The sequence below is a fragment of the Numenius arquata genome, chromosome 9, assembly GCF_964106895.1.
Source record: "Numenius arquata chromosome 9, bNumArq3.hap1.1, whole genome shotgun sequence".
NCBI classification, from domain to species: domain Eukaryota; kingdom Metazoa; phylum Chordata; class Aves; order Charadriiformes; family Scolopacidae; genus Numenius; species Numenius arquata.
This window is the reverse complement of record NC_133584.1, coordinates 36,131,619-36,275,797: the sequence shown is the minus strand read 5'-3', so window position 1 is coordinate 36,275,797 and position 144,179 is coordinate 36,131,619. Positions and strand designations below refer to the sequence as shown.

General features: G+C 38.9%; 2 protein-coding genes across 2 annotated transcripts; both read left to right on the top strand.

The window, feature by feature from the left end:
• The first annotated feature begins 77,546 nt into the window (after positions 1-77,546).
• HCRTR2 (hypocretin receptor 2) lies at positions 77,547-110,553 on the top strand. Its single transcript, XM_074153791.1, has 8 exons — positions 77,547-77,775; positions 91,124-91,302; positions 92,962-93,205; positions 100,545-100,660; positions 105,701-105,921; positions 107,295-107,416; positions 108,508-108,708; positions 110,363-110,553. The coding sequence occupies exons 1-8, from the start codon at positions 77,547-77,549 to the stop codon at positions 110,551-110,553; spliced, it is 1,503 nt and encodes a 500-aa protein (XP_074009892.1).
• A 5,334-nt stretch (positions 110,554-115,887) lies between these two features.
• GFRAL (GDNF family receptor alpha like) lies at positions 115,888-143,603 on the top strand. The gene is made up of 10 exons (XM_074153934.1): positions 115,888-115,909; positions 119,132-119,257; positions 126,011-126,169; positions 127,690-128,139; positions 128,854-128,910; positions 130,353-130,680; positions 132,666-132,925; positions 135,917-136,015; positions 142,462-142,543; positions 143,516-143,603. The coding sequence occupies exons 1-10, from the start codon at positions 115,888-115,890 to the stop codon at positions 143,601-143,603; spliced, it is 1,671 nt and encodes a 556-aa protein (XP_074010035.1).
• The last annotated feature ends 576 nt before the right edge of the window (positions 143,604-144,179 follow it).

Genomic DNA, 144,179 nt, shown 5'->3' with positions numbered 1-144,179 from the left:
GAAGTAATAGCTGTTGCTGTGCACGATGGTCATTTGGCCAAATGGCTTGGGAGTTGTGAAACCCATAAAAAATGACATGTCATTTCCACATCATTAAATAAAACTCCATTAGCACTGTAATAGGTCTAGTAGGGTGGCCGTGCAAAAGCTGATTGGAGTTATTCAGTGGCGCTTGGGAGCACTGTTGGCAGCAAAGGGCAGGGCAGCCGAGAGATACAGGCTCCTCATGCAGTGCCCATTCAATTCACATCATAAATAAACCACCCCTACATACGGTCATAATACCCAGTGAATAAATTGCTTCGTTTCTTCAGCCATGTAATAAATGATTCTTACCACCTCTCAGTTTGCAAAATGTTGGTTGTTCTCTGATTAATGAGCTTGCACTTCACTCTTTATTCATGCTAACAACCATGAGCTAGATGTAAAGAAAGGTTAAAAATTAAAAATGAAATTTCCAGCTGTCTAATACACGAGGGTAGTAGTATTTTTTACAAACCTTGAGAGAAACAAAGCTTATCAGGCAATAGATGTTTGTGCAGTGGTAGGTGAAAAATTACTATTTGGAGAAAAAACTGTTTGGTCATTTTTCAGCTTTCTGAAATGTATTAGGAAATGTGGTTTACAAAAGAAGTCATAAGAAAAATAATACCAAAAATCTGCTGCAAGAGAATGTAAAAATAAAATTTAAAATGGCCCCACAAAGCTGTACGATAAATATATTTTTTTTGTTTGTTTGTTTGTAGTATTACATGGGATAAGCTGCACAAGCAACAAATAGCTTTTCAGCTGTGTAACGCAGAGAAATCAGTAAGTTTACTGTGGTACTTATTGTAGTTTATTCCCTATATCAACATTGTACTGCACAGTACAGTATTTGGGGTGTTTTTATTTTGTTTTCGTTTAAATCAGGAGAGTTAGAGCAAAATAAAGCTGCAGTAGTTCACAGGTAATTGAGACATGTTACTCCAATTTTATCTTCACTTGCATGAGTACATATTCCATTAGCACCCCGGTGACAAGAGAGGAGACTGCAGTGCTCAAAAGGCCGTCTTTCCATTTCATTCTTTATTTCATACAGGTGCTTACAGATGTCTTGGTACCTTTTATAGGGTCTGAAATTTTTCATCATTTTCAACTCAAAACTAAGAGTTACAGTTAGGTCTGCATTTTTCGCATTTTGACGTGATGCCCAAGACATGTTGCGTGTTCTGAGAACTTTTCTGTATTGAGAAATGGGATGGAAGAAAACATTTGCTCTCGGATAGCTCAGAACAGAGCTGCTTTGCTGTTAAGCAAAGCTGGTAGTGTGGATTTCTACTTTAGTGATGTTGACTAGTTAAGTTTTCATCCCCTTAACCTCTTTCTTGCCCAGAGTGGTGTGTCCCCCCCCGCCCCGGTCAGTATTTAAAAGCAATTTTCATACATGCAACACTTTAAAAAGTGGTCAAGTCCTATTTCTGGAAAGCCAGGGGGATACAAGGGACTAGATCCCCAAATCAATCCTTTGTGTATCTTGAAAATATCTTTACATGTTTCTGGAAGAGAATCTGGTTTACTAAAAATGACCGGACATCCCTTCAGAAGAAGCTGCTGTGAAGACTATGCATCTTTCTCCCATCACGTGTGTTACACTAGAAATTCAATGGATAAGCGCAAAAGATAGTTGGAGGGAAAAATAATTGTTTCTGATAAAAGGCCCATAACACATACTTATTTTGATAGTGTTGCTTCCATATGTTATTACAGCTGGGGAAAAAATTGTTTCTTTTCTCTCCAAAACAGACATCTATTACAGTTGAAGTAGAAATATTTTAAAGCCTAAGCACCACTGGCAATATTTTATTGTGTTTCAGAGATGAATACAACTCATCTGTGAACATTCAAATACAGGACTCTCACATGTCTGTTGTACATTGCCTGCTCTTGCCTCATTTAGCCATCAACGTGCTCAAAACTCAGACTGATTTTCTGCAGCTTCCCAAGTCCTTGAATAATACTCTGAAGAGCTGACACAACGAGGCATAAAACACATGCTTAGCTTTTTAAACTAGGCAGTCCCAGGATAAAGCATAACACCAGGCATATGTGTTTTGTTAGATTTTGGTGTAGTCCAAACCTCAGTGTAGTCCTTGCTGATGTATTTTGGGAAACTGTTGAATATATGGTTTCATTGTTTTCATTGGGCCATGTCTAATTTTGAGCCGTGGTGACACCATTTTTTGACATCATGTCTGGCATGTTTCTTCCAAATGTCACATACGCTGGTGTTAAAATATCATTATTCTGGTTTCAGAGTTTCGATCAGTCTTCCTCAGCGCAGGGTCTGTGGATCTTTTGTGATCCATAAGATTTCAAAAGGTGACATGGAAGTGAATTCAGGTGACTAAAGAAATGCAGCCAGACAAAACAGAAAAGCATTTGTGCGTATTTCCACATACAGCAGAGGAAGCAAGTAAAATCAGAAGATAAAGTCACAGGTGAACGTTCATAATGTACTTTTTACCACTTGAAAATGAAAGCTGGTACACCGATGCTGCAGGGAAAAAAATAATAATCAAGTACTCTTTGATTAAAAAAAGCTGAGAAACACTGATCTAGGTGATGCAAAACAAGCTTGAGGGGTGCTATGAACACACAAGACCCAAGTATTACTGGGTAATTTCCGAGGAAAAGAAAAAAGAAGGAATTCCATCAAGTTGGTTTCAGTACTGACAGATGTAAAAGACTGCTGTTTTCACTTAGAATCGTTACTTGATATGTAAATCCTTTTTCTCAGATGGAATTCCTGGATTACATAGCAGCTATGTTATGGATATACTGTGTATGTACAGATACAAACCAAAAATTGTCTTGAAATAATTTATTACTTCTATTTTTTACCAAATAAAATGTTTCTTTTAAAGCTCAGCTCATTCCTGTGTTCTTGTTTTCACTGGCTCATACTGTTATTAACATTTTCCATTTCAAAATTTAGAACATCTTTATAAAGAACACTGACATCAGGTGTTTTGAGTGAGATGTTGTAAATTGAACTCTCAAAGCTGCTTTGTGGTAGCATCACTGTTTGCACATCTGCTGCATCTTCCACGCAAGCAACAGTCCACTCGAACAACAAAAGAACCAAAGCCAACATCACTGTAATGTAAAATTTCTGGAATAAAATACAGGTAGCAGTAAGTGGGATCAAAAATTGAACAGGGTAAGGTCAACTATATTAGCATCCCATGTTTACTCTCAGAGCCTTGTATCACTTCCTTGCTCTGACACTTGGATTTGTTTGCTTTCCTGTTAATTCTGCCTCGCTGGCGACGGCAAGGTCAATAGTCTGTTTTGTGTCCTTCTTCCATCTCCACCTTAATTTCCTCTTTCCAAATTACATGAAACTTCCTTCAGAAATCTGTTTGCTCTCTTCTTGTCTTGTATTGGAAAAAGATCTCTTCCATCACATTGTTTGAGAGAATTAACTTCAGTCAACTCCATGCATGAGCGCATGCTACTACTGAATGGCTAATGAGAAATTGATTTTGAATCCTGAATATTTGCTCAGTGCCTTTGAAAAACCAGCAGGAAACATAGTAGCCTCTCTGCACACTTTACAGTCTATATTTAGACTTAACGGAGGAGGGAAATGAAGAGAAAGAGAGGAAGAGAAAAGTTAAAAAACAAAGGTTATAATAGAGCGAGGTGGTTACTCAGCTACCATGTATGAAAACTTTGAGGGTTGGGGTTGTGGCAGTATGCATGCAGACACGCATGCATGTGCCTGTATGCATAATACCAAGGCTCCTACTTGTACAGGAACTTCTACTTACATAGTAATATAAGTAAAATTCATCTCGGTTAATTGAGCGCAAGCCTTTTTTCAGTTCCCACACACAAGAAGTCAGTAATTCCTGTCCTTCTCCTTCCCGTTTTCCTCACTTAGGTCCAACCTAAACTTACATGGCCAGCAACTCTGCCTGCAGCATTTTAGCATTGTGGGGTAAATATTAAAAGAAAACCTAAACCTTTTCATTTTCTGGCTATCTGAGTTGGATTGAGTAGGAAGCTGTGCCTGTAGCCAAATGAGGACAAGCCTGATGACCATATGAGCTGGGCATTTCTGACAGGAAAGTACTTGCATGCCATTCATTACTGAAAATTAAAACGTGCTGATTTTTGACAAAACATTGCTGAAAACTAGAATAATTAGAGTGAATTATGGTAGAATTACTTGAATCTCAAAGAATTACTGTAGCTGAGTTAGAACTGACATCGCCTTTCAGCAGATGGGGAGCCCAAGGCTGCACTGCTCTCGCGCGCCAGAGCAGCTGTGGGTGCGGATACGGGTGTCTCCTTGTTTTACCGCTGTCTGGTTCCACTGCCTTGAATTTACCAATAATCTGAGTGATTTGGACACACCATTTCCAGGTGTGTAACCTGGGTCTTGTTTAGTACAAGCGCATACTAACCAAAAATCTTGCTTCTACTAAGTGCCTGTAAAATTGTCACTTTCAATATTGCAGATCTTTGTATATGATAAACAGCTTTTCCTTATGCATCTCAAAAGTGTCCAACTTTCATACTGTATTTGAGACATCGAGCTATTTTTTATCTCAAAGTACTTGCTAGGGCTACTTGGGGCACTATACCGTGATAAATGTCAGTAAGTAAGTAGTCAACGCTTTAACAAAAAAGATTAACCATTACTCTTTGTGTGCAATGGCCAGTTTGAAACCCCTCAGCCACAGTCTTTACGATTGTTCTGTTCAACTTGTTCCTCAAAAATATCTCACCTGTCAGCAAAAGAAGTGCTGGAATGGTGTTGTGCACACCTCAAGATTCATATCCTCTGTTTCGGGTTAGGGTTTGGGGAAAAACACACGAGAGCTGGAGGAAAAAAGATTTGGGAAGATCAGAAGCGTGGTTGTCAGCAGATTTTGTTCTCACGCTCCTCATAAAAAGCCTTTAGGAGGACATCTGTCACTGATTACTTGACACTTAAATAAGTAAACTGCTGTTTTTCAGTTATTTCACTGACACCCATCTCTGCCTCATATCGTCCCTGCATTGCAAATTCTTAGTGGTGGTGGGAATATTGTGGAGAAATGTCACCATGCACTACCCCTTTTCAGCCAAGTAACCCATATCAGAGCCTCTCTGCCGTTGTCCAAGGGATCACGCCATCGTCCTTTGATGCTTCAAATGATCTGACAGAGACAGGATCACAAATCTCGGATCTAAAAGAGTGTCCTTCTCACTTGCTGGGAAGGCATAAGCTGCAAGAGAGAAGTGTGCCCCCCTCTGTAGATTTCAAGAATGGATGTTCCACAGACTAGCTTTTTTTAAACTTAATTTCCTTATGGTTTTGTCGTACATGGTGTGCAGACTTAAAGCAATAAAGCTACCCAAACAATAAAGTATTGAACCTTTAGGAGATTATAAACAGAATGAAAGTTTGCCTGGAGCAGTTCTGTCCTATTTTTCCCACCCACCCCCCAGACGTGGCCGGAGAGCAAAAAACAATGAAAATGAGAGTAAACCAGAGGGCACCTTTCTGTCTCATACGTGCTCATACTTTTTCTTCTACTGGGGCTTCTGCACTATTTCTTGGTTTAAACTCTCTGCTGAAAACCTGTGGGCTCAAGTTGCACCTCTTACGCTGTCTTCAAACCCACTTTTCACAGACATTTAACCACACCATTATTGCATTATTTCACTCACCCCTCTGTGAGGATTTTTAAAACATAATCTATACTGAAATATTTTTCCTGAGGAGTATCACTTGTTACAGAGCTAATATTTTGATACATACCCACACACATTTATTTTCCAGCTTGATCAGCTCTAAAGACACCAAATACATTCTACAATGATCTACAATTCAAAAGAGATTACTTCCTCAGTAGATAAAAATTTGCTGTCTATAATCTTTAGGTTAACAGGCAATGTTTTATTCAGTTCACAAGCCAATAATTTGTTTGAATTATTTTCAGATCAATTATTTAAAACAACGTTAATCTCATGACCTTGAGAGATTAATAGTAAATGAAGTTGACAGTTGACAGTTTAAATTCAATTTACTTCAATTTGCATTTCCTTCAGCAAGCACTGTTAAAAAAGAGCGAGCACTACACTGGGATATACAATTGCATGAGGTCTGACATGCACAAGCTTATACTGACCTAGCAGCAACAGAAAGAAATAAACAGCAGGTTTTATAAATGTCCTGCACGGTTTTGAAGCAAAATGTTAAAAATCATGGAAAGGATTTCTAATTTGAAGTCACATTTTCAAAATCACTGAGATGATAGGTTTTCTGGATTTTAGGGTTTTTTGGCAGGGGATGTTAGGCACTGTATCCGAACGTACCGCTTACATTTTGCAGACAAGCACATCTTGAAAAGACTCATCGTGCTCAACTCTTACTAACTTTTAAGAGAGAGAGAGAAATAATTTTAAATCTGTGAAGCCTGCAAATTACTTGTGTGATTTTTGGAAAGGATGCCTTCAGTCACGTACTAAGAGACCAGGGATTCACACCTGAGTCTGCACTTCAGAGAGGCATCTTTTGAGGGAATAGCAGACTGAATAACAGACATGGACAATTTGGAGAGATTATTTTCAAAAGAATGTCAGGAATTCACTGGCATCCTTAGATGGCAATCTTAGAAAGTCTGAATAGTAAACAAATAAAAATTAAGTATATGTTCAAACAGGAATAATGTATATTTCTCTTTTTTATAAAAAAAAAAAAAAATCTTAACTTTTCATTCTCCAAGATCAAACACCTTTTATTAATTAATAAATCCTCTTCCTTTGAATTTTAAATAGCTCCATTACCGCAACTGCCTTGGGTTCCAAAATTATAGGTACATAGAAGACATGACCTTGCAAATTTTAGCTACCTCAAGTTTGAAAAAGTATACCATGAAGCATGTTTTAGCGTGTTCTTTCATGACTAATTGAATACATTTTTTCCTCTTACTTGAGAAGCAAGAACCATTATACACTTGAACTCTATAGACTTTTTTTTAAATGTGAGAGGAAATGTGGGTCAAAGCATTTATACCATAATACTTGCATGCACATCTATAAATCTCTTAATTAGATGGGAAAAAAAATCAGAGAAGAGAAAGAGATATCAGACTTCCATCTGCCAAAGGCAGCCAAAATGTACATTGGCATATTTTAATTCCCTGCCAGCAGCAAGCCAAATTCGCAGCGCTTTGAAGTGACAAATAAAAGGTGACAACTAAAAATACTGTGAAGCCCAGACCGGTATTTCACATAGAGCGCTATGCCTACCTGCATCTTTAGTCTCTAACGATGAAGCTCAGAAAATTACAAAGCTGCAACCCTCTGTTATTTACACGAGCAGAGAGCTGAGCTTGCCTACACCGAGCACCGCTGAGGTGGAGCAGCGGCTGTGCCAGAATGGTGCCCAGGAGGGTGCTGCGTGGGGGAACCTCACCTGGCATTTTTTAATGCTTCCCAGCAACTGGGAACTCCTATCCAACTCAGAATCACAGAATGACAGAATCATATGGGGTTGGAAGGGACCTCTGGAGATCATCTAGTCCAAACCCCCCTGCCAAAGCAGGTCCACCCAGAGCAGGTTGCACAGGAACTTGTCCAGGCGGGTTTTGAATGTCTCCAGAGAAGGAGACTCCACCACCTCCCTGGGCAGCCTGTTCCAGGGCTCTGCCACCCTCAAAGGAAAGAAGTTCCTCCTCACCTTTAGGTGGAACTTCTTACGTCCCAGTTTGTGCCCATTTCCTCTTGTCCTGTCCCTGGGCACCACTGAAAAAAGACTGGCCGCATCCTCCTGACACCCACCCTTTAAGTATTTATAGGCATTCATCAGATCCCCCCTCAGTCTTCTCTTCTCCAGACTAAAAAGACCCAAGTTCCTCAGCCTCTCGGCCCCTCATCATCTTTGTAGCCCTCTGCTGTACCGTGTCCAGCAATTCCCTGTCCTTTTTGAACTGGGGAGCCCAGAACTGGACACAGTGCTCCAGATGGGACCTCACCAGGGCAGAGCAGAGGGGGAGGATAACCTCTCTCGACCTGCTGGTCACACTCTTCCTGATGCACCCCAGGATGCCATTGGCCTTCCTGGCCACAAGGGCACATTGCTGGCTCATCCTATTGTCCACCAAGACTCTTAGGTCTGTCTCCTCAGAGGTGCTCTCCAGCAGGTCAGCCCCCAACCTGTACTGGTGCTTGGGGTTATTTCTCCCCAGGTGCAGCACCCTACACTTGCCTTTATTGAAGTACATCAGGTTCCTCTCTGCCCAGCTCCTATCCAAATGCTCTGTAGGTATCCCCTATCCTCCCTAAAATTGTTTCTATTTATTTAAGCTCAAACTCTAGAGGTTCCTTCCAACTTTGACAATTCTGTGATTCCGTGAAGACGTGCATCCTGGTCTGGCACAGGTTAAATAGAAAATCCAGTCACAAAATCTTTTTCTCTTCATGTTGATGAGTGACCACACCAGGCCTTAGCAAGATATCTGTTACTGGCAGGTGGGCAGTTTGCAAAACTGAAACATCTTCCTGAATACCACAGAAATGGGAAAAATTGAAAAAGTCTCACCAATATTTTTTATGTCCCTTTTCAGGTGGAAGTAGTCTTCTGTGGCAGGGAGAAGTGCTGAGGAGGCAGGAGAGGGACCAGTGGTGTGATATATCACTTCTCCATTTGAAAACACAAAGTGACATAAAACCATGAGAAACAGGAATCTGACCTTATCAGCACAGTAGAGTTAATAGCTCTATTCCTGTAAGAACTTCTGATAAGTCTCAAGCAGGTCTCGTCTGCAGTGTTCCTCATCTGGTGAAAATTTCACACACGCAGTGATGATAAAAGACCTGGTGTTCAGTTTTCCCTCATTTCCCAAAAGAAATTATTTTCCTCCCCACACTGATACCCATGCATTTATGGATACAGCATAGAAACAGCATCACTGCATAATGATACTCCAGAGTAATATTCAAGCTACAGCCAATTTCGCAGTTATAATGGAGTTGCCAAAGCATCTGAAGTGCCATAGTTCAAAGCCTGCTCAGATTATCTCCATTCTTTTGCATTGGCAAAAGTATAGACACAACCATAGAAGAGATGACAAAACTGACATTTAAGCCATGGACAGTGTTTGAGGTTCAGTATCAACGTATCGGTTTGATAGCAGCCTTCATATGATAAGTGGTTATACCCGTGAGATATATATATGTAAAATATTTATAGCACTAAATAAATAATAATTCAATCTTTAATATTTATGTGTTTGACCTGACAAGATAGTAAAATACTACAGAATAAAGGGCCTATTAATAAACAGACCTGGTTTCGCAGATGGTTCCTTACTGACCTCCAAAATTAAGAACGGAGTGTTCTTTGAGGTTTACTTTAGCTAGTAATCAATTACATGAAATGATACTTAGGAAACATATAATTAATTTGCTTTCAGTATGGTGATGATGCAGGCATAAAAGGATGATCATCAGAAGAAAGCGTATAGAGAAGAGGAACCTGATGACAGACTGTGTCAAACATCTTTTGGGTTGTTTTTTCTCATGTGCATGATGCATATTCCTTGCATAGATAAAAAACTACAGATGAATCATAAAATAAAAGTAGTGTGAATGAATGTATCCTGCTTGCTGTAAACCACAGTTAATAACGTATTCATTACTTCCAGCTAATACTAGAGCCTACAGCTGCTACATCTAAATAACACTGAGGTAATTTCCATGTTGATTTACACCCAGGAGAGGGCAGTTCCAAGTCCTGATTTTCGGGACAGGCAATATTTTTAAATGAAGGATTGGACTAGAATTTGGGAGATTAAGATTCAGCAGTTCTTCCACAAGTGTCTTATGTAGCCAGCTAAGACTTGATTTCTAAAAAAGCCATGCAGCCACATTTTTGTGTCTTTCATTTGTCCTCCAAGCTAAAATAAAGAAGCAGAGCTGGATGCAACAACCAAAAAACAGGGTTTCTTCTTCCCCCAACTAAATGCCTCAATCAACAGACACGTCTTTTTCATCCTTATTTGTTTTGCTACCTGATGGCTCAGCTTCACCTGTGGTGCTCCTACAAGGGTAATCTTGAGGAGCTATTGGTTCTCCCTCAGTTTCGTGCGAACCTTCTGCATCAACCAGGGAAACACACAGACAGCCATAGATGGGCCAATCGGGTACCTCGAGTGCAATAAATGAAGGAAAACTTAACTGAGAAACTTTAAAGGTGTAGACATGAGAGAGAGATGATGATTCTTCCTCTGCTGGCAAGATCCAGGCCCCTACAGTGACTTAAAGCAGAACTTGAGTGATCAGAAAACTGAATGCTGACAACTGACTGGACTCCAGTGACTGACCAGGCTGGCTTTTGAGGCTTAAAAAATTGGATCAATGTGAATAAAATGGGTGTTGTGTGGGTGGCACTTTTGCTGATCTGGTTTCTGGTCCATTTTTGCTCTTCCTAGTCCACAGTAACTCCACAGCAAAAATTAAAAAATAAAATCTTTCATTTACCTGTCTGCATCTTGTCAGGAACAAGTCACAATACTTCTCCTGTGCCCGTTGCACAGCTGGCTGCTGCAGTCTCATTTCCTTCTGTCTAGCTGGTAAGAGATCCTGGATTGCCCCTTAATGTATCCATTTTTTAATTTTCTCAGTGACATGCATTATAACCTTCAGGGCAGAGTGGTGAATAAGTTTCTCCTGCTTCATCCTTTGGCTGAACTACTTCTATCACTTACAACTAGGTTTATTGAAATAGGCTGGGTCTAACTTCACAGGCTGGTGAAGAAGATGGGAACAGCTGTGCTGGTGAATCTCTTTTAACATTAGTCATTGTAGTTAGCAGCACTTGCAGCAGTACAGCTCTGAATAAATATCTGGCTTTTTGAAATTTTATCTAAGAAGGTTTGTACGTGACTTGTTCCTCAACCATTGTATTAGTTTCAATGGTGCTCTTAAATTAGTGTGTTTGATTTTGCTTTAAGAAATCTTCTGTGGCAATAAGAGTGTAAGTCTTTGCTTGTTTCTTTTTTAAGCAACGTTGCTTAACATTTGTAGGATTAATTCCACTCTGCTATTTGATTTGGGTTTTTTTTTCCCTTCAATTTTCTGCCAAGATGGGAAAAGGAGCTGACAAACGTCAGGGAGATCCATGTGGCTGCTTCTCCTCATGCCACTGAGAGCAAGGCAAATGCTGTGCTGCAGGCAGTCAGGCTGCTGATGCTGCCCATGGAAGTGAGGGGGATGACGGGGACTCCGGGAAAAACCATCCAGAAAGGACAGTGGAAGACATACACACCTTCTGCAGACTCAGGAAGGGTTTCACCCTACTCCTTCATCAGCCGTGTGTTCTCTCATTGGCTGCAGACAGAGGCAGATTCCTCTATGGAGTGGCTCCCAGGTGGGCCAAATTCAAGGTACTCTTATTAACAACTGGTGAAGAGACTGAGACCTGAGCAGGGAGGAAAGCTGAGCCACACCTGGATGAGGACTTCTCATGGGATGGGGCTGGGGTGGGTAACCCTCCCCAAAGACACCGGCACCTCCAGCCCTTGGAAGCCACAGCGCGTCTCCCCATTGATGCTGGTACAAAAGATGTAAAATTAATCACCAAGCCTCTGCCAGCAGCTCCCAATGTTTTAAGGAGGCTTTTGTTGAGCCGTGCTGAGGGAGTGGCCGCACTAATTTAACAAGCGACTGCCTGCTGTAAGCCAGAGGCTAAGCCTGACTACACAGTGACGTGCCACACGCCCTTGCAGAGAGCTGGGCTACCACCAATAAACACGACCATCAGTCTGGAGCTTAGTTCAAAATTAGCTTAGTAGGAGCTTAGTAACAAATTTCTTTTGGTTGTACATCTGCACGTTGTACCCAGGGTTCACCAAAGCAGCAAAAGGGGGGGGGATGCATTTTAAGACAACCAGAGAAACCCTTCAGAAGAGAAGAATTTTTATCAAGTGCTAAGCACCTCTCTGATTATAACACTCTTTAAAGCACTTACTAAGTAGCTATACCAGACCAGATATACTCAAAATCAAACTGGTTTTGGCTTTTATTTATCAGTTTTACTATTTTTCTGGTTTTGTTGTTTATCATACCATTAAACTACTCCCAGACACCTGTATCTTTTTTAATTCATCATTGCATAAGTAAATCTTTTTAACTTGCATCTTAGTAATTTTAAAAAAAAAAAGATCTAATCACTCCTTAATGAAAAAAAAGTTCATAGCTGGACTTAATATGAACTACACATATGAACTTAATATGAACTACTATAACTAGTCAGGGATTTTTAGCTGAATTTTTTTTGGAAGGAGATAGCAATGCTCTGAAAGTAAAGCTTTTTCATTTAATTCTCATTTTGCCCCTCCAGGATGAGCTATTTCTGTGAATTTTTCAACTCAAAAAGATTTAGAAAAAATTTCCAAAGCAGCTTGACCGCTGTGTTCAGTCATTCTGGAAGTGGAAATTCCAGCCCATCCAGTTCAAAATGAACACTGGCTTTCAAATAAGAGTGCATGTACAAAAGTGTAAACGTAAACAACAGCCAAACACAATCGACTGGAACGACTTTGTAAATACAATTTTGAAACTTATTTTACTAGAAAGATTTCACTTTTTGTCTTTGGTTTGGAACTCAAATCTACTCTCTAAATCTCAAAAAAAAAGCAGTCAGAGATTGAAAATAGGTTTCCTTCCCAGCTCTGGTATCATTTCTCTGTGGAACAGGTTAAAACCACAAAGTAGTTATTAACCATGCAGATTAATGAAGGAAGATTTCGCCTGAGTGTTACTGTCAAACCTTCCTTGTTTTGCTTTCCAAAGGAAAACGGTGTTACTGCTGGTTAGTAGATAAACAACACGTGTGAACTAAGGAGGACAAGGGATAAAGGATATAAGCTCAAACAAGAGACGTTCAAGCTAAACCTAAGGAAAAGCTTTTTTTCCAAGAGGACAGCCCAGCTGCGGAGCGGGTTGCCCAGAGAGGTTGTGCCGTCTACATCGTTGGGGGTTTGTAAGACCCAAGTGGATAAAGCCCTCAGCAACCTGGCCTGACACCACAACTGGCCCTGCTTTGGGCAGGAGGTTGGACTGGGGACTTCCAGAGGTCCCTTCCAGCCTGAATTATCCTGGGAGCCTAGTTTATCAGGAAGGCTAAAGGAGCTACCTTTCCACCTGCTAACCAGCACATAGGCCTGTCTCCCGTGATCCCAATTCTCTTCTGTTGCCCTGTGATTTTGGGCATTTTCAAACAGCTGGCTGCTGCATGGCCCTTCAGTGTTCTTGTGGCTCTGCTGAAGCTTGAGGAGTTGCATTTTTGTGCAGCAGTCCAGTGTGGTGTGCCCTGTTCTCAACCCAGCCTGCAACCCCCAGCTTTGGGCACGTCCCCAGCATGTGACACAGGAAGCAGAGAGGCGTTATGCAGGGAGGAGAGAGTGAAACCTCAGTTCTCCCCTTCCTGCATGAAGCCTGAAGCTCTACCCTCTGCTGAAGCAGTCACAGAGCGAACATGGAGCTGTCGCTATTCTTCTCACGTGGAGATCTGTCCTCCTTGAGAGAGTATTCTCGAGGATGCAAAGTATTTATTTATGGTAACCTTCAGGCTTAACGGGCAGGCTGCACCATGCATTTTATCTTATTTGTTCTGTCTTCTGTAGACCATGTCTATGTAAGCCACCTCTGTGGGTACAAAATTTGCTCTGAGGTCTTATTTTGGCAGATTTAATGTTTCCTGGTGTAGTTTAGCATTATTCAGCCTGTGATATGCGAACTGCTGTTGCTCCACAGAACATCAAAGATGTTCCACAAAATGACTGCAGGCACCCCCCGCCCAAAAAAAACCCCTAAAAAACCCCCTTATGCAGTCAAGCACAAAATGAAGCAAAATGAAGGAAATCAAATAATAAATGAGCGCTTAAAGTTTACACTGTTGTTCTGGGTTGAAAATGAATAGCATTGTGCTGGAACTTCATGAGATTGTCCTTTCTTTTTCTCTCCAAAAAGTAGATGATCCTTTAATTAAATAAGTTAGTTGACACGTCAGCTAAATGAAATTAATTTAGATTTAGTTTTAGATGCTCTGAAAGGCTTTTTGCACCTTATTGATATTCCAGCCACAACAAAGTACCAATTTGGGCAGTGAAAATTTCTAAGCATTGCTTTTTTCAAAAGTGTAGCTTGCTAATGCCAACTATGCTAATAACAAGATTTTTCATGAGTTTGTGAGATAATGGATAAAACCTTCAGAAAATTCCTTTCATTGTGTCTCCAATGTTTCTGTAATTGCCAACTGAGATACTGCAGCTCCATTAAACTTTGTTTTCTGAAACAGAAGGAAAAGATTGCTCACTTTCCACTCTGTGTTAAGAATGTTCTGCGGAAAGATGTCTTAGAATAAGTTTTAGGGGATGGGAAGGACAGGTGGCGGACTTATCCTGAAGAATATTTTTGCTCTCAGCTAGAGTTTTATCCATATGCCCTCACAGAAAACTTGCAGTTAGCCCCAGATGCAGATCCTGTAGATGAGCAACCTCTCTCAAGCCTGGTTCACTCTGCTACTACTCCTGAGAGCCTTGGGATCCTTCCTTCACACCGTGGCCTCAGAGCAAGGCAGGCCAGGGGTACTGCTCTCAAGAGGTGGAGACCATCAGCAGTTAAGAACATTTTTCTCTATGAAACAAACCAGCGTGTAGTGATTGCCTGAAAGCAGGTGATAGCACAGTCCTTGAGGAAGGCTGTTGTGTTAGCCCGTGGTGTTAGTTGGAGAGAGGGTCACCTGGCCAGGCTCCTGTCTGCAACCCCCACCCCATCTTTCCTTGTGTCCCAGCCTCTCCCATGGCACAGGGTCAGCCTCTCCCTTTGCTTCGTCTATCTGTTTTAATCACCTGATGTCTTTGAAGTCACTTCAAAGGTCTGCTGTTAAAAATTAATATCCAGTAGATGATGCTTCCTGTTTTTTTAGGCAGGGAAACTGCCTCAAGTAATGGTCCTTCTCATGTCTTGATGCTTCATTCAACAGCTGGCTACGTTTCCCTGCATCTCCTTGCCTCCTCATTGTGTAGTTAACCCCTCATAACCTCTTGCAAACAGCATGCAGGAAAGAAGACAACTAGTGGACGCAAAGTATTTTATTATACTTAATTGTGCAGCTGTTGTACAAAGTTTGCTAGGCATTAAGTATTTAGGAATATTGCATATTAATGGTGACCACGGTATCTGTAGGAAGCTGCTTCTTTTCCCACTAGTTTTGCATCTGAACAAATGTACTCGCCTTCGTCATGATATTCCTGCATTTCAGTGATATGAGATTGGACAGAAGTCTCACGTGCGTTTGTCCCTTACAGAAGATTTGATGTATCATTATGTAAGTCACGATCACCTTCACTGAAGTCATTACTCACAGCCATAACCATAAATATTCTTTTATTACTGTTCATGCTGTTATTTTGTGCGAAGTTGGACGTGTAACTATTTAATATCCGTCATTAAAATCCTACTCAGTATTTTCTAGGTATAGCTGTCAAATGCGTAGCAGTGACATGGTTTTATAGGAATAAAGCTGAGAAGCCTTGGAGCTGTGTTGAGTCTGACCAATACCTCCAAGGACTCCATGGGGCCAATGGGCAGATTTTACACCTTAGAAATCTGTTTTGTCCCAGACAATTGGCTACAGATGGTGAAATGAGGGTTCCTTCAGTGTCCCTTCCAGTCACAGCAGTACCTGCTTCTGTTTCAATTTGATCAGGATTGGATTTTTCATTCATCTACTCTGAACTTTCTTACACTGTCGTCAGAGATGGCACACCCCGAATGGACTAAATCTGTAAGTCTTGTTTATGGACATGACTATCCGTTTAAGGATACTCCCTGCTGACTCATCTGAAAGCGCAGCTTACAAAATATCAAGAAAGGCTCATATTCATTGGAGCAATGTGCATATTCTGATTTTCTGTGGGGTGGTTGTCTTGCATGCTGTGCACCTCCCTAATAACAAAGGAGTGGAAAGCATTTAGGGATGAATGCAGTCAAAACCTGCATCTCCATGGAAATAGATGTAAGATTAGGGTAGAACGAAGAAGAGCCTTCAATTAAGTCATGGAGTATGAAATCTGACCTAAGTTATCTCTTTGCAATGCTTCTCAGGCATGTTTACTACTGCAGCTGAAGGAAGTGTAATTCATTGGCATACATGTGTCTCCCCCTTCTTGCAGGCCTGCTCTGCTAAACAAGGGAGTTTAGTTTCTGACATCACAGGAAAACACATACTCCTTCATGAATATTAAAAGTTTTAGTATCTACTAAAGGTCTTCTTGAACTTGGCAAACACTGTTTTCTTGAGTGGGTTCATCCTGAGGTCTGTCACAGAAAAGTGTGTAAATATCATCCTTAATTAGAATTAAACAGTTCTCAAACTGTATTATTCATGAAAGTTGTACTCTAAGTAGTAAACAAAGTCTGAGACAGGTTTGCCCTATCTGGTATGATAGCTCATTCCAGCTCTGCCAATAGAAAGGAAAGATAGAGAGCATACAACAGCAAGACCTCTGAAACAACACAGATAGACACTGCACAGTTCTTCATTTTTATTTATTGCCAAAAGCCCATAAAACTCAAGCCAAGGTGTGTCATGAGGATAAGACAAAGAGGGCAGTGATAACATTTCTTATCTTACTGATAACAGAATCAAATGTGACTTTTAATGTTAAGTCTCTGAAATGGTGAATACCATAGGATAATGAAGACTACTTACTATTACAAAACTTGTTCATTAAGCCATTTGTCAGATAATTTAAACAATGAGCACGCTATCATGAAAAAAAAATCTTAATATATTATTTTTCTGTAAGGAAATTCACTTTGTCTGGATATAGGAGTTGTGGGGGTCAGCAAGGGAGGGGTGGGAAGAGAAGCACAGAATGTAGTAATAGGCCTACCACTCATATGTGAGCATGTGTTTTCATCATATATCTTCTCCTTCTTTATCTATCTTGAGTCTTTGAATGCAAACACTGACTCTCCTCTTCTTGTACTAGAGAACCAGCACTATGCCTGTGAAGAGCTGATTCTGAGTAGCTGCTAGCAGAAAAGCCGCTGACCTTGACTATCTATTTACAAAGGGGAATATTAGATGTGATGGGGTGCCAAGTGTTCTCAGCTTCTCATTTTCCGGAGCCCTCTGGATTTGAGTCAATCTCTGTACCTACCTATGAATTTGTGTGCAAAAAATTATGGGAGGTCAGGAGATATTAAATGGATATGGTTGAATCCTGGCTTATCTGGGTGTTTAGATATATTCTTTATCTGTGTGTCTCTTTTTGTCTACGGTCTAATTCTGTTTGACTCTCCAGGTACAATGACAGTCAAAGGAGATAACTAAAGTCTTTTACAGCAGACTAAAGTCTTAAACTCCTTTTGTTATACTATACTTGTCTCAGATAAGATCCTTCTTTGCCCATTCTTGAATACTTCCTTTCTTCCAGAAAGATAGCTAGAAGATGAATCAAAATGCCCTTTCAATAGAAAACAGCTAGAGTTTAATTTGATTACCACCTCAAACAAGGTCCTTTCCATAATAAAATATGTCAACAGATGCATTCAAATAGCATGCCATCAGCATCAGGAAAGTTCTGGGTAAATGCAAAAGCAGGAGATATTTTTAATAGCTGTTTGCATTAGATTTTCTTCGATTTTTGTAGATAGAATAAAGGAGTTGCTACTCCTAGGAAGCATACTTTGAGATGGAAGTTAATTCTCAGTGTATTTCATGAAGAATGAGTACACCTTTTTGCATAACATATCATCAGCAAAATGGTAAACTGCAAAGACTACCATGGAAAAGAAAGTCCTTGTCATCCTAAAATACAATTGAAGGAACTGAGTTCAAAATCAAGCTTAACGTGGACTCAGAGGCCAAGGTAAATTTTGGGAAAAAAACTCCTGTGGAATTGGAAAGATCTTTTCTCAGAAGTCATTGAATCATAATTGGAGTTGGAAGAGACCTTTTAAAGATCATCGAGCACGAGGTCATCTTGAACAAACAGTACTTTCAGACGCATCAGAAATAATTCCCTCTTCCTCCCCCTAAAGAACATTTTAGGAAAAATTAAAAAATACTGCTTAACAAGCATCTAGAGATTGTAGCATTTATACTTACTGTAAAGTTAATAATCCTGGATCTCAAGGCGATGTTTAGAGTCCCAGATCAATATCCTCAGGAGCCAAATCTTTGCTCATAACAACAGCACAGTTCCTAAACAACAACAGTTAATTCCTAAACTATTATTCTCTTATTCTAAAAACAGTCATTAAAAGTCACAATTACTGCTACACAAAAGAGGAGAAAAAAATCAATTAAAACTTTTCAGAAATGAAGTACTAATAACTTCATTTTAATTATTTCCATTTGACTGTTGCCATCATTTCCCTAAGGAAAAGTTGTTGTTATATGATGATTTTAGACAGTACTGTAGATTATAATTTATGTCTTTCTCAGGTAGATGAAAATAAATTAATTGAGGTGCCCTCTAGGTGTTTTTATTGTGAACCTGTGTTTTCCACAGTTAAAGCAAATGTATATACATATATATATGTAATTAATTATATATATGCTTGTATGTGTAAAATGGGCAGACACAAAGGAAACATTGATTCCTAACAGAAATTTAAGAAAAAAAAGTAAAAGATGCATTGAAATAACAAGTCCTCTCTTACTCTTGTCTGGAGATCAGTTTTCAGAGTTAGAACCATGCAAAAGTATATAACAGTCACGTAATGGGTTTGAAGGACATTTCATGCCTTCCTTATACCGTCATTGCCATGAAAGAAAAGATATGTGAATTCTCTTCAAGCTAGTAATTTGGATTCATGTGGCAGTTTCCACAAAGGCTGAAGAGTCTGAAGATAAACATTTTTGTGAATTTTGATGCTCGCTGATGCAGAAAAGATACATGCCCCAATATGGCGAGTAGCTCTTACTTAAATTACTTACCTATTTTCTCTTACCACCAATGCAGTAATGAGAAAGGCCCTTTAAGTCAATCCACATCAGCAAAATTAATCAAAAATTACTTTAACTCCTCTGCTATACCAGAGGAAAGTTGTAGGACAGAATAAAAATTAATCTCTCTGTAAAAGTCTCGAGGTGTTCAATCCCTCTAGCATGTGACTACCTCTGTCTTATATTATCTGTCTTATGGTATCTTACTTGACAATCAGCATTTGGTTACGACATATGACATCTGGGTCTGTGGCTGGAATGTGCATATAGTGTACTATTTCTATGGTGTAACACTTCCCTGTCCTACAAATTGCCTAGCTATGACGGGCTTTTGATGTTGTTGTTGACTGCTGAAGGGTTTGCTCATAGTCCTATGTTAGGTTGATGTTTTATGACGTAGAGATTGGAGATAGCTTGCAAATCCTTTCCTAACATTGTAATCATTGTGAACACTGTAGTCTACTACTATATATATTCCATTAAATATGTTCCAAAATCTAATGGATACATTGGGCAATATGTAGGAATAAGATTCTTTCTTAATAATGGATCAACATGGGAGAATGACATATCATCTTTCATGATAACAGAATATCATTTTCTTGTGAAAAAAAAAGGTACATTTAGTAGTTCACTCAAACACTTTTTTTCTTTTTGCAGTTTCCTACATGACACAGGTATGAGAAAGTCTATCCCAATTTTTTCTTAAAGAAAAAATGCAACTATTTTGAAAATGCTAATTTTGTCCTGAAAGCTAGTTAGGTGTCTGATTGTGCAGCACATTGGAATGTTCAAGTCACCAGTGACTGAGCCAGCTCCAGAACTGGAAGTGCATGAAGGCAATATGCACCAGCCTTACTGAAAAAAAAATTACTAGCTGGGGTGCAGTGGGGAGCAAATGCAGCTGTAGTAGTTCTGAGACGTAACTGGTACATTCCTGCTGTCCTATATGCATAGTACTGACATAGCAAACAGGGCTAATCTGGGATATTTTATATATTTTATTCACTTAGACACTTATGAAAGTGTTAGCGTTTGAGCTGGATTCCCCCCCTTCTTTATTTTGTAGCCATTGGCTTATCTCATATCTGGACCTCTGAAACTATTGTCTTCCATCGTAATGAAGAAGATGAGTTTTTCCGCTTTCAGCTCTTTTCCCATGAGGGTCAGGTCTCAGATCTTTGTATCCTACTTGGACTTCCTTGGAGTTTTCCTCTGTCCATATGTGGGCAGCGTGGTTCCTGTTTTGTGTACTGCATAGGGAATAATAACATCAGAGGAATCAGTGCTTGTAAAACTAAATTAAGTAAGGTGGTGTAGTTGCAAGTAGGTTTCCATCAACCCTGTGTACATAAATTGGTGTCACAGTGACACTTCCAGCCTCTTCCTTCCTGCAATCTGTGTACCTCCCTCCAGGATCCAGTCTTTCTACATCCTTCCCTTCCTTTATTTGATTGCAGTCTGTATTGTTTTCTTATTTCCTGGGGTCAAACCAAACTTGAATTAGTTGTACCATGAGAACCTGAAGGAAGCTTATGAGCTTCATACACCTTTCAGTATGCTGATCTACAGCATGGCTTGGACTATTGATGCTGCTAGGGAGCCCAGGGGGATCATAAATTGTTTTGTGAGATGTGTTTGATACTAAATCCATTTTGATATACTGACACGTACTGTGACCCATTACTTCATACACTAAAGTTCAGCACGCTACACCTTGTAAAATCTGCCCCCAATACTTTATCACAGTTCTTGCTGGCGAGATTTAGCTCTCAGAGGCTGGTAATTGTGATCATGTAGTTCTTGATCTTACAACTGTAGAGGTCTGTCCCTTCTAAAAAATAGGCTGTAATTTCTCAAGTCTTAAAAGTTTCCTTCTATGTTTCCTTCTTCTGTTTCCTTCTATTTTGGTGACCAAAATGTTCTTCACACACCTTGCACTTTTCCCTCTATGAGTGTTCATGTCAAAATAAAAGATGGCTGTCTGTTTACTTTCAGGCATAATGGTGTCTCTAGCCATGAAACATGCACCCATTAAACCTTGTCAGCTCTTAATCTGCTAGTATTGCTGTCTGGATCCTCTTAAAGATGCACTCTTCCACCCACAGTGCACCCCTTTGCTGGTAGAAAAAAGTAACTTTATGTGATACTATACTTTAGGTTCTGGTCAACAGAGGAGTTTGAACTATTACTATTTGGAGTACCCTGTCTTTGTTGGGTTGCCTGGAACTGCTCATCAGAGATGAAAATGTAATGCAGTGTATTAATTAATGTCTTTCACAGTGTCCCATAGTGTACTGAGGTAGGCATTATATTCACTTCCTTGTATTCAGCAAAGTTTATTTAAGATTTCTTCATTTCTCCTTTAGCAGTTTTTGATGAAGTTGCCTGTTTTCTTTATGAACTGGAATAAGTGTCCTGTTCCAAAAAGCATAGTCACGAGCACTTCTATCAGAGAATAACTCTACTCTGTGCCTGTCACAGTTAGAAAATCCCTCTCATTAAAAAGAATACGTAATAAATTGGGGGAGCCAAAAAAATTCAGAAAATATTTTCAGGTTGACCTAAACATTTTATTTTTTTCATTAGATACAATATAGTTTTGTTGTCTCCTAGTCCTGTATTTTTTTCACTTTTGACCTTATAAATTTATCAGCATCATAGTTTTGGCCATCGTTTTGATCTTTCCCTGCCAATTCCCTTTGAAGCTTGGAGGCAAGGCTCACTTTCTTTCCACAGCCTCTCCTAGAAGCTGGACCATTATATCTCACAAATGACCAAGCCCCTTATTATGAAGGTTTTATCTTTGATTTTTAATGTGGATACTGGAATGCCCAACTCTGCAGCATATCTGCTGTCTCTCCTTATTCTTGGTTTTAGTTTTAAAAGATAAGGCAAAACAGCCACCCAATTATCTCTCTGCTGTTTCTGTCATCAAATATTTTTAGCACTCTTACAGTGTTCTGAGCATCGTTCTTATGACTGTAAAGCTATTATTTATTTTTTTAAAACTTAATTTTATGATCTCAATCCTCCATGGGCATATCTGTGTTCCAAAGTGATTTCTATCTATCTCATAAAATTGTGCAGCATTTTAATCTGTAACACCAGCATTCCCAGGAGTCTCAGTCCCTGCATGCTGTCTATTTGCTCTGCTTCTCATATCTGCTCAGCTTCCCATGGATCACACTTTCTTTCTTCTTTGAAGGTCTTGCTAAACCGAGTGGTGCCTAACAGCTAGTTGATAGCACAGGAGGAATCTCTTTTCCTATCAAAACAGGTGTTTTATTTAAATGCCAACTTGTTACAGATTCAGTTGAAGTAACAGTCATGAAGAAAAACCTCTGAATACCTTCTTCTTACTATTTCCTCCTTTAGGAATTGCTGCTTCTTTAGGAATTTAGGAATTCAGGTTCAAAGAGGCTTCAGTAAGTCCCAAAGCCCTGTATCCATGGGCCATCATGGCTGGATAGTCTAGTGATTCCAGACATCAGTTCCATGTTTGTTTCCTTCTATCATCAATTGAGATGCAAATCTTGTCATAAAGTAATTGCAGCTTAATTAACATTAATTTTCAGCTGGGCTCAGCTATGGATTAGACTATGGGCTTGGTTTCTTAGCTAAGCCTTCAACATGCATTGACACTCCCTCTTCCAAGTGCAAACTGGTTCCATGGCAGCTCTGTCAAAGTACAGGGATAAATTCTCTCTTTATGTAAACTATTTGAATTCTGGTGAATGCAATGCACTAATGTGATTCTAATCCTTCGGGCACATGTTTTTCTGAAAACATATTTAAATTAAATTTAAATAACAAAGAAAACATCTGGGCATACATAAGCATAGCTGTTTTGAAGGACAAGTGAAGTAAACATGACGGTACAGAGTTTTTCTCTGCTGTGTCGTGAGGTCTAACAGATGGTATGAACTGCATTTGCTGTGTTTGAGAATCCGGCCAAGCCTTCAGTACTGATTTTGCCAGAGGAGAATGGCAAGATATGGCCTATGTAGATACACTTTAAAGGCTTATGTAATGCTTCTTATTTTAGTTTGCTTTATACTGTGCCCCATGCCAAATCATAGACTACACAGTTACAAAACACCTACATGTTTTATAGGCCATGGGATATTTCCGTCTTCGATGAGTAACTTTTCGGAGAACTCCAAGGTGTATAAGCTAGAGAATTGTTATGGAATTTGGCTGTTAATCAGGATTGTGCATTCGCAATACTTAGGCATGCCTGGAGGAGGAAATACATTGAAATAGTGAGAGGGAGCCTGAATTTCATGTGATCCTGTTTTCTGGCATAATATCACTCAACTAGAAGGTCCGGAGTCAAGATATGACTCTTACAGGGAAATTTGTGGCCTCAGGTTCCAGATAGCAACCTGGTCTGGGTTTAAAACAATATATATTAACTTGTGAAACATACTGTGTACAGTGTTCTGAATGAGCAGGGTCAGGATGTGTATGCCTATAGAACATGCTGTAGCATATCAAAACAAAGTGTCACACAGTCTCTCCAACTTCACACAAGGAAATTCAAGGGGGATAATGCCCTTGCCTAAAAATCTCATTTTAATACCTACATGAATGTAGGGACCATATTCTAATGACAGGCCTCAAAAAACATTAAAATAGCCTGGTTTTCATTGGTTTCCAGATTCAGAGTATGATACAGAATAAAAATAGATGACAGTCCAGAATTTTAGAATTCCAAACCTGTTCAGAAGATTTTGTCTTGTGAGAACTTGGTATAAGCCTATATGTAGTCACAGTGTCATCATGTATGTGCCTTTTAAAGCTGGAGCTTGATTTCCAAATACTTCAGCTTCCATAACATAAGGTTGGCATCACAACATAAATATCTGATTTTCTTTATCAAGTAATAATTTAAAACTCTTAGTTCCTCTAAGACATATGGATTCTGTTATAAATAAGAGGGAAAAAACCCATGGGGGAAGAAGAACAGGGTAAACAAAGACCCTTGGATTTAAAGATATAAAAAAAAGGATCGCCTTTGCAAGGCCACAAGGAAGTAGAACTTCTCAGTACACAGATTTGTCTACCTATCAATTTATAGATGGCTTATCCTACATGTTCTACTCATTACCAAGCAAATATACCGCATTTGCACATTCACATTAATAAATTTCCGCTCTGTTCTGCTGCATTAAACTGATCTCCGTAGATTAGTTCAAGTGTATTGCATGTTACTCATATTAGAGAGTTAAAAATCTCTATAGACCTGAATTAAAATAGATTCTAGTGCTTATTTTTTATAGATAATTATTGCTTAATTCAAAAAGTGAGGAAATTCTACATCATACACGTAGACCCGTTAAGCAGACCCACAGTGGAAAAGAGGCACAGCAATAAGGAAGTCATTGCAGTATCAGTGTCATAGATTATTATATGCAGCAACATAAGGGAACAAACATGAATTAAATAATTAAAAATCATCTTAAGCAGAAAATTAAATAATTAAAAATTACTATGAGGTATTGCAATAAATTAGTGCCATTAAAATCACAAGCAATGTAGACAGGCCAGATGCCAGACATAAAGATCCAGCAGCGTCTTTTTTGGCTGCAGTTCAGATCTGTTTGTTCTGTGAGTCCAAAAGTATAGACACAAGCTCAGTAACCCGTAGGAAAGGATCTAAGATTTTCTTCTGTAGTGCCTCTGCTTTGCCAGCTTGCTATGGCAGATTCACTTACTACTCTATCTTCCAGATAGCCAGGATCTTTTTCCCAAGTGCTAGGTGACACTAGCCTGCAGCTGGTGCACTGGGTAACACCCACTTCTTGATCCTCTTTCTCTTCTTGGATTGTGAAAAAATTCTACTTTAGGTATGGTGCTACTATTTTTTTAGTGTTCTTAGACTCTGGTCACATCTGTTGTAAGTCTTTGCTCTTTCTGTACAGTATGAAGAGCTTCTGGCTCTTCTCTTTCCACTTTCACCCTGTGGGTTTTTGGTAGACCTCCATTTCTTCACTCGGTCTATTCACCCCAAACTGTGGGCATGCAGAGTGCACTGCATACTGATGTTCACCCCAGACAAGGTTGTAAAAATTAAACAAATTAGCCTACTGATTGGCACTAAATTACATTGACAGATACAGACCTATACATGTGCTTATGGCTTAGCTGAAGTTCCACCAGAGCTCTGAAAAAGAAATACCCTTTTCCTAACATTGTATGACCTCCTTAGAAATAGAATATACATGTGATTGGCACTGTCACTTTTGTTCTTCTGGGCTTTTCTGCTAGGTTTTTATTAGGTTGTGTTTGTTTGCAAGTCAATAAAGCTGCAAGGTTTGCTTTGCTTTTGTGTCTACGCTCAGCTCAGGATGAGCGTCTGTTCTTTTGTAGGTCTCATTTTCAAATTCCTTACTTTCAACATTGTGGCACCTCTTCCTTTATAAGGTCTCGTCTAGAGTGTATATTCAGTCTCTGTCCTGGGGTCAGAAGTCCTTTATCTATCCTTATGAGAACTAGGGGGAAGAAAACTGAGCATTAATTTTCCAGAAAGCTGGATACCTGGCAGCACTTGCTGAAACATATATCTAGTGAGCAGCACTGCTGGGCTGCAGAGAAGTGAAAAAAGGCTTTGTGAGTTTTAGACTGATTTACACTCACAAAAGATTGTCCTTGCAGAACGGAGACCAAACTTTTTTTACTATTATTCTGTAAAATGTGTTCTTAGGAATGTATAAAATTGCAGGTGATGCTAATCATTAAATGCAAGAGAAGGCAATGATACTTGTCACATTACTTGCTTTCCTCCATCCCACAAGCCAAGGTAGAGCAGACAAGTGCTTTAGCTCCACCTAGGAGGCAAAAAGACTATTACTGCATCTACCTAAAACCAGATTCCACAGAGGTTTTTGTCATTTATGAACTGCATTTTAAAGGCTCTAATGAATTAATCTTGCTCTATGTCCCTGAGTCAGATTGCCATTTCTACCATCATTTTTGTGGATGAAATTCTGCAAGGCAGAAAGCCTGGTTTTGCCCAGCTTAGCAACAGTTAAGTTTGCACTGTAAATAGCTCAGTTAAGACAAATGGAGCTAATAGAAAATAAAATATTATTTAGATAAAATTAATTCATCCCTGAGAAGAGGGAAATTAATTCTAATTACATTATTGAAGGGGAAAGACTCATTTTAATGTAAACTGTGAGTACAGCATAAGAAGAAAATTTGGCTGTGAATGGCTCATTCAAGGTCACATGAAAAGTCAGGTATAGAGACAGTCAGCTCTTGAAAGTACCTTCTTCCACTTTACCCACAAGTTAATCCACTCCTTCCCAGTTAATAGAAATATGTCATGCTGAAGGCCAGGATGAAGAGAAACCTAGAGGAAATTCTATTCTACAAAGAGATTAGAAGTTCCACTTTTATTAAGTTTATTTTAGCTCTGTAATATCAGGATCCCAACACAAATAAACACAAAGCCCAACTCACTTCTATTCTGACATTTGTACCAGACCGATGCTGAATTGCAGTTGTACAAAGGAATGGTGGGTTTTTACCTGCCTGATGTAGTAGTTATGATGGAACACAAATGTCTTCTGGCCATCAACGTCCTGTTTTCATACTTTGCAAGACAGTTTATCAATCTAGTCAGCGTATCATGAAGTCGTGGTTGTTGATCTCCCACTTCTGTCGTAGTCTTCCTGCTCGCTTCTTCATACGCAGTTTCTTCCTACAAATACTGTCTGCTACTTATACAACTAACTGGTTGTTCATCTTTCATCCTCTTTTTCTGATTAGCAAAGCCTTCATTTTGCACCTTTTCCTCTGAGCTTTAAAAAAACCACAGAGCATCTCCAGTTCCTTTCATATACTGGTGAGCTAATCCAAATTACAGAATGTTTTTCCTGCAAGCCTGGGAGCGTGTCTCCAATTTTCCGGTGTCTTAATAAAATGTAATGCACGACTTCTGACATTAAAGTCAGACAGAGGCAGAAGTAGGAATGTTACCACCTGCTGCCTACTGCATTTTGTATAGCAGTTCAGTTAAGCCTACCTAATTTACTATCATTCTTCATGTCATTCCTTCTGTGTACACACACAGAGTCAAAATGTAATTCCCGAATTAAAAAGGGATTTAAGGAACTGACTAATTCTAAGAACTGGTGTGGTCCCTTTGCTTTTCCTTTTCTTATGCTTACAGTTATACTCTAAGCATTCTGTGACCCTGGAGACACAATGTTTTGCAAGTTCTGAAGAAACTTTGCTGAATTTTGGTTTGTTAGATCATGTAACCACAGAGTACTCGCACTACGCTTGAGTACTTTCACTCAATAGCTTTACTCTGCTACCAATAACTTCCCTGAATTTGATGGAGCTACTTATGACTAGCAAATATGTCAGGGTCACCAGAACTGATGTCTCAATTTCTCATCTCTTCTCTGTCTCAGGACCACTCCAAGGCTCCACACCATTACTTTATTTTGACAATGGTTTCCTTTCACCACTACACAGAAATGAGAATGTGCAAGAAGGTTAGATGTCTTACATGACTAAAAGTAACATTTGGATATAAGTGATAACAACATTAATATGGAGTAACTGCACTGATTTCCTTGAAGTTCTTCCAAATTTTACAGTAACACAGCTGAGATAACAGTAGAAGCATAAACACCACTGGGGAAGAAAATTACATTGGATAATGGATCCTTAATATAATTTTTCTATGTAGGCTTCAGAAGATAAAAGATTAAACAGGATGCATCTAGGGAACAGTGGTTGTAAATATAGAAGTTTATATTCTAGAGACTGTGATCGCTTTGAATGCAATATATGTAGGACATAGCTAGCAGTGTCTATGCACATGGATTCCTCTGGCCTCAGCCTTGTTCTTTGCAGTGACCAAAGTGAGTGAGTTTAGAAACACTTCAGAGGACTCCAATCACTGCCTTTATGTGCAGTATGATGGTTTAAAGAGCCTGTAGAGCTAGGTCAAACCTCTGTTCTAAACTCTCTGCATGTGACTTACTCAATCTATTTGTTGTCTGCGTGTTAAACTCTTCATTATAAAACATTTACAAAAGCATTTTATCATCACTATCTTTTAACAAGAACCCTACATCTTTGCAGAATGAAAGCACCCAGATAAAACCCACAGTTAAGCTTGTGTTCAATGACAAATGTGCAGACACCACCATATAACCACATAATTAAATGCCTTCTCACTGTAACCATCAAAGTTTATATCAATGTTTGTTCAACAAAACCTCTTCACAGCAATTTATAACAAAAGTTGGAAGTACTGCTCTGGTACACTATTTATTACAAAATATGCAATTATAAAAGCAGTAGGAGGGATTTAACTAGCTCTCTTGGCTTGCATGGCAAATATTTGATTTCTTCACAAAAAAAAACAGTAAGTAGGGACCTTGATTTAAAATTTTCAACCCACCAGTATCTGGAGAATAAAAATGGTTTGTTATTAAAAATGTGATTGTATAACTTTGTTGTCTACCCTCATTTACCTTTTTTCCAAGACTGGTACAAATGTCCTAAGTTTTTGTTGGTTTTTGACTTATGTGCTACAAAGGCTGACATTTCTACAAGCTGCATTATGCACTTTTAATATCAGTATTCTTAAAAATACAGGTGCACAAGAGACTAAGGTGCTCCTATATTTTGAGTAAATAATCACTTTTTTTCCTCAAAATTGCCATTTTACTTGTTTGTTCAGGACATTAGACCTGTCTGTATCAATACAGCTCTCATACTTTTCTAAGAAGGCGTTATGGATAATTAGTTGAGGCCAAAAGAAATATACAAATTAGATTAATCCTACAGTTAAATATGTGGAGACATACTTAAACAGTAAAGGTGAGATAACTTGTAACTGATATTTAGTGATTCTTTTTCATGGGCAGGCAGGAAATCTTTCAAACTTTCAGATTTCTATTCCCAAAGAATCATCCTTTGATTTGTAACATTTGCTCTAAGAATGCATGATGTAGCCAGCAAGGATACCAAACTGATAAACAGAGACATTAAGAATGGACAAATCATAATGAAGTCAAGGGCACAGGACACATTGCTGGGAAATCACTTTGCCTATGATGCCATGACCTTTAAATTCATGCAGTAGCATCTCACATTTATCTGTATGCCCAAAATGATCCAGTTTACTGGAAGAGAATTACAAAGTATAAAGATTTCTTCAGTGGCTACAGTAATTTTAAAACCTTAGGTATATCTGTTATATTTATGCAAAATAATCTTATTTGGGAATATTTGCATAAACATATATTTTTTCCATGTGGGATTTTCTGCATTTGTTAGAATTGAATAGCTTTACAGGATACATTTCGGTCGTTGTCTGATACAGTATATGTCTCCATCATATGGCTCCTAAATCTTTATTAAACATCTTCAGCAAAATATTTGAAGAAACAAGTTTCATTCAAAGAGTTTTTGAGGGTGTTATGCAGATGTTTGAATAGCTAATCTAGCCCAAAAGTCAATGTTTTTCACTTAGTTGCATGCAGTCATGATTTCCATGATCTCTTTGTTTTCATTCCCATACAAGATCCAGGGATATTTTCCACAGGAAAAGGCATCTGAAACTCATTTCAGTGCTCATCAGTATTCATGCAAGCACTAAAGTGGACTGCTTTCAGAAAAACATATCTGGTCAAAGTGTTCATTTCTGTTTTCTTATTCTTACTGGAGAAATGCTGGTCCATATTCTGTCACCTCTGCGACAGCTACAGCAAAAAATAAGAAGCAGGAGGTGTATTTTCTCTTCGTCTTCTGCTACTTTTTGGGGATCAGCTATCTGAGCATTAGAGGGGGAGTCTGAAGACTATTAGCAATTTTTGACATAAGGGTAATACAGACCAGGAGAACAGAAAGAGTGAGTGCACCAGCCCATCTGGCTCCGCATCACCCCCAACAGCCATCGGGAGATGCCCAGGGTACAAGGACATCAGAATGCTTTTTGAACTTTCAGCACTCTGCAGCTCCAGATTTCTTTATCAAGAGGTGGATTTTATAAACCTTCACTGACATATGGACTTCATTGGATATATCTAATAGCTTTTTTTGAGCTATATGAAATTTAGCTTTCGCATCTTTTCATCACTTTCACACAGGGACTTTCAGAGCTGACACCTGCACTGATAAGAACTACTTTCATTTTTGGAGAGGCCAACCACCCTCTAGTTTTATTTGATAGCCCTTATTCTTTTGTTGGAAGACATGGTGAGCAATTTTTTTATTGTTTTTTTTTTTTTTAATCTCTCACATAAGTCAAGGTTTTCCATCTAATGCCCCTTCCTCCCAGCCATCCCTGCTGGCTCCTAAGGCCTGGACTGGGTGAGCTAAGAAGCAGCCTGAAGGAGACGAAAGCAAGTGCAGCAGTGTTAAGGAGGTAGGAGTACACAAACCCTTATAATGGCAGAAGAGTTAAAGGGGTAGGAAGCAAGCTGCAGCACCTCTCTGCTCCAGCTGGTAGTTGAGGACAGATGATAAGAAAACAGATGCTGCGTCTTTTGGAGGAACGGCTGCCCATTCCTCACTCATTCTGTGTTGTGGGCTGATTGTATTTGCCAGCTGTTGTTTTTATATAACAGCGGTCAGCTTAAGTTTAAGAGATGCTATTTATTATATTATTAGTATCCCTAGCTCTTATCCCCCTTTTCTCTCTTTACTCTCTTTACTCTTCTTCATTTACTTCAGCTAACAAACTATGAAGTCAAGGACTGATCTCCAAAATCAATGCTTCCTTGTATCTCAATTAGTTGTATGTTTTCTGTGCTCTGAAAATTGACAGTTTTAAAGGAACTCAAGTGCACTGAATCAGTATTGCCTGCAGCAAAGTACTGTAACACTTCATGTAAAAATTAACTTAAAATCCACTGATCCCAAATGGTAAACAGCAACAATATTCTTTCTGGTGGGAATTCTAGTATGAATGTTAATTACTACTGTAAGAACTAAGAGCTGCTGATTCCACGCTGATCTGGACATATGTAGCTTACTCTGCAAGTGTAACATCAGATTTAATGAATTGAAAATCTTGTGAATTATTTTAACAATCTAAGAAGAAATACATTTCTTATGAATGTTGACGTTATCCGTGCTCTATGCAAAAGTTTCCCCACCTTTTCAAATAAAGAATTCCTTTACTTTTTGAGGTTTTGTAGAAGAGGAGAAAAGAACATGGCCTAGAGTTTTTTATGTTTTCCATATTCCTTTGGCACACAGCCATTAGTGAAGCAGAGGTGACGGTGACCGCACTTCTGTCTGCACAGCTGAAGTGGGAATGAAAAGTTTCTGTAGGTCACAGACAGAATGTAATTTGCCCTCATAAAAGAAAGGTTTTATAACAGACCTAGCTAAATTAGGGCCAGGAAATACAAAGGCTGGACAAGATTCTTAATTTTTAATTAAATTTTCCATTACATAATGATGTAAAGTGCCAAAACCAATTTGTTTCTCAAACTGATTGAATTACGTCTAAAGTTCCTAGTTGTTTTGTCGGGAACCTTCCTTCACAATTCGTTATCTTGATATACTCTTTTCTCTGTTGTATCTGACTATATTTCTTGGTACTAGGGGCTTTTTTCCATATAGCTCTCTGACCTTATGAACGAGCAAATTTAAACATGACACCTATATGGTGAGATAGGAACTACCCATTCCTCTATCAGAAAGCCATTTGATAGTGGTTAAGTGTCACTGTCCTTGTCGAAAACACATCTCAAGCTTTTCTAATAAAAGCTATTGTGAATAGAAAAGATCTCGTACACCTGCAGATGACTAAATATTCTTCATGAAAGTACTGGTAGACAAATAAAAGATGTAAATCTGGAGTTCTGGTCTTCTCAGTAGTTTTTCTTTCTAAAAATTGCAGGTTCTTTTCCTTGAACAGGAATAGAAATGGCTATATAGAATAAACATTCCTATTACAGAGGACATCACTGTAAGCCAACATATGTTGCTCAAGTATGGTATAGTTCCTTCTTTGCTAAATGAATTGCTTTAGTTTACTCTAGAGAGAATTCAAGATTCAGTTTGTTTTAAATATTGTAGGTGACAGCTTTTGCTTTCGTTTTAATTTCCTCTTTCTTTCCTTCTTCTAATTCCACATTGCTTTTCTGTATCTGCTATCTAATTTCTTGAGAGAAGCCAAATGGGACACTGCGTAGTCTTAACTATGGGGCAAAGATGGAGTCAGGCCTCCTGTACTGCTCGCTGTACATAACTTGGTCTGTTGTAAGGTTGTTCTCATCTCTTGTCCTGAAACAGGAATGTGGTAACCCAGACTGTTCTTATAACGACACTTATGGCAGAACTCCTTGCAATTTGCCATTGTCTGTGGATATCTGATTGCTGCCCATGGCTTGGATGAGAGTACTCTCCACTGGGTTAAAAACTGGCTGGAGGGCCGGGCCCAGAGTGTGGTGGTTAATGGAGTTAAATCCAGTTGGTGGCTGGTCACGAGTGGTGTCCCACAGGGCTCAGTACTGGGTCTGGTTTTCTTCAACATCTTCATCAATGATCTGGACGAGGGGATTGAGTGCACCTTCAGTAAATTTGCAGATGACACCAAGTTGGGTGGGAGGGTCGACCTGCTGGAAGGTAGAAAGGCATTGCAGAGGGATCTGGTCAGGCTGGATCGATGGGCTGAGACCAACGGGATGAGGTTCCACAAGGCCAAGTGCCGGGTCCTGCACTTAGGTCACACCAACCCCATGCAGCGCTGCAGGCTTGGGGCAGAGTGGCTGGAGCTGCCTGGCAGAAAAGGACCTGGGGGTGTTGGTCGACTGTCGGCTGAAGATGAGCCAGCAGTGTGCCCAGGTGGCCAAGAAGGCCAACAGCATCCTGGCCTGTATCAAGAACAGCGTGGTGAGTAGGCCTCGGGAGGTGATGGTCCCCCTGTACTGGGCACTGGTGAGGCCCCACCTCGAGTGCTGTGTCCAGTTTTGGGCCCCTTACCACAAAAAAGATATTGAGGTGCTGGAGCGGGTCCGGAGAAGGGCAACGAAGCTCGTGAGGGGTCTGGAGAACAAGCCTTATGAGGAGAGGCTGAGGGAGCTGGGGTTGTTCAGCCTAGAGAAAGGGAAGCTGAGGGGAGACCTTATTGCTCTCTACAACTCCCTGAAAGGAGGGTGTAGAGAGGCGGGGGTCGGTCCCTTCTCCCAAGTCACAGGCGACAGGACTAGAGGAAAAATCCTCAAGTTGCGCCAGGGGAGGTTCAGGTTGGATATTAGGAAGAATTTTTACACTGACAGAATTATCAAGCATTGGAATGGGCTGCCCGGGGAAGTGGTTGAGGCACCATCCCTGGAGGTATTCAAAAGATGTGTTGACATGGTGCTGGGGGACATGGTTTAGTGATGTGTTGGTTTTTTTGGGGGTTGTTTTGGGTTTTTTTTTTCAGAGTTAAATTGATGGGTGGACTAGATATCTTGAAGGTCCCTTCTAACCTAGAAGATTCTATGATTCTGTGAATCCTTTCCTTCTTCCTAGTCAGCCTCTTCAGGACTGCATGCAATGCCTACATGTCTCTGAGAATTAACCTCTGAGTAACATTCTCAAAGGTGCACACAAAGTAAAAGCAAATGAGTACTATCTGGAGTTCTATTTCATTTGGAACAGATTACCCAAAGAGGTTGTGCAGTCTCCATCCCTGGAGGTTTTCAGAACCTGACTGGAATAAGTCCTTGAGTAACCTGGTTGGACCTCTAAGACTCCTGAAAAATCTCCAACTGAGTTATTCTACTTTGTTCTACTCCATCACCTCTACTCATTCTATAAGCTTCTGAAACCCTCTAACACCTAAAATAAAACATGGGATATATCCCAACTAAGACATATTTATTTATACAATTGCATCTCACTTAGTCTTAACTTTTCTTCTGAAATCATGTACTTCATCTACCGATATCAGCTAATAGCAAATAGTCTAGTGTACAGCATGTACTTCTTATCACCTAGAGAGTGTTGATAACAGCCTTTGGAGGCAAGATTTAGTTCAAGACTCCCAATTAGGTTTTGAGGTGTGCTCTATGTATTGGATTTTCCAATACAGCCAATGGAGTGAGTTTGTTGACCAAGCATTATGGGCAGGGTTCAGCTGCCTCTATGCAGTCCCCTAGTGCCAGTTCAGACATACTGGGATGTGTAAGATACCCATTAAGGGACACAGAATATATGCACCCCACCTGAAATGATAATTGACAACAATGTCTAGGAAACTGAATTTAATTTCAGGTCTCTGCTGAAGGATGAGCTGAATTGCTTTCCAATGAGAATACCTCCATTGACTGTCATGAGAAATGAGACACTTGATGTGCCTATAGACACCTATTAATTTAGATATCTCTGAATCCTTGCATACACAACTTCATCTCAAACTGAATTTCATCTCTATCATAGTTAATGAAGTATATCTTTGTCTGGGATGAACATGTGTAGTATTCATAGACTGATTAGTCTTTAGGGACGGAAGACAGAAATAACTGCAGAGACATGTTAAGTTGTTCTGGTTTTATTCTGTGATTTCTGATCCACGGGAAATTAGTTTCTTGAAATGAGTTTAGAAGGATTAAAAGGGAGTTGAAAAGCTGGAGAGTTGGGGGATTTTGAGAAAATGTGTTTACACTGACGTACATTTGAATTCCTTTTGCTGCATTGCAAACTTTACAGGAAATTTCTGCACTTCAGCAGTGGTCTGGAGTCAAACAATGAGGTCTACTCTTTCTCTAGTAAGAGTTTAAGCTAGTTAGAGCAGTCAAACCCCTTCCATTACATCTCCTCTGCATTTAAGAAAGTTATTTGTCTGTGGGAGGGGGTTTGTACAAATCAAAAATAGCCTTGAAGCATTACAAGTTTGAATTTAACATCTTTGGTGATTTCTTTCATTTAATCAGAGCAGATTTTCAAGTAACAAGTGGAAATGATGTAGTCATCATAGAATCATAGAATGGTTCGGGTTGGAAGGGACCTTAAAGATGATCTACTTCCAAACCCCCTGCCATGGGCAGGGACACCTCCCGCTAGAGCAGGTTGCACAAAACCCATCCAGCCTGGCCTTGAGTCACTTCTTTTTCTAACTTCTGGGGTAGACTAGGTAAGATGCCTGTCTAACTTTGTTACTAGCCATGCATCCAAACACCACAAGGGATTTTGATGCTTGTACTTCTGGGCAGGCATGTTTTGCTCATATTTTCCCGACAACTGTGGTTTATCTCCTCACATGCATTGTTTATAAAAGGCATCACTTCTCCTTCAAAACTAACCAGCTGGTGGCAAGACTCCCACATCTCCTTGTCTGGATACTGCTTACATGTTACTTTGCCTCAATCCTTTACCCTTTCTCGCTCATTTAGGAATGCAATTACTTGGACATCCCAGATTTCCCGTATCCCAGCAATTATTTTATTTATAAAGTAACTGAATTGAAATCCTATTTTACTTCTTGGTTTTGATGGCTTGGACTCTATTTTGATGAAATTCCTGCTCAGCCTTCTGCTTCTTTTTCTTGTTTCTGGCTTCATCTATTATCAAAAATTGGTGTAATGGCATACTCTTTTACCAGTTAGGCTCTTAAGCTATTTCTCATATATTATATGATGTTTTATTAGTATAGAAGCACTCACAGAATGGAAGACTAAGGCAAAAGGCTACAGTTACAGCTGGGTAGGACTAAAATTGTGTTCACATCATATATTTCCCTCCTAATAAGCTTGCTGTCCAGAATAACATTTTAAGTTTGGGCCCTCAGCTTTCAACCAGAGGAGGTAAGTCCAAAGCCACACTGGCTATTTTTACAGCACTGTAATTTAGTAGAGCTGTGTTGATGTTGTTAGTGTTATTCTGCTGAGATACCCTGCCTTCCTCTACGTGTGCATTTAGTCCTTTATAAGGTCTGGTGCACAGACACAAGCACCAAGACACTATTTTCCTCGCCATTAATTTCTTAGCATCGGCCCTGGCATGGTTGGGCATAATAGCAGTGTCCCAGGCCCAGCTCAGGAGCTGGCACATGCTGTAGATCACTCCCCAGGTAGTTCAGGACCTGTGTGGAATCTGGACCTACAGGACAGGCTGTGTGGAATCTATACTTAAATACTGATTGAAAATTTATTTGGCAATTGTAACCTTAATATTAAAAAAGAGAGAAGAAAAATCTGGATTCCACAGGACCTGTGTGTTCACATAGTGGTTTTGTGGAGATGAGAACCGAACTGTGTGTTTTAGCTGGCCTTCGGTTTATGCAATGTCAGTCAATCGCTGCCATTTGCTATGATAGACAAAACCTCAGAGTTTGCCAAAACCCCTTTATTAGGAACCATAGCTAACAGGTTACTTATGGTGTTAATAATGTGCTAGCACATCCACAAAATATGTTGGGGCCTGGTAGGAGCCCTAGGCCTGGACAACCAGAAAACATTTATTAGTTCAGAAGAGAACTAGAAAGAACTGGATTTTGGAATTACATTTTATAATGACAGCCTGCTCTTTAAATGATTTCTAATTGTCCCCTTTTATTGTTTTCAGGTCTTAGCAATCGTTAAAGTGTTAACTCTAACTCTCCTATTCACAGCCACAGTAGGGGCATTTTTAGTTGCCTGCCAACAGTTACCCATGAAAAACTCTGCAAAAGCATTTGGTTAGTGTGGGGAAGGAGGGGTTGCTTGTTTTTAACATACAACCTGAGCAGTTATGCAGTGGAAAATAAGTGGGAACTTCTCAAGCTGAGAAGTCCTTTTGTCCAAAGAATAATGTGAAGGCAGTGATGAAAATTCAAGAAAGGAAATTCAAAAGTAGCCTATAATGCCCCCAAAACCAAGAGTATTTGAAACAGGCTAAAATTAGCCCTCTACACACGCACTAGCAGTACATGCGACTCCAAGACGGGACTTGTCTTGCTGTGGTACCTCTATAGAGACTCTCTGGTATAGGGCTCCTGGCCAAGATCTGGGCATAGGACATGACAGGACATGCATTGAGGACTCTGACCCAGTCTGATGTGTCACGTCATTTTACTGGGGCAGCTCAGCACACAGAAACTCAAGTGTTGCTGTGGGACTACGTAGTGATCTGTGCAGGCTTGCTCTGAACACTGACTACAGGATTGCTCCCAGGAGATGGATCAATGGCTGTCTTTTAAAATGAAATTCAATATCTCTGTGAGAGTGTAACGTTCCCTCACCTTTTTTGATGAAATGTTCCAATGTTTAATTTTCATCCTCGAGGAAGTGGCCTGGCTTCAACTTCTAGCAGCTGTGCTATCTCATACTCTTGTCCGTAGGACTGAAAAACTTCTGTTTCCCACACTGGGTTAGTACCCATTATCCATGACAAGTGACCTCCATAGCTTTGTTCTGAGTGGTGGGATAGAGCGTGCTTTTCAAGCCTTACAACACAAGGCTCCCTTGTTTTCTGAATCTGTCCTCTTTTAAGACTGTCCTTTGAACCTCTTGCAAGGGTTGAAGTGTGAGTGTATACTGTCAGTCACTCTATGCTGGTCAGACGTGTGCTAAGTCTTTGTTGCCGGCCCTGAATTTAAGACCATTAGGTGTAATTTGTCTGGGTCACATGATGTCATGACCTGAAACTGTTTCATCCTGCCAGATCACTTTTGCTATTTGTAAAACATAAATAAAAGATTATTTTCTATATATAAATGTAAAGTCTTTTGTACTTCAGATGTAGCACCGAGCTACAGACCTTTTCCTATTTTTTTAAAGCTTCCTTTTGCCATGTTGCCTTGCAGGATTTGTTCTCTTTACCGGGCCTTCTCAGCCCCTTTTGCTACTTCTATATTAGTAAATTAAGTAGCATGGTAAAAGGAACAAGTATGGCAACTGAACTATCTAAACTATTTAATTGCGATAACAGTATCTGGCAGCCTTGACCAGCCAATACTGCCCCAAGCACTTCCTGAGCACAGTTTGGGATTGAGTCTAGACCAGACCTCCTCTTCAGAGGTCTGAGACTTTTAATAAATAATATGCACGCAGCTAATCATGCTGTGTTGGCCTTTGAATCCCATGACTGTTTAGTTTGCTAGTTTAAAGGTATGTTTCAATATGTAAATTAAACGAATTTCACATTTTTTATGTGGATATTAAATACAAAGTTAGAAGTGACAGCTGTTTTGGTGAGACCTTACCTTTTTAAAGTTAATACAAATATTACTGATCTGTCCAATGACACGAAAAATTCACAGGAAATGAAACAATGCAAGATATCAAATAAGCATCTTTCACATTGAGATCACCAAAGCCATGATCAGTTCCTTCCCATACCTCATGAAGAGAGATGAAAGACTCATTTTAATCTCAGCGTATGTGTAGTACGACTGTAACACTTACAATCTCAGATCCATTGTAACCTCCAGGTCCTTTACAGCAGGCTGTTAAGAAGCTTCCAGTTTCTCCCTAATCTGTTAGTATCATGGGGTTATTCTGTCCCAGAAGCAGAACTTCTTTTTGCTGAACTTTGTGAGGTTTCAGCCCTCAAGCTTCTCAACTTGCCTCTGGATTAAAGCCACACAGTTCAGCCCTCTACCCAAGCCCCTTAATTTATCATCACCTGATAATCTACTAATAATCATGTTGATCAAGCAGGGCCTGTACCTTATTGCCACCTTGTCTTTCAAGTAACTCCAAATGGATTGCAAGAAGACATGTCCCAAGACCTTTCCAAAGACTGAGGTGAGGTTGATCAGCCTATTGCTCCCAAGGTGCTTCCTTCTTCTCATGAAGCTAAGCATAATGTTAGACTTTTTCCAGCTGCCAGGGAATTCCTCCAGTTGTCATCTACTTTCTGCAGATGATAGTCAACCTCATAATCATGTGCTATTTCAGCACCCTTGAATGAATCTCATACAGCCTCATGGATCTCACTACTACCAGCTTCTCTAAGCCCCTAATCTGTTGCTCCGCCACTGTCGGTTGCCCCTCCCTATTTCAGAAAGTACATAAGAATGGCTGGAAGCCAATTTTGACTGTGAAGATGGAGACCAAAAAAAAGTATTGAGTACTTTAGTCTTTTCTCTATCATCCATTACTGTGTTTTCTTCCCCATCCAAAAAGATGCCACATTTTCCCTGAATCTCCTTTTATTACTAGCATGCCTGTGAGTCCTTTCTTCTTATCCTTTATGTATCTAGCTAGTTTTTATCTGCAGATGAAGTTTCACCTTCCTGCTTTTGTCTCTAAATGTCAGAGTAATGTTTTTATGACCCTCCTTTCATGCCTGCCCTTGTTTTCATTTCTTGTATGCCTTCTGGGGCTATGTCCCGTCTGTATGCTTAGAGTGAAAGATGAATATGTGTCATCTCAGGGAAGGATGTTGGGCCCTGTGTTAAAGACTAGATGCCAGTATCTCCAATAACCTCAAAATGATGGATATTTTTTGTGCCTTGAACAGCTGTAGGTGCGGATAAAAATGTCCCTTTCCATCAGGACTGGATTTTTGAAAACAAATTTCTTTGGCTCTTCTGGAATTAGTGCAGACACCCAAAAAGCAATCAGTGCAGGATATTGCCTGTCCGTTCTCCAGAGAAAACTATCAAGAGTCTGGGCATCCAGGGAAAGGTTCAGTAATCTGAGAGGAATGTGGTTAAATGCTGATGCATTTTTTGGCATGGTAAAAGTAATAGAAAAATTAAGACTAGTTTTCCAATATCCTTCTGAAAGAAGCAGTGGTGTCTGTGATATAAAATGCAATCTTATCCACCAAATAATCTAATTTTGTCTATGGTTTAAACCAGTGCTTTTATCATTCCACCTGTGTGACCTACTTGCCAAATATCAGCAACTCAAAACATGGTGTTTCTTTTCTTTATCACTGAAGGCCCATATGCAATTAAAAACATATTCTGTTGTCATACATTTTCTGTCTTTGTATTCACTTTAAGACTTTCATGGCTATTTTAGTGTATTTCATAGCTGATGTGTTTAGCAGGAGCTAATAGAAAATCTGTTTCTCTGCATTTGTGAGCAAATGCCATCAGATGGGAAGAGAAAAGGAACAGCAAAAAGTACATAATGTTCTGTTGTTAGTATCTCTTCAAGTTAGTTTGGTGAAGGAAGAAAGAACAGCAATTTCTGCACTGATTAATTTATAGTCAATGGAAGTGGAATTGCCATCAGTGCTTCCACACAAGGACAACATAATTTTAAGTGCTATGGCAGTCATATGTTGTAACTTTGTTCATAAAAGAAAAATAACATTTCAGTTGACCACAGCACTCAACAAACCTTGAGTGAAAATCACAGGTCTGTGGTTTCAGTTGTTTTTGGTTTTTTTTTTTCATTTTTCCATTCTCTGTGAATTCAACCCAATTTATAGAGTAAGAGCCTGAGGTTATAGTTACCTTCACAATTGACTCTGACTCAGCACTCAAGTATATAAAAATGTTTAAAATAAGGTCATCAAGAGAGATCACTTGAGAACTTGTCCAATATGTGTGCCATCCGGATTTTACTCCTTCTTCTCAGTGAGGGTGAGCTAAACTTGCATTTTGAGCTTCCAGCAGAATATTCTACCAGGAAAAATATCAAGTGAGTTACCCCCAGTCATGCCTTATGGACACTTATTTGTAAAAAAAAAAAAATCTTTGGAATGGGAAATGAAACTCAGTTATGAAACTCCTTTCTTATGACTATCCTCACAACTGCCTGACAAAGTCATTTCACTTATTGCATTTCAGCACAACCTGAAAATGAAAGACTTTCAGCAAAAGAAAGAAAGAGCAATGCATCCCAGAATCAAGCTTCAGGACACTTCCACGGGAATTTCTTGGAGGTAGCTTATGGTAGATTCCAACAGACTTAAGCAGAGGAGGAAACTGAACAGAGGTCTTCCACTTCATGGAAGAGTGTTCCAAACACTAAGGTGTTGCATTAAAGAAGACCTAACTACCTCATTCTCTGATGTTTTTGTTTTCTATGTCTAGAAAGAAGAACCACATACAGCATATTCAACCTAAATTTGCAAACATTATCAAAATGACTGAAACAGCCTTTTTAATAACTTTAAAAGTTATATTATCTGTATAATCACAGTTATATATAGTTATAGATCTGTATAATCACAGAATTACAGAATCACTGAGCTGGGAAGAAACCTCTGGAGATCATGTAGTCCAGCTCAAAGCAGGGTCGTCTACAGTAGGTCACCAGGGCGATGCCTGGTCAGGTTTTGAGTTACCTCTCTGGCAACCTGTTCCAGTGTTTCACTGTTCTCACCGTAAGATTTTTTTTTTCTATGTTTAAGTGGAATTTCCTGGGTTTCTTTTTGTGTTCATTGCTTCTCCTTTCACTGAACACCACTCACAGTCTGGCTCCCTCTTCTTTACGCACTCCCATTAAGTAATTATATACATTCATGAGATTCCCTTTCTCCCCCAGTCCTCTCTTCTACAGGCTAAACAATCCCAGCTCACTCAGCCTTTCCTCGTGTGTTACTATCTCTTAACCATCTTCATGGTCCTGCATTGGACCCATTCCACTATGCCCATGTCTCTCTTGTACTAAAGAGGCCAGGACTGGATATAGTACTTCAGATGTGGCCTTACCAGAGCTGAGAAGAGGGGAAGGATGTCCTCCCTTTACCTGCTGGCGATGCTTTTCCCAATGCAGCCCTGAATGTTGTTGGCCTTCTTTGCCACAAGGACACATTGCTGGATCATGGTCAATTTGTTGTTCACCAGGACCCCCAGGGCCTTCTCTGCAAAGCTGCTTTCCAAATGGTTTCTATGGTTGGCATGGTTTCTAGCCTTGGCATTTCTCCAGCTCCTGGGTTTCTCCTGCTTCTGCTCCAGTATCTTCTCTTTTCCTTTGGCATCTCTCCCGCTCTGGCGTCCTTCCTACCATGGCATTTCTTTTGTGTGTCCTAGTGATCACTGCTCTTTCTTAAACATGATTTTGCAGAGGCACCATAAATTTATCTGATTCGTTCTAGTTTTGGCACACAATGGGCCCACTTTTTGTGCTGCTGAACTGGCTGGAACCAACTGTGACCAGCACAGGGCAGTCCTTGACCACCTCCTACACAGGTCACGCCTGAAGCCCCTCCCCCCATACCAAACCCCTGCCAGTTATGTTCAGCACTCCCCCCCAGAGCAGGATTCAATATTTACCCTTGTTGAACTTCATGAGGTTCCCATCAACTCATTTCTCCAGCCTGACCAAGTCCTTCTGCATGGCAACATGACTGTCCAGTGTATCAGACACTCCTCCCAGTTTTTTATCATTTGCAAATCTGCTGAGGAGGCACTCTGTCCCATCATCTAGGTCATTAATGACAGTGTTGAACAATACTGGCCCTGGGATCAACCTCTGGGGTACCACTGGTGGTGGTTCCAGCTGAACATCATGCTGCTGATCACAACTCTTTGAGGCCAATGGTTCACCTCATTTATAAGCCCAAAATTCACTACTTTGTCAAAGAGAATGTTATGGGATGCTCTGTCAAAAAATCTTCTTAAAACCAAGATAAACAACATTCACTGCTCTTCCCACAGTTACTGAGATAGTCATTTCATTGTAGAAGGGTACCATGTTTGCCAGGTGTGATCTCCCCTTTGCAAATCCATGCTGACTAGACTTAAACAGCTTCTTGTCCTTCATATGTTTGAAAATGCCTGCTCTGTCATCTCCAAAGAATCAGTGTGAGGATGTCAGGCCCATAATTCCCCAGATCTTCCTTTTTGTCCTTCTTGAAGATGAGTGGCATTTGCTGCCTTCCAGTCCTCAGGATCCTCTCCTGACTGCCATGACCTTTCAAAGGCAATTGAGAGTAGCCTTATAATGACATTGGCCAGCTTCCAAGCACTCATGGGTGCATCACATCAGGCTGCACAGACTTGTGAGACTTGTGTATGTCCAGTTTGATTAAATATTCCCTAACCTGGCCCTCCTCCTCCAAGAGTTAGTCGTCCTTGCTCCAGATTTTCCCACTGGTCTTAAGGGCCTTGGATACTTTGAAGGCCAGTCTTACCAGTAGAGATTGATACATTCAATAGTCCCGCTCAGATTTAGTTCCCCAATTTCATATGCCTCCAACCTGATTTTCTAGAGTGCTAAGAACTGACAACTCCAGAAGTTTTTAACTGAAGTTTGGATACTTACCTGTTCTCCCACTCTGAACTCCAAATTTCAGTAATCTTTCCCAAAAGTGTTGATATTCCTGCCTACTGTTCTCAATTAAACCATGTCTCATGTGCTTCCAGGACCCTGGTGCTTTGCACTCCATCCTGAAGTGTTAAAGAATTGTGCTGATGAACACTAACCACCACAGAACATCTTTACACAGACACATCCCTGCTTTACTTCTCATGCAACAGTCCTTGCATATCAAAAAGATGTGCTCTGCACCTATTCATGCATAATTACTGACAAATTACAGAATTTTATAAAGAAAAAAGTAACAAAAAGACAGACAAGATTAATATACATATTCCAAGACCAGCTCTTGAAGACTTGGTCCACCAGTTCATCCCACATCAGTAGGCTGCATTCACAAAAGAATATAGGTTTGACGTGATTGCTGTATTCTGTACATCTCCTCTTACTCGGATTTTATTTGAGGATTAGGTAGCTATAGAGAAAATCTAGAATGGGTTCATAAATGAGGTGCTCAATATTTGTTAGGAGGAACGTGGGGCTTTGTCTTCTATTTTTTAAGTACTATAGCATCAGGTAGCCCAAGACACTAAGAAAGGTAACCATCCTGACACCTGGATTTATTTATTTTTTCTGGTCTGTTGTGTCTGGACAACTGGAAACTAGTTCTCTGAAACTGAATTAGAAGCAAACAACAGAGAAAAAAGTGTGTTTCTATGTGATCATTTAACCTTTGTAAATATTTATTGCAGTAAAATATTAATAAAGCCAGAAACAACAGTGAATGAATCTTATAAAATGTGGGAACTTTCCTTTTCTATCCTGTTTTCATTGTAATTTCTTACTATAGATTCTAAGTATACACTGCATTGAGGGAATATTTACTTTTGATTAAACAGGCATTTTGGATTTTTAGTGCGGCATGATCTTAATTAAAGGTTGACATTTCCATTTTCCTTAAAACCTTTTTGTACTTAGATCTATTGTAGAAATAATTACTTTTTTTTTTTTACTTATGTATATGACGCTGTATAATTATTTCTAAATATAAAAATTATGTGGACTAATGTTTCTTGGAAAGGTTAAGGACTTTATTCCAAAAGTAATTTTGAATGCATATCATTTATAGAGCACCTTAATGTTGATCCTTATTTCTCAAACTAATTCCAAAAGGGAGTGTAATTATTTCTCATACAGTAACAGAAGATTTAATGATCAAAAATTTGCCTTACAAAATTGACTGTGGTTATTGTTAAGGGTGGTTAGCAGTGACCACCACCTTCAGCAGCCCTGGCCAAGAACTTCCTCCTGCCTGACCGCTGGAGCCCAGCCTGGTGCCCTAGGGACCTGAGGTCTCTGCCCTTGCTGGGCGTCGTGGCTGCCACTCTCCCTCTGCAGGTTCATCCAGCAGGGGAGCTAAGCATGGGTCCCAGACATGCAGGACACACAGAGGACACAGGCACGGGAAGCTACATAGGCAGGGTGCTCTGCACCTACATATAAGAGGACTCACATCAGAGATAGGCACAGACAGCCCCATCCCCTCCTCCTCCTCTTGTGCTGGCAGAGACTGAAGGCCATTAGCGTGGGCACACACACATCACTCCAGGCTCACACACACACGTGCAGTCACAGATCCCCTGAGTACCAACATGGCCCACCCCTGTCCATTTGACACCCCTGCCGGGACATCATACCTTCTCTTACCCGCCCCAACAGGTCCTCAGTTTGCCGGCTGGTCTAGCTCAGCCCTTGCTGCAAACAGGCACACTCACTCACCCCAGCCCCTCCAGCAGCCCTCACTCAGCCCCGACAGCACTCCCCCAACATGGGACAGAGGGTGAGATCATGCAGAGAGCTGGTTAAGAAAGGGTGTAATAAGAAGACAGGACAGACTGTGGTGGTCAAGTGCAGGGCTACATCAGACAAGTGTGTTGACCGGCCCCATTTTACACAGAACCAGTGCCTTTTATACCCCTTCCTGTCAGTTACCACTTCGTTCCTCCCTGCTCCCCCTTCCCCTCCACATTCCCTCGTCAGTGTGCATAGCTCCAACGACCCTCCTTGATCGTCCTCCACCCTCAGGCTTGCAAAGTCCAGGTTTGCTTGCAGGTTCTTGATAGCCCACTAACTACTGTGGCTGACCAGGTTTGTTTCTTGTCTTGGTCTCCATTACATTTGTCTGTCAGACTTATGGCTTTCTATTTCCTTGTGTATGGCTTCTTTTTTTATTATCCCCTTTTTGCATTGAAAATGTCCTTGACCACACGCCCTTAAAAGAGCAGATGCTCTCTCCTTCCATACACCCTTGGAGTTTATTCTGTGGGTTGGCTGGACCACATCTATTCCTTGCAGGCTTCAAAAGGAATGAGTCCAGAACACTGAATCAGAGTTTAACTCTGCCACAAAGTATGATATTAATTATAAAAGCAAAATATGTATTTAATCTACTACTGCCAAGTATTTTTGGTGCTTATGGACATGAAAGGAAGTCCCTGAGTTGAAGAGCTTACCATATTTAAATAGAAGGTAATTAGAAAAAAGGTTCACTTCATTGAAGTGGGGTTAATCTTTCTAGAGAAATTCTATACTCAGCAAATGAAGTGCCCCCAGAAGACTATTCAGATTTACTCCTAACTTCCCTAGAGGAAATCTTCTCTCTTTCTGGAGAAGGAGCCTTGTAAAATTAACCTTGTAAGAGACATTGTCAACACTCCCAGGCCAGTCTCAGTCAACTTTGGCAAGAAATGCTCTGTTTATTCATCCTCCATGTTCTCCATTGATACTCTCCCACATTTCTCATGCCTTACCCTGAGTGGAAGGCTGCAGGTCTGGATATGAAGGGGCAAACAAAGCACCGCAAAAAAGGTGAGAAAGAGGAAAATTGTGGGAAGAGAAAGGAAATTAAGGGAAGTGACAGAGACTATGCCCAGTATTAAAAGTATCAAAAAATAGAACTAAACAGTACCAGGGTCCTAGTCTGGGTGCTGGAAGGGCCTGTGTCGACTGATCATGGAGTGTGCATCATCACATAGGCCTATCTAGAGCCTTCATCAGCATATGCTTCCATGTCTGTCAGTCTCCATGGCCTGGTTTCTCTCTTGAGGGAGGCAGGATTAGAGCACGCTGGTTCATGCTTCAGTTCTGCTCAGCAGAGACACAACTTGAAAGCAATGTCAGGCTTCCCCATTTACACATACCCTGACTCAGTCTCAGAAGGAACCTCCCTTTTCACTAGGTGGGAAATGAATGTGACTAATCTCCTAATATGTTTTCCTAAACTACAGTCAGACAGCATGAAAGTTGCCCTTTGTTGCCTAATTAAAAATAAATTAAATTAAATTAAATAAAAATAAAAAATAAAAAAAATAAAATAAAAAATAAAATAAATTAAAATACATTTTCTATTTGCCACCTTTTGAAGCAGATGATGTACTGTGATTATGTGTTCATATACAACATACTGATGATTCTGCAGTAGTTGCTCTCAGTCAGTCCTGGGGTCCTGAAATAATTCACACCTCTGATGATATTTTTTGCATTAAACCACAGGTTCAGGTGAACTGTGGATTGAGCTACAGAAGTTATACGTGACTACATCTGCTGCTGTTAAGAAATCCTAGTGAAAAAATCAATTGCATCTCCTTGCTATATTTGGCAATAAGAGTTCTAATATCAAGCAAAGAAAACTGCTTGTTGTAAATTAATGCTTCATTTTTCATACTAGTCATTCAATCTCACAAGGAATAACTGTTATAAATTTAAACTACACACCTTTTTCAGAAGCAGCATTTGAATACATGTGTTTACAGTCAAAATTAGAGTCCAAAACATTTCTCGGAGTACCCAAACCTGATAGTGCCTGAGCTTCCTGGGGGTCTCTGTCACTTTGACTATGAAATTTTCAGTGTCTAGTTTGTTTGGTTTGCTATAAGTTTTTCGTCTTAGACACTCAATACCATCTTTCCATGAGGATCCACGCAGAGAAATGGTGAATGAAAGCTTATATCCAGTGAAGGATCTCATATGGCAGGCAATTAAAGAACACTCCTTAACATAAGATCTGGCTCCTCCAATAATAAATTTCCTGACATTTTCTCTTAAATTGGGTCTGAGAAATTGTTTTTACTCACCAAAGAATGGGGAGATCTTGCCCTCTTCAGCATGCAAGCTTTTAACTCTGAGCTTCTCTTTGCCAGGGTGTTGTCTTAGAGAAGGATTTTGCTCTCCCCCAGTAAACCTGGGCCACTGCGGCAAAATAACTCATATCTGAGTGTATCAGAGAGCAGATGAGCAGATGAGATGAGCAGAGGAGCACGATGTAGCCTACTGCTTCAGGTCATCTAAGAAATGGAAACCATGCCCTTTACTCCGGTAGCAGGCACTGTTACCACTGTCCGTGCAGCTCTTTTTAAGAATTAATATAGACGACAACTTGCATGAAGAGAATAGTCTAGACTCTGTGGCTCCTCAGTAGGCGAATGATGAATCTACATTGGGGTTTTCACTCATACTGATAATGCACTTGGCAAGAGAATCTCTGAAGCTTCCTCGCTGGCTGTGTTTTGATTCACATCATGCATACACAAACTGAATTTATTTTGGGTGGAACTGAACTGGAAGGTGTGCTACTGATATCCTCCAGGGACCACTGAGCATTCAGTCACGGGGACCAAGCCATTCTACTCCTAGGAAAAGCCCTCTGAAATATTTATAGTGTCAGATGCTCAGCACCAGCTATTTTCCTTGATGAATTTGGGTCTCAGTGGACTTCCCTACTTGCTAATGTAGACAGATCCAAAATAATTTCTGGCTTGATTGTCAAAATTTCAAAAGGGGTAGGTTTTAAGACCCTTTCATTTCCATGAGTTTCTTCTTGGGTAGCTTTAGGTACCTTCTCAATTTTGGCCTAGTTTTTTATTAGCTATCCTGAGGCATCTGTATCAGGGAACCAGAGATGGGATGATGAATTTTAGGTTTCATGTGACAGGCTTAACTTGTAAGAGTTTAGGTTGACAAGGGAGTGTTGGACAAATAATAGGTCCGAGACCCCAGTTCATAACTCCTTAGAATGTATTTCACCATTTTAAAAACAGATATGGATTTCTAGCTTTGTTTTTCTGGTTGAACTTGGTAGCACTGGGGGAGTCACTTAAATGCTATTCTAAATAACTTCTAAATATGATGCATACATACAAAAAACTTTTGTAAATTGTAATCTGTGAGTTAATATGCTAATAGGTAAGACAATAAATCAGTTGACTAGAGATATTAATGACCGTACATAAAATTCAATCTGTTACTTTGGGGTTTTTTTTAATTACTACACTTTGAAGAAAAGTTCATACAAACAATAAAAGATTGAGGTTTTGACTGAACGTCAGAGTGAGGTCAGTGTATTTTTATCAGAGCCTCTCTGATGAGTCATCCATCTGCTGGCTTGTTGCTTGTTCATATATGCTGTCAGAGGTGTTGTTTCTCCCTTGTATTTATTTTGATACTAAACCAAAAGCAATGACCAAAATGCCCATTTCTTTAATTTTCCCAATCCCATTATGTTACTACAGGATGATTTCAGTAAAACTAATTCCTAAAAGTTCATAATTTAGCATAGATTTCTGTTTACATGGATTATGGATTATTTACAGCAAAAACACACAAGTTTTCTATGTCAATTTCCATTCACTGATAATGGATCAGTTTTGAGTCAAAATTTAGAAGTTACCTTTTAAACAACAGGATTATATTCTCTTTTTGTTACATAAATCTGATCTGTAAAACTCACAAATGAAATGACTGCTTTCGTCTCCCACCTGCTAATACATTGAACTAATAAACCTTCATAAATTAAGAATTGTCCCCTAAAGAATGCTCTTTCAAGGAAGTAAATTCTTTCTTTCTTTGCATGTGTTCCTTCGCTATTTTAATCATAAATTGCTATCACCAGGAAATTTCCTCTCAACTGTATCTATCTGTGCCTATGCCTAAACCTATGCCTATGTCTAGATCTATATTTATATTTGTGTGTGTAAATATATATAAAACAAATCTGTTTATGGTGTGTCACCTATACATGCTGCACAATAATTTGTTTAATCACCAAGCACCTAAAATTTAAGGGCATTTTTCCTCTACAGCCACAAAGTCCAGTCTCATGTAGACTGTAGTCTTCTTAAAGCATGTAGATCTTAGGAATTATGCTGGATATAAACTTTTGTAAAATTAATATCTAAAAAGATAGATTTAACCAACAGTTTCCAGGCTTTGGTAGCTGTCATGGAATGCATTTCTCCTGTTCAAACAGGAGCTGGACATGGGCTGGAAGGAGACTTGCAGAATTTCGCAGTGGATACTTCTGAGTTCTGCAGCTCCCTTTAAGCCACTGTTAACTATCAGAACATTCTTGCTGATGTCGCAAACTCTACCTGCAAATAATAGGTGGATCCTCAGCCCTTAGAAACTTATTCTTTCGAGGTTTCTTTAGCTAAAAATACCTCAAGTCTGTATTACTCAACTTTTCTATCTTATAGGTTATTAAATCTTTTAAAAATATAAATAATTTTCCTGAGTTTTGTAATTTTTAATAGTGGTTTCTTCCTCCTTCCTTATATATATTGCAGTAGTAAATCTAACACATTTGTTTTACCTATCAAATTGTGTTTACCTCAACCCACAAGTTTTCTCACTTTCACTCTTCCAATTCTCTCCCCATCCAAACAGTGGGGGAGGGTGAAAAAAGCAGCTGCATGGTGCTTAGTTGCCAGCTGGGCTTAAACCACGACAACATCTCAACACTTTTTGTTGTGTAGTTTATGCATTACCCCTGCTCAGCTTGCGTTCTCTTGTGAATCTGACTCTTAGATACATAACGCTTCATGGCACTTCCCATGCAATGAACAGGAGCTCTAGGTCTGTGAACCTTTCCTGGGGACACCACATCAGGCATTAAGGAATGACAAAGCTGGATATGTGCCTTGTGGATCTGCACATACATAAATTCCTTGTACACCATCATCAAACAAAATTCAGCTATATAACATCCTCTTTCAAATGAAAAGTAGTTTAGACTTTACATTGGTGAAGTGACCAATTCAGCAGAGATAAAGCGGTATTAGCAACAGAGATATCTGAATCGGAGCAATCTTACGTAATGCTGAAAGTCACACTCAGTCCTTTAATTTAAGTTAGCCCTCAAAACCTCCCTGTCCAGCCTTAGTTCTTGCTTCATTACTTTCTGCAGACGTCACCAGCGCCTTTCCTCTAAATCAAAGATGGATCAAAGATGGATTAACAGAAACCAAACTCCTAACCAGCTGGAAACCTCCTTTGCTCTTTGCAGTTTGTCACAGGGAAATGCTGGAGGGATTAAAATGCTAGCAAGGACTGTAAATATGTGTTAAATTTACCCTGAAACAATCCAACACTACAGCAGTAAAGTCTTGTGTCACCATATGCACACATTGTTTAAATGTGTTCCAAAGTACCATTTGGGAAAAACAGAAATGAGAGAAAAGACAAAGGTATAAAAATATGCATAAGTAATGTGATAAACTATAAAGGAATAAAAGTAATGAAATGTAGAAGGTAGAATCTATTTGGATCAAATCAGGTTGAAAAAGTAAAGCATATTTTATAAAGAAATGCTTGGACTCTATTATATGATCAGTTTCAAGTGAAGAGAAAGTTTCAAGGTGTAGCCACCTGTACAATCCTGTTAAAGAGATAATACCTGTATCATTTGTAGTCTTTATGGGACTTTCAACTTAGAAGAATATGGAGAACATCAGTTATTCATGATGTTAAAATGTACTCATGAGAACTGATCCTCTTTCAGGTTTAGTTCTGGAAAGTAGTAAAACTTTCAGTGAAGATTTGATGATAGACACTAAACTTAAATTGAGTAACCACAAACTCATTCAGTTGAATGGAAAATTAGTAAATAGAATGCTAAAGCTAAAGCTTTTTTTTACAAGAAGTGATCTGTAGCTAAGGGTTTGAGTCCATGTTACGAACCCTTCAGAACTGACAAAAAGTGCTTTAAGTTCCATCCTTCTTTTACCTACCATCAGCTACAGATTCCTGTATCCCTTGCCTCTTCACCTCTTCATAGAAGTTGGAGATATCATTACTTGGGGCTTTTAAGCTGGTAATTTACTTTGCTCAAAACTGGATCTGTAAAATGACACAATTAGAAAAAAACAATTATCATTTTCCTGTTGTTAGAAGACTCGCTGAAGTCAGTTAGGGTCAGGTTGCTCAGAGGCTTAGCTGTAACATGGCATATGGAATTTCTTTTAAGCTGAATACAAGACTTTGTGATGCTTGCAGCTCACATAAAGAGGAAAACACATTGAGGCTCCGTGTCTCCACAAATGAAAAGCCATTTCATACAGAATATTGGAAACAAATAAGAGCCTAAAAGAACTAGGGAGAAAATACAGGGTAATGAAAAAAGCTGAGCTACATCTTGTAAACTGCAAATGAACCACAAAATGTTCATTTAAAAGCCATGAAAAACAAATGAAACAGCAAAGAAGTAGAACTGGTCCTACACCAAGAATGAGGAAGATAATCTACATATGATGCCCAAATAAAGGAATATTATGTTTTGGTTTTCAGCAACACTGTTTATTTAGTGCATTGGACTGTTACTGGGAATAAGGCTACAGAAATAGAAATACTGAATTTAAGGAACAAATACAAGAGCATTGCATTTAAGGAACAAACACAAGAGCATTGCATTCTGTAATCTCCCAACCCTGAAACAAACAGGGTACTTCACAGAGTACAAGTGAAATTAGTACTCTGATAGTTATGACTTTTAGTAAATCCCTCAATCTGGGATTTATGCTGCATGATAATGCCCATTCATCTAGTGTCAAGTTTTCAGAACAAGGTTTAAGGGAAAGATATAGGCTTCAGTGGATATGGTTAAACGAGTCCATAAGTTAGAAACCTGAATACAAACAGTCTAAACTTTGCCTAATCATGATCCTGATCCCAATTCTATGTCACAAACCCATCTTTAATTGAAATTGAGCTCAACAAGGATTTAAGAAGGAAGGGGAAGGGGGCAAGTAAGGCCAGTGTGGCTACTTAAGGTGTATGAAGCAATAAATCAGTAGGTACAAAATGCCCACAAACCAAAAGCTGCTCAGTAGAGAAAAGAGACAGTGTGACCATAGCAAAGATAGAAGCAATCTTAGGAACAGAGAAGTAAAAAAAAGTCTTTTAAATGGGCACAGCTAAACAATATTTCAAAGCTTAAAAACATGTTGGCTATGATTAGTGTCCTCTGAGCCCATTATCTTGTATTTGTTTGAAGTCACATAACACTTTCTAAAACATTCTAAGTTTTTGGTTATGCCTCTTGGTTAGCTTTTCAATATTTTAGGGTTTGTGTGAGGTTCCTAGAGCTATTAAGCCTTTTTCTGAACACCCTTCAACTAGGTCACAGAAGAGGTTAAAGATGAGATGAGTAACTTGCTCTCCATAACACTGTACTTCTCTGCACACATGGTGCCTGATTTGGATCCTGTAGGAAACTCACTGACTGGGAACATGTCTGGTGAAGCTGGGAAGCTCTGAACTGCAAGGTTTCCAGGTTGCTTTTTTGGATATAAACGTCTACATTCTACATTAAAGCTACACAGCAAGGATATAAAATGTCATTTGTAGTGTTAAACATAGAGTTCGGTTTTAAAATAGCAAGCATCAAATGCTCACTGTGAGCTGATCAAGAAAACTCAAAACTAGCAAATATATTGAGATTAAGGAAAATATAGAGTAATATCAATGTTTTTAGATGTTGAATACATTTCTGTCTCTTTGTTAAAAATTTAAACTCCCCAGGAACTCCATAATCCTTCAGGCCATTCATTTCAGCCTAGTTTGGCAGCCCTTAGATGTCAGAAAGGGACTTTGAAGCTGTAACTATGTCAACTTCTTTTTATCTAATGATAGCTGACCATATTATGTGTTTCCCAGCATAATTCAAAATAGGTCCTTAGCAATAATGATAGTTTAAGGATGTGCTAACTGTGATGATTGGTGTCTCATATTGTGCCAGCACTGAATGGTCGAGGTCCAATGGACTGCTAACTGCTCTTCCTCTCTAGCCTTCTTGTTAATGAAGGGAAAAAGCCTGCTACAAAGTAGTCTAGTTTAAATACAGTTAAGAGTTGTTCTGTGAAATTATCTGCTAGTCCATTTTTACCTCCTGCATATGCCAGTTGTGCTGATCTTCCATTCCTTTATTTTCTAAAATAGTAGAGTATTTTTAAAACTAAAAATATACACAATACTAGAAATGGCAGCCTTTCAATTTTTTTAGGAAAAAAGCATTATTTACAAACATCCTTTCATATATTGCAGATCACTGTTTAGTGTATGGACTATTTCGTTGTCTCTAATTCCTGTTTTTATGATGTTAACTCCAGTAATTTATTCCATTAAGGAGATATGAGACAAGTATTAAAGAAATGAGTTGAAAATATCCAGATGATACTTTTCCACATATTCCCAAGGTTTATCCAATATTATCCTTTAGTAATAGCTATAACTGACAGAGAGATCGTAAAATCGTTGGCAGCCATACTGTATTTCTTCTGTAAGGAAATATTGACAGCCTTTCTATAAAGAAACACTGAGAGGAACTTCATAGACACAGCTCCTGTGTTCCCACTTACAGCTCTGTACCACATATGGGTATCTGATAGACATAAATAGGGCATTTACACATAGTCATTCTCAGAGTAGCTTCAACATTTTTTTAATTATGTGGAAGGATGTCGTTCTACCATTACCCTCAGAGCTGGAACAGGATCTCCCAGTCAAAGGGATTGTTCTCTTTTTACACTGTTAAGTTCACATGTTTTGGATGTATGACTTGGTTAAATTAAGATGGTCTTTTAGCCAGAATACTGATTCATCCTACTTAAAAAGTTCAGGTTCATTTGAACTTTTTTAATGACTAAGGAATGCCACTAAATGCAATCCATTTTGCTGGTCTGGAAGAAACCTTCTGGTTAGAAATTTATTCCCTTTTTTATACTAAATATGATAACTGCAGAAATCAATTTGATTTATTTTTATAAGTATTAATAAGTCACACAAACACAAACATAGTCGTGCCATGATTTCATTACTCAGTGAGCCACAAAGCATAAATTTTCTCTTTCAGGTTTTTTTTTTTTTATTGTGGCCAAATGGCAATTGCTGAATTAAAACCAGTGTTTTGTTCATTAATTGCCTTCATGATAAACCTAAAACAAACAAAAGACAGTATAATTTCACCAAAAAAAAGTAGTCAAATTTTGGAAATCCTTCTCAGAGCAGGCAGTGCATGTTGAAAATATACGTAGGATTAAACAAAAAAATTATGGAACAAAACCCAACGTGCTATTGAATACAAATACTCTAGCTCAAGAATCACTAGAAGCTGGGAGATTATTTGTGGGAAGTATCATTATATGCTGCTTGTTTTCTTATCTTCTTGCTCAGCGTCTTCTGCCAGCAACTGAAGAAGAATAGCACACCTGATGGACCTTTAGCTTGCCTCAACGTTGTTGTTTTGCTCCCACTGTACTATGTTAACCCTAGGTGACGCATTTAGCCAGAGCAGAACCTCCTTGCTAGAACCTGGAATGTGTGCATCTTACTGTGGCAGTGGTCTACAACTTGAATAGTGTCATTTATCGCAATTTTTTTCTTCCCACTTAATCACCAGCAACCTGGTAGTATGCTAGCTGGAGGGACCAGCAGTGGAACTTCGCAAAATCCATGAGCCTCTGTCAACCGAGTTAGATGATCCATCAGTGCTAGCTGTATCCAAGGAGGGACCAGCTGTAATCCAGCAAGGTCAGAATGCCATCCTAAAACAAGTTGCTACTGATAAAATTTGCTTTCACTCATGTAATTAATTGTATTGGCTTTCCTGGAATGTCTGGATGTAAAAGAAAACAGAATGTGTTTCTTGGTTTCATTTTGTGAGTCAAGTTCCACATCTGTGCTCTTAAAGATATTACACCATAAAAGACAAGAACAAGGTCCAAGTTCTACACACATGAGAGTTATTTCAAACCACAGAAATAGATTTTACTCTAAGGAGGGCCGATGTATTACTAGCATGCACAAGACTTGCCAAGCTACAGATGCACAAAATAGAAGTGTTTGCATAAAAATACATTTAAATATGAAAAATGGAAAACGGAAAGAAAGAGGATGATAACCTTTCTCTTTCGGTGTTATTAAACCTACACTTAGCCACTTTGCCAATTTAAAAGATTCAAATAGCATAATACATGTCAGAAAACATTGGCTAGTTCTCAGTAAAGGTCAGTTATTTACTGACTTTATATTGTATACCATACTTCTGAAAATATCAAAGGAGGCAAATATATATATTTATTGCTGATATTTCTTTTTGTTGTTGTTCTCTTCTCTTTTTTTTCCCCACATTATGGGCATAATTCCCTTCCAGCTACCTCTCAGTGTCACCTTTAAGTCACTGTGCTAATGACACACTTTTGGGAAGTAGACTCCAAAACAAACATTTCAGTTGCTGCAGAACGGATTATTTTTCCTCCAGTACTTCATCTGAACAGCAGCTGTTTCTTGATATGAAAATTTGCGTGGCTAAATGCAAAGCATTGTCTCTGCTAATAAACCAAGCAGAAATCTAAAGAATAAAAATAATCACAGGTTTGCAGGCAAATTGGACATATTTCTGTTTTCCCAAGTGTTCATTTTGCACATACTTTATTTTTTCTTCCTTGCACTTGTTTGTTTTTTGTTTTTTTTTTTCTTTAAGAAAGAGTTTTTCATTTTCGGTAGTGCTTTACCTTCAGGGAACTGGAAGATCGCAGATCCTTTCAAATGCATTTTCAGCCATGAATATGTTTAAATTTGTGCAAAGCACTCAAATTATTGACCACTTTCTCCACCTGCTTATGGTTAAAATTATTTCATGGTCCAAGAGTAGTATGAGTTGACTATAGCCAACAAAAAGAATGAGGAAAACCTCTCAGGCATGTGGATACCCACTTATAGTTTTCTTATGCATTTGTTCTGAGTAATTCTGTACTTGTTTTTGCTCAGCTGCCATTTCTTTTTCTAGCAATCAAAATCATTATTAGAAATATTTGCTAAACAAAACCTAGACAGAATATTGAGAAGAACAGATTACAAATTCTTATCTCAACATTAAAAAAGCAGTAAACTAGTCAGGAAGTAAGAACATGCAACGTCTTGCACTCTATCAAAACAGCTTTTAGGCTCCATGTATTAGCAGCATAAAGTTGAGGAACAAGTTACTAGCTAGGAGTATGCCTTATACATTATTTTGCATTGTAAGGAGTTAATACACATAACATGATCACAAGCCTTAAGTCTGTTTATTAATGATAAGACATATATTTATCGTGTTGTTTTTTCCTATATGCTAATTATAATAGTCTGAAGCAGTAGACTTCACCTACCTTTCAAAAACAGAATATGCTTGCAATAAAAAAATGTCTTTTTTATAAAACAGTATGTCTAATGCCAGCTGTAACTTCCCAATTTCAAAATGTGAGTAGTAGTAGAATCAAAAAGTTAGGTGAAAAAGATATTTGCCTGTAGCAGTTTAGAATCTTAGTTTAAAAATATAAAAGTAAAATTACACCAAATTTCAAAGATGACATTTGTATTCAATTACATTTAAGGTGCAGCCTGTAGCTCTTTAACTCAAAAATATAAATCTCACAAGATACAAAAAGAGACTTATACAACAGGTAAAACTTTTAAACATAGGTATAAAGAGTTAAGAAAAAGCAAAATCCTACATTGGTATCTGTGGATTAAACTGAAGATAATACAGCTCTCATGCACAGGACCAAAAAATAGAAATTTCTGAAGTGGATTCAGAATTATACTCTCTTCTGTACTTTCATAGGAAATCCAATATCTTAGTACACATCCCTAAACAAAGATTGGGTCAGTGACACTAGAAAGTTCCACCTTTATTTCTGAGAAAGATCCGAGTTGTGTGTGTTGAGTCCAGGTTGGAATATAGTGATTACAGTTCACACAGTTTAGTATACTGAACATACAACAACTCTTCATGTTTATTGGGCACCCATTCAAGCCTCATGTAAGGGTAAAACCTTCTTTCTGCCTATCTTTAATCAATTAACAAAGATACTCAAGTTCCAAACATAGGTTCTTCAGGTTCCTTCTGTGGTCAGGGGAGGCTTCCAGACAAGCCTGTCTAAGATTTTGGTTCTCTAAAGATTTTTCTCCCTTGCCCTCTCTCCCCAGTCTAACCCTAGGAGGATGACAGTCCTGATTTGGATGTCTCAGTTCAGTATCTAATTTATTTCAGATAAGTGTGACCATTATGCCACAGATAACAAAGCATATGCCAGGAGGGGACTATCTATTAAATAGGATCTAGCATCTGTGTTCTATCTTTAGAGGCATATATGTTAAATAGTTCTGCCGCATATCCAACACCATTCTGTGGGTTTCCTGCATTCAGTATGGAGCCAAAGGACTTGCTGATTTGCTAATCCTTACTAATCCTTACAAAGTTGGGACCATGTAAACAATGAGCTAGTTTTTGTATTACGTTCAATTTCTCATTACCAGGAATGCTAGTACTATTAACTTTTAAGACAGACACAAATCAGGAGAGTTTAAGGACTTCCTAGTCCCCATGCTCCAAACATTGTTTATATTCTTAATCTCCCATGTAGGCAGATGCCTACACAGCCTTCAGGGTCAGCTGGGTTTGTCTGCTAACAGCTTGTGAAGATAGTTCATAGCTAATGTGGCTACCATGTGAATGACACAATTAGACATAGTCCTCATGGCTTAGGCTCCCAGGCAGAAGTTCAATTTAGCAGATGTAGTTGATGTCATTTTTTAGGTGATGTCACTTGTGGGTTCAACTCTTGTTGAGTTACTGAGCGTACAATTCAAGCTGTCTAGACTTGGGTCATCATCAGGTCCTTTAAAAATGTTAATTACTGATCCACCAGAAAAACATCACTCCTAGGAAGAATTTGTAATGATCAGAAAGTGAAAAATTGATAGAATTGAACTATCATCAAATTTGCAATGGCTTTCTTGCATTATGACTAATCATAGGAAATAATGAGAGGCACATCAATATTTCTTGTACTAGAAGGTGTTACTAGTTGCTGTGAATGGGTCTTTGACCAACAGAAAATAATAAATTCAGTTTAAACAAAACAATATATAGTTCTGCCTTCTTCTATCTTCAATACATGCACAAAGTAAAACTCATTCACAGATTGACAGCTATAAAAATTAAGAAGACAACTCCTAAAGAACTTAGCCAAATATTGGAGCCAGGGCAGAGATGAGCTACACTTTGTGAGAGGCTTCCCTTTGACTGGTTGCAACTGAAGAGACACGCAGACTGTTTGAAAGAATGTATACCTATGAGGAGAAAAAGACAGGATGAAAAGCAGCCATGCACCTGGTTCTAAGGGAGCTCTGTGGGTGCAAAACCGGCTGAGAAGATGACTGGAGGAAACTAAAAGCAAGGTCCTGTTCCTCTTGTGCTCAGGGAAAACAGGCTTTGTGTATAGGATGAAGAGCCTCGTTTTCATCATTCATTTCTTCTCAAAATGGAGACAGACATGGGAGTTCCTGTCTACTGACTAACAGCTCAAAAAAGTAATGAATAATGGAAATCACAGAACTCTCACTAGGCTGACTAGGAAATCAGTTCTGTAAAAATATGTGATTGTCACTCAGTGGAGAAAGCAAACTATTTACTACATGCTAGCAGAAGTGCTACTGCTTGATTCTTCTTTTTGAAATACAATTCTGCTGCAGGTGGGAGAATTGCAAGGGTTGTTTTTTATCATACTTAAATGACATTAGCTTAAAGATGAAGTTTTATCTCCTGAGATCAGGAGGTCTTTTTTCCTTCAACACTAGCATCTTAACTATCAGCTACCTTAACTACTATTCTCAGATGCTGCTTACATATTCACAGGGATCTGAAATCTAATTTTTCTCTATGTCAGTACAACTGGAAGATAAGCCCAGTTCCTAGACAGAATACTTAAAAATAAATCTACATTGGTCATATACTCGAAATGTTGTCACATTACATCTGTGTTAGCAAAGTAACAATGTCTGGGTTCATTTTCCACTCCTGAAGAGAACTGGCACAATTTGGCTACATCCGTATGACTAAACTGTCTCCAAGACAGGAGATGTCATTATTCATAGACTCTGTTGGGGATATTCTCTTGTCTATGCTACCTCCTGAACTGTTCCCAGGAATTGTCTGGTAGAAGAATTATTTAGTGTGATTGAAAACCAGGTCAAGAACAATTTTAACAACTTTGTATTGTGGACACTCAAGTTCACCTGCACTCATGCATTGACACTGAAAACAGGTTGAGTAGTTTTCAACATGGAGACCTCAGGTGAGATCTCTCTTTGATTTTTAACCAATAGTTTTCTGGTTTGAGCCAGTATCTTAACGAATAGCTTATAGAATAGCTTTTTTTTCCAAATGAAATGGAGTAGTGTTGTGTCTGAGATGTGCCTGCCATCAACGTGTTGGAAAACTTTCAAATTCTTCTCGAAGAGAAACACTTTGTAAGCTTCCCATGAGTTGATGGTACTTTCTTAAATCTTTGTCTATCTAAGCAACTATAATCCTGGGAGACACGTTATTGTCTAACACAGAAACACTGTGGGTTGTGCATTTTTGCTGTCAGCCTAAAATATAATCACTTTGAGTTCCTTTCCTGTTTTGTTTGTTCAGTTGCTTGGTTTTTTAAATATCTTTTAGAAATAATCATTCATAAAATAAAAAGAAAAATAGAGGGTTTATTTTCGTATTCATTCCACGTAACATAAGCCTGTCACTTGCATCCGGGAAAGTATGATCATTTTTGAGGCTCTGTAGGCTGTTATTTCAGGGAAGGTGAAATGAGGGGAAGTAAACCTCAGTGTGCTAAACAAAGTATGTATACTCTTCTAGTGCCTAGAGCTACCTGTTTTATGTTGAAGACGGGACTGTTAACATAACTCTGGTATCTTTCTGGAAATGAAGAACCAGGGTTAAAAAAAAACAACTTTGAAATGGTTTTAATAACTGTAAAATTGAGCTATATTTTCCTTGCTGACACTTTATTTTTCTTCTTTTCTTTTCTTTTATCTTTTTTTCTTAAGATATTCTCTAGAAATTTTATCACCTAAAGATTTAGAGCCCAGAAGTAAGCATATGACTGGAATCAGCACCATCTCCATCTGTGCCAGTGCTTGATAAGGTGAGACTTCCCATGGCTGGTTTATTTAGCTCACAACTTTGTAAGAGGTAAATCCTTCAAACAATTCAATAACAGTCCTTCATTTCCTGGGAGCAATTTAAATGTAAGAAATACGTGGATTATAGCAGAGCTTATAGTACTCCTTCCTTATAGTTGAAACTACTGCCAGACTTTAAAGTGGCTCACTGGAAGCCTCATGGCTTCACTTGTGTCACCTTAGAAAAAAATCTGGAATAGTTGGATAGGATTCAAAACCAAAGGGCTTTAATTCAAGACATTGAGAAGATTTCCTGATTTTTTTGGAAGCATTTATGGGCACTGCTGGGGGAAAAGGCAATTCCTTGTACTTAACTAGACTAGATTTCTACAATTCTATTTTCTGGCTTTGAACAGGCCTTGAGGCTGTGAGCAAGTCGAATAATTTAGAATGGCCCTAAGCTACCTCTCACTCTAAGAACATCACTGGAGAACTCCATAACAGAAATCCTTGAGTTACAGTGGTCCATCTTGCTCGTGCATCCAAGGAAATATTCATGTGATGCTGCCTTTCTTCAAACACAAATAATTCTTTGGGTTTCATTGAGAATGACATCAAACTTGCAGGCACCACTAATTGACAGGAGTTGTAGACTTTCAGACTATGCCTAGGTTTATACTAGTGAATTGAAATACAACTTGGACATGGGTGCCCTGATTTGAAGAGTAAAAGAGTTAAATAATATTGATGCAATTGCTAAAGAATTGTGTCTGGAATACTAATTTATTGGTATAGACATAGCCTCACTTTCATGATAAATACCACTTATTTACTCAGATGGAAGCTCCCACGAGGGGCTGTGAGCTGTTGGCAACAGTAGTTGGCTGCCTGCCTTGAAACACAGTGGGTTTCTTTACCAGCACTTATGATGTGTTACATTTAAACATCATCCCTGCAAGCACCTGACCTAGACCTAGCTAAGTGACTCCCCCACGTTCCAAGGAGCCAAGCCGAGCTTGGGAGAAGCCTTAATAGGTGCTGATTAAGAGCAGCGTCTGTTCAAGCCTTTCCAGCAGCCTCCTTTGTGTGCAACCCTCGATAGGTATTCAGTACAGGGAAAAGAGGCTTTGATTAACAGCTGAAATAACAGGGCACACAGTCATAGCTCTGCTGTGGTCCACTGCTTCAAGGGAAGAATACACTTTCGGACGTAAAGAATATATTAAAATGCTCAGGTTTGTGGATGCCTCTTTTTTTAACAGGCCACATTGTCACACTGGTCATAGTCCTGTAGTTCTGAGGTGAAAAAGTCTGGTGTGTAAGACATGAGGCTTGGAATCAGGAGGCATGAGTTTGATTTCCAGCAGTGTGAATTATTTTCTTTGGGTTATTAGAAAGGTCTGCACATCTCTGTTTTCCTGTTTGCCTCCCATATTTTTCTTTCTTGTCTGTTCCCACAATAAGCTCTTCAAAGTTGGCCATTTTTTAAACTCCCTTTCTTTATGTTTTCTAGGCTACTGTGGTTTTCTTTTAAACTCCACATTTTGGAATAAGAACAAGGCAGTTTGTTCTAACTTTCACGGCTTTTATTGATTTATAACTGCTATGATTTATTACCTGCACTGCCTGATTTCATTTAACTAAAAACTCAATCCAAACATAATGCTCAAAACACTTGTCACAGAAAACATCAAAGGCACTTCTCTTCCTAGGAAAATCCATCCTAACTAAGTAAACAAAGTGTGTTCCTGCAGGAAATAAATATTGAACACTGCAGGACCTGCAACTGGAATCCACAGGAGGGGTAACCGACAGCTCCCTGCTTACCTTTCAGCTCCATCAGCAACATGTAGGCTATGTGTCAACCATCATCAAACCAAGATCTGAGCACTACTGGGTCACCTGGTGGTACCAACTGCACCCAGATGAAAAATGAAGACATGATTGTAGATCTGATGATTCAAAAAGAACATATAATGGGTTATTTATTAAAGTTTCATGATAGCTGTGGAGAATTGCTAGCTTAAAAACTCTTCAAAAAATGATGAACACGTCTGTACTAGCAATGTTCCCAATGGTTAAGCATTTCACATCTATGACCTTTTTTATCTTGTCCAGTCCTGAAAACAGATTTGCCATCATCTTGAGCCAAATTAAAAGAAAATGTAGAGAGGGTGGAAATGGGTATGGGCTACTTGGGGGAATATAGAGACATTGTCTAAGCATGTAGGGGTGGAGTTAGGAAAGCCAGAGGTTAGCTGGAGCTGAAAGTAATGAGGTCCATGAATGAAAACAAGAGGTTTTTAATGTACAGCAGCAGCAGAAGGAAAACTAAGGAAAATGTGGGCTTACTGCTCAATGTGCTCACCTAGTGGCAAAGGACACAGGAAAGGCAAAAGTATTCAATAATATTTTTCTCTCAGTCTTTCCTAGGCCACTTGGGTCTAGTAGCAGTGGGTGGGAGAATGAACACTAGTCATAGCAGAGGAAGATACACTTAAGGAACTCTTAAGCAAATTCAGCTCTGTTGGGCTGGGATGAATCCAGTGATGCAGAAGGAACTGGCTAATTTCATTGACAGGCCTTCGTCTATCTTCTTTAAAAAGGCATGGCAATCAGGGAAGATTTCTGCTGACTGAAAAAATGAAAATGACACATCCATCTTCAAGAAGGGCAAAAAGGAGTATCCAGGGACAAGCAAACAAGCCAGCAGCCTTCCTCTGATGACACCAGTTGACATGGCATGGCTCATGTCAGCACAGATACACTCGTTTCTTGGAAAACAGGTGGTGTCCTGAAAACAGTGTGTTGGAAATGGTTTCTGCCCTATTTTACCTTCCAGACCACACTCAGGCATTGCTTAGGTTTTCTTTAGTTTACTGTATAGATATAGCTACTATAGCTACTGTATAGATACACTTTATATATATATAAAAAGGACTTGGGGGTTCTAATTGACAAGCGGCTGAATATGAGCCAGCAGTGTGTCCAGGTGACCAAGAAAGCCAACAGCATCCTGGCTTGTATTAGAAATAGTGTGACCAGCAGGAGTAGGGAGGTGATTGTCCCCCTGTACTCAGCACTGGTGAGGCCACACCTGAAGTATTGTGTCCAGTTTTGGGCACCTCAATACAAGAGAGATATCGAGGTGCTGGAGTGGGTACAGAGGAGGGCAACAAAGCTGGTGAAGGGCCTGGAGAATAAATCGTATGAAGAACGATTGAGGGAGCTGGGACTGTTTAGTTTGAGGAAGAGGAGACTGAGGGGTGACCTCATCACTCTCTATAACTACTTGAAAGGACATTGTAGAGAGGTTGGTGCTGGTCTCTTCGCACAAGCAAATAGCGATAGAACAAGAGGGAATGGATTCAAGCTGCAACAAGGTAGGTTTAGACTGGACATTAGGAAGAAATTCTTCACAGTAAGAGTGATCAGACACTGGAACAGGCTGCCCAGGGAGGTGGTTGAGTCACCATCCTTGGATGAGTTTAAGAGTCGCTTAGATGTGGTGTTGGGGGATATGGTGTAGGGAAGAACTTTGTAGAGTAGGGTAGATGGTTGGACTCGATGACCCCAAGGGTCTTCTCCAACCTAGATGATTCGATGATTCTGTGATAGCCAGTACCAGTAGTGATCTAGTCAAGGAGATCCAAACCCAAGTGCAAGGTAGTGGTGATGTAGCTACCCTGTGGATGTTAACTCAGGACCAGAGAACAGGCCCAGGCTCTGTTTAAATAAAATTACAGATGTATCCATTACTTCACATATCAGTCAAACACACACATAGGCACTCTGGGGACAAGTATGTAGACAAGCAAACCGTAGATGTTTTGCTCCTGTGAAGTCAGGTTCCACTCTAAACAGCAGAACTTTTCTGAAACTGATCAAAGACTGTTTAGCAAAAGACCATGGAAGAGGCGAACAACTGAAAGGATTCTACTCATTGTCCTGTGTTACATTCCTACATGTGCGATATACTTTCCAGAAGCCTGTTCAGACAGCAATTTATAGTAAAAATAAAATATTTTATTTGAGTACTGCAGTTTTGACTACTTTGTTAATCTTTAATAACTTATTTTGTTTACTTGTTTTATTTATTTAAATTTCTGTCTTGCAATAAAACTACACACAGAATTCAAAAGAGATAATTGTAAGTTTCCAAAAATAATATACATTCTGGTACAAAATGAAGCTTTCTTGGCATTAAAGTTCAGTATTGTTGCTTAAATGGGAACAATTTCATCATTCTTTTTTTTAAAACTGCCTATGAATGAATTTCCAGTAAAACAACATTTATAGAGCAAATATAAAATTTAGATTCAAAAACTGGAGAGTGAATAGTAGAATAACAATTTAGTATATAATAACAGAAAACGCTACAGCTTATAAAACAACAAAGAATCTGTGTTTCTTTGGCCACGGGGAATGGCAATATTTGAAGAACAAACCATTTATGTAGGAAATGTACATCTTGCACTAGAGGTTGAAAGAAAAAGTATTGAAAGTCACGAGACATTACAGTACAGTACTGCAGCAATACAGTACAACACAATCCAAGGTCTTATCAACACTACACTGTAATGCTGCTTGCAATGGTATTAGTAGCAAAAGCAGGCATTTGGCTGCTAGGTAAAGTGCATTCCCTCCTAACTGTACTCCTTCTTGCATACTGGAAAAATAAGATGTGACTAACCTGTCTCTAGTAAAGTGAGGGAATAGTTTTTGGATAATGAATTAAATACTTGTTTCCTGGGAGACGGATTGATGCACAGCAGGCAGTGTCAGTCCTCTTCTCTGGAGGATTGCTTGCTATCCGGTGTGCTCTCAACCTACAATATTAAGCTCTGTTAATGGGTCTGGGAATAAGAAACCTCTTTCTGTGCAAATGTTTTGAATTACTGAAGAGTAATTTAGGACAGTTTCCAGGTTACTTATGCTAGCCTCTCATATTGCCTACAGAAGGAGAGGTGAGTAAGACCCAAGTACAGACTTAGAGAACATATTTTTTATGAGAGGTCTATGAGGTTATCTTGCCTGCACACACTGCCCAAGCACAATTTTGGGGGGCTTAATCTGCATTTCTGAGTTGCAATTTCCATGTTCTGAGGCGTACATTTATACAGCTTTTGCACTGATGCTTCAACAGAGGGTGAAACCTGTTTTCTTTTCTTAAGAACTTTTCTTAATTATGTACAGAGAAGTTTACAATGTTGTATTCAAGAAGGAATATACTTTTCTTAAATTGCTTTTTTTTAAACTTTTTTCCTATTTGCAACTGCTAATGTAACTTGGAAAACATTAAGTTCAACTGTAATCATCCATATTTGCTATCATTTTCTCACAAGAGTAAATGTATAGTTTATCTAGGGGCAATTTGTTTACTTACAGTAAGCTGGATTTGCAGAGAAAAGAAATTCAGCTCTTTTAAGGTGCAGCTATTACGTTTATTGAACAGATTTCACAGTGTATTAACCTATGAGCAATAGGATACCAAGCAGCTTAATTTTCCAGGGGAAGATTCAGAAATCTCACCTAATTTCTAACACAGGAAAAATAAGCTAAACTTATTGTTATAATTAACAGCGACAAGCCTGGATATTCTTATTATCTGTATGAATTATGAGACCTTCTAAAAGGTAGCTAATTTTTTTGCCTTATTGGAATAAAAGATGTTGGATCTATTCTGTATTTCCTACTACTAATTTCATTCAGTGATTCCTTCTTGTGCCATGAGTTAGAGGGAACAGAAATATGTAGTTTGCTTTCCTCTTGCTGTCCATTTTGGCACACTTTTACTGATATCCTTTCTGATCTGTTTGTGTCCTTATCTGTCCTGGGGTAAAACAACACTGTTTTTCAACTCCTTTTCAAAGACATTCTCATTGTTTTTATCATTCTCACCATCCTTTTACAAAGATCTTCAAAACCTGCAGTGTGTTCTTTGAATGAAAGACTGACTAACATATCCAACAGTATTACTGATGGGACACCACCACTGATCTATTTAATGATACTATATTCTTGTATAATTCTCCAAACTGTCTTTTCTCCCTGCACGTGCATATTAACTAGAGACCTTCAATGAACTTTAACAACAATGTAACTAATAATTTGGGGTGCACTTATAACAGCTCTTTATTGAGTGCCATACAGCTGCTATACAGCAATACCTGGACAGGCTGGAGACCTGAGCAGAGAGGAACCTGATGTACTTCAATAAAGGCAAGTGTAGGGTGCTGCACCTGGGGAGAAATAACCCCAAGCACCAGTACAGGTTGGGGCTGACCTGCTGGAGAGCACCTCTGAGGAGACAAACCTAAGAGTCTTGGTGGACAATAGGATGACCATGAGCCAGCAATGTGCCCTTGTGGCCAGGAAGGCCAATGGCATCCTGGGGTGCATCAGGAAGAGTGTGACCAGCAGGTCGAGAGAGGTTATCCTCCCCCTCTGCTCTGCCCTGGTGAGGTCCCATCTGGAGCACTGTGTCCAGTTCTGGGCTCCCCAGTTCAAAAAGGACAGGGAATTGCTGGACACGGTACAGCAGAGGGCTACAAAGATGATGAGGGGCCAAGAGGCTGAGGAACTTGGGTCTTTTTAGTCTGGAGAAGAGAAGACTGAGGGGGGATCTGATCAATGCCTATAAATACTTAAAGGGTGGGTGTCAGGAGGATGGTGGTGCCCAGGGACAGGACAAGAGGAAACGGGCACAAACTTGAACATAGGAAGTTCCACCTAAACATGAGGAGGAACTTCTTTCCTTTGAGGGTGGCAGAGCCCTGGAGCAGGCTGCCCAGGGTGGTGGTGGAGTCTCCTTCTCTGGAGACATTCAAAACCCACCTGGACAAGTTCCTGTGCAACCTGCTCTAGGTGGACCTGCTTTGGCAGGGTGGTTTGGACTAGATGATCTCCAGAGGTCCCTTCCAACCCCATATCATTCTGTGATTCTGTGATGTTGTGAGTGTAGATTCTCCATCTCATGGTCCAGCTCACTCTTATTCTCTGGCAAGGAGAATAGAAAATGAAGAAGCAATTTATAAATCCTGTAACAAAATGCATTTATCTTTACACAGGTTATGAACCAACTGAACCAACTTTATTTAGGTATTTATAGATGTGAGTAGATATTGTGAAGCCAGAATCATTTGTAGGTTTTTTACACAAAATGAATGAATACGCAAATTTACAGAAAGAACACAAAACAGCTAAAGGAAGGGACAGATTTTTCAAGTTCTTAAGTTTAGTTTGGGCTTAATGGACTTAGTATGGACTTCAGTCAGAGCAGCGGCACCAGGATTTATGCAAATCATATAAATTTAGGTGTTCAACTTGCCATCCTTCACCTCGAGCACCTTAAATTTATGTTTTTACAGACATTCATAGTAAGGAAGTTCTGTGAACTCACTTTGCAGATGACTGACTAGAAGCTGGGGTTAAGTGATGACAGAGTTTTCTATAAGTGGTTGCAAGCAACTTATAATGTGTATAAACATACAGAATCCTCATGAACTTCATTAAATATAATCCTGCTTGCAGTGAAAATGTTAAGAGCTCAGCTCTGTTTCACAAGCAATGGCTTTTACACCTAGAGTTTTGAAATCCAGAAGAAAAGAAATAGTGAGGAACATCTGAGGAGGCTTAAGCATTTAAAGAGACAAGAAACTTGACAGGAAACAAGTTAATAATGCTTTTTCAAATTATATTTTTCCAAGCTCCACTCATGCTTTACCTTTAGACCTTTAGTTGAAGATCTTGGCTAATCATGATCCAGCTGAACTTAAATTGAGACAAGGCTACCTTGTTTGCAAGCTATTCTATAACAGTAAATGAAAAATGTGCAGCCAATATAATAACATTTTAGAAGTGGAAAGAATTAGCAGTATTGTAGAGTGAAAGTCTTGTTTATAGCTTGACACCCTGAAAGAAATTGATTATTTATCTTCACAAATCACTGGAAGAATTGCACAGACTCAGACATCCCCTGAAAATTGTTACTGAAGGAGTCCTACGGTTGCAGGTCTGCTATGGTCTCCAGGTTCATACATCTATCACACAGATACAAAAAGATTTTAATAGTAGACAGAAACATAATTATCTGAGGCTCAAAAGTTGTCAAGTGGCAAAAGGATGAGAAAAATCTGTCCTTAATCATAACAACTTGTATTCTCAGGCATGAGAACTGAAGCTGGATTTGACTCATAAAATGCAAGGTGACTTGACTGAGATACAAAAATGGGTTTAATTCACTAAAAAACTCATTTGATATTCAGGCTAGGGTATTTTTTGCAGTAGAAGGTTGATCTGTATCTGGACTTTTTAACATTTCCTTTCCTTTTTGGCACTTTTGGGGTTTATTTTATTTTGTTATCTTTTCTTCTTTTTGCAAGTTGAATTGTTGGTTTATGTTGTTTAACTGAGTAAATATCTGAGCCAGCCACTGTCTGGTAGGACATTGGATAATGAATAGTACTGACAGTATTCTTTAATGTACAGCCAAGCAAAGTAAGACTTATTGAAATGTGCAACTGACAGTAAAAGTTGAATACAGAACACAATATTCAATACTTGGGGAGCTGGAGAAGACCACTAAAGGTTCTAGCTTTAGTCATTCTGTAGCAGAGACAACTTCTGTTATTTATTTATTTTTGGCCCAGCTTCATCATAGAGCCTGAGCAATGAAAGTCTTCACTGGTTTGGTGTTCAGTTTCAGACTTCTCGCTAACAATCTCTTCAGCAAGTATATATTTTATAGATGCAGTAACAAACTGCAGAATAAAAAAAAATCAGTGCAGTCTGTGCTGGCACAACAGTGCATTTTCACCCATAGACTGAAAGCATCCTACCCAAGAAGGGTCAGATCAAAATGTGTATGAAGTTCTTTGCTTTCTTCAGAAATTGTACGCCATTATATCTTCAATTTCTGATGCAGAAAGCGTGTTTTTCTATCACAAGAAGCCTTAGAACAATTGGGGAAATTACTGCCAAGTTCTGCATGTTGCAGTGCAAAGTAGCGGATAGCCACCTAAAAGCTCCTGTTGGCATTTCATTGAAAGATTGAGGAAAATGTTCATGCAGCAGTTCATTAAAAACAGGAAGAAAGTAAGAACTTCCCTGTTGCCTAACTGAAATACTTTATTAAGCTAGAAAAAAATATAAAGTAGGTATGGAATAAACTATCTAGGCAGGGGTAAAGTTTTTAAATGCCACATGGAAATATGAGTGCATAAACAGAATATGAACTCACACCTTAAGAAACAAAACAGGAAAGGGTGAACAAAGGCATGGATACAAATGATTTTGAAGCTTTGTGAACTGTTCTCATTACAAAATACTTGTCTTGTTTCCTGATGACTTATCATAAAAAGGGAAATCTCAAGATATCATGTTATAGAATGGTAGCAACAGATGATATAAAATCTTTGAGAAAAGATGTACTGAGAAATGTTCTCAGTACCATACACAGGGCTAGAGAGCGTGCAGAGTGTCAATATGTGTCTGAGAAGTGGCATAAAGAAGAGCAGAGTCAGTTAATTAGGAATGGGGGAAACATCAAGAAAAAATGGAACTGGCAGGACACAGGATGGAGATAGTACCCAAGGAAAATAAATCTATTGATGAAATTTAAAATAAAAGTAGCTATGGGGAAGTTTTTTAACTAATGATCTGAAAGTCAATATGCTGAAAAGTAGACCATTTAAGATGATTCATCTGGTAGTGAAGTTACAGAATGCTGTACTCAAATGAAGTATAGTATATAGGGCAAACTGAACAAAATTCAAACAAGTGACAGAAAAAAAAAGAAAAAAGACTGAATGAATAGGAACTTATTTAAACAGGTAAAAAAAAAAAAAAAAAACACCAAAACAAGATCATATGTATGAATACTTCTATGTAGAGGCTTGAAACTGAAATAGAAGGTAGATAACCTGGAATCGTTGTTTTAAACGAGAGTGTTGGCAAGTAGTCTTTCAAAAGGAATGAACATACTCAATAGGATGTAGAAGTTATGCCTACGTTATATTCAACACTGGCGCAGGCTCTAACTCTCTTTTGGACAGTACCCTGGTAGAATTTAGAGGCTTGCAAAAGCTGGAGATCATTTTAGTAGCCAGCACGTGACCACGATATTCTGGAGAAAGGAAGGCAAGGGTTAAAACTTAGTACGTAAACCAAATCATACCTAGCTCATCTCATATTAAGTAGTTCCTAAGCACACATGATATAGGAATGAGTATACCAGTGTTCACCATTTAGAGAAAACAGTTCCAAAAGTTTTCCAAGACAAGGTGATACTCCCAACACGTACTAAAGGAATTAAAATACTGAATCGTTAGCCTAATAACTAAAACATGTAACCTCCAGATGAAAACGATACAAGAGACATGAAAGGTGTCAGATTTGTAGCCAGGCTTTTATAGGGCCCACAGACAGGTTTTGGAACACTGGACTGGTAAGTCCATTTTGTGTACGTTGCAATTTGATGTAGTAGAGGTACTAGACATGTGAGTACACACCATAGAAAAGAATCATCGTGTTTTTCAGAGGAAAGGTACACATCACATATCATCTACTAAATCTCTGTTAAATGTTATGAAGTATACCCGCGTTTTCAAAATGCTTTCTGCTTTCAGGTTCTTTGAAATACTCTTTATGAAGCTGAATTATCATCTTGTAGGTCCTCTTGTGGTTAATAACAGCTTCAAGGAGAGAAGAAAAAAAGTAGAAATAATTATTTATGCAAATGGAAAAAGTTGCCAGTAGAAATTTATTACTCGACCCAGAGACCTACACTGGACTTGTGTTAGTCACCATACTGGTGGATGAATTAGGAAAGGGCATGAATATAAAAGCTAACAAACTTTTACAAAGTAACAAAGATGCTAAATTGTGTAACAAAAATAAAATACTGCTGAAATGGAGGTCCTTTCAAGAAGGACTTGACTGAGGAAAAGAGCATCGCAAGTAGTATGGAAAAAGCGGAAAGGCAAATATTCTAATTTTTACAATATATGAGCAACAAACCAAATAAAATTATCCAGCAAGTTTTAAAGGTAGCAAAGGAAGAACACTGCAACTAGCTGTGGAAATCATTGCTTCTAGTTATGGTGGAAGCAGATGGGTTCAGAAAACAGTTAAGCAAAACTGTTGGGGAAAAAAATGTAAAAACTTATTTATTAACCAGACATAATGGTTCGCCTCAGGAAGCTTCTAACTTGCAGATTGCTCAAAGATGAGAAGTTGTAATGATGGAAAGTATCATTTCAACTTGCCTTACCCTTATATTCCCCTCTACACATCTATTCTGGACACTGTCAGAGATGTATCACTGATTAGAGGGATCTTTGACTTCATGCAATACGACCTGCTTTTCTGAGGGATTGGAGAACAAAGTAAGAACGAGTCTGATAAAAGCAGTCGGACAATATAGTACTTTTGGTCTGATCTTATGTCAGTAGGTCAGTGAACCTGAATACAGAAAATACAGGTCATAGCCTGAAACACAGGTCGGTGTCATTGAGCTTTCATATACCAAAAGTGATACATCACTGAAAAGCACCTTTGCCACTGTTTTGCTTCCCACTCTTCATCTAACTTTTCTGCTTAAAATGTACTTTCTGGAGAACAGAAATTGTTCCTTGCTTCATGTTGTAAAGGGTAGATCCAGGGCTCTAATAGCCATGAAAATCTTTACCACAATTAATCCGGTGTTTTCTAGAGCACTGGACGTTTGTGCTAAATTCCTCTGAAAGGCCTTTAAAATAACAAAAATCTTTATTAAAAAAAAAAAAAAAAAAGACTCTTTGTGCCTTTTCTTTCTTATTCCTCAAAATACTTAATATGAAAGCATCCATCTTGTCTCAGATCACACCAAAGATCCTGTGCTGTTTCCAAATGGGTCAGGAGCAGATGCTAGGGAAATTAATTTTAAGAAACAGTTTATATTTGGAGTTGTATTTTCTCTAGCTTCAGAGCTCTTGAGTGTAATGTTGCATCCAAACTGCCTCATTTAACAGCTTTGATGGACTTGTAATAAATTTGCCTTGGCTTCTACAACAACGAGTTCCAGTATTCACATAAACATGAAGTTAAGAAGAGTTGGGGATTTTTTTACTTATTTAAACTTGTTGACTGGAATTACCATTGAGTGTGCCTTGTCTTACGAAAAATAGAGTACACAGACATCCCTCTTTCAGCTTCCGTACACAATTCAGAGACCTCTTTGGGTAAGGTGTATTGTAATTTGTTCTATCGAGGTTGAATCTGTGCCCTGATCTTTAAATGTGTTTGCTTTTAAATACTTGTAGACTTAGTGAAGAAGTGAATATTGCAGATGGAACATATTCATTTTCCTAATCAAAGCCAATTTTTTTTCTTAACCTTTTTTAGTACTTGTCTGTTAATAAGCAAATGGCCCAAGAATTTTCACTGAGACTCAGATTCTCATATTGCTTTCACTTCATCTGAACTTGCACAACTATGCAGTATATTACTTTAATTTGTATTACAGTGGCATAACTCTACTGACATGAATGAAATTAATTCTAATTTACAGTACTGTGAATGAGACTAGAATCAGACTTTTTCACTTCAAATATGTTCTGCATTGGTGGATATTAATAATGAAGGTGACATGATCTAACCAACTCCTGGTCTTTCTTATCTGATCACTGCTAGAAACAGAGCAAGTTCTCTTAGCTTTGCCTCATTTTAATGGTGCTAGTGAGCAAATAAATCAATAGATGATAGCTGATATTCTTACTATATTTGGGTAATGGTACCTTAGCAAGCTATTGGATTGTTTAAAACAGGATCCTGCCGAACAGAACCCTGCTTTCTACATACAAAAATGCCTGAGGTTGGCTAAACCAGGTTAATTGCTGGATGCTTCTTATATCACCAGTGGTTCCAAAAATTCAACAGCAGGTTTGAATAATATCTCACATGTTAAAACTAATTTTACCTCTTTAATCTACAATTCATTACTGAATTAATGCTAAGACAAGCAGGGGCCTAAAGGAATTGTGGTGCTGCAAATGCACTATGTGATGGAGCATCATGATGTTAATTTGTAAGATTTGCTGACTAATTCATTCTTTTCACAAAAAAAAATTACAGTAGTCATTTTTCTTTTGTGGCTGTTTACACCTTGCTGCCTAGTAGTTGCTACCTTTATTACCCCACTGGGGTATTTTATGGCTGTATTGATTTCCAAACCTGGCTTTCTCTATCAGTCTTTCTCTCTTGCTCTCATTTTCTCTCTACTTGCTCGTTTACTGTCTTCCCTTCTTGACTCTTTAGCCCATCTGCTTCTCAGGAACTACTTAGTGCTGCTGCAGGGGAACCAGTGCTTCCACCTTGAAATACCATTATAGGGAGGAAAGATGCCAGAGGGGCTTCACAGACAAAATCTGGAACATGACTGAGCAGAAATGCTCAGGTAAATAAACAGTAAGGCTGGTGGTTTTCTACTGAACTGTCATTTGGTGTATTCCGTAGGTGAGAGAAAGGGGACAGAGAAAAGCTGTTAAAGGAGAACAGTGAAAGGAAGATGGGAAGGAAGGACATATTCGTACAATCCATCTCTACTGCCAATACAACAGCCTATTTCTCTTCAGCAGCCACGCTTATGTTGTTTGCTTCCCAAGAATGAAAGCACGCGTTAAAATGTTCAGCAAAGGCTGAACAGAAACTCTCCAGCTCAGCTGCCTCTTAACCCAAGTTTGCAAAAACTTTAAAATTCATTTTGCTTTGATAAAAGGCTCCTAACTTAATATGCTATTAGTCTAGTATGGAACTAATCCTCTGAATCAAATAGATTTTCAAATGAAAGAGCTAGTCTCTAAGATATGAAAAAATGCTGCCTATTTGTGTGATTAATAAAAATGTAAGTTTGCAATAGAATTATTATCACAGAGGGGGAAAATGTGTTTGACAAAGCAATAAACTTGGATGCTGAAATGGGGTTGGTTTGTTCTCTATGAATGTCAGTTCCTGCGAGCTATCAGATGCAATAAAGCATAAAATTGTGTTTGATTTATATTCACATGGCCTAATATCATATAATAAGTGGCACTGAAAGCCACAAGGCATATCTTCTAGGGCTAATAATTTCATTTCAGTATTTTTGGATTAGCAATGGAAAGTTATGGATTAAAAAAGATACCAATGTATGCGAACCATTTAGCTAAATAAAGTACCAGACAGTACTCTCCTGAGATAAGAAGGTAAATAGCTATAACCTTGAATTTAAGCTTCTTTTAAGTGCTGGGTAGCTGGTATATCCTTTGCTTGTAGAAGTTTGTAAAACCACACGTTGAACAGGTTTTGAACTGAAAAATAATCCGGTTTACAAAATAACAAGTACATACTTTTGAGCATTTGTTGTTCACTTGCATATGAAAGGAATAGATTTAAACTGCTGCACTAGTCTTAATGCAAATAATATAATTAAAAGATAATTCAGCACTAACATTCATCAGATGAATCTATTTTGCTAACTCACTTTCACAAATTAGAAAGCCAGAGGGGACTACTGTAATCATCTAATCGGACCTCTTGCATACTACAGGTCATGCAACTTTTCTGAGTTAATTCCCATTTCATCTAGCACTTATCTTTCAGAAAGGCATTCGATCTTGATTTTAAAATGTACGGCTAAAATGACTCAGTTTGAAAAATATTTCCTCAGTAGCAGAGTTTTGTACATGGTGAAGATTTTCACTTAGTCAAGTTTCACTCTATATATGGTATATGCTTCTATATATCTTAATCTGTTTTCACAGATATCCTTATTTCAAGGATGACATGAAATTTTCTGGCTATAGATTTGCCATGAGAGTGTGTGTGTTCAGCTGATTACCCCCTGATCACCTGACAGCGTCCTCAAGATCATTGGGCAATGAGTGTAACAGAACCAAGAACTGACAGTAGAAATACACAGGCTGACGATTCTTTGCCCACCATTTCCTTCTGAGATGTGTTAGTTAGCCCATTTTTAATCTTTGTAATGTGTGCCATATTGATTTTTACTATTCTGTCCTCCTAATCGGAATGTGCTGTATCAATCAAAGCAAATGTCTTACAGTACTCTAGGAATACCAAATTTATGCAGCTTATCAATCTGCATAATCATTTATTTATGTCTTCATCAATCAAATGTGTAGTCTTGCTGAAAAAATAATGATCCTTAAGATGTATTTTTCACAAAACCATGTTGTTTCTTAATATTTACACCTTTTCAATTCAAGTCCTTATTATTGGGGAGGGAGGAAGACAAAAAAAAAGCACTCTGTCAAAAAAGGCATTACCTGTTTCAGACTTTATGGCAAATTGGAAACAAATATTGTAATTATGGACCAATGTTTTAACATATGAAACAAGCTGGAGCATGAGTTTGGTTGTCTGTTACTGATCACCAAATGGTCATACTCTCAGTCTTTTCATCACTTGCGAGGACCATGACAAGCTCCTTAAACATGTCTCTTTTTCTGTACCAAGTAGACCTGCATTGCCACATTCTCAGGAGAGTTTAAATCACTTCTCAAAACCCAGATCTCAGCTAATATAATCTTTGACAACATTAGTTGCAGAGTATCAAGTCTTTATTTATGATGCTTGCAAAATCTACCTTTCTAATTTACATAACACAGGTGCTGATCTTACCTGTATATCCAAGTATATCTCACTCTTTAATGGATTCATCCTTAAAAGTCCTGTGGAATAGGAAATGGATTTTTCTTTGTTTTACAGCAAACCAACACAAAGAGAGCAGGTCTATAGAAACAAAAGTCAACATCAGGTGTAGGTATGCTGTATAGGACTTTGGAGGCGATAGAGAAGGCTGCAAACCAGTAAAGAATAATTCAGGAACCTAAACTACTGTCTAAGGCTAAGCACTATGATGTTTATGAATATCTGCCTCTCTGTTACACTTATGTGTTAGAAGTAGAGTCCCACCGTAATAGTTCCTCTGTTCCTATTGAGCTGCAGAGTCAGCACTGAAATGCTTAACTGAGCAACGTGTGTCATTTCACAGCAGAAGTGGTGCTTATGACAGACTCATCAAATTACTCAGCTAGGAATTAAACAGATTACCTGAATATGAGGGGATTTTTTCAGTGGGGCAGGGACAAGTCCAGACCTATCCCTTCTCTTTTGGGAACTGTACACTGGGCAAAGTATGAAAATAATTCAAGAAGCAATGACCAGAAGCCAGGAATCCTATCACATCATTTAACTAGCACTGCTGGTCTCTCTTGAATTGCTTTCTGCCAGCTCAGCTGCATTCAGAATAGCTAAGGGACAGTTGCTGTCTTGAGATCCCAAGCTGGACATTTGAAATAACCTCAGCGCAGGGAGTCTGCATGCTAGACTCAAGCCTACAGTGAGCTCTCAGAGATCTTCAAATCCGATGAACCCCCACGCTTGTCTGATCAGTGCTCTGAAGGATTTTCCCATCGGGGTTAACCCCTTTAATCCAGCCCCACTCAGCCCAACTTTCAAAGAGGCACAGAAAGGAGAGAGCCTCATTAGCCACTCGTTACTAATGGCTCCTTTCACCCTGTACGTCCTTCCACAGCAGCCTTCCACTGCCTTTAATCTACAAATGTCTTAAATATATGTGGTATTTAATGTAGAAAGGTCTAAAAAGAAGTGCCTGTGCGACAGAGGGTGGGAAACCGAGGGGAACGGGAGTCGGAAGAGGGGTGGACCAGCCTCGAGCAGGGTCGGGGGTAGAGATGCGGGGATGGGGATGGGAAGGACGGAGTGTGAGGGGAGGGGGGGCAGGGGGGGGAGGAGGAGAAGATGCGGGCGAGGAGGGTTGGGGGGGTGGCATGTGTATAGTTTGGGGAACGAAAATTGGTGTCGTCGGAAACGGACGTGATTTTTCCAGCGGGGGCAGGTGCCGGGCTGGGGAAAAGGCTGATCAGGGCGGGTTGGGGACCGACGCGGATCCCCAGCCTGTTCCCGCATTGGCTCCCGTAAGTTCCCGCGTCATTTTTCTCCCCACACCCCGCTTTTCGCACTGGCAACCACAAGCCTCGATGGACGGACGGGAGAAAGCTCGGATGCTCTGAGAGGATCGCGTTGTGGGCTTTTTTTTTTTTAATATTTTTTTTTCCCCAGCCCCGGACCAACCACCAGGGATGTCCGGGATTCAACCCGAGGATGGTTCCCCTCCGTACAGGAATTGGACGACCGGATCGGAGCTAAACGAAACGCGGGAGGCTTTTTTAACCCCTTCCTCCGACTACGACGATGAGGAGTTCCTGCGATACCTCTGGAAGGAGTATTTGCACCCCAAGGAGTACGAATGGGCGCTGATCGCCGGCTACATCGTCGTCTTCATCGTGGCGCTCGTCGGGAACGTCCTGGGTAAGTCGCGCTCCCCCAAACTTCCCGGTCCCCCCCTTGCCGAGCTGGGGGGTTTGCACGGAGAGTGGCTGGAAAAAGGGGGGGTAGGGGGTGGGGGTGTGTGGTTCGCTTCCCCCGCTGAAAACACGGATGTCCCCATTCGCGGGGGGTAGTTAAGGCTGCGCGGCCAGCGTGAAAACCGCTCCCCTTTGCGCGGGAGAAGAGGGACAGGCGGAGCTCGGTCGGAGGGACCCAGGGATGGGGAGCCGTGGGCTGCCGGCCAGTTCCCAACCCTCGCAGCCGGGCCGAGCTGCTGAACGCCCGTCCGTCCGTCCGTCCGTCCGTCCACGGCCCTGCCCGCCCCGGCCGGCGGCTCCGCCTCTCAGCCCGCCCGGGAGGCTGCTGCTCCATCTCACAGCCCGGCCCGCTCCCATTCATCCGTGAAGGAGGCGGGGGGGGGGGAGGCGGCGGCGGCGGCGGCGGCGGCGGGGGGGGGGGGGGGGGGTTGCCCGCACCACCCCCGGCTCAGCTCAGGCGGGAGGGCAGCGGGGGGCGACCCACGCGTGGTGTGACCGCCGAGGAGCCGGTTTACCGCCGTGAGAACCCACTTAGCGGGAGTCATTTGCCTTTTTTTATTTATATCGGTGACATTTTCATGAACGGAGCGGCACGCTGGCGCGCCCAGCCCTGCCATACGGGTCTTCCATCCATTCATGTTTTTTCCGAAGGATTTATGCATGGCAGGGCCGTCGCTTGTAAGCTCTCTAAGGCTTCCCGAGGCGAGATACAAATAAGATTGCAGCCAAAGGGAAAATTTTGCAAGGCTGCTTTTTTTTTTTTTTTTTTTTTTGTTTCAACGGACTGATGATGCGTCTTTTTTTTTTTCTTTTCTTTTTTTTTTTTTTTTCTGGAACGGTGCCGTAACTGCCTGTAAACATCCAGTGTGCACGTTGGTGAAACCAGTGAGTTTTCAGCCAAAGAGGTTACATTAGAGCTGCTCAGAAGCCTGAGCGCGTTTGCTTGCTCCATTGCTCGGCAGCCAGCTCGACAGGTGGTGTAAAGATAACAGCCCTCGCAAAGAGGGTGTACTTTAAACTAGGGGAAAAAAGTGTCCTTCGTTCTGATCTTGAGCAAAAACTGTTTTAGGAGAACTACCTATGTTTACCTCTTTGCCTCCAGCGTTTCTGTAAACGGGCTGTCCTCTTACCTTTAAAGATTCAAGGTCAAATCTTCAGCCCTAGGAGCTCTCACCCTATTTACACTTTTTTTTTTTTTTTTTTCCCCTGAAGCCAGGAGAAGAGCTTTCCTCTCTGTGCTCTTGCAAATAAAGACGATACAGGTGCTGATGTAGAGCCACTCCTCCCTGACATTTGCGTCGGTTATCTTTTGGCTTGGGATGGAAGCTGGCATTTAGCTGTCCACCCACCTTTCCTTTGACTGGACTGCTGCTGCCCAAGCCATTTGCTCTTTAAACCGCCTTTGTGCATTACACGGACCTCGCCCACCCAAACTGCTGCTTCTGTTTAGGGGCAAGTTGTTTGTGGGGTCTACAGGTGCAGGTGCTCGTTAGCTAAACACTGTCTAATCTTTATGCAAGAAAGCTCATACTGCACTGATTGCAGCTCACGTGATTTTGAGGAGAGAAAAGGATGTGGTCTAATGCTCTTTCCAAAGGCATTTTTGTGAAACTTTATTTGGCTGCCACTGAAAAACTGATATAAAGCAGTACACATTTTGAAGTTTCTCAGAAGCTATTTTTTTCTGCTTGAAAAAATCCATATTCAAGGTTAAGCTGGGATTTAGTCATGGACCTTCTTGAAACAGAGCAGAAGTGGTTCTAAAGAGAGCTTTAGTGGCTAATAGTGCTTTATGCTCTCATCCTTAATTATGCAGTGAGTTCCTCTGCTTATGTTTGACCAATGCTGCTGGACTAGTGTGGCATGTGAAGTCAATGCTTTGATTTTATTTTCTCCATGTCCCATTCAGATAGCACTTAAGTAATCAGGAAAGACGTTTCCCTATGTGCTACTGAAAAATTGTATTTCTGCCTCTTATTTTGATTTGTGCGTTCACATGGGATGAAGAGACTCATTGTGTCCCAGCAGTAACATCTGTGCAAGTGGAAGGCACAGCACATCCCTCAGATATTAGTAATAAACTAAATTGAAGCATCCCGAGAGTTAATTAACAGCCAAGGAAAGAATCAGAAGCTTGAACTTTGATTGACATCTACTGGGCTCTTGAGTGAGCTGCACTGCAGGGATTCTACTTACGGTAGCATATAACAAGGTCTGCATTGCTATTTAACTTTCAGTTTAATTAGGAGAATTGACACACACTGTCCGAGCTGCTGCACAAACCAGCTAAAGTGAAAACAGTTAGCAAGTCCGCATTTGAATGCAAGCTTCGTTATTGCATTCATGTGCTCCATGTCAGTGATTCTCATGTGTGCCCCTGTGCTCTGGGGGCTTACCAGAGATTTCAGTGCAAGCTGCTGTGAAGAAATAGAAGGGTTTAGGACATATTTGCATGAACGTTCAGAGAATCTGAAATCCAGATGATAACATCAGTTTGCTTTGTCCTATTTTCTTCTTCACTAGGTCGCTATTTATCACTAGAAGCAGAATAGGTGTTGAGGATAAGGACTTTCTGTTTTGCAAACAAGACCAAAAGATTTCTTTACCACTGCACAGCAATGAAAAAGCTAATGCAAAACATAGGACTTCTTAATGGAGAATGTATATTGACTGTACAATAAATACCTGTTTCCTCTTTATGTGAAAACATTACAACATTAGTAAAAAACAGAAAACTAGATAATTAAAGGAGAAAAGATATTTTTAGGATGTATGGAGGTCTCTGGTTACTGACATGATCATTCCACACCAACCAGTTGCAGCAGTTGATGACTGGAATAAGACCACAAGGGATTAATAAGAAATGTACAACTCCATACGTTTAACTCAATTTATACAGGTAAAGAATGGGAATGGTTCTCATGGAAGTTTTTCATTTGCATGAGTTAGAACTCTTCCATTGGAATGGTTTCCCTCAGGGAACATGCATTCATCAAAATCAAAGTACAGCAGAGATCACTTGGTTTGATCAAAGACTGAGCGCAGAACAAGCAGCCTTCTGGTGTCCCACCAGCTGGGCTGCTGGGCCTCTTGGCAGCCCTCCCCAGGACTGGCAGGACCTGAGATCCCAAGCACACACAACCTGCCAGCACCCAGCTTGAAAGTCCTCAACAATACTGGCTCCCAAGACTAAGAGACCATGCAGAACATCAGTGAGAGACTTCAGAAACTTTCTTTACTCACACAGTTTGGTGACACTTGGTTTTCTTTCCAACTCGGAATGAGGCCAAATTTAATTGACAGAGAATTACTCTTCTCTGGATTGCTCTATTATTTATTATCTATTTTACAGTAACTGTTAGTTACACTGAGTTCTGTACGGAACCTAACTGTGGTCCTTTCCTCAAAGAGTTCATAGTCTGACTCATAGATCTCGACAGCATTCATTTCATTTTTATGCATTGTAGTTTGATTTTTTAGGGCTGGAGAAGAATAGGTTTGTGTATGGTTCTAACACCAGAGTCCTGGTCAATGCCCATCAATAGGCAACTGTCTCAAGTGCTGCTCTCTTACAATTTTAAAGGTATCTGGTGAATACTGAGGTCTATGCATACATGCATGTGTTAGTAGAATTGGCTAAGTCATGTATTCTGTTAAATGGTGCCATGATCATCATGAATCCTATTTGATTGCCATAGATGAGCCATATTTCATTTAATCACATTTTAAGTTATTACATTTAATTTTTTTCCGGATTACTTGGGGAATCTGGCACTGAAAGGGCTTTACTTTTGTAATACCAGCATGAGAGTCACCTTTATATGTTGGATGAATGATAACTAAAGCCACTTTCCTTTACCATTCTTCATGTAGAAAGGCATCTCTGCCTAGTGTGAATAGTGCAGTCCTGTTGAACCCATCTCTGAAAAAGGGCAATGTCCAAAGCTGAAGGAAGGTGAGCTGCAAGAGATGTTTCATGTCTCGTGTCTTGAACAGTTTCGGTTTTGTTTCATTTTACTTTCAAGATGTACTCCTGCTAAACATGTGGAACTTTTGAAGAACTTACCCCATTTAATTCTATACATTCTCAAACCTGTTGGAGTGATAGTTCTGAAGACCAGCTCTGCTATTTAGACCCAAAACAGGTGCGACCTTTATGGTGGCAGGATATGCTGCCTAGTATTAATTTTATATTGTGAGTGATGTTTGGAAAGAATCATCTACCTATGGAAGAAGAAAAGTAACTCAGCAGAGCTGTTCAGCAACTGCACAACCCACGACAACTAAGAACAGTAGAGCCCTGTCTGCCGGGAGCTGAACAGAGACTAACACATCTTTCCCTTAGGTCGGTGAAGTGCTCTTCAGACAGAAGCGTCTTTGGGGCATTACCAAATAAAATGAAATCTGTCGTCACTTCCTGCTTACCATCATTTCCATTACTTCCAACTCACCATCTTTCCAAAAGATGGAAGGTTTTGTTTGGCATGATTCTTTGTTTTTAAAGCATTGTTTACTTTCTATTTTGCATGTCAAATGAAACAGGGAGGTTTTTGTTTTGTTTTTTAGGACATTAGCAGCTGATTTACTTACTGTACATCTCACTGTGAATTTTGTCAGAGAAGAGCTAGAATAGGCCATTCCTCAAGGGAAGGAGAGCCAGGAGCTGAGGGCAGCAGCAAGACTGACAGGGCAGTGTACTCACCAACATAGTACCAGAGTGCCTGAGGGCATGGCAGGGCTGGTGACCTTCAGCAGCATTCAGTCACCTCCCAGCAAACTCCAGACAAAACCATAGCGATGAAGCAGGTCTGAGGTTAAGCCAGAAAGTCAAGTCAGTGGGTGAGGAACACAATCAAAACCAGCAAGGCACATGCATATTTACAGTGTGGTCTTTGCCTGAGCTAAGTGTGAGGACCTGAGCATAAATCCAGCTCCCAGGCAAGGAGGGGACCCCTAAAAGAGGTGTCTCGCATCTTTCTCTGAGAACTCTGATCCCAGCTTACATGCTGTCCCATATCAAAGCTGGCCTCCAGCCCAGACAGCCAACCCCTGGGTAGGTTGGAGACCCTGGGGGTGCACTGAGCCCTGACAGAACTGTGTTCTGTCCCCTGGTTCTCAGCACAGTAAGACAGCAAGGACTTTAGCCCAGTTTGGGGAATATTATATTGGCAATGTGGATTCATGATATAGATTCAGAAGTTGTATACTATGCAAAATATTTGGTGTAGCCTTTTACTAGCATAGTGAATTGTTTTTAATTTGTGTAGTCTAAAGAAAAGGCATTCTTACATCTATGTTAGAAACAGACATGGACGTGGAAGGGTTTTTCCTAGTCAGCTCCACTCTACACTGACTGACAGACGCATTTTGAAGCATATGGTTTCCTAGTTGCACAGCATTTCAGCTGTGGAGCATTCCTTGATTTTAATGACCAAGTTTAAATTGAATCATAGTGAAGTGTGAAATCTTTTTACTGTAGTGTCATTTGCAGTATGACAGCTATATTTATGGCCCTTCCATCACTAACATGAAGTGTGTGTAAGGATTTTGTAGGCGTACTGATACTATGGGTAGAAAAATAAGTATATCAAATGTGATCATGAAATAACTGGTCATTCAGTATAGCCAGCTCTGCAGGGATGACCGGGGTTGCCAATTAATACTTGTAATGGTTTGTGTGTGTATGTGTGTGTGGTGGGACAATTTAAAACCAATCTGTCTGCTCTAATCAGTACAGTTAGCTCAGAAAGCTGTTTGATAGTACCTTGTACTTCCTCCAGAGGTGACAAAACCTGGAATTTTTGACAGTCTGTTTTTATAGCATAGCTGATCTCCTGGTAATATCTCCCATTTCCATAAGATTGTTAATTGTCTAAGATTATGTAATGTGACTGAGTTAGAAAATGAATCTTGAGCCAATCAGATGGCTGTGCTATTACTCCCAATTGTAATCTGTAGACATAAGCTTCCTGCAAGCAGAATTTAATTCTTGTGTTCTGCTCTAGCACTGTAATAATAAGGCAGTACAAAAAATAGAGAGGTGGGTTGGAGAACATGAGTAACCCACAACCCTCAACTCATAAGGCACTTTAAAAGCCTGAGTACAATAGAGCACTTGGTAGCTAGAAAACATCTCAGAAAATATATTGCTGCAAGCAAACTTGCTGTATATCTGTTTTATCTATGTAGACTCTCACTGTCTTTTGTGGGAGACAGTTCCCCTTTAGTACATATCAGTGAAGCTGATGTTCAACAAAATACTTTAAGATGTCATATGTTCAGCGTCATGCAGCTGTATTTCTTACAGTTTCAGTATTTTTCCTACAGTTTTACTAAAAAAAAAAAAAAAAGTGATGAAACCCACACATATATACTTGTTTATGTGTGATACGTAGGGAGCATGACCTAACCACCTACTCCTTTTGTCATGCTTCCATGATTTTGTTTGAATTTGTTGCCACACCTACTGCGTCTTGTTGGAGAGGAGTTATCACCTCGCTGGCAGGCTATGCAATTCCTTTGTGTGTGCAGCCCAGAATATTGTGCATCTTTTCAGCTGTAGCGTCACATATTCAAGGACAGTTCTTATCTGCTGGATATTATTACCAGCTGTAGGAATTTTTTCAATATTTCTTTCATAATAAATGTTATATAGAACATGTCTTTTTTTTGTGTTGTTCTATTACTTTTTCAACATAAACCAGGTCTTATGTTGGATTTGTTTTTTCAGATAAGATTAGTTATGTAAAAAATGAAGTAATGTGTGAGTTTAGAGCTTAATAATGGGTAAGAGATGGACATCCTAGGAAGTAGATATCATCTTCCCATTCACAGAGGAGATTGCTTTGGTTTAGATCTTTTGTTCTCACTGTTGGTTTCAAAAACCCCTAATTAAAAATCCTCTGCAATTTAGTTAAAGTGCTTCTCACCCCTCAATCAAGTTCATCAATAAAGTTATTGAAAGACTCATGGAAAGCCTTCCTAAAACAAATAAAATAAGCACCTAATTTTCAGACTCTTAAGTTAAAGCAGAAGAATCCTCAATCAGGAATTGTTCATAATGAAAGTAGTTTCAATCACAATGTTTTTCCTTCCAACAGTGTGCATCCAGTCAGTGCTTCCACAGGGGCTCTAGCTCTCCAGAATCCCACTTGGTAGCCTATCTACTCAGCCTTCCTTTCAACATGATGGTGTTGCTCAATGCTCCACCACCCAGACCTTGATTCACAGTTGGTAATGACATCACCAAAACGGCCCAAGGAGGAGAGTGCTGTATGAAGAACTAATTCGTTGCCACGTGGAAACAATTTTTTTTTGTGGGGGTAGGAGGTAGAGAATAAATAATGTGTAACTCAAATCTACTTAACACATTTTTAATCGCTGTTTGATTGTAAAATATTGTGATGGAGTGAAGCTCCTTAGAAGTTTTGTGCCTCATGCATATGGAGATGTTGATGACCAGTGCTTATAATCACGGCATTACTTCCAAATGACTGCTGGATGGCCATATTATGGTATTTTAGTCAAACAACTGTGATATTGCATTACCAAAGCAAAATAAAATAATTGAAGTTTAGTATAATGGGAAAGAAAATGATAATTCTTTGTTTACATCCATCTGGGATTTATTATTCACCAAAAATGAGATACGAGATAGTGTCGCTCATTTATATAAGGATATGCCAGGTATCGCTAGTTATGGAAATTAAGTTTTTATTTTGGCCAAGAAGTTGCACTGGAAGATGACCCATTGAATAAGAGGTTGACAAGACTTTTGGAGTGTTAGGGAAAGGATTTAGGGTTGACATGTGAAAAACAAATTGACAGCTGAACCAGCAGTCCACCAGCGGAAGGACTGCAGCACAATGTTTAATATGCTCAAGACAGCGTAAATCTTCCAGGAGGCAACAGCTGGAGCCTTTGTATTATTTTCATATTCAGCTTGAGATACAATGGGCTATGCTAATTGAATAGATGGCATTATAGCCTCTAATTAAAATGCCCCAGGACACTAAACCAACAGGGATTAAATTTGTATGTGAAAAATAACAATCTCACCATATCATCGTTTTTTGAGAGGGTTTTTTTCTTCAGGAATATAATGAGGTAGATGAAGTTTTCTTGATGGACTTCTAACAGCACTTGTCTTAAATTTTAACTTTGATTTAAATTTTTTATGTTTAGTCGTTCCTGGGACTTGCCTGTCAGACTATTTTGGGGGTAGGATACCATGAACTTTTGGGGGATGGGTTCTGAAAAACCAGCTTCATTGTCACAGAACGGTCCTCTCCTGGGGAAAGCCTCCTCAAGTTTTTCCAAATGCTGTCAGCCTGGCAACTCAAACTAGTTTCCGAGCCTTCACTGACACTGTGTGGCAGAGGTAGGAATAGCAACCCTTTTGCCTAAAGGTTTTGATTCTGGCGGAAGAAAATGAAAGCATCAACAGTGAGATAAAGGATTTATGAGATTAATAAGCATTAGAAAAAAAAATAGCTGCTCTTTGTGAAAGGTGGCCTGAAGGTTTTCATTTGCAGTTATTAAATATAAATTTGAGTGTTTTTCAGAAAATAAACACAAAAATACAGAAAATAAGAAAATACACCGGCCAGGTAATTAGGTTCCAGCACACAATAGGTGTATGTGTCTGAGTTACATTTATCTCCCATTTCTCTACCGCTTTTTTTTTTCAAATTCTGATCCTCTTTATTCAATGTCTGTGTTAATACCTTTTCCCCACTTTCTTCCTCACTCCTATTTATAGCTGGGAACATCAAAGGTTCCATTAAAGATTTGCATATCATGTTAAATTGAGGTTTTATTCAGAGCAGGTTTTAGTATTTCATAGATTTTCAGCAGAAGTCTGAAGAACTCAGTTTGGGGCACTACATTGTGCCCTCATTAGACATGCATCTTCTTAACTCTGTGGTGTCTCCCAGGTTTTTTAGGAAGGCCAGTGCTGGCCTCATCTCCTATTTTACGATTTTGGAGCACTTTTTGGTAAAATACGCTCCCAGTTGAGAATCTTCACTACCTTTCTCATCTTTGCTTCTCTTCCACAAGCTGAGTGGAAAGCCATAGCTCTCTGCTCTTTCACTCTGGATGGTATTTTCCACTCCACGGAGCTCCTTTGTCTAGCACGTTTCTTCAGGGTTTATACAGGAGCTGAGTGCCTCCACTTCTCTAAAGAACTACCTGAGATGAAAATGCATATTTAAAGGACTGAGAGTGGAGAGTATACAAAATGCTTTTGTTCTGATACTTGACTAGTAATAATATATTCAGTGGCATAGTCACACAATTTTGCATGCCTATAAAATAACAGTTTTTGAACACAGGCTAGAGTGTCTTTCTCAATGATCTGCTAGATCACTGGTATATCAGTGAATCTGTTGTCCAAGACTACTGAATAACCTTGTATTGTAGCAGACTCAGAAAGACATCGAGTCTGGAAGGCGTATTTTGAGCTAAATTTCTGTCATTATACCCTTCTGTCCTATTCAAATAACTCATAGCAAATCCTCACAGATCTGTTTAGCCTTGCACTGAAATAAAACATTGCCAATGCTTGCACAGGTTGAAAACAATACTGCAACCAGCAGAGGGCAAGGAATGGGCAGAAAAGCTGGTTTATTGTAAAAACATATCATCTTTAGAGGCTTTTTTACACAAACTCATTTTTTGTATACATTCATGGAATAAGTTTCTGGGATACTCAATTATTATGGTAGTATGGAAACATGCTAATTAAGATGGTCTTGTGCTATGTGCCTTACAAAGAATGGAAAATGGTCTATGCTGCAAAGAACAGACGAGGTGAAAAGGGGAAACACATAAGCATAAACAGAGAAATATATGGTAACAAGTTGTCCTGCATTTCTATGCTTTTAAATTATTAGTTTTTCCACCTTTCCAGTTCCTCTTGCCCCCATAGAGTAGAATTCAAAGGAATCCAGAGCTACTTTCCGTACATTGGCTTCTCTGCATACGGCTACTCCCTGAGTAGCAAGGGGCATAGTCTTTTATATTTCTCTGAGGAAATAGCAGGTACTGGAGTTCATCTAAATTCCATCCATGTTAAGCCAGTGTGATCTGGAAGGCTTAGTACAGAGCTGAGAATTAGGAATCCAAGTTTCTTATTCTGTGTCTGATTTACTGTATGGCCTTTAGCAACTTCTGTTCTGCACTTTACTTTACTTGCATCAAAGATGAAAATATTTTCTTAGCTCTCTGGGGTATCATGAGGTTTCATTTGCTGATACTGATAGGAGGCTTTAAACACATGCAAAATGCTATTAATTGATTTCTGCTACAGTTTGCTGTCAATGAGATTGACCTCACATTCGTTAACTTTATGGATTTGTTTTACCAGAAATAATGTTTATGTGCAGGTGCTTTCCCCAAACAGGTCAGTACAGGAATGAGACTAGGCCTTGCCAAGTGTGTACATATCTGCTTAAACCTGGCACCTTTAGGCACTGTCATCCTTTGCTGGAAATGATGCACTTGTCTGAATCAGGTAGAATATAGGACTGTTGAAACCATAGCGTGGGAACAAAGTAGCTAAACTCTGAACTTTTAAAACAACGTTCTATTTAACTTCTGACTATTGATAAAAGAAAAAAAAGTACAGAAAAATATTGCCACTTAATATTAACTTTTGCCTAAGTACAAGACAGGACCACACTTTCAATATGAATTGCACTCAAGACAAAGAACAAGCCAGAAGTAGAAGCCGGAAGTGTTAACATTATTGAAAGTGAAATGGTGTTTGCATTTTTTTTTCCCCAGCATTGCATTTCCAACTGCGAACAACATTCCAGAGGGGCAGCAATGTATTATGTTCCCTGTTAAGTGCTGCCTCTGAATTGTCAGAATGTAAGTTATAACTGTAGTAATCCCATGCACCAACCGACGATATAAAGTCCTGGATAGTTATATTGAAATTATCATGCTATGCTACAAAAATAATTGCTTTAGTAGTTAACTCAAATCACCTAAATGCAAAGCAAATGCAATTAATATTAATTAATATAGTGCTTTACGCTTTTGATTTGTAAGCCTTGCCTTTCTGAGGCCACAGCTAAGAGAAGCTGAAATTCTATATTCAGGAAGAAAACAGTAGAAGAAATGGATACTGTGGGAGATTTTATCGAGCAGTGAAGAGCTTTGTGGAGGGGTTTTGACTTGCATTTGCAAGAGTATGATAGATGAATATCAAAGATTAAATTTATACAAGCTATAGAATTTGGAAACATCTACAACATGTCGGAAGATATGAAGAACATCTACTGTGGCATAACAGGAGTTTTAGATGAAATTTGGAAGCCTATGTCCTAAAAAGGCAGTTGATAAAATCACCTTCTCTTAGGGAAACTGAAGGCCACCTAGCCTCTCCCTCTCTCTTTGTCTTAAAATACCCCTAAATGTCTAAAGATAGCCCTCGTGAAGAAGCACTTCAATCTCAGCTCCTGCTAAAGCTCTAGTCTTGAATTAGTGTTGCGCCGATTTTGGTCACTGCACTCTGACAGCAAAGGTGTGGTCCAGTCTGAAGCCCATCCAGAGAACAGCAACAAGGATGGCTGCAGAAAATGACCAGCAGTAAAAGATAAAGAGTTCTGGAGTTTTATAGTTTGAAAAGAAAACTGAGGAAAGATGCAACGACAATCTTTACATACATGAAGCATTGCTTCAGGGAAAAACTATTTTTCATTGCTGCCTGTGTACAGGAAAAAAAAAGTTATATAAATAGCAGCAAAAAAAAAAATTAGATGTTAGAAGACTTTTTTTTTTTTTTAATAGGGGAGGTAATTAAACACTACAACACATTTAAGAGAGGCATGACATCTTCAAATATAACAGATTTTAAAACGTAAGCTTGCCAGCAAGGGCTTAGTGTTAGTCTTGCTGTAGTTATGTTGGTCTAAAGACGTAAGCAAGACAAGTTTTGTGGAATGAAGAAATACATTTTATTAGATCAACTGATGCAGCTGGAAGATGGACACAAGCTTTCAGGCACACCATCCTTCTTAGAATCTAAAGAAGTATCTGATCTCAAGGGCTTACATGCCTTGAAGTCTGTGTCATTTTTTTTCCAGCTGTTTTAGCTACTTTAGTAAAATAATGGCTTGACTCTAACTGTTTCCATTTTAGATTTGGACAACCTCTTGAGGACCCTTCTAATTCTTTTCTTTAGCATTCTGTGATCTGTTTAATATAGCTAAAGTAAGCCTAGTGCTATATCCTGACAGACTAAGAAGGCTTAGAGTCTTCATCCAGATTTGCATGATGAATGAATTATTGTTTACAGAAGAACCTTTGATGTACAATGAATTGTACTGTTTTCTTACAAGAAGTACTGGAGTGTTTCTGGAAAATTTTGTGTATCAGTTTTTAAAGAGGTTTTGGTGACTGAATCTAAAACATTCAAAAGCTATTGATTGCTACAATCTCTCAGAGTTTTACTTCCAAATTTATTAAAAAACTTTAGGCTAGTTTCTCAAACTCAATTTTGGTATTTTTAATGTATTAGCTTATGAATTTAGTGCAACTGTGTTAAAGGACTGATTCGCCTCATTTCTAAAAGCCTTTCAAATTGAAAAAGAGGGAAAAGAAAAGATATAAAACAATCTTTAAAGGCTCATCTTATAGAGTGTTTGCTGCATGCTGCTTTTGATCACAGTAACCATCACCAAAAATATACCACATTTAAAATGGGTAGCACCTAATACTGCAAAAATTACCTTTATTTACTTACCTCAAATCACAGTTGACCATACGACTGTTACAGATTCTCTGCAGATGTAATAGATATATTATGCACAGCAAAATGTTTTATAAAATGATGGTAGTCTTGATACAGTTTACCAGATTCCATGTAGTAGCAATTTGAATTAAGCATCACACTACCATAAAAAAAAAAGATGAACTTCTACAAATGCAAATGTGTATTGTCATACACTAGAGCCAATGGATTAAAATAGGTATGAAGAATGCTGGGTGAATAGCTAGTGAAAAAAGTACTTACAGTAAAATAAACTGGTTTATGTATTAATTATTTCCTTTGCTGTGGTCTTTGGAAAACTGCTCTTTGTGGACTAAGATTCTCTCTTCGTGTACACTCTTGTTTCCACTTTAAAGGAAAATATAAGGTTCTTACACTGAACTGCATATTCAAATAATCTGTATTTAAAAAAGTACACAAACGTTTCCTTCATTCTGCAAAACCAAGTGTTTTCCTATTGAAGCATTCCCTAAGTCAGTTCCATTTCACTAACTTGTATTTCCCAATTCAGTTTGCATTGCAGTGTGGAAGAATCATCACATGCGGACAGTTACCAACTATTTCATAGTGAATCTCTCTCTGGCTGACATTCTGGTCACAATTACTTGTCTTCCAGCAACTTTAGTAGTGGACATTACAGAAACATGGTTCTTTGGGCAGTCCCTCTGCAAAGTGATTCCCTACTTACAGGTATTATTTTACTGTGTTTGTGTACACATTACCCATGTTACAGAAAAGAGAAAGAATAATAGCATCTTCCTAATAGTGGTAATCTGATAGAAGTCTATGCCTGCCACTGAAGTAGATATCTCAGGGTAGCTGCTGAGGATTAAAGGACTGTTCCACTTGTGATCATGTTCATGTTTAAAAAATACTGTTTGGTCCGTCTCGTTGTTAGACTTAGGCAATACACTTTCTGGAAAATTTGTCTCATGCTCTTCACTTTTTGTAATTGTTTTAATAAACCAGAGGGGATGTAAAGCAATAAAAATATCTGTAAATAGAATTTACAAACACTGGTGGTGAGGCACTGAAACAGGTTGCTCAGAGAAGTTGTGGATGCCCCATCCCTGGAGGTGTTCAAGACCAGGTTGTATGGGGCTTTGAGTGACCCGATCTGTTGGAAGATGTCCCTGCCTACAGCTGGGGGGTTGGAACTACGTGATCTTTAAGATCCCTTCCAACCCAAACTATTCTATCATTCCATGATTCTATGATTCTAATTACAGTCATTTATACTCTGTGAGTGTGGACCTAAACAGCTACACAAGTGTCCAGGACACAGAATACGAATTTCTGAAGGGAGTCTGGGATTTCATATATGTTTAGTGACTTTGCATATTTTAGAAGCAGTCAAAGTATTGTGGTTCACTGGGAGCTGGTCAGATTGTCTGTCTTGAGCAATAATTGCCATCACTCATTACCAGTGGACTTAATTAGCTATGAGATCATTTCCATCAAAATGATCGACAAATACCTTTTCTAAGAATAGGTGGTTAAATGAACTGACTGGGCATACTGGAATGACAAGTAGTTGGCCTTTCAGTCATTATAAATCAAAAGAATTAAGCAGAATGCTGAATGTATGCAGGTGATCAGCTCTGTGCCTCCAGCATATTTTATATTTTGAGCAGATACCTGTATGGCTGAGGAGCAACACTGTGATATCTACTTGATAGAATCAAAATCACAAAACTTGATTCAAAGCCTCCATTCCACTGGAAGAAAATCCAAAGAGAAAGATCACCTAGTGTAGAGAGTAAAAGAATAAAAGCAAAGTGATAGGTTATTTCCTATGCTGAACAGAAGGTAAAATGACTTAGTCTGCCTTAAGCTGGTTGACTGGGGTTTTTTTATGAGACCTTGAATTTCCATTGTTCCTGTGAAAACTGAAAAGGCAAAATGACGGTACTGGTATCCAAATATAAAATCGAAAACAAGCTAACAAACAAAATTGTTCTACAAAGAAAAAAAGATCTAATTAGTTGTCTAATGCTTTAAAAGTAATTTTTCAGATAAAGTTTTGCAAATTCTAAGTCACATAAATTTGCTCTTTCAGAATCTGACCGTGCTACACCTGCTCAGTTTGGGTAGCACCCTAATCTGTGAATTGTCCTGTTGATTCTAGTGGGACTACAGCAGATGAGGATATCTGTTGTAATTCTGTAATAAGTGATTTTAAAAGGAACCTTTTCCTGGGAATAATTTCTATTTAATAATTTCAGATAAAGAGCTGTGTTGAAAACAGAAATAATTTTTAAAACTCTAGAAAAAAATTTACAATAAATAATTTTTAAAGCTCTGAAAAAAAATTACATTTACATTTACCTAATATTTCCTTTTCTTTAGACAGTTTCAGTCTCTGTGTCTGTACTAACACTTAGCTGCATTGCTTTGGATCGATGGTATGCAATTTGTCACCCTTTGATGTTTAAAAGCACAGCCAAGCGAGCAAGGAACAGCATTATAATTATCTGGATTGTGTCCTGCATCATAATGATTCCTCAGGCTATTGTTATGGAGTGCAGCAGTGTGTTCCCAGGATTAGCCAATAAAACCACCTTGTTCACAGTGTGTGATGAGCACTGGGGAGGTGAGTGTGTCATTGACCATAAAGACTGAATTTGTACTGCTGTTATGTAATAAAAATATCAGGACATATTAATATGCAGTCAAGTTTTAAAACATATCACAAAATGTTCTTAATTATATAAGCTTTCCTAGAACTACCATTTTTCAAATACTGTGAAATTGTATTTTCTTTTGTATTGCTAAGGCTTAAAGTACATTTGAAACCAAGTTTAAATGAATGAGGCTGGCTTGTGTCTTGACTATGTTAATGTTTCCCAGAGGGCAGAAATGTTCCCACCCTTAAATGCTTATGCTTATATAATTCTGTGATCGATAGACATTGCAGGTTTTCAAAGACTTTAGTATTTAGCCTTAAGACACGAGAACAGAATTTCTGTTTACCTGACATATTGTTTTTGCTAATTGCAGATATTTGACTAGTCTTCACAGATATCTCCTGGGACTTCAATGAAAATTGCATATCATTACAGAATTTATAGAGATGTCATCAATACAGGGTAGCAAGTTAGCCCACAATACGAAATTGGTCATGGATAAGATAATTTAAATAACTTTGTAAATGTAATCAGTTAGAAATTATTCTATCCAAGAAGTGTAATCCTGCCTTTCCAGGTTAACTTTGAATCTAACTTGTTCTGCATTTGAATTCAGCTGTAGGAAGCCATAAGGGTTGCCAGGGAGCAACTACTTCTATTTTGTCTCCATTCACAGTTAGTGGTGTTAGCCACCCACCCAAATGGTTCAGACTCAACTCTGGTGGGCTTTGGCACAACTCCAATGCTAATAGAGCGTATGAGTTACATGCTGTGACTCTGACACTGGATATAATGACCATCAGTAATACCATGATTCACACACAGGAAAATAAAGCCAAGTTTGCCAAAACATATAACTAAAAGGTGCCTGTTTAATAGTCTTGGGTCAGACTAAAACACAATCAGATTCTTTCCCAGAGCTGCCTCTGTAGAAGAAGATTCCAGTCCTGTGAACAATTAAGATAAAATGCAACTGAATCACCTGTACTTAATTATGATGATAAATTAGTTAGCTTGAACTGCTGAGGGCTGTTCCATGTGCTGTTTTGGAAGTTCCTTGCCTGCTAACAGTCTCTGCAGGGCCACTGGGGGTTTAATGAGAAGTCATTGACTATCAGATTCCCTGTTCTTTATCTCCTTCATCCCAGTTAGTCCTCTGGGACAAGGAACTGGACGGAGACGGCCATTAGCTGGCACTGATTGCAGACAAAGATGTGCTGAAAGTTTGTAGGTTAGAAGAAGGCTCTGTTAGGCTATGAGCATTGTACTTGCTGTTTCACTGGAAAGGACACATCGGCTCCTTGTTTGAGTGTTCTTTCTTCATCTGTGAACAGTTTTGTAGCCCAGTCTGCTGCTGGATGCTGCAGTATTTGTGTGACTGTTTTCTTTCACAGCTTTTACTCCAAGTACAATTTGTGTCCGCTCCTTTTGGCTGCAAAACTAATTATCCATGCCTTCATCAATTCAAGGTCAGATCTGCGGCAAAGATTCTTTTAATCAACTGAGGAAATTAAAATGATGTAGTCAATTAATTGGGGAGTCAGGAGAGCATTTCATCAGGGAATGTAATCTCAAAATTGCCAGATCTGCATTGGCCACTTTTTGATTCACAACAGGAAAGTGTGCTTTTGAACTACAGAGCCCACAGTAGCCTTGGAACTATTTTAAAGAGTGGTTCTCATTCAGGGCTGCGCTGAAGTAGTTGAAGCCCACAGATACGCCCGAGCTGAAGCACCCATTAAACAAAAGAAAAAAACAAAACACTCCCACTTGTTTGCAAGACTCTACTCCTATGGAGTGTATTTGTCCAAAATGAAATCTATTGATCCTCAGGTTATACTGTGAGCCTTCACTTGGATGTTTGGAGAGGTAGAAAGGGGTACAACAAAGGCAAGTACTTATGCATAGAATTAAGTTCTTTTTGTGTGTGGCTTCAGAAATGAAGTGCTAACACTCCAAAATGATTTTGGTTGTTGGGGTTTTTTTTTAATTTATATTGAGCATGAAATGAAAATATTTTTACATTAAAAATATGTTAAAGTTTTCTGAAATGGGAAGTTTTTCATCTCACTGAAAGATAACAGCCCTATTTTTATCCTGCTGCCTTTTTAATGAAGTATTCTTCTAATGACAATACACCATCATTGCTAGTTATTCTGCTGGTGCGTTTCAGCTATCCATAAAAAATAATCCTCTCCGATTTCTAATAATAGCTTATCATAGTAACTTGAGAGAAGCTTTGTAAGTGTTAAGTTACAAGTATGTTGCTCAAATCATGGAACTGCTTAGTAAAAGTAGAGTTAATCATATGTTATCTATGAGGATAAAATATAATATATATACCTTAACATCCCTTTCAGACTATGGAGAATAAAATGTCATTAGCTACAAATAATTTCTATTCAGTTGAAAATGTCTAAAGAGAATGAGTTGCACAAAGGCATAGAAAATGCAGTTTTTCTACTGAAAACCAGGGTTTGAAATCACAAAGGCCCCCAAACAGAACAACATGGATAACAGAGCAGCAGTTTAAAGACTGGTGAGCCTTAAGGCCAAAAGAAGGAATAAAGAGCTAGTATTTTAAAAGAAAATAATAGCATTTTTGTCAGATTTTGTTTTGCTTTTTGTTGACTATGGGAATATCGAGGGTCAAAGAAAGCTAACTACGAGGAGGTTGAAGGAGAAAGAAATTCATGTTCCTACAAATAAATTATATTTGCAAAGAGGAAGTGGAGATGTAGATACTGCACACGCTCAAGAGACCCTGAGAAAATCCTACAGGAGAGCCAATTTTGAGGAAAAGGATTGTATTTGGGTGTTTACTGCTTTGTTTAGAACCACATATAATTTATGCTACCTAAAATTAGAGTATGTCCGATGAAATCTTTGCAGAGCATCATGTACTCCATATGTCCCAAGGATATTAAACTCTGAATTGTCAAGCTTGGGACTGCAAAAAGGAGGGTGCTTTGTGACACTTTCCAAAGTATTTTGGAAGTCTATTCTAATTCTGGGAATTCAGGGCCACTGAAACATGAGGTGCTATGGAGGACTAATGGGAAGCCATGTCCAGGAAAATGTCAAAGATGCCAAAGCAGGAGACAGCACAGTACCCTCCCCAGACTTAGGTCCCACTGCTGAAATCCATACAAGTCTGATGGGTGTCTGGAGGGAAAGTCTGACCAACACTGTGACACTTGGGCTCCTTAATGGTGAACAAATAGTGGCCACCCTGACTAAGATTTCAAGCATGCTGTTGGAGAGCTGCCAGTGACTGCAAATGGAGCAATAGCTCAGCATAAAACAGGGCTCAATTTCTTTTTAATTGCTTCTGGCATTCCTGAATATAAAATTCATTGCCAATTCTAGGCTGAGGGTTTTTCATTTTGAGTCCTGTCTAATAACAATATTTTATTTGGGAATGCAGAAGGATCCAACATGTGACCTATGCAGACTCACTTAAGGAGCCAGTGTTGGCCACAGTTCTATAATAGTCTGTAATTGCTATGTGCTGAATTTGATGATAAAGTGCCAAAATAAAAGAAACATATATTAAAATGAGTTCACCATGTGTCCAAGTCAGCTAAACACATTCTCTTAGAGCTGTTTGTGAAAAGAGTGTTAGCCAAAGTGCATTAGCCAACCCCTTTGCAAATGATAAAAAGAATATGGAGGTAATCCTTTCCCAAAACTACATGGTTGAATGGAAACAAAGGGAAGATTTTGTGTTCCATTTCCTCTTAGACTACTCATAAAATAGTACAAAAACATATTGTCTTAATTCTGGAAAACAAATAGCTGGAAATTGCATTATTACATGAAGGTTTATACATCCTGTTTATCGAACTGTTTAGAATTTAAAGAAAAAACTGTGGGACATTTTAATGCAGAAAGTCAGAATATTGCTAATACTAAAATTATGCTTGGTTTTATCATGAATTGATAACTGGCATAATATGTCAGGTTTGAAAATGTAATTTTAGTATTAGCTAACTAAGGTTGGCAAGGACTGTGTTGTATGGTTGAATTTTCTCTGCTGTGAGCACCCACTTCCTAACAACCCTATTTATAAAGCTTTATTCTAAAAAAGTACACTATTTTACCTGCATTGCTTCTTTATATTGGTAACTCCAAAACCTCATAAGTATCTTCCTGAGACAAGGGAACCTGGGAACTCTCTACTGGGGTTCAACAAACTTGATGGTCTTGTTTTTCCCTATTCTTGGGGAAGCTGTCAAGAGTACCAATTTCATTATGCACTGATGGCTTAAGGGAATATTTCATTTGCTAAACATATCACAGCCTTTTGAGTCTGGGTTGTCTTCAGTTTGTGTACATATGTATACGTATATATATGCATGTATATATGTATTTACACAAATATAGTAGAATTCTGGCAAAAATCCAGAAGCTGTAGTTTCAATCTGCCACTTCCTTGCTTCATTGAACAGCAGTCTGGGACTGGAACACAGTGCTTAGAAGGAAGCTTTAGAAAACTTTAAGGTTTGCTTAATAAACCCTGCAGCAGGTAGAAGAATGCTTGTTTTAGAATACTGATCCTTTATCAGGTGGAATAATCGTACTGCACAACTGGTGCTGAGTAGGAATGCCAATCCCACCCCAATCCAGTCTCTATGACCACCTGTTTGCTTTATGTCCCCTTCCCTCTTTTCAGTAAAACAGTAGCCAGTGACATGAAAATAATTAATTTATTCTTAAACAGACGGTTACTCCAGCTATCTCCCCCTATCCCAAAGCCCATTAAGTGACCATGGAAGGCAAAGACATTTTTCTCTGCTCGGCTGTGAGAGGTTCAGCAGTCCCAGGCAGGCAGCTGATATATCACCAGGACCATAAACTGATTGATGTTCTCATTCAAGGAGCCTGGAACTCACCCGCTTGATAAATGAACGGTGTCCCAAACCAGCCCTTCTTCCTTCTTGCTGCTGTGATTATCAAAACAGCTTTAAAGCTTTTCTTTGGCTTGAGAAGCTAAACAGAGTCATGCTTCTTAGCAAGAAGTTCTACAAAGGGCTTTGCCCTGGGTGGAGGAGGGACAGGTTTCCTTTGATGTTTAGCAGCTGGCACTTTCCAGGTGGCTAAACTTCAAAGGCAAGTGTTAGGATCTTCCTCCAACCTGGTCCATCAGTTCTTTGTAGATAGCTAGTCTCATTTAACATTTCACTTTACTTGGAATGCTAAATTGGAAGCCATAAACTCCAGATGGCCTTTTAAATATGTACTGTCCTTCTACCTGAAAGGGGCCTGGCTGCCTGCAGAGCATTGATGAGGCAGGTGGCACCTCCTTCTAAGCAGAAAGAATGTACTTTCAGCTCTGACCTCCCATGATCCTAGTAAGGCACGTTACTCCAGTTTCTCCTTAATCTCTCCACCTATGAAGCATGAACGTCGGTATTTCCCCATCCGACAGCACTGCTGTGAGGCTGCACTTTCTGAAATGGAAAATCAATTCTGAGATCATCAGCAAATACACAAACACAGTTTATCAGCATTTATAAAAAAAAACAACTTACCCCAAATGATCTGCCTCCCCTAGGGACACTGAGAAGAGCTGCTAATTAAGAGTTGGTAAATTGATTTGCTACAGGATCTTAGAGCAAGTAAGGAGCCAGGTGCTGCTCATCTAAATTTTTTGAAGTCTGATCCATCAAAGCTGTCAAGTACCAATGGCATTGTTTCTATTACCTTTGCTAGCAGTGATCATGGGCTAGATTGTGCTATAGCAAGATACTGAAATTTTTCTGACTGGTGAACCAGCTGGCTCTTTGAGGCCCAACACTGAGTGTGACATTACAGGAATCTGAGTTTGAGGTCGAGCCTGGAGTTAACATGATGGTGTACTTCTCCCAGCTGTGAGAGTTATGGGCCAAGTCTGTGTATCTCCCTGTCTAATCAAACTCTGGGGGACCCTCCTGGCATGCAAAGGGACTGCTTGTTTGATAGGGTCCGCAATCTCAGTCTCTTTAAAAGGCAGAAAGTAAGTTTGACTCACTAAAGATTTGATTTCATGCAACTCTTTTTTCCTTTTTTTTTTTTTTTTAATTAAAACTAAATACAGAATTTTAGTTGCAGATCTCATAATCCTGAAATGTTGGAAAATTCAGGAAATTAACGTAACAACATAGAGCAACCTGCTCTAGTGGGAGGTGTCCCTGCCCGTGGCAGGGGGGTTGGAACTTGATGATCTTTAAGGTCCCTTCCAACTCTAACCATTCTATGATTCTATAAACATTCATTCTTTACTCTAGCCCAAAATGCAATGTTTAGGATTAACGTGCAGTCTAACTGCTCATATAGGGCACAGTTTCTCTTCTGCTATGTATTGTCACTCTAGGTAATGTTCATTCCTTCTCTGAGGCCATCGATAAATGTTAAGGTGTAATTGATATCAACATTTGGTATTACCAAACTACATTTGATATTACAAAAGTGAAAGCAAGTTTTCAAAGCACCTGCCGCACATTGTGCTATAATCTAATGATTCAGCTTATGATATTACACACTTAAAAACACAGTACACTCACACCGTTTGTGAGATGTTTGTCTCTTAGCAAATAATATTCATAAATTGTCTCTTGAAAAGAGATACACATGAAACTAGAACACAATGGTAGCAAACTCATTATTCTTGGAACTAAATCAAAAATAAGCTTGGAAATTTCCTAAGTTTAGAGCACTTGACTGAATTAATTCTATTTTTTTCCTGTAATTGTGATAATAAATCACTGATTATACCTTTAAGACATATTTATTTTGCCACCAAAAAGAGATTTGAGAAATGTCTGTCTCTCCTCCCGTTAGTATCCTCTGTGCTGTAGTCTACATTCTTTGATTATCGGTGAGAGACTGTGCAATTTACTCAGGGACAGATAGTAGCCTTTGCAGAATTAAAACTAAAGACAGCCAAACAACCTGTTAAATACATCAAAGATGAGGTAGGTTGAATAATTGGTTAGCTATTGTTAGAAAATGAAATTTTCTGTCTTTCGTTGATTTAATAAAAGCAAAACTTCTTTGTACCTAAAGCAATACTGTGATATGAAAGCAATAATGTGATACAAGATAAAAGATGCTTGAAGTAAAAGCATGTTTATAATAGAAACAGAATGTATATACAGGTGATCAAAAAATCAATCCTGACCATGATATTATTGGATAACTTTTCCATTATAACCTATTATGTTTGAAAAACACATTCATATCTATATAAATAATTCAGCTTAAAGGGATTTTGAAATGTATGTATATTTAAATGCACTTTTCCTGTTTGAATTCTCTTTCCAGCTGAAGTTTACCCCAAAATGTATCACACGTGCTTTTTTCTGGTGACGTACATGGCACCACTGTGTCTTATGGTGTTGGCCTATTTGCAAATATTTCGAAAGCTGTGGTGTCGCCAGGTAAGTGTCTTAGACTAGCTCTATTTGCTTGCTGTTGTGACCATGTGCAGATTCCTGTGTACAACCTTCTTCTCTGTGTGCTCCATGTTGGCACCTGGGACATGGATTTCTACATCCAGCACTGCTGCCACGTTCAGTGGCACTGCTGGCTTACAGCCACCTTGGATAGGCACTGAGATGCATTAAAAAATGAAAGCAGTCAGGCTGAATGTAAACCCCTTCTTGCTCACGTTTACGAAGGGCTTAGAGGAAGAGAGAGAAAAAGGCAACAGAAAGACTGATTATAGCCAGAAGAAAGACCTCTCCCATTGAATCTGAAATGCTTATCAAAATACCTTAGGTGACCTTATTTATACTGCTAAAATCTCCTGTAGCATCCAAAAGTTAGGTTTAACCTTCTCATTTATTTAGTAGTCTGTACAATTTTTTATTTTTATTTTTCATTCTACAAAGTCTCAGGTTCATAGCAGGTCCAATTGGAAGAAAAGTTAGACTAGAAAGTCCAGCTATCAGAACTGATGTGAAGCTGGCTGTGATCAGCAGCATTAGATGTGAATTATTGACAAATAATTGGCATGATTTCTAGTGTGAACATCTTTTTTTTTTTTCCAAGCTTCAAATTAAACATACAGGAAAGAGAAGAAAAATACTGAACAAAAAAGCCACAAGCAAGCGCACAAAGAACATTTGAACTGAAGTGGCAAAAATAACGTGACCTTTTTCGGGAACATTTTTCCACCTCCAACAATTTGAAGTGGTGTCAGCTTGAGAATCATATTCTGGATGTGAGCTGTAATCTGTCATACATCCGTCTATGGTTCCCTCTGTTGTCTTCTGCTTTGTCTAGAATTTATCTATGGCTGTAGTTCCCCACTGCCCCCTGCCCTCTCATTCTGAAAAGGACAATAAACCCATCCTGTTGAATACGTGATGCAAGATAGTCTCTCTCCTGTCCTCTCAAATGGCTCTATCCATGGCTGACATTTCCATCAAGATATGGGCATGAATCATTTCTCTCTCCCCATTATGTCTGATGCCATGCAATTTGAGGCTGTCCTGGCCAGGGCATAGTATCTGCCACATCAGGAGCCTTTTCCATGCAGTTCAAATTGATCTATCAGAGAAATAACAAGTAGACTTTAGATTTCTGAATATATATATATGTTAAAAGTAAAAATAAAACCTTACACTGACAAAACATCATAATAGCAATTATTGTTGCATCTAATCATATTTGGTTAAACCAGAGTTGCTTTTTATCTTGGTGTTTATCTTTAAATTATTATTTTTGCTTTTAATTTCATACACTTATAAGATTAAATAACAAGATAGTTTGAAGGTAAAAATTAACCTTTACAATTTGAGGGGACTCTTCACCAGAACAAAGGCTTTGCTTGATTAGTTTTGAAATTAAGTTCAGTCTTACATAGCTCTGAGACGCTCTGCATTGCTGAATAGTTTTCTGTCCTGTAGCAACCCATAACCTTATCACCATATTCTTCCTTAACCTTCTCTTCTGTATTTTCTTTACAATCTACCTAATCTCTCAAACTGTCCATTAATTAAGTTAATGCAAACCAATTGTTCTTAACCTGCATGTAGCTTGAAAATACTGGTTCAGATTCAGAGCAGAAGTGGAATGACTGGAAACTAAACTGTTTTGTTGGGGTTTTCCCCCAAATTGTATTAGCTGGCCTATTTCTTCTTCACAATATTTCTTCTCCTTATACACCTTGCATGCTGACAAGGTTAGGATGATCCTTTTTTTTCAGTGGCAAAAAGGCAAATACGGCTACAGGGTTAATGTTATCAATGATGCAAAATTACAGTTGTCTCTTTTCCTAGCATAGATGATAGCACTATGTATTAGAGGCTGCACTAAGTGAAATTAAAACCACTGCACATCTACTATCAACTGTGACTTGGCTGCAGACATCAGGCATTTTTCTAAGTGCAGCAGGTGTGCTATAATCAGTCATGTAGAGCAAATGAATGTAGCATTCTTTTAAATGTATTCTGTGATAACAGTTTCAATGAAGAAATCATGCTATTTACCAGAACTTCATAGTGATCCTTTTGTAAGGTACAATGAGACTTCCAGATGTATGTGATAGAAAAAACACAGGAAACTAGACAGTTTCTAAAGGTTCTTTTTTAAAGTGGAGTGTGTTGTGCATGCAAATTTTCAGATCACTAAAGGTAGGCAGATTTACAAGCTATTCTTACTGTACTTTGTGTGATAGCTCTTAAAATTACTGATTGTGTCTTTCAAGCAGTTCTTTGAATATAAGCCTTACAATCTTTGAATTAGTGATTCATCTTTGAAAAGACAAGAACAATCACGCCACAAATACCAGGGATTTTGAGTAATTAATTTTAATTATTAACAAGGAAGCAGTGACTAAGAAGGCTATGTTCTCTTGTGGATTTTAAGTAGATTAAAAGTAACTTCTGAACAAATAAATAGGACTGAATGGATTTATGATAAAAGTGTTGGTACATAATTTGTATTATCAAGTTCCTTATATGCTTCGATATACTGAGATCTAAATGCAGTGACACTAAAGCCTACTGATATTAATACTGGGAACCCTACCCATTTTTATTTTGGCAGCTAAAATATACCCTTCCAATCTTTGCGAGCTGTTATTATATTTGGAGATATTTTCTCTGGTAATAAACCCTTTGATAATAAATTGAGGGGACAGAAGAAAAGTGAGTAAGAAAATAACTATGCAACTTTTAGTACCTCTTTGGACACAGTTAGTGGGCTTTTAGTGAATTATTATTGGAATTACACAAATTCTCCACAATTATCGCTATAACTGATTTGTTACTGAAAAGTAAATGTATGCTGGCCTGTGTGTACTTGTGCATACATAATACATCTGTGTGCTTACATAGATGTATATTTGTAAATGTTTCTGTATATACACACACACACACCTGAAGTGTTATGCTCCTTGGATGGTACTGGTTCAGCAATGAATCTGTGGGTATATAGCTCTTTTTTTTTTTTTCTGATAAAATTCTTCCTGTGTGATTGCTTATTGGTGTAACAGTAGCAAGGTATGTATGCCAGGTAAAGACTGAGGAAAATAGGGCTCTGTAGAAAGACTCCCAACACAAACTCCTGAAGATTTAAAATTTAATATATAGTACAGTAAGACTGTACATTGTATACAGTCCCTACCTTTGATCACCTCTTGCATTAAAGACTGCTTAAATACCAGAAAAGACCCTCCTACCTGTACAGACTGGTACAAACTATGTACAAAATCAGTCACGTCTAACATTTCTGTAGAAGAAGCCATTAAGGATTTTGAGCCAAGACAGTGTTTCTCTTCCTCTAAATTGCATCTAGCTACCAAGAAACTCGGTCAAACAATTCTTCAAGTGAATCTTTGGCATGATCAGGAGGGAGAGGTTTGGCCAAGTTTCTCTGCTTCCATCTCCATTTTCTGATCAGTTCTTGCTAAAAATATGGTAACTCAGTACAACCGAAAAGGAAGGAAAAGCTTCTGTTCCAGTTAGAAGAGCAGAATATGAAAGTACCCATGATAAACCAAAGTAAGAATCTTAGTGTATTATCTCAGTAGTAAATGTCAAAGACACGTTGCAGTACTACACCACACAGCTAAATCCCGTGCAATAGGACGGATGTGTCCAGGTATGAAACTGATACTGCTGATTTCAGCTGAATGAGCTGGAATCCTCAGCAGAAGTAAGTGCAAAGGTTGGAGTTTTTTTGCTTTATGTCCACAGAGACATTAGTAAAAAAATAAATGTTATAACATATCCCCTGTTCTGCTTCATTGATTTCCTGTTCATTACAACGCAACTTTGCCAAAACATTCCAATAGTTGTAAATCAGATTTGATGGTGCACATAAACACTAAATTAAGGGCTTGTCTGTGCAAGGAAGCTATTCATAAAAAAATACATAATAGCTATTCTAGCACAATTCTGCATATGCACACTTTTATTTTAGAACAAGTATTTCCATTTTAGCTTACTTTTTTTCTGAAATAAATATCCAAAATTTCATTCTCTTCTGGTAAGTTTGGGGGGATAAGCCCTAATTTTTAAAATGTTACAACAGACAATCTGAATTTTGCAGATACTTTTAAACATGAATTATTTTGCACTGATGAGACTTGTCACCCTGCAGACAATTGCACTATGCATAAATAAATCTATAATTCTACCCTAAAGGTTTTCACAATATATAGTATTGAAAATGTTATAAATGTCATTGTAAAAGAGTTCTCTGAGAAAGTCCTTTCTATCTGTAGTCTTTCACATTTGGCTGCAGGCAGGAAAAAATTTGAAGAACTGAATCAAAATTGCTTTATTTGGCTTGGCTTATGGGAGGGCACAGAAAAAAAAAGACAAGATTATTTTTTCTTAATAGCATGGTGCTACATCTCTCCATTTGGCTAATCTAATTCTTCCTATGTCTTGGCACTCTTCCCCTGATTCCCTTCCATTCATCACAGCATGATTCAGTTTTGAAGAGCTTCGCAGGGGGATCCACACTTCAGCTGTGATTTCTTAAGCTGCTTCATTGTCATCTAGATTGCATATTTGGAAGTTTTATGGCACTTAAAATTATGTAGGCTTTAAATCCTTTATTTCCAATGCTGAAAAGCCATTTAGTATCTTAAATTTGCAGCATATGAACAGGATAAAGTACTCTGCCATACAAGAAAACATTTAATGTAGAACTTTATAGGAACATAATTGCAGTAGTAGGATTAGTAAGTGTGATAGTCTGAAGAGACAAGCAAGGCAAGGTGTATGGGAAGTAAAGACAATTGTAATACATCAATTGATGTATTTGGATAAAACACAAATTTTTATGCAGTCCTTCAAGTGTGTCTGAAATTGTTTTTTTTCTTGCAGCTACATGAATTAATTTAATTTTAAAAAACTTCTTGTCCTTGCAAGCTTATATTGTGTATGTCAACACATCTATTTTTCTTGTTATAGCTACCTATGGTGCTATTTTTTCAGCACCCCTTATTTTGTCTTTTTTAGATCCCAGGAACTTCTTCTGTCGTTCAGAAAAAATGGAAGCCTCTGCAGTCCTCAGCACAGCCCCGAGGCCTGGGACAATCAACAAAGTCAAAGATTAGCGCTGTGGCAGCTGAAATAAAACAGATTCGTGCAAGAAGGAAAACAGCACGTATGCTAATGGTTGTCCTCCTGGTTTTTGCACTTTGCTATCTACCGATTAGCATCCTGAATGTCTTGAAAAGGTAAAGTTTATCCCAAAACATAAACACTTGGTAAAACTTTCTGTCTACAAAAAATCCTCCGTTATGAGATTCCTCTTATTCTGGCAGATAATTTTGAAGGATAAGCTTACTTATTTCACAATACAGAAATGTAAAATAAGCATACAGTTGCAAGAAATAGTATATCTAACCTATCCTTAGTACTAAACTGAAGGCCAGATTGTAGAACCCTTACTAGCAAGCTCTTCCTCATGAAAATGATCTAGCCTATCCCCTCACTAAAAATTGTCATTTACATAGGATTACAGCTTGTTTGCTGTAAACGCAACTGTAGAAGTGCATTTACCTAAAGCAGCTGAAGGCTAATGGGAGAGTGTCACGTTGCGGCTTGGCCCCCAGGACTGTGAAATGCTGGGTTCAAACCCAAGCCCCATTTTGAGACCTTTGACTAACTCTTTGGTTTGCTTATGAAGCTCTGTTTTACTTTTTCACCCTTTTCTCTCCTGTTCATTTCACACATAATTGTTTACACTCTGTTTTTTGTACAATGCCTGACAGACTAAGGCTTTGTTATAGTCATATTTCATATGAGTTCCGGAATATCAATAAATAAGGACATATAACAGAAGATTAGAATATCCTGAAAAATAACCAGCCTTTTATTTGTTCTTGAGGACAATTTCACATTGTAAGGAATATTTTCAAGTTGAATATGAAGGCTTAAATGCATCCCACTCAATTCTGGCACTTTGGTGAGGACTAATTTAAGTACTTTTCATCCTCAAGTAGGCAGTGAGGAGAGAAAGAAGTATTTCCAGAAGGCGTTTCAGGCCACCTATGATCTGAACCACAGAGGAACAGCACAGGCTGCCTCAGCTACAGTAGCAGAGTAGGCCTGTAGATTTTCATTTAACTGGCACAAGTTAGGTGTAAGGAATCTGGGCAAAGCAGATTTCTCTGGAGGACAGAAGCTGCGACTGTGACCTCAGGTGCTCAGCCAGGTCCATGCCTTTCCAACTCCATAACCCCTGTTTATTGGAGAATGGGCCTAGAGCTGGGAACCTCAATGACTTGAATGGATCAAAAGCAACTTTTCCCATCTTTTTTTGGGCTTATCTGACACCAGCTGACTTCGTTTACTTGGAGAAAAGTTATGTATCTGCACCATTGCAACATAAAGTACTGATGGCCTTAGTTGTGCTAAACCACGAAGACAGGAGAATGAGGGATGGGGAGAGGACTTTATTTGCTCAAGAAAGCAAGCGCTGTTGAATAAGCTTTTCTGTGATACTGCAAATAGGTCATTGGAGATAAAATTAGGCTGGAAGTTGCCAAATCTTTTTATATGATTTCTAATTTTGCCACCTTTCAGATTTGCTTCTCTTTTTCCTTAGGGTTTTTGGAATGTTTAATCATGCTGATGACAGAGAAACTGTATACGCCTGGTTCACATTCTCACATTGGCTTGTATATGCAAACAGTGCAGCCAATCCTATTATTTATAACTTCCTCAGTGGTAAGTTACAGTTACCTAGAATTCAAGTTTAATGTATAGTTTGAATGTAATGAGCCATAGCAAATAAGATTAATGACTGTCTAACATCAGCCCAGCTCCTCCAGTGGGAGCTAGATCTTCTTCTTGGAACAAGTTGCCTGATGTATCCCACTACCTTCAGGCTATCTACCTATAACTAAACTAAAGGGTGCCAGGGCCTGAGTCCAAGTGTTTGAATTTGTCCAATACCATTCATTTGGTAGAGAAGTGCCTGGCATGACTTTGATATGAAATAATTACCATTTCCCTAAACGCTCCCCAGATACTGTCTGGGAGGTAGCACAGGCCAGGTGCTGTCCCCAGTTGGCATTTTATACGCAGGTATTGGGTTTTGAAGGCTGTGAGTCTTTAATAATACTTACACGACCAGACTGTGCGAACTAGATTTAAGGCCAAAGAACCAGCTGGGACGCTGTTTACTTACTAACACAGATCTGTCTTATTTTGTATGTGCCTTATTTGGCTGTGGACAGCAGAATCAGGACCTAAACTGGTGGTATGACAGCCAAATTCAGAGAGGCAAAAGTCTATTGATCCTCACTACACATTTCCCCGATGTAGTTTTTTTGTGGTGTGTAACGTGAGGATGATTTGAACAATTTACTCTGAGCCCCAAAAGCACATTAATGCACTTTGAATCTTCTTTTAAAATGTATTCATGATGAAATACAAATTACCCATGCCCTCTCATTTAACATGTCAAGTAATAATTGAGTCATTTAAGCCTATAATTGGTCAATTACTTATTTTTATTAGATATTTTATTAATCAACAGACTATCCATGACATGATTTCATCAGTCATTCTAGTTTGTCCATTCTGTCTGGCCAAGAATAATTTAGGTTTCATATTGTACCACACATATCTTCTTATATTTTTTCCTGTCTTTCTCCAAGATGTTGAAATTGTCATTTCCTGCTTCTGCATTAGAAGAACATCTGGGTGTTTGGGGTTAATTTTGCTTTACATAGCTGCTTTTTTCTTGTCTATAAAGTTTGTTGTAACACAGTTTTTAGTACAATTTTTTCATCAGTCTTTTTTGTGCTTGACAGGGAAATTTAGAGAAGAATTTAAAGCAGCATTTTCTTGTTGCATCTTTGGCATTCGCAGTCACCATGATGAACGGCTCACCAGAGGTCGTGCCAGTACGGAGAGTCGGAAATCCTTGACCACCCAGATCAGCAATTTTGATAATGTTTCAAAACTTTCAGAACACGTTGTATTGACCAACATAAACACACTTCCAGCAAATGGTACTGCACCTATTACCCACTAGTAGTATACTTGCCCCTGTGTCTTTTGATGCTGTGGAAGAAAAATTTAATTGTGCATACAACGATATTTGAACCTGAGCACAATGCAATGAGGGAAAGGTGTTTACAGTTAAGAACCGACTGTATAAAAAATAACTTACAAGAAATATTTTATAGAATACACTGCAACTTTGGTTATATATTGATGAAACAAAATTTCTTCTCATTTATTTCGAAAGTTGAGTTGCAGTTGGGGAGGAGGTAAGGTAATTATATTTTACATAAATATTTTCTTTGGGTCCCTGCTTCCTTTAGACTTCTAAGTAAATAAAGAACAGGTACCTGAAAGTATGAAAATAATTTTCCTTCAAGTTGAAATGTGTTTATAAACAGCTATATTCTACTCAGAGCTAATTCTCTGAAGTTGTGGTCTATTTTATAACAAATATTATAACCAAAATTGGGTGTACAAATTGAAGTACCTGAATGTCTTTGACTATTTCAAATTATCTGCTTACCATGCATTCTGGTGTGAGTTGGGCTGATCAAATAAGAAATTCACGTTAATTTCTTTTCTCACATTTTTCCTGTTGAGTGGATTATTGTGTGTATTCAGGAGCAGCTGGGAAGCCACTCTTGATTTTTCTGCAATACCTGTTGATAAACAAATGAACACGGTCTGAAATGAAAAGCAGAAGTTGTTTGAGCTTTCCCAATTCTGGGTAAACACTGAAATGATTGTGCAATTCCCTAGCTTTGTGAATAGATAGAAAATTACATATAATTTATTATTTGATATTTGTCATTACATTATATGTTATATCCCAGCAGGACTTTGCAAGGGACTGCAAGTACAGGATTCATCCCTCCTGTCCTAGGGATGTGAACATTGGTTGTCTAGAAGTTATCTCAGACACTATAGGCTAGGACTAGATAAGCCATATATTGATAACAGATAAACTGGTATCTCCAACGACAATTAATCTGTTCCTAAAATATATATCTAAAATTAATTAAATAAATTACCTCTGAAGAAGTCTGTTCTTTTAACTTACTATAGAAGGAATTTTGTTGTTTTTTTTTCCTGAATTCAGCTTGCTTTTCTTCAGTAATGTTGCCATTCCTGTTTGAATCACAAGCAAAGTTACAGCCATGAGACTGAGATGACAGTGTGGGTGTAGATGATGTTCAACTCTATATCAATTATTTGTAATCATTCTCTTCTCCCTGCCTGTCCTTTTCTCATGGCAGGGAGGTTGGACTAGATATCTTTAAAGGTCTCTTCCAACCCAAACTATTCTGTGATTCTGATTGACTTGTACACAGGAAGCTGCAGTGCTCTGCTGGTCACAGTGGCATCTGGATTAGGAACCCCAGGGCAATTTACCAAATAATGTGTACTAAGTAGTAGAACATATTAAAAATGTTTAAAAGTAAGAAAATCAAGGTTTACGCATCAGAAATCCCCTGATACTTCAGTCAGGAAGTCTTCGCTTAAAATTTGCAAGTGCAATTTGGAACTTTTTCTGGAAGATTATTTTGTTAACAGATCATCACCCACATAGTGTTTAGAGAGTGGCAATCACAGGGCAAGACAGTCAGCTACCTGATACAAACAGTAAAATAATCTTAAAATCTTTATTTTATCTTGCAGGTATCCCAGATACACTCAGCCCATTGAAATCAGTGGAACTGCATCTCCACATACCAGGGATGAACATGACTTCAAATTTAGATGAAGCTGTGAGGATTTCTGCAGAGGACACTGGCAACACAGAGAATGCAGAGTGGGACAAATTCGTCCCTCTAACTAAATTTACCTCGATGGAGTTACAGCAAGGATGACTTTGGCTCAATACATGTAAGACCACCAGATAATGGCACATGCATTTAGCTGTGCTACAGACTACAACAACTCAACAAAGGGATTCCTTCAAAACGACTGCCTCTCCTATTTCTTCTCAGTCTTACAGAAACCTACTTACCTCAGTATGAGCTAAAGAACATGTCTTTACAAGTCTTTTTAAAGATTGGATTGTAAATACCTTGTAAATACTGTAGATATTTATTTTTATATATTTTAGATGCTGTGGAATGTTCTAAAATGTATCATATAAAGAACTCTTAAGTATTTGAAAGAAGTCTCAAACATCATTTATTTATATCTTGTTTCTATAAATGAGTGACTTATTTACAAAGAATGCTTACTTATGCACTAGTGATACTCTGGAATTACTTTGCCCTTCTTTTTCTGCTGGTTCACCTGTAGTAAATTCTATGTTCATTACGGAACTTTCACTTCAGATTGATTTGGGGAGATTCCAGGTTACTTTTCTAAGCACAGACATGGTTCTAAGACATGAACCCAAAGTGCTGTAAGTCACACATGTTTTCATAAGATTACAGCCAATTATTTTTTTTCTTCAGACTTGAGTGCCTAAAAAGAAACTACTTAAATAAAACTTAATTGATGTTCAAAGGTGCTATAAGCTCAAAATTCCTACTCAGGCCAATAGGAATAACAAGTGTCGGCACCGCTGAAGGACAGGACATTTTAACTTTGGTAGATCATTTTAGTCCATAATGTCTGCAAGTGTTGCTCCAGAAGATCTCTGAGGATCTTTAAAATAGAAGACATTGGTTATCTTGCTTGCTTTCACAATTTCTCTCTCAGCTGCCATTTAATACTAATGATACAACCAATTAACAGATTTATATGCCAAGAAAATACTGACTTTTCAACAATTAAAATAAAATGTTTCTCTCTGGAAATTATAGAGGTGATATCTCATTGGACCGGTAGTTCAAATACTCATCCATTTTTCATTTATGGGAAATGCTCCCTGGCCTGGGGCTTCCTACCATGCATTGCAATTTTTCTTCTTAAACAATGAAGATGGTGCTTCATTGGAGATTTAGTCTACTAGGGGAACATGGCCTATTGGTTAGAAAGAGGCTAATCTATAAGACCCTGAGCTGCAATCTACTTGTGGCACTATTCTTGCATTTCAGTTCATATTTTTCAAAAGAAAGGATAACACGGTAGGGAGGACTTGTTTTTCAGCAAAAAGCATTTGACATAGAAAGAAGACATTCTCACACCTTCGAATGTTTTTAAAAAGCCAATTATACATAGACAAGGTGTTATTTGATTAACTTATGTAAGTAATTTTTCTAGGTTTTACTTTGACCTCATGTCATGTGACGTACTGTCTATCATGACAGCTACAGTTTTATGAAGTGCTTAATCACTTTATGCTTTAGCCTTCCTCAACCGCTGTTTTACTTGACATTGTTGCAATTGCTTCTAGTTCACACTACTGTAAAGTGAGAAGGGGAAAAAAATGCACTTCTTTGTATATTAAAGTTTTCTTTTTCTAAAAAAGACAATATTCTTTTTCTATTAAAAAAAAAAAAAAAGAATAAAGAGAAATGCCTAAATGGAAAGAATGTTTAAACATCAAATAAAATCATAGGAATTTCTATATTCCTATGTGTAAGCTTAATCTTTGCGTATAGCTATTATGTCATTGTTATTTCAAGAAATTATTTTAATTTGTCTTCTAAGAAAAGAAACCCCAAATAACTGTGGAAAGCACAGAAGGATTTTATTTCATATTTATTGCAATTCCTTTGCCATTGGAAGGCTATTTTTGCTCTTCAACCACAGAAAATGTAGTATTCCTAAATTGTATGGAACAAGATACAATTTTTCTATATCATTTGAAATGATTGGGCAAACAGCAAACTTTATAGAAATGGGAGAATGGAATTTCAAAAGTCTTCTAATTTTTTTCTTTTGTTTTGATATAAGTAAATAAAAAATTAAAAAGTTAAAAACTAGTATAGTAATCTACCTGCAAAATAATTATCAACAATCATTTAATTGTGACACGAAATGTTGCCTCAGCTCACTGCAGAAAAATGTCAATTATGTCAAAATTTTGCAAACCTATGCTTTCGTTTCAGAAAATGTATTTTTAGCTTTTCCTTGAAGAGAGAACAAGCGTGTAGAAAGTAAATGGTTGCCTAAAAAAATTTTGTGAGTATAAAAGGGGTATATGCATACTTTTCAAACATAAAAGGTCAGCGGTGACTGTAGGAGACCAGTAAAATTATCACGCCCAGATTCCTGTGAGATGAATAGGGAGGAAAAGAGTACAACATTTCTAACTTAGGCCAGCTAACAAAGAACTAAAATAGCAACGGTTAGTAATGCTCATGGAAAAGCCATAAGTAACATCTTTCTAAATGGGGGTTGAATACCACCTGCTAACACAAATTTTCTTCTTTTTGCTGCTACTTTAATGTCAGTGGGATAAATTGTGTTAGTTAATCTGAGATGAGAACACCACTAAAGGTCATTGGCAATTTTTGCCTCCTGCAGGTCTCCTGTGACATGTTAGAAATGGAGGATCTGGCCTTAATTTTCTCTTTTGTAAGGGAAAATTTCTCTTTTGTTGTCTTTGATGTCTTTTCTTATTTTCACTTAGATGCCCAAAATTAAAATATCCCAGTATTTGTAAGAATTCCTTTTTTAGACATAATTTTAACTTAACAGTACTTTTTGTGCGGAGAATATAAATAAAAGATGAGACATTCATTGACAAATAAATAGGTTTTTCTCTGGCCAGATTGCAAGCATATCTTGCAGACACGAGTGACACAATCAGAGCTTATTGAAGAGTTGAAATTCTAAAGATAGGTAGAAAGCGTTAACTAATTTTTGCCAGAGAATGTGGTAATCAAGATACAGGTTGATTAGACAAGGTTATAAATCAAAAGATTTGGTTATTTTGATGAAAAGATTTTTCATTCAAAAATTTGGTTTTTTGAAAAAAAAAATTAATGCAAATATTCATATGTATTTATTTATTTAGTTTTACAAAATTTGACAAATACCTAGACATTTTCTTCTCAGGTATATTTTCAGAGACCATTTAATCAGAAAAACTTCATAGGCATTTAAAAATCAGTTGATTACCTGTATAAAGTAGTGGCAAGTTTTTTACCAGTTCTAGGGCCTTTTACTCCAGAAAGATCCAGATATTTGGATACATTCAAAATATTATTCAGCTGGATTTATTTTTGAATGAAAATAATCACTGGGAGTTTTCAGAAAAGATAAACCCAATAGTAAGCAGCGTCTATTAATGGAGATAGAAATAGCCATGAAGACAGGGTAAGATTTTAAGAGGAATATGGAATTTAATGTTTTTTGCATGTGCCAGAAATTTAAGCATCTTAAAGTAACTTTGCGGCTTCTTATCCATCAAAAAGGGTCAAAACAGGAATGAGCATTCCTTATCCAGTCTATAAATACTGAAAACAATCCAAAAGCTGAGATTTAATTGGGTTTTGTTACCTCTAGCTGCTTTGGTATTCTGGAGTTTCCACTGAAAAACTCTGGAGCATAGAAATGGAGTTCTCATGCCATTATTTCTGCTTGGCCATAGCACCATTAGACATAGAGTTTAAATCACAACATATTTGCTCCTGCAGATGTAGGTTGTTGTGAAACCATCATTCTGGTACTTTGTCTCTCAATATATTTCACAGTCTCATATCCCGACCTTTTTCTCCTTTCCCGTTGTAGCTGTAGTGGTAAGCTTGTGCCCTACAGTCACAATGACTGCAAGATAACTTCTACCCTCTCCACCTCCAAAAAGGCTTTTTAATTTTTTTTCCTTTTCTTCTGGACTGCATAGAGAGCACCATCTCATTCTCCGGTACTAGCAAAATTGATGCATGTCATTAACCTGAGGAGGGCTTTATAGGAAGGAGAGTACACTAAATGTCAGCTTAACTCAGTCCTTGCTCTAAGATGCATGGCAACTCACTGCTGCCTGTTACAAGGCAAATTAGCCCTCCAACTTAAAATTTGTCTCACCGCTAAAACTATATTCATTTCTGAGGCTATTCCTTTTACCTGACAATAAGGCTTTTTTCTGACTGATGGTATATATTGGATGAAATAGTATTTTATTTTACTGAGTACACTTTCCAAAAAACACAGGAAGACAAGTATTTAGCAATGTCAGAATTAAGAGTTTAAATAAAGAACGTAATAAATTAACTAAGTTAAAATCTGAGTTAAAGAAAAAAAATTATGTTCAAGATTTAATTCTCCTGCCCTAAACAAACAATAAGCAAAATCTGGACTTGGCTCAAGTTTTGCTTTGCCAATAAGAGACAGGATTTCACCTACTATATCTGCTAGCTGGAAGTTTTATATCTTTTTTTTTTTAAGCATTCAAGGACCAAAACCAATGAAAAATGTTCTGTATGGGATAAGCGATTTGTGAAAACAAGAGTCACAAGTGGCATGGAGAAATCAATAGGTATCTGTTGTTTCCTCCTCCTTCCAGTGCAAAAGCAAAGAGCGCCCAGTGAAGCCAGCAAGTGTATAAATGTGTGTTTAATGGTTGATTTATTTTTTTTTAAATACCCAAGTCAGCTTGACAAATTGTTTTTTGCTGTATTTTAGTGAAATTCCTGAAATTGGACCCATAGTCCAGTCTGGGTCTAGTTTACAGACAAGTTACTTGTTGCTCTGGTCTGCTGTCTAATGGACTCCATAGCTCCTCTCTCTCCTTAACAGATCACCATCCTATTTCACTTCTGGGATGAAAACAAACAAATTCACTGCTAAAATGTATTGAAAGTGCTTACAGACGGTGATCAGACATAGCAACAGGCGTTTTCCAGAGAGACTACAGGCAGCAGCCAAAGACTTGCTCTGTTGATTTCTCTGGAAATCAAGTGGGAACTGAATGCGGAGGGAGTACCAGATCCCGTGAAAAATGCCAAAGAACCACGTCACATCTAGAGACACAGTCCAGCCTAGCAGGTACGGCCAAAAGAGAAATGTGAGCAAAGGGTGTAGCAACGGCGGCTACTGAGGAAGCTCACGGGGATGGGGGCGGGGAGGGCTTCATACACTGCCCCTTACCGAACGAGGTGGGCAGAGAAAGACGCGATATTGACATGGGAAGGGCGGCAGAGCTGCCTCCTCCCGCCCTGTGCCGGGGCCCGCAGGGCACGGCGCCCACCCGCGGGTCCGCCCCCCACGGGGCCGGGCGGGCGGGGCGCTGTCCCTGCCGCCGGTGCTGAAGGGGCGGTGCCGCACCGGCACCTGCCGCCCGCCGCCAGCCGAGCTGCAGCCGCCGGCGGCCGGCCATGGCCGCGCTCCTCTGCCACGGTAAGTGCGGTGGGAGGCGGGGTGGGAGGCAGCCCCCAGCCTCGCCAGGACCCTCTCTTCCCCCGGCCTCTCGTCTCGGCGGGTTCCCCTTACAGCTCCATCCCTTGCTCCTTCTCCCAGGGAGCCTCGTGGCAGGGGGAAGAAGGTACCTGTCAGGGGTTTGCACCCGTGTGCGACCTCCAGGCCCTTCTTCATCCCGGGTCCGGGTAGCGTGTCTGAAGTGGGAGATGAGGCAGGGTAGCAGGGACGGCAGCGGCAGTGGCAATAAGAAGTTGAAGGGGTGATAAGACCCACAAATGGGATGCCTTGTCTAAATAAACAGCCACTTGTTTGCTAAGTGGAAAGCATTTGGAGCTGGCAGTGCTACACAGAAGGCTATGGACATTTCCCTTTGGGTTTGAATGGAGAAAAAGGGAAAATCGACAATGCTGGTACAGAAGGATTTGGTAGAAAAGAATACAATGAGACAAGTATACTTTAACTTCTTTTATTCTCCTTTTCCCCTCTCTACATATTATATATGTGCTGCTTCTCTCTTTAATATCCCACTACTCTAAACTCGTATTCCACTGCTCTAAACATTCTGTAGGTAGTTCTGCCTCAGGTTGTGTTAGAATGAAGTTGTCCTTTATAACTTTTCAACTATTTTCAAACTATATTCAGCTATAATTTGCCTTTCTCCTTTGGAGCTAACTATCTTGCTGCTCTTGCTGTTGGATAGAAACCACAGCTTGCTTTCCCATTATTAATTATTATCTGCCAGATAGCAATTCTGCAGTCCTGGGAGAGACACTAATTCCTAAATTCCTCAGCTCCCAATCTGCAAAATGAGGGTGGTAAAATGTCATTTTTTCTCCCCTTTCCACGTTAGACACCAAATTCTTCAGAACAGGAAATTTTACACATACCTAGTGAATCCATAGACACCTGTTCAAAAATACTGACACCTGTAGAAACCTAAATTTATGTGTCTTCATGTCAAAATGGATCCCTCTAAAAGTCTTAGCTACAGACTAACTCCTAGATCTCCTGAACTAGGAGTGGAAAACAGTCACTTAGTACTCCAAACACCAAATAACTAAAGTGAATGACTAAGGTAATAATTGTTAATTTAAGCAACTGTATAAGCTATAGTGCACTGGATTCTAAAATCATATAGGCCAGTTTGTTTCATGTATGCTTGCAACAGTCCTGTGTATTGCTGAGGAAACAAAAGACCCATCCATAACACGCCTTTAGATCTAAAGAAACCCTTTCTTAGACTGAATTATCTTCAATCATAAATTATGCCACTTGGCTCTTTATTTTGCAAAAGCATCTCCTCCTTTTTGTGGGCACAGTTTCCAGGTGGCTTCAAAATAAACGTGCTCTGAAATAATCCTTACAAAGGAGCAGGAGCTGCTAATTGGCCGCTTAATCAGTCCTACTTTGACTATTCATTTTCAGCCACTGCTTCTCAAAAGCTGTCTTAACTGGAGGGAGACGGCGCAGAGTCTTCGTGCTGCAGATGCTAATCAGATGTGTAAATCTTCCATTGTAAATCTTACCTACAAAATGGGTAAATGGTTAACCAGCAAAATACCTTTTTTTAAAAAGTTCCTGGGTTTTTAATTTCTTATTGTCTTATATTTAGGGTTTTTTTCACCTGTAAGATATTTGGCAACTTTTTTTTTTCTCTGTCATCTGCATAAATAGTGAGTGATTTCACAATTTGAAAGAATTTTGCAGACATTCCCAGGAAAATGTTGTCATAATGAGCTAAAATTGTCCCTATGGATGGGCCAGCTGCACATTCCTCGATGTCAAGTGGCAGGAGCTGCTTGTATCGATCAGTCTTCCAGGCTGACCGACACATAGCCTAATATGAAGGAATATGCACAACTGGGTAAGAATTAGTACCAGCTGTAGTAAGCACAAGTGGCTTCTTCTGTGTCTCTTAGGCACAATAGATGCTATTGCATTTGTCAGTTATAAAATATTAAATGTTGCTTCATCTTTATCAACATGGGACCAGAAAGTGTTCCCTACAATAGCACTATTCTAACACAGGTAAGCATCGTTTCCAGAAAGGACGGCATCACCTCTAAACAGTAGTGGCTTTTTAAGATTGTTAAGAGCGATATTTGATATTTAATTTCTTATTTCACAAACGTATCATTGGAAACATTTAATTTCTCTGGATAGGGTCTGGACAAGTCCTGAGAATATTTCATGCCTCTTGCAGAAGATATTTAAGGAATTAAACAGTGTTGGAAATTCCTCAAATTCCATATGAACTTGCCTGACATAAGGAAATAAAAGTAAACTTCATCAGGGAGATGCTGTGTCCTTCAATACCTAAGGAAAATACTCCCATCAGGTGTTCAGCAGCTAGTTTGATAAGGCCCAAAATCAGTGTCTGAAGCTTAATTTTATAGAAAATTAAGACACACGGTTACAAATTAAAGGTTGTGTTACCATGGGAATGTTGATGAAAGAGCTAAACCCCAACTGATTTGTCCTTTCTTAGCAAGACAAGGCAATTTAATTTTCTACTCATAAGCCAGAGGTGGTGCTGATTTAAAATTCTTTACCTTGAAATCTCTGTATTAATCTTCAGTGTCAGAACTTTTTTATGCAATTAACATGGTCTTTAGGTTCAGTGCACTCAGGAAAGGAGATAAAGACATAATCGTGGGGGTTACTTTCAAGAAATGATGCATCTGTGAAATAAAAACAAAGAGGATGAACAGTAGTGTACTATGAAATGAAATCTCATTTATTATCTAACAGTTGTGTAACTGTCAAATCTCTTTCACGTGGTCTATTCATAGGAATTCCTGTGTAGCCTTTAACTTGATGGAACTGTAGTCCAAATAAAATGCTGTTTCCTTTGAATTTTATACTATCTTCCTTTCTATTATTTATTATGGGTCTCAGAACTGCAGTCATTTCTATATATCTACGGACTGATGTCATATATCGCTATGGTTGATGTTATAATACTGAGGTAAAAACAATACAAAATATGCCATACTGCAGCTTTGAAAATTTAAAATTTAAATTTAATTTTCCAGTTGTGAAACTGAGGAAAAGTTTTATTCTGTTAAAAAGTAACTTGGTAGAAAAAATTGAATGTATAGATAAACTACAGTAAATCACAGTTTTATAATCTAAGTGTAAATGAAAAAGGTTAGTACAATATATATTGTATTAAATAGTCATTATATTCTGTTTTTACAGTGTTGTTCATGTACTTCACAAGTATATCTACTGCCCAGACTCCTGACTGTCTGCACTTGAAGGAGCAATGTCTAAATGCTGCAAATGGATGTGAGAGTGTCTGGAATGTTGTCTGCAATATTTCAGGTAATTCTTAAGGGTGTACACAGCTTGATTTTGAATTGCTGAATGGTTGCATATTCATAGTTTATCATAATATTGCTGTGGTAACTGAATGAAGTCAGTGAGATTTCAAAGAGAAAATGATGGCAAAAGACAGTTAACTTCTGAAATCTTTGACAATGGCCAATACCATTTCCAGTAACAGTCACACTTTCTCTTCAACAAGGTGATAAATGAAATTTCCGGACTATGAACAAAGGGAGAGTCTGAACCAACTCAAGAAGTCTGAATTCAGTAGAAATTATGCTCCTGTGGGTTCCTATTAAATAAAGCCAGTATGCAGCTGGAAAAAAAGTTCCAACCTTGCTTTCCATAATTCAGAGTTGATCTGCCCCTTCCCTGGAGGTGTTCAAGGCCAGGCTGGATGGGACTTTGAGCAACCTGGTCTAGTGGGAGGTGTCCCTGCCCATGGCAGGGCGGCTGGAACTCGGTGATCTTTAAGGTCCCTTCCAACCTAAACTATTCCATGATTCTATGATCTCGCATGATACCCAAAACAGTAGTAGATACTTACAGTAATTTTCAAATATTGTATTAGAATACGAAACAAATCAAATAAATCATGCTTCAAAGGCAGTTGTGTTGTAGGGATGCACACTGTATTTATTCAGTGAATAGTACCTACATGTCAGAGTGATTCACTTGCAGGGAGCGATGGCACAATAAACTGCAGGTTATGACGTGACTAAACCTCCTTGAATTGATAAACAGATTCTCACATAAACGAAAGCAAAAAAATCAGTCTGTCTCTGTTTATTGCACTTCCAACACTTGGTACATCATTTCCAAGTAAAGGATGTTTCAAGTGAGTAGGACCAAGTATTTAATTTTAAGTGGGACCAGGTATTATAAGTTTGATCTGAAACTCATCCTAATCTCTGTTGTCATTCAGACGAAAATGTTCCTTTCTCCAAGAGCCTATTATCTTCTCAAACAAATCTTGGCTATCAGTCACCATCTCTCTCTTTCTTTAAATCCTTCCAAGACTTTGCTGTCAATTGTTGAGTATTCACTTGCCAGGTGGTCTGAATATGGAAGGGAGAAGATGAGTGTGTAGTGTGGTAGTGTCATTAGACCAAGCTAGTAATGACACCTTTGTTGATTGATAAATGTCAAGGGCCTTGATCTGCCTGGGCTGCATCGGCGCTAGCAAATGAAATGGGCCATTCCCTCAGCAGTATAGATGCAGTCACTTGCCCTTAGCCTAGCCCGTGACTTGATCCTGTTCATAAATGTAGCCAAGGGTATGTAGTACATTACTGCCATTTCTAGCAACTTAATTCCATAAAGCAGGCTTTCCATCACTGGGAATCAGAGGTATCTATATCTCTGTGAAAATCTCCCTTCTCCATATATTGAAATTATTTGAACCAAACTGGCCATGTCCTGATGCCATCAACTCTTCTGAGCCTCAGCTGCAGCAGAGTTGATAAAGTGAATGATCCTTTGTCTGTCTTGATGTCAGGACCCAGTCTCATGTTTGGTCTGTGTGGGAAGTCAGGCAGCAGAAGATGCTGCCTGACTTCATGGTCAATAGCCCATTGCTAGAACATTCACCTGCAGTGCAAGCTATCTGAATGCCACTGTTTGTATAATTTTTTTGCAGAGATTTGTACCCAAGTGTCCTAACTCACAAGGCACTATTTAAAATAATTGGAGCAGAAACTATTCTAGGGGGTTCTTCTTAGTGTGTCCTGTTCCAGATATGTATCTGCTTTGCACAGAATGGTTCAATACTTTTAAGAACAGACAGACTAAATGAAAAATACATGATAACCTAATGGTTACAACAGTCCCCAAAGGAAGTGGGTTTCAGCTCATGTTCTCTTGAGTTTTTAAATATTTTATGTGAAGTGGAGCAGTTTCAAAAGATATGGCTGCTGTTTGAATAAACACATTGGAATATTCAGTACTTTCAGGCTGAAGATAGAGATCCAAAGATGAGCTCTCTAGAACCAAACCTCTTCCCCAAATCAGAATTTGTTTAGTTTGCTTCTCTCACATCATACACAAAGGCATTAGCACCAAAACTTCTTGACATAAAGATCAGGATTTGTATTGTAGCCAATTCTTCATCATACCCTGCGACCAGACGAAGTGGGCCAGCATGATGACTTCTGGGGTCTCTCCTTTGGATTTATTGCATTGTCCATTATATGCCATTGTATGTCCATTATGTGCCATTTCCCCCACTTATTGTCCTATGTGCTTATTCACTGATATCAATAGTATTTGTAACTGGGTAAGAGAAACATTCTGAAAATAAATTCTTGCTAGTTTGCTTTTGCATCTGTATATTTCCTTAGGCTAATAGCCTTTGGCAAGGACTCTTCAGCATTGCAGGGCATTCAAATATTGTGTTGGGTCTAGGACAAATTATTCTAAATGTGCTTATTAGGTGCCATGACCCCAGAGGGTGTAAACCCAAAGTCAGACAAATGATGGTACCTCTCAGAGAGCCCACAGAAACAGCGAGAGAAAATTATAACTAATTATAACTAATTATAGTTATATATATAAAATATAATATATTATATATTATATATACTATTATAACTAAATTATAACTATTATAACAAATTATAACTAATAACAGCAGTGTTATTAGTAAGAATAACATTACACTGTCTGTCAAGAGTACTCCACATGTGCAAGACTAAAAACTTCATGGATGAGCTGTAGGAATGGAAAAGTCCCTTCAGTGCTGATCACAAACTTGTTAGTTGGAGGCAACAGTCAATGCGACAAATATTCCTTTTGCTAGTTTCTTTATGAAAAACCTAGCTACAAACAATAATTACACTCCTCTGTGGTGTGAGTTCAATAACTCAATCCCTCAGGCTATAACCTCCAAGTTAAGTGTGTGCATTATTAAGACCTCCATCTTTTGTTCTTCAGAGCAGGTTTGGGAACACTTTCCAGATGACTACCTAAGTCACTCCTTTCTCTGTCAAACTGTCCATCAGTGCTCCCCTACTACTACAGCAGCATTTTCAGAGTCTCAGTTTATAGTCCTCTGAGTCCAATCCTTCTTCCATTTCCTCTTCTGTGCCAAGATACAGCGGGGAAAAAAAAGCAAGTGAAAATGTCTATAAGCCAGCTTCCAGGTCAGGATGGAAAAGACTGAAAAAATTTAATTTTGATGGAATCAAAACTTTTCACTTTGAAAATGTCAAAAATGTTTCAGCACTGAAGAGTGAAGATTTTAAGGTTTGGGGGTTTCTGTTTTTTCCTTCTTTCACTGAAAAAAATAGCAATTTCTGAGCTCTGATTTAACCACAATACATTTTCTTAATTTTTCAGAACTGGAAACATCTGGGCTCAAAAGAAAAAAAAAACTCAAATCTCCTAAATATTAAGGAATCACATTTGGATTTAGATTTGGAAGAGTTTATTTTTCTTAGAATAACAGAATCATTGAGTTTGGAAGGGAAGTCTGGAGATGCAGTCCAATTGCCTTGCCTTGCTCAGGCAGGGTCAACTGCAGGCTGCCTTCCAGGACTGTGTCCAGTTGGATTTTGGATATATCCAGTGATGGAGGCACCAAAGCCCCTCTGGATAACCTTTTCCTGTTAGACTACCATCATATTAAAAAGTTTTTTCTGACCTTTAAATGAAATTTCTTGTACTTCAGTTTGTACCTCTTGTCCTGTCGCTGGATACCACTGAGTCGTCTGTCCCTGTCTTATTCACTCCCCTCCCATCAGGTATTTATACACGTGGATATGTGCATTGGAACAGCCCTGAGCTTTCTCTCCTCCAGGCTAAGGAATCCCAGCTCTCTCACACTCTCCTCGTAGTACAGATGCTCCAGTCCGTTAATCACATCTATGACACTTTGCAGGAGCCACTCCAGTATGTCCATGTCCCTCTTGTCCTCAGGAGCCTGGCTCTGGACATGGCGGTCCAGATGTGATCTCACCAGTGCTAGGGGGGGAAATCCAGTGCTTTCCTCTGCAGTCTTCAGGTGCAATTCCCACCGAGATGACTGAAGAGGTGACTGTGGAAGAACAGAGATTATCACCCTGGAAATGTCAGCTTCTACTCTGTCATGCTTCTATCTGTGGTCCCATGCACATAAATTCTGTACATTTAAAGAAATCAAATTATGAATAATGGCTGCCAAGCATTAGGTCAGAGAGCATTTTTTTGTAAATACCTTGGAAGCATATGTATAAGCTAAAATATATTACCTAGAACTAATCAATGGTAAAGCAACAATAATTGAAAACCAGCAATAAAATATTTTCTGCTGTTCATCACAGCTGAATCAACACAGTGTACAAACAGACCAATACTGATAATAGGTTATTTCTACACAACTTTCAAGAGGCCAGGCAAGGGATCCCCATAAATCTGGTGTGCTTCCTGAGTCTGTCTATGCCCTTTGTCTGTTCATAGCCTCACAACCTGCCTCTCACCCCCTGGTTGTCAGCTGCTGTGATTCAGCGCAGTCTGCTCACTGCGCATGGGGCCACTCTGAACAGAGGTCCTGTACCTGGCTCCTAACCACAACTTGTTAATGTCATGAAGACCAATGAGCTAAGTGAGGCTGGGGTGCTGCATAAAATATGCCAGGATTTGTATTTCTTATTTTCCTCTGCCTACATCTACTCACCTCCACTGTTGAAGTGACCTCAGGACCTTGAAGAATACAGTCATAAATTTTGTAAATTAGCTAATTTTTATACAAGCCCCTCCTGATATTCGTTGCTCTTTTTCTACCCCTGGAATTTGTTCTTCTGAAATTGTCTCCTGAAATTCTTTTATTATCCCTTACTCACTTGATAAAATAGAGTAGAATATCCACCCACCCACCTCCATGGGCCTCCACAGTTCCCATGTCACCACATACTTTCTACCTTGTTTTTATGGTCAGGGAGTGCTTTATGTCTCTGACCTTCAGTAGATCTCCTGAGTTCCTTGGCTACTGGAAAAAAGAAGGAAATGTGAGGGTTAAGGGTCAAAGTCATGGTTTACTACTGAAAACACAGAAGGCAAGTTGGAGAGGGGTTGGAGAGACATAGGCAAGCCTGGGCACCATCACCTCCTCCTTTGCTGATACAAGAGGAGAAGTGGGAGCAGAGGCTGGGAACTATAGCTTTTGCTGGACTGCAACATCCCCCTGCAGCAGTGCACATTTTAATACACCCCCAAACCCTCATTGGTCAGCAACAGTAGCTGGAGAAGGGGCAATGCAGGTTACTGTCTGAAAAAGGATTTTGGGGTGGCAGGATGGGGATGTGCACTCTGGAATAGCTGGTACTCATTCCTTCAGGCACAGGCAAAATGCACTGTTTCCTCTCACAGGCCTTCGCCTAGACTGCCTTCCGCTGCTATTTGTGTCAACAACATATAAATGACGTTAAAACTCTAATCACATTAAAGCTTGTCCGCGGCGGCAGTGACACATGGCTGCTAGATTTGGAGTTTGACTAGAGCACACGGTCTCTGCTGCTCCGTGCTACTCACCAGGGAAGCAGCGAGGCAGGAAGCCAGACATCGCTGCTGACAGGGCAGAGACAATAGCAGATGTGCTTAGTAGATTAAAACCCATCCTCGTGCTGCCCTGTAACCAGCCTGGATGTTGTGAGCCACATACTCCTTATCTTACATATTGTGAGATACTTAATATCTATGAGGTGAAGAGAGGAAACGTGCTGTTTTGGGGGCCTGCATACCTGTTTTGACAAGGTAGATCGTGGCTTTCACAAAATAGACCTTTTTTAAATGGTATTAAACTGCTGCTTCTGTAAATTTCTTTATTACCTTATAACATTCTTAAGCAATGGTAAGTAACGAAATACTTTAAAAACCTTTTAGTCCATAAAGTAGAGGGTTGATTGATTTACCTTTGTACCACAAACTAGTACATGCTCTTTATTTTTACTGCGCACACACAGAAAATATGTCCTGGTAGCCTGTGTGAATGCCTTTGTCATTGAGTCCAAGTGCACACGCAAGCAATGGGCTTGAAACTGGACTGGCAAACTAAGGCTTCTGCCTACTTTTTTTTTTATGTTAACTGCTCCCTTATTTTTATTATTTAGAAATTAAAAATCAGAATATTCTTGGACTACTTTAAGTTTGATGTCATTGCCAAACTTAGACAGTGAAGTTTTTCTACAGGGCAGGAGTCCGAGGCTGTATCCAAATGGCCAGGCATTTGTAGGCTCGTGCCATCTTCATGTGAGTGAGGGATCTGAACCAGAGCTGACATCCCTCAGGATGGGGTTAGCATCTCCATCATCACGGGCTATGCCTGCCCTCCTACCTGCCCTCTCTTGCTCCGTTACATGGCAGTACCTGACCCTGCACTGTGAATTCCCATCCCTCTACCAGGCACCTCATTTCTACATAGGATCATGTAGACTCCCGCAACTCCTGTGCACCTTTTTAGTTTGGTGTCTGTGCCTCGTCTACCTAGAATAAAAGGTATGAGTTTAAGGTTTTATATACTTTGGAAATGAGAACAGAAGCAGACATTCTGGCAATGGGTCAGATCAGATGAAAGAAGGCAATATTAGCACAACTTTATTATATCACTCTGAATGTTATTTAAAACTTGTAAATTAAGGCAGGTTTTCAAACAAAACTAGGTTCAAACCATCTTCTCCGGGCAAGACATATTTTTTTGTGCTTCAATTGAATTGTTTTATGTAACCATATCCCTTAAGCATTCATAAACATTAACAATGTTATAATTTTAATGGTGAGTTCTAGGTAATAGATGCAAGGCAGAAGACACTATTGGATGTAATAGAATCATCCAGGTCCTGGCTGACGAATACCCAGAATTTAAAAACTGTGTCTGCACTGCAGATGATTTCTGTAGCGTCACAACTTTGCTTGGGAAAGAGTGCAGCATCAATAAAGGTAACTAAACATAAAGTTTTAATTATGAAGAGCAAAGAGAAAGATATAATTCTGTAACCCATCATTTTAATTGGCTTCAAGTTTCTTTGCATATTTCTCAAATCTGATAATTAAAAAAAAAAAATTAGTTGTCCTTTCCGTGACATTTGCACTCCAACATGCATATGGAGGCAATGCCATATCTGCTTTTAAATAAACAAAAACAATAAAATGTATGTGAGAAATTCAAATGGCTTCTAAAGCTCTTGCTCAATCCAGTGGAAAGCAAGAGTGAAAATACGATGTGTGTTGAGGGCCACTTGTTGCCCAAGGAGGCCTGAGCACCACTGGGTCTATGTCATGTACAGAGAGCCACATGCAGACACCTTGTGAACGGGAGTGTCAGTGAATGGGGATGCACAGCTGTGCAGTTATGTCACATTGTGTTACAGGAGCACCTTCACTACATCTAGGAGATGTTACTGGATACAGAAACACATTTACTACCTTTATAAAGCTGTACATATTATATAAAATGCACGTATTTAAAAATTCTATTGTAATCAATGGGCCCAGCTCCTTTAAATTTATTTTTTATTATTCTAAGAACTTTCTTCCCTTCAGAAAGACTATCTCTATAATTGAGAATTACTTGGTGCATGAAGGCTTGCAGTTTCTGATCCAGTGTCTCCTGGAGTAATGACTCCAGGCAAAGCTGACATGAGAGGTAAAACCAGCCAGTGAATGACGGTCTGGAAAGTGAGCCCCAGGATTGATTCCCGGCACTGATCCATCACTCCCTGCTGGCATCAATCAACGTACACCACATAGCAGTAGAATATATGGCTTTATTGCAGAGGAAATAATAACACCCTGATCTGTTACTCCTTGCCCCATACAAGAAGAGTGGGTATCTAAAACCTGATGATGTCATTGGAAGAGTTACTTTTGCTTCTAGCAAAATGAAGTAATTTCATATTTTTTGGTGATTTCTTACCAGTATATTTCTCACCAGTAAGTTTGGATGGAGTTACACTAGTAACAGTTTTACCTACAGATGATTGTTTATGGTATTGACAAATACTTTCAGAAGCAATTCTCCCTGTCTAAATTAAATGAATACTTTGGGTAATGAATGAACCATCTTCTGGAATTGCCATTCTCTCTTTACAAACTATGCATTAAATTAAGATGATAATCCATGATATGTTCCATCTTTAGGTGGTTAAAATTATGTGAGATGAATCCCTTTATGCAGTAATTTTAGTGGGGGTTTCTCATATTACTGTTAGTAGCTGAAGTGTTAAAACAGACTGTATTATACAGCTACCAGGACATAGTAAGCATGAGGAAGATTCGTTAGTCTGCAAGACTCTGAAATTATTATGTATTTACTTACAGCTCAGAATGAAACTAGGGCTGTTTCATTCATTTTATTGCATTAAGACAATTATCCTTTTCCTGAATTTGTTTAGAGCTGACCAGTGATGATGCTCCATCTTCCATTTGATTTATACCTCTGTTTGTACCTCTTTGTATAGAGTATTTGGAAACTTCCTCAAGATCAGCTACTGAACTGAGTTTTAGGCAACACAGAAACCCCAAACACCAAAGACACCCAGAAGAATTAGAGGACGGCTGCAGTATTGCAAAACAACGCTGTCAAGAGGACCCTTACTGCTTTTTAGTGTATAAGAGCTTCCAGCGAGCATGCCGGGCAGACGTGGCAAAATGCAGGCTCCCGATGGTCAACCAGGAGTGTTTCTCAGTGTGGAAACAGCTGGAGAAAACAGTGCTAGGAGAGTGCAAGTGCCCAGAGCCACTTCAGATGAGATGCATTAAAATATGGAAGGGAATATTTAACAACCTTTGTTTACAATACTCTCAAGAGAGCCAAGCTTCAGCAGCTAGTGAAAATGATGATGATGATGATGATGATGATGATGATGATGAAGATGATGATGATGATAAAAGTCAGGACACCGACACAGGTTAGTGATATTCCAGCAGTCTGAATGCTTTCATATGTAACTGTAGTGCACAAGTCTGTGAAAAACATTTTCTTAATAATCTGCAGTTTAACACTGGAAACAGGGTAGTTTTAATGGGCTTATTTAGATGCGAATGAATAATGTGATAGCAAAATGATAGCTTGAGTGCAAATGCTACTGTTCTTCAGTGTGTTAATTTGATACAATTTGATCCAAATCAGTCCCTTTTTAGTATTGCCCTATAACTGGAAACAATGTAAGGCCAATAACAATAATTTTCTAATAGCAAGAATTATCTGCCTGCCTTGACTTTAGATCATGACAAGCAGTTAGTTGAGCTTGAAAACTGAGTGCACTGATGAACGCATTAAGGCCTCTGGCCCTTATTTACTCACAAGAAATCTGACTTTATACTGCACTGAGCAGCTCCAAAAACTCTTCTTGAGCTCATAGGATCTATAATTATGTAGAGAATGTTATCAGCAGCCATTGATAAACTGTGCTTTCACCCCAAAACTTATGAAAACATGTAACAGTGATTTTAGAGTTTGTTAACAATCTGGCAGGTCATATTTGGTCAAGCTAATTTGTTTTATTCTTGTTTATTTTTACTACTGGCACTATGCCAGCAACACAGCCAATACTTCAAAGTTAAAAGCTAAGCTAAGGCATGGTCTATCACTTATGCCCGTATCTGTATCTTTTTTTTTCCAGACAATATTAGTACGGAAACAAAATTACAATGGAGTTTATCTGCTCTCTCCAAACAGGGTAAGTCTGATTTACTTATGAATCCTAATAACTGAATGAATACTTTTCACTCAAATGACTGAAGAGCAGAGAGTCAATAGATCCAACACAGAATCATAGAATGCCAGGTGGGAAGGGACCTCAAAGATCATCTGGTCCAACTGTTCTTGGCAAAAGCATGGTCTAGACAGGATGGCCCAGCACCCTGCCCAGCTGAATCTTAACAGCATCCAATGTTTGGGAATCCACCTCTTCCCAGGGGAGATTATTCCAATGGCTGATTGTTCTCATTGTGAAAATTTTTTCTCTTGTGTGCAGTCCCCAGGAGCAACTATACCCATTACCCTGTGTCTTTTCTATGTGACTCCTTGTAAAAAGGGAGCTTCCGTCTTCTTTGTAGCCACCTTTAAATACTGGAACATGGTGATAAGGTTTCCCCTAAGCCTTCTTTTCAGAAGGCTGAACAAACCCAGTTCTCAGCCTTTGCTCATATGTCAGGCTTCCTAGTCCTTTGATCATCTTGGTGGCCCTCCTCTGGACCCTCTCCAGCCTATCCACATCTTTTTTGTATAGTGCAGACCAAAACTGAACACAATATTCCAGGTGTGGCCTGACAAGAACTGAGTAGAGAGGGATAATGACTTCTTTATCTCTGGTGGTGATGCCCTTGTTGATGCAACCCAGCATCCTGTTAACTTTCTTTGCCACAGCAGCACAATGTTCACTTGCATTAAGCAGCGTTGGGCCCAGTATCGACCCCTGGGGGACCTAACATATGACAGGTTGCCAGTTTGAAAAGGAGCTATTTACCACCACCCTCTGGGTGTGACCTTTCAGTCAGTACCCCACCCACAGCACAGACTACTTGTCTAGAGCATAACATATCAACATATTTTCGGTCAAGCTACTGGGTAGATGAGAATCCAAAAATGTCAGGTAATAGTCCTGATCCTGTTAAATTTACAGAGGCAAATCTTATCCCTTAGTGTCAGAATTATCTAGATCTTTTGGGAAAGTTTATAGCATAGGCTAGAAGTACCTAAACTAGCTTTAAAAGCAGAGAAATGTAATTTATATTCTGTTCCCCATTACTTACTACATGGCCTAGAATAAGACTGCATGCTGGAGACTTCAGCAGCTTCAGGTATCCACTAGCCAGTAGCTTTCAGAAACTGTTACATACCATGAAGAAACTTCCATCTTGCCAGTTTTCTCTTTCTTCTCCTTTATTTATCTACCAGGGGCAGAAACTTGCAGGAGGGTGGCTTATGAGGGCCAAGCAGTGGAAAGGAAAAGTATAAAGGTCACACAATGAGTTTAAAAGAGGCAATGCTGCAAGAGCCGGATCAGTTTTTGGGAGTCACGCTTGGTTTTAGTGGGAATGTTTCAGGCAGGATGACTACCGATCATCTCTTGAGAAAGGTTTTCTTGTGATTTCATTTTAAAACTGTTCTTCCTTTCAGCATACACAGCAAACAGAACCTGTTTGGATGTGAACAAGGAGTGTGTTGAAGATGAAGTATGTAACAAACAGTTGTCCCTGTACCTTAAGGTTTGCTCAGTAAATAAGAAGTGCAACATGGAAGAATGTCAAGGAGCCATAAGATTCTTCTATCAAAACATGCCTTTTGAAGTTGCTCAAATGATGACATTTTGTGATTGTGTCCAGTCTGATGAGTCCTGCCACAGAGCCAAAGAACTTCTCCACGGCAAGCCCTGTGCAGTCACTGCAGTTCCAGCCCCATCATGTCTGAATGTAATCCACATGTGCGAAGAGAATGAATTGTGCAGGTAAGAAGAAGAAAGATTTTGCCCAGTAATGTGCTTTTGAATAATGTTTTGATCAAACAATTTTTATATATATGCCACATATCTCCTCTATAAGAAAATTATTTTCTGCACTGTATCTACTGTATATCATCACTTCTGTTTGACATCTTCACAAATGTCTGCATCAGCTGTGGTAATTCCACAAGTAAATCGAGAAGGTCCATTTTCAGAAAGGTCTGGAATCTAGGCTAGGCTTTTCTTCTGCCTGTTTCATGGTGCTTAACACCATTTCTGCTAGACAAACTATGCCGTTGCGTATTTCCATTACCACTTTCTTCAGATAACACCTGCCAGTCTGCACCTTTGCCCTCCAGCAGTTTGCTCAAATTGTGCAGCAGACCGGACGAAGTTTGTTTGGTTAAAGTAATTACCTTTTCCACCGCAGAGTCTGACCCTTTGTACCCAACTGCCTCACAGCCCGCTTGGCCCCTTCAGAAAACTTGTCTTATTCTTTTCATCTCAAGCAGACCACCAAATTCATGAAGAAAACACAGTTTTCAGATTTAATTTTATTTTTAGAAAACATGCAACAGGATTACCCCATATTCGTAGTTCTACTTAATTACCACCATTTGAGGGTGGTCAATTGGCCCACTTTGGTTTTCAGTGTAGTCACCAGTTCCTTTGTGGATTAGACCTGAATTTTACCTCAAACCTCTGCTCAAATTAACCTTCCATCACCAAACCAGGAGGCCAAGACAGGCTTTCAGTTCCGTGCCAGCTATTCAGATTGATGTCAGTGGGAATTGCCCCTTTTTATGTCAAGAAGAATCGGGCTACAAATGTGTGTCTGTGCATGTGCATGTTTAGACATGTAACATCATAATGGAGGCTTGCTGAATTACCTGTTATTTTGGGAACATTAATGTTTCCTGGCCCTGACAATCAGTGGATATAATTAGCATAATTAGCCTGTGAATTATGGCTAGCTGTATCTGTAAGTCAGAGGTGAACAAAAATAATTCCATTAGCACAGAGGTGGCATCTGCTTTGAAACCTTTGCTTGTAATGAAAATATTTACAATAATGTCCCAGCTGGTATTGTAACAGTCCATGCTGTTCCATGTGACTTGCTTGTAAGAGTTTCACAATATCAAAAGTAAATTAATAACCAAATTTTATGATTAGGAAAAAAATGCTTTAATATATTAATGTTCAATATACAACAGTTTATCGTTTCCTAACATTTAATGTAGGTGATAAATTAGTTTCTAAATAATATCTACAGATTTCTTAGTTAACTGTTAATAGATGTTTTCTATTGTTACACATAGTGCACTAAAGGCCATTCTATCCCAAGAGCAAATAAACTGAAATCATTTGAGCTTATTGATCTAGAAAACAAGTTAATTCTTCTCATAATTTTCTCCACTATCAATTAAACTATAAGGTCAACTGAATTACTTCTGATTTTTTCTGAGCCTTGGACATTTTGTATTTTGTTAGCATTCAGGGGGAGGAGGGGTTGGCATTGGATATCAATTATTTTATGTAAAATAAGTTGAATATTCATTCTTCCTTCACACAGCTTCACAAACTGATCCCCTAGAACGGCATCTGGTGTGGTTTCATTGTGGTGACTGGTCTTATTCCTCTCTCCGCAGTTCTTCTCTGAGGATCTGAGACTATTGATATTCACAGTGATTTTTGCTAGACCTTGGGAAAATCTCCACAGGTGCCGATTAGAAGTGCAGGTGCTTTTTTCTCAAAAAATTTTTCAGTAAAACCAAGTTTTTCCGCAAATTACAATTTTGCAGATTTCACTCAAACCAATTAAGCATAAATCAGAGCAGGATCTAGGCCAGCTATCACTGAATATTGTGATTTTTAAGGCTAAAGTGGTACCTTGGGAATACACTCTCATTTCATGATGATCCTTAAATGTCTTTTTGAGAAATCACAGAGTTTTTAAACCATCATTGCACACCTTTTTTTTTCTCCACCAGGAAAAAATACACAGCTTTTCAGTCAAAGTGTTGGAGACACGTGACAAAAAAATGCTACGATGATGAAGCCTGTCTTGAAACTTTAATCAAGGATGACATGCCCTGTTCTGCAAATGCTGATTGCAAAGCAGCCTACATCAGCAACTGGGGCACGATGCTGCGTGTGGAGTGTACCTGCCACAATTTGCCTCCTGCGGAGCAGTCTTTGTGTGAGCTCTTCCACCACATGCTTCACAGCAAATCCTGCTTCAGTGAGTTACGTGAGTAAAACATAAGATTTTAAAGAGTAATTAAAGAGTATTAAAATGCTGGCTTACACCAAATCTTTACTATAGCTTTGCTACCACTGATTTCAGCAAGATTTACATCTGCAGGTTTTTTTAATCCAAATCAAAATACAAATTGCATGTACAGTATTTTCTTCTGGTTTGGGGAAATATATTAGCAGTAAGTCAATAAAATTGACTACACGTCTCATTGCATGAGTTTGCTGGAATAACAATAAAAGAATAATTTCTGGGGTCTGTACTATTACACAGGTTAGAAAAGTCCAAAACCTTCCTCTCATTGGCTTCATGTACCTCAGTACACTGCTTTTGCAAATAATATGACATATTATGTTGGTTTTTCTTTCTTTTCTTCTTGGAGTCTCAATATTAGTATAGCTTACACACACTTAGCAGAAGAGTTCATCCCACAGAAAATAACTTCAATGATTTAAATAGGGCCTCTCAAAGAAAAAGCTGCTGCAAATGGAGGCTTTGGGATTTGGCCTTCAGTAAAAGCACTGGGGCTAACTCAGATGTAATGTACGTACTTTCTCAGGACCGCTAGAGCCCTTCATGTGCTAAATCAGCTACTTATTTTTGTTAAGTAAAAAAGGCCTTGCCAAGTCTTAGTTTAAGAGAGAATTGTTAGTGCCACAAAGGACAATATGAGAGCAGATACTCATGTTTTAGTCTGAATCAGGAGTGTGCCCTCGAAGCAAATCCCCAGTTTTTTCCCCACTTATTGTGCCATGGGTCACATCACAGGGTGGTTCCTGGACTCCTGCAGCCTAAAACTGAACCTGGAGGTCCATCTGCCACCATCTGCAATGCTCCAGCTACATCCAGGCACCCGGTCCATGGCCCAGATTAAAGACCAAAGTACCCTTTTCTCCTCAAATCTCTGATCTATCACACCAGTTAATTTGCTATATAAATCCTCTTAGGATATACTACTAAGCCAGTCGTCTTATATATGTAATTATATGTATTCTCAACCTAGCTTGGGAGAGGTAAAAATATCTAAAGGTTTCAATGAAAAGCAATTACTATTTCGTAGTTCCATCTGATGGTCTGTCTTTTAAAAGCATGTATTAATTGCATGCATGCATTTCATTGAATGAATTAGCTAATTTTTAGTTTTAGCGGCCAAAATGTTACCACTGATAAGGGTGTAATTTTTTTCTTGTCACTCAAAGTCTACCGAGAAATTAAAATCAAGTTGCTGAATCACTGCCCTTAAGCTTAGTTAAACACTAGTAAAATTCAGACTCTGAGAAAAGATTAAAAATCATATAACAAGTCCCCTGGAAAAGTGATACCATAACACACTTAAATTTGAGACTACTGGCAGTGATTTTTCCGATGAATGTTATTTATTTGTTTGCTTCCTTTATGTCTGCATTTAATGGTCGAAATGAGGGATCACATCATTCTGTTAGTTATTCTTTACCTACAAAGGAAAAAGATGACCCTCATGTCATAATAATCAAATAATTGCTCATGAGCTTTTGCCGTTCCCTGAAGCAGTCTCAGGATAAAATGTTGTGGGTTTTTTGTGATGGAAACTTCCTTAACCTAATCGGGATTGAAGAGCAGGAGCTTGCTTGCTCCTGCGGTGCAAAGAATTCCTGCCAGTTAAACAAAACCAGTTTGGGGATCCTGGGCCTTTGGCTGAGTAAAGGATTAGTCCCTACCCTACAGAACATTTGCAGAGCCTTGCAAATCTTGCTTTTGTTTTTTCTAGATGTCTAGTTGTACTGCGGCTAAACTGAAGACAGAGATGACCATGGGTTTGATTGTAAGGCAGAGTGCTAAATGCCAGTATCTGTTCAGAGATGTGGAGTGAGTGGTCTGTTGCAGACCCCATCCAACCCCATCTGCCCTGAGTGTGAGCGTTGGATAACTTTTGCTCTTGAATTGGTGATGATTTTTAACATTGAAATCTTTCTAAAAAGACAAATGCTCGGGGCTAGCAAAAAGGATCTTTGCCTCTAGAACTGGTGTGAACAGACCTGCAAGTAGTGTTTACACCGTCACATCTTCCTACTCTTTTATGGCACTGCCTTGCTAGGAGTGTTTGCTCTTGGGGCTGTGCTTACAGGACTAAAGCTAGCTGCAGACTCAATAAAAGGCAAGAACTGTCAGTAACTGGCTGCTATACGAGACAGGAGCACAGTGTGGATCAGTGACAATGTAGGATCAGTGACCCAGCAGGAATAAGCAAAAATGCCAGTGACAGAAAGTAAAAAGTTAAGTTTCAAAAATATTTGACCTCTGGGTTGTACTTTTGAATCTCACAGAAAAAATACATTGCAAGGAGATTTAGTCCATTGCGGTTTAGACAATGTTCCAGGCTGCAAACAAGAGCCTTTGTCATTCCTTGTCATTCCGCTAGGGAATAAAAATTTCTCAGCTAACATTTCATGTAAGTGACTATGCATAGTCTTGTATGGTTTAGCCTCTTGGTCTGTAAACGATTCTACTTAGGTAAACCTTTTATTTTTCATTTCAACAGAAGATATGTATTTTCAGATGCATTCATGCCTCTGAAAGGACAGGCCTTTGTGAAAGAGTTGATTGAGGTCTAGCAATTCATTTGGAGAATAAACTCTGCCTTTTGGAAATTACTTCAAACTACTACCCATTTCTCATCACTTATTTTGGTAGGCCCAATTCTTTTGGTGAGCCTATTTCTAAAATAGTTTATGTGAAAGGAGAATTTAAGCTGTTTTGAGGCAGAGAATATTTTTAAAGCACGCTTGTCCCCCATAAGAGAAGCTACAGGGGAGGCTTTACTGAGATGTCAAAGGAAGAACTGTCATTCACTCATTCACTTTGTTCATCCGGTATCAGTAAACAATATTTTTAAATAGCTGCCTTTATAAATTCTGCGACTCTCATCATAACACAAACCACCAATATTCACTTGAATTATTATATTAAAGTAATATTTTGAATGGATATTTTCATTCCAATATTCAGGTCAAAGTTCCATTAAGAAGAAAGGTTTTCATTGGGTAAATACAGAAATGCCAGGAGAAAAGCTTTCCAGAGCACAGTTCCATTCTTCTTCAATTAATGGTGAGTTTGGGCAAACCATTCCATGATTTTAACAGAAGTACTCTTGAAATTTCCCTTGTACCATAGGGAAGACTAAAGGTTGGGTCCCTCAGGTGGTTTCAGGTGAGTGACCTCTACCTGTTGCTCCCCTGGTCAACATAATGCGGAAAAATCTCTCTACCTGTTCAGCTGAGCTTATATAACCACCAAATAAAGATAATGAGACTGAACCAATTTCTCTGATAAGTGGTTTTGAAATAGATGTCTCACAATCACTATATTATAATTGGGGAAAATTAAGCTATTAAGCCTGCCAGAGCCTGACTCTCTGTACAGTCATTAGAGAGTAGTAGTCATAATGCGTAATACAAATTATTAGCTTTGATGTCACACCTACTTCTCTATTATCTCTCTTGACTTTTTATGCCATAGTAGTTGCAACAACAAAATTACGAAGCCACAGTAAGTGGTCTGAAAAGGGGCTTGTGTTACAGTCCATCAGACTTTTCCTTCTCATGCAACAGAAGGGCACAGCAATTGCGGTTCATGATATCCCATGGGTTGAAGAGCTGCATCTGGTTTTATTTCCATACATTTACAGTAAGCCATTAAGTGACATAAAGTTAAAGGATATTGAATTAATATACAAATTTTCTCATGGCTGAAATAATATTAGTTCTATATTTCCTTTTGAAGGACCCAATTACAAAGTGAGAACACTAAAGAGCTTAATGCACAAATATCAACTCTAATGAGAGTGACCTGTTCCACCCTGTGTGGGGCAGATTACAATACTCCTGATACTATTGCAAATTGATTCCCAGAACTGCTCATACTGAACACCTTTAACAGTGAAAAAATAATTCAAGCTCTGCATGCAGTACAAAGTGAAGGGACTTCCATCATCTGCATCCACCACCCTTTAACTATTACTGAAGTGGGCAACCTGGGATGCATGAAAATAGACTCATGGGAACGGGATTGCTGAGACCTTTATGTGAAAAATTAAGCATTCGGCGTGTTAAAATTACTTAAGAATTATGCATGCCATCCAAGTGCTCTGTATAGCTAGAGAAGAATGTTAAGGACCCTCAGAGGAAGGGTAGTCCCACCTTTTCAGACTGTCTTTGCTGGAAGTGTTGGCTTTTTTTTGCCAGCTACAGAGGGAGCCTGAATCTCTAGCTGGAACAAGACTCTAGTGGTTAAATAACACAAGTTATAATGCAAGAAATTCTGCTCTAAGTGAGAAAATGTAAAATGGGAGATATTTCACCCCTGTGACTAGTTCTAACTGCAGACCCTTTCAGTGAGTAAAATGTATTATACATTTCCCTCAGAGATTCAGATAAATGTCTGCAAAAAGCAGCCTGCACCCAGTTAATTCTGTTCGCATTGAAGTCTGAATACTTTCCAAAAACCTGTCCTTGAACTCTTAACAGAATTTTGGATGGCCTTAGAAAAATAAAAAGAATGCTGACCAGCCTAACCCATACAATAAAATATTCCTTCTGTCGGAGCTGTCATGTACACTAGATGGGAACTGTCTAAGCTATAAATGTCTCATAGGAAGCCAGGTCAGGGAGAAGAATCTGATTCAAGATATCTACCTGATGATAAAAACCATATTGCAAATTGTTTCATAAATCCCACTGCCAAAAATCTAACCCGGTATCCCAGATTCATATGCTAGTAAATATGCATTACTCAGGCTGCAAAGGGAGATATCATCTTTACAAAATATTTATCTTTACTGAAATCAAATCCCAAGAAGAATCCCCGGGTGCAGAGGCAAAATGGTTAAATTGTCAAATACGGCCTTTTGTGTGTGTGAAGATATTTGAAGATCTTTGCTTCTTGGCTGTTTTCTGCTTGGAAAGCTGGAGATACAGTTTGCTCATGTCCCTACATCAAAATCTCAGAAAATCCTTTAGTTAGCTTGTCATTGAAAGATACAAGGATGTCTTTCACCTTTCACCAATTTAAACCAATGACCGTCTACAGATGAACACGCTCAGAAAAAACTCAGTATTTCTTTAACTTTTTCTTGATTTTATAATTCAAAAAAACCACTGTTCAAAAAACAGTAAGATTTATCCATTCTATGCAGTGGCATTGCGAATTATGCCATTGGATAAGATTGCTTTTAATAAAAGGAGTCTTTCATAATAGATAATAAATTTAAACATATATATACACATATATTCATATATATTTGCAAATAAACATAAACCCGTTTATGGAAGAATATTATTCCAGCTTTTGGTGTAGCCATATGACAACAGGATTCTGTGACAGTCTTGACTGGATTTACACTCATTCACATACCCGGGGGGGTACGGGGCAACCCAGTCGCCTGTGGACTGATGCAACCCCGTTAACAAGATGTGATGTGGGCAGAGTCCTCGCCATGTAAAAGTTAATGAAACTTTTGCTGTAAGCTTAGATGGGGCCAGAATTTTATGTCATTTTGGAAACAACATCCAAAAGTGATAAATCAAACAAAAATTCCCCAAACTTCAAAAATGTTCTTCCCTACTTGGTTATGCGCTTTCATCCCGATTTTGACTTTATCCTATGCAGACTATCGCCATGATTTTACAGATTCACATAATTTAAAAGATTGCTTCCCACACTTTAATTTGAAAAATGATTCATGTGTGAAGATAAGCAGTTACTTTCATCAGCATAGAGCTTTGGAGCTAAAGTATTTTTTGGCTGGAAGAGAAAGCTAGAAATACAGAACTTTTATCCTGTTCTTGTGAGATACAATAAAATTGGGCTTGACCCAAAACTTTTGAAATTAATCTCATTTCTTCTCAAATTGTAGAGTTATCATATATTTCCTACTGAGGAGTTTTGCCATGAAGAGAATCTAGATAAACAAGTAATTGGCAGGGTTTATCTATAATTATACCGGCTGCTGTGGGAACTGAGATTAGTTCAGCTCCAGTGACTTTAATTTGTAAGGTATGAAACATTGTCAATTTGATTGTTTTATAAATGTAGCAAAAAGCCTATGACAAGCTGTGGGTAGCCAAGAAACCTCTGAGCACCAGCCAGAATTAATCTGTTTGATGAATATTCACAGCCATATCACTATGTATACATAAGCAGGAAGATTTACACAAGAGTGTAATCCCACTAATTGTTCCAGCTACTGAGCCCACAGCTATCCTCTGCCGAACTTCATCACTGGAAATGTCCATGTCTCTGTGTAGACAGCTCCAGCTAGTGCTTCAGCGGTACCTGCAGCCCCAGTTGTCATGTCCCTGAGGTTTGCAGCCCATCCTAGGAAGGCCAAGACATGCATCACGCAGCTGCGGTGGCCCTGCTGTAGACCTGCCCTGAGGTGAGAAGGTCCGCAAGCTTCTCATTACTACAGGCCACCTCCATGGTACAGAGCAGCCCTCCCACTGCCTCGCAGCAGCCCTTCCCCTTGCAATGGAAGTGACTGCTCTCCACTTTTGTCGATTCGCTCTCTACAGGAGCAAGCTGGAAACATCTCGTGTTTTAGCCACCTCCTATTATAAGTCTTTAGACACCATATGTGCCTTTCTTTCTTCACGGTACATGCAGATATTTGTATCCCTTTTCCCCATCTAGTCAGAGAACCCAAACCAGGTTTACTCTTCTGTACCTCAGTTGAAGAGAATTACTGAAAGGGACAGCTGTTTCTTAGCAGAGTAATGACATAGGCAAATTATGCACACCACATTGTTTGCAATTTCTGCTAAGAATAGAAATTATTCCAACATTTAATCATGTTTTTAATGCTTATGATGGCTCTATCTGCTCTCCAAAGCAGGTTGGACAGCTGGACTTGATGACCTTAAAGGTCTTTTCCAACCTAAGGGTGCTATGATTCTGTAATTCTGGGATTCCAGTGAACTAGGAAAGGGCAGACAGCATGAGACCTAAGGTTGTTTACTGATCCGTAGCTACAAACGTGCCTAATTTCAGCCACTGTTTTTATGGTTTGTTAGGGCACTGTTTTTTAAGCCTTAACTTGTTTTTAGTTAGAACATCTTCAGATGATCAATACCATGTATACAGACATCAAAATGGGATAATATAGCCCATTCTGTCATACAGGAATTGAAATGTGGATTCTGGTAGTTTTCATGGACAACATTTGGGATGAACAGAGCCAAAATTTCATATCTGTATTTCTTAAGTTCCCTAGAACTTTCAAGAACTGGTGGGATATAGATTAATAGTGAAAATTTCTATAAAATATCCTTTGGACTTCTAAAGAAGAGCAGAGTGCCTGTTGAGAAACACACACCCCAACAACATTTTTAAAGGAAGATGAATAAACACATTCAAGTAGTTAAACCACAAAGAATATATAAAATAAAGAATTAGCTCTCCAGCCACAAAATTGTGCCCTCTCCTAGCCTTACAAATTCCCGTAGTTCTCAGAAGGTAGGAGAAAATATATGGCTTCTAGCATGATTTGATCATTAACATTTTTCTTGAGTTCCCCATAGAACTGAAAATGTTATACTCAATCAACATCCCTTTTACCAGCAATTACTTCACTAAAAAACATAGCATTTTAGAAGATTTTCACAAAAAATTAGAACATTTTAATTTTATTTGATAATTTCAGAGTGTTTTGTTTTATTGAAATGAAATATTTTTTCCAACTTTTTAAAGAAAAATATTACAATGTTTTGGTGAAATGGTATTAGCCCATTTTTAACCATCCATGACTGTTGCTCCTAATGATTTTCCTAGTCTTGTGGTAAGTGATGTATTTTAAAAACTTCTATTTGCCTTCAATATGTGTGAACCTTACTTTCCACTTCAAAAAAGTGGAAAACTTTTGCTCCTACTACTGCTCCTGCAGTTGGAGAAATTTTTAAAAAATAACTGAATGTACAATTAAGAATCAGAAACTGAAAAAAATCCTAAAAATTATTCTTTTCCTAAAACTTATCATCTTAAAGAAATGTGCCATGAGCGGAGGACCAACTGCTGATCTATTTTTTAATGTATAATAGAAGTCCTGACTGAGACTAAGATAGACCTCGCCCCTCTTCCTTCAAAAATTCACCACTTTAAGAATCTTTCAGTAACTTGCTGCATTAAGTGGTATCATTCTGTGCAACGTGTAATGGTTCAATCATTGCTTTCATTTTTCTTTTATTGGAAACTTGACTTTTTGAGAAAAAATAGCTTTTTGAGAAAAAGTGAGCGTCATCCTGTAATAAGGACCAGGCAGATCCAACCCCCTGCTCAGCTCTTGCCCATTGATTGTCTTGTTGTAGAATACATATTCACTCTCTCTTACTGGAGCTGCTCCAGTGTCCATACCACCCGTGTTTGTACTACACTATGCGCTAGATCCATCGCATATATGTAGTGTATACAGAGATGTCTCATTTTGGGTCTGTGTCTGCATATGCACGAAGACACAAACAAACAGAACATATGATAACTGATCACTGATTCAGAGACCAGAACTCACAGCCCAGATAAGTGGCCCACTGATGGGGCCAGGACTCCCTCTCTTCCTCAGTGAATGTTTCACTGACTGTGTAAGGTGGAGCAGCTTGGGAACAGCTAAGGCTCTCTGTATGTGAGTTCCTATGTAAACAAAAACTTATTTAATTGGATGAACGCAACAGAATCAGTGCAACAGAAAAGCAACAGGAGGGTCTCATGCTTTACGCTTGCGGCTCTGGAGTTGAGTCCTTTTGTCACGTCATCTAACCTCCGCACCACTCCATCCCAGGTTCAGGGCTTACGTTACATTCTCAACTGAAATTTTTCCTTCAGAATATTTGATCAAAACGGATGGATTCATTCCTCCAGGAAAAATATGCTTCTCCTTATTTGGAAAACAAAAGTTGAAACAACTCCCCGTTTTTCAACAGTTGGAATTTTTAGCACATAAGCTGCCTAAGTGAATTTTTGGTGAGAAGCCTAAAAGAAAGAGGAAACTCCGTGGGCACAGGGCCCAGAAACAGTGTTAGTTCCCATTTTACATTAATTTGATTCTAGATCAAGTATGGCTGCACACTGCAGTTACGGTAATATGCAAAAAAGGAAAAGAGGTCTAGCAGGTAAGTAAGAGGCAGGTCTCCTCTGATACACAGAACAAAATTTATACCTTAAAATCAACGGGGAGAATACTCTGAACCACCAACCAGAGTAACATGCTGTTCCTCTGGAGTAGAGTAAAAGGTAGTGCTACACATATGAAGAGCCATTGGAGCTGGTATTTACTAAAAGGACTCCAAAAATGATTTTGTACCAACTGGTGAAGGAAGAGTTATGCCTACCATTGGTATGCCTACCATTGGCATACCACCTAGGTCTTTTTCCTCCTTTTAATTACTTATTACTATTGATAGCTAAGTTAGCTTACGTAAGCATGCATTCCAATTCAGATCTCAAATCTGATTTTTATTACTGAAGAAATAAATGTTTCATGTCTGCTTTCTGCTTTTTACTTCTAGGCGAAACAGTCTACATTATTGCCTATTCCTCCTGCATAGTTCTCATCCTAGGAATAGTCCTGTTGACTCTCCTAAAGATCAGGTAATTTGATAGGGATATTAATCATTGGTTCTAGGAAATAGGAAAAGCAGAAAATGGTTTGACTTAGTTAAGAGGTTGGCACTGCGATTGTCTTTAAAAACAGTCCAGCATGCCCCAGTGATGGAAAGAACTGACATTGTGGGTGTCAGCAGGGAGGAGTGAAATACGATGCGTATCTACAATGCCCTCCATTCATGCCGAGATCCCAGGCTTCAGGAGGTTTCATTTCCTGTCCCATGGCAGGGGAAGGTGAAATCTGAATTCAAAAATTCTGCGAGGCTACCTTCCCAGCCCTGTAGCAGGCAGAGGTAATGCAGAAAGGAAATGAGAATATTCAGCATTATAACATATTTAGAAACCAAACTGTGAATGCTGCTATTGTAGTTAATATTCTTGCCAAATGCCATTTTTGCTGATAGGATTCTGTAAACATTCCCCCACACACAGTATGAGAAACTGCCCATAGACCAATGCTTGGTAAGAAAACAGAAATGTGCATTCACTTAGTCAAATGAACATGGCCTTCCCTTAAATGATACATTTTCTTGGACCAAATTAAATGGCCAGATTTCAAGAATTACACTGTCAGATGATAGGTAACAGAACATGATGTAGCAGGAGCTATATATAGTGGGAGGGATATTGAGTCAAATTTCATTATTAAATTCAGAGGCAGATCAAAGAGGAATCATGCAGAAAAATGCAAAAGGCAAGTCAAGGATATATGGGAACAGAGGCTTTCTCTTTAGGTTTGCAGTTACAGGAATATCAGCATATAAATAAAACTCAGATTTAAAGAATACAGAGGATGGAAGAAAGAACAGTACATTAATAATGGTGAAGGGAATTATTTTATACCACAGCGTTCATCATAAAAAGAGGGAAATTTTGCCACTGATTTCAATTAAGCCAAAGTTCAAACCAAAAGCTGTATAGTTTATTGTTAAATGCATGCACATTCTTTGTTTTCAGAGCCTGCAGAATAAAACATGAGACAAGAAGTCCCTCGCCAGACCATTCTTCTGAAACATTTATGGTCCATTATAAAAGTCACAGATGAGCTTCTCAGTTGCTTATGCTTTTTAAGGCTATTCTTGAAAGCCAGCCTGTTGTACATATGCGATAATAAAATATATATTAGAAAAACTACTATAAATTATGGAATTTTGTAGTCGAGCATACAAAAGATTTTTATATTTATTAACACATATTAAACCTCTCACAAGCTAAAAAAAAAAGTAGAATTTACTCTCTCTCATTTGCGTAGATTCACAGATCTGTCCCGAGCTGCACATTTCCTGTATCTTTAGATGCACATGGCAATGGTATAAATGCTGTATCAGCACAAATCTGCCTAGCAGTGGCAATCTTTGAAACCCACCCTTCTGATCTGAACTCATCTGGCAGAAAGGAAAAAAATCCAGTCAGAAATATTTGAGAGAGCTGTTAAAAAGTACATATGTGGTAGTTCTGTACACTAGGTTCCCAAGTACCTAAAGCTGTATTTGTAAGGCAGGACTCAAAGGCAGGCTGCGTGTAGTTTGGATGGTAGAGCACTTGGTGGGTAGGAGGAGATCAGGGTTACAACCATTTTCAGTATGAAAAGGAATTTAATTCTGACTGAGCTATTGCTTTG

What these genes read in the sequence shown, in the direction of transcription:
- HCRTR2 (XM_074153791.1), top strand. Translation starts at nt 77,547, where the DNA reads ATGTCCGGGATTCAACCCGAGGATGGTTCCCCTCCGTACAGGAATTGG. An exon ending in AAGTGATTCCCTACTTACAG is followed by an intron (nt 91,303 to 92,961) that starts GTATTATTTTAC and finishes CCTTTTCTTTAG; the next exon opens with ACAGTTTCAGTCTCTGTGTC. An exon ending in AAACACACTTCCAGCAAATG is followed by an intron (nt 108,709 to 110,362) that starts GTACTGCACCTA and finishes TTTATCTTGCAG; the next exon opens with GTATCCCAGATACACTCAGC.
- GFRAL (XM_074153934.1), top strand. Translation starts at nt 115,888, where the DNA reads ATGGCCGCGCTCCTCTGCCACG. An exon ending in TGTTGTCTGCAATATTTCAG is followed by an intron (nt 119,258 to 126,010) that starts GTAATTCTTAAG and finishes TTTAATGGTGAG; the next exon opens with TTCTAGGTAATAGATGCAAG. An exon ending in ATCCTGCTTCAGTGAGTTAC is followed by an intron (nt 132,926 to 135,916) that starts GTGAGTAAAACA and finishes TCCAATATTCAG; the next exon opens with GTCAAAGTTCCATTAAGAAG.